Consider the following 122,152-nt stretch of genomic DNA (forward strand, 5'->3'; position numbering starts at 1 on the left):
ACATGATTTAAAGGCAGTATTTGTCCTTAAATTCCACTAAAACCTCTAAAGTCGTGACTTGCTGTACATTAGCGCTGGCTCAGATTCCATAAATTCAAGCTTGGGATCGTTAGCATTAAGAGAAAAGAACCATTTGGGCACATGGTCAGGGACTGTACCTTGAGGAAACTTGACAATCGGAAACTGACTCATCCACAATCAGAATTATGCTGTCTGCATCTCAATAGTTGAAAACCCTATTTTAAGAACGGTTCACTGCTTTATTCATTCACTTGACAACCATTTATTAAATACTTCCTACGTGCAAATGGTCCCTTACTCCATGGAGCTTACAGTGGAACAGGGGATTTAATGCATGCACAAGTAGGCAATGCTACACCAATATAACTCCTCTCTAACTCTCCCTTCTTGCCTAACTAGCTTGCTAGTTGTCCCCCTGCACTTGACATTTCATCATCCACTTATATGCTTTTGCACAAGCAGTCCCCCATGCCTGGAATTTGCTCCCTCCTCACCTCTACCCCTGGGAATCCCTAAGTTCCTTCATATTGGAATTTGAGTGATTTCTTCTACACAAGACTTTTCCAGATTCCCCCTCCCCCCAGTTAATAGCATTGTACTCTTTGAATATACTTTATCTTGTGTACATGCTGTATCCTGCCTGGTAGAATACAAGTTCCTTGAGAGCAGGGTTTATCTTTGTATCCTCAAGGTCTAATGCACTCTTGCACATAGTAGGAACTTAGTCAATGTTTGTTGGATCTAATGGAAATTAAATTCTGGAGAATACAATGTGATAAAAGCATAAAAACAGGTACAAAGTTCTATTCAAAGTTCAAGGAAGAAAAGATAATTTCTGATCATTATGGGGGTGAGGAAGGGTGTGGATCTGAGCTGGTTTCATGGAGGACGTGTTGTTTGAGCTGGGCCTTAAAGCATAGGTAAGTAGAATTTCAACGGATAAAAATGAAGGAGAGGGCGTTCCAAGACTGATGTATCATAGCTATAACCAGGGATATCATATCGAGAACCTTGATAGGGCAGGGCTTGGGAGATAAGCCACACCCCACTTCCTACATTCTGGGATCAACCCTGACAACTGTGTATCCATGGAGTAGATTGGATCAGATGCAGTAAGAGGGCTCTGTTTCTTCATCTGTAAAATGAAACGGTGGGGATAAGATGACTTCTAAATTCACTTCTACCCTTAAATCCTATAGTATATGATTTTCCTAATGAAAGATCCCAGGCTAGGGCTTTCTCTATCCTAAGAAGTCTTGTTGCAGTCTTCAAGATTCCATGAGCTTAGTCACAGAGCAGGCTGGAAATTCCCTCTCTGTCCTCTTCCTGAGAATTGTGTTAAATTGAGCCCATCAATGAAATCGTGACTTTTCAGATGATACCCAAACCCAGAGACAGGGTTAGAAGCTCAAGAATCAGGATCAGATGAAAATTAAATATAGACACCACTTTCTAAAGAATGCAACTCAGATGAGACTATTGTCACTCTCTGCAGGAAGCAATAACCACTTCTCACCATGAATAGTTTGGGGAAGAGGGGAGGCAGAGGAATTTTTGAATTGTTTAGCCTCTCCTGCTTCTTAAACTGTGGGTAGTGACCCCATATGGGGTCATGTAACTGAATGTGAGGATTGTGAAAAATTTGGCAACAGTAAAAAGTTATGTATATCTATTTTAGAGAGATTTTTTTTTTTGCGGGGCAATAGGGGTTAAGTGACTTGCCCGGGGTCACACAGCTAGCAAGTGTCAAGTGTCTGAGGCAGGATTTGAACTCAGGTATTCCTGACTCCAGGGCTGGTGCTTTATCCACTGCGCCATCTAGCTGCCCCTATTTTATATACCTATGTACTCAGGGTCACATGAAATTTCTTGGGTGAAAAGGGGTCATGAGTGGAAAAAGTTTAAGAAGCTCTGCTCTAGGGAGTAGTGTCCCAGGATTTCCCATATCTGTGATTCCTAGACCAGAGACCTTCCTGAGCTCAAGTCATTAGCATGAGGTTAGCCCTGTAAGGCCAACGTATCCAGAGCCTTGCTCAACATGACATTCAACTTGGCTTTGAAATGGCTGAGAGGTAGAAAGACAACCTAGATGGGAATAGGGATTGGTTGTTAAACTGAACACTCTTTGAGAACTGGCTTTGGAGGGAGGGGTTCTCAGCTGAAATGCCAGATCCCCTACTTACCAAGATGAACTTGTATAAACCACTTCACCTCCTTCGGTTTCAGTTTCCTCATCTGTAAAATGAAAGGATTGGTCTAAGTGATCTTTAATGTCCCTTATAGTTCTAAAGCTTATGAAGTCAAGATTTGCCTTATACTCCTCTTCCCCTATCTCAGAGCTCAGACATGTATCTAGAAGTCTCTCATAAGTCAGTGATAAATGTGATATTTTGAGTTCTAAGGTCTGTCTATATATAGAGAGATATATATAGATATATAGATATAGATATATGTATGTATGTATGTATATGTATATAGATAGATAGATAGACTAATGGTGCTTCATGTTTCTATAATAATTTAAACCTCTTTCCCTACAGGGCCCACATCAGATCAATGAGTATAGGAGAGGTTACCCAGTAGCTATAAAATTGGCCTCCCAGATTTCCCCTTTTGTACAGGAAAGGTACCATCTCTGATTTGTAAAGGGTTCCAGGACAATGGCTGGTGGGGAAAGCAATGTGAGGGAGGCAGTATGGTAGAGTGGAAAAGGCACTGGCTCAGGAGTCAGGGGACCTGGATCTACATCCTAGAAGCTTGTTCCTCGGTGACCTTAGGCAAGTCACTTGGCCTCAGAAGTAAGTTTCTTTATGTATAAAATGAAGAAATTTTACTCGATGGCTTCTTTAGGTTCTTTCTAGCTTTAGATATATGATCTTATAATCTATACTTTCAGATCTACCACTTTCCAAAATGGTTGAAGAGGCAGGAAAGGGAAAAAAGGAAGAAGAGAGAGGGCCTAACTCACCAAGTCACTTAATCTCTCTGTGCTCTGGGAATTCTTTAGGACTACAAGTTGCAAAGAAAGTGCCAAACTACATTAGTAAAGAGTTCCCTCACTGGAGAGTTTACTATTCCTGTAATCTTCAAACTTCTTGGTCTCAGAACCAAATTATACTCTTTTTAAAATAATATTTTAATTTTTCCCCAATTATATGTCAAAATCAATGTTTTAACTTTTTTTTAAAAAGTTTTGAGTTCAAAATTCTATACCTCCCTTCCTTGTTCCCTTCCCCCAGTCCCTGAGATGGTAAACAATCTGATTTTGTTTATTATACATGACCATATTATATACTCTTAAAATTTGTTGAGGATCCCAAAGAGCTTTTGTTTATGTGGGTCATATCCATTGATATTTATCATATTAGAAATTAAAATGTATCTTTTTAAAATGTTTATTTATTAATTCCTTAACAAATGTGTTACATGATAAGATAAATAAAATATTTTATGGAAAGTAACTATATATTTTTAAACCAAAAAATTGAGAAGAATGACCTTGTTTTAAATATTTTAGCAAATTGATTTAATGTCTGGCTTAATAGAAGACAACTGTATTACCAATATCTGCTTCCAAATTCAATTTGTTGCCATATTTTATTTTGAAATATATGAAGAAAATCCGGCCTCACACAGATATGTAGTTGGAAAAGGGAGGCATATTTTAATAAGTGAATAAGAAATTAGAATTATTATGAAAATAGCTTTGACTCCACAAACCTCTTGAAAGGGTCTCAGAGACCCTCAGGAGTCTAAAGACGACACTTTGAGAACTGTGGCACTGCACCAGTAAAATTCCTATTGAGAGACAGGACTACTGGCTCTCCTGGCCATCACCAGACCATAGAAAATATTCCCAAACACCAAGGACTCACTTCTCTACATGGGTGACCATGAGATCCTAAGATGCTACAATGACAAAACAAAGAACAAAAGTTCCCAAGACTGTTCATGGAGTGAAATGTCTTCATTTCTGGTTTCAGGATGTTGATATAAGCATTATTATTCCCATTTTACAGATGAGGAAAGAGGCTCAGAACTTGCCTTTGATCTCACAAGCTAGTGACACATTGCATCCAGGATTCAAATACAAGTATCTTGATTCCAAGTCCAGTGATTTTTCTACTACTGCAGCCAAAGTAGGTGAGGTAAAGATAGAAATCATGCCAAGGAAAACAAGACCATATTGTTTTCATGTTTCCCTTTGGCATGGGACTTAAACTCTTTATTCATTCCAATTCAATACCAGGTACTTTTCTGGGTGCTCAGAATATAAGAACCAAAAAGAAACTTCCTGCCCTAAAAGAGCTTACATTCTGCATTTGTTCACTTATTCCTTTAATCATTAAATGCCTACTATATGAAAAACACTGTGGTAAGCACTGGGAGATATACAAAGGTAATTAATTCATAATTCCTGCTCTCGTGGAATCAATGTGATGTAACAAGGAATATAAAACATACGCAAACATTATCAGCAATAGTGGCAACTAGAATAAGAACATGAGAGAAATTTGTTTAAAGTTCCAGATATATACATGTAATCCTAGTCCCAAAACCCACCGGTATTGCACTCTCTCCTTGTTGGTGGAGAGCAATGTCTCTTGCCTGCATGAGGGGCATGGGAGAGTTGGCCAGAGAGCTTAAATCTCTTCAGTCTTCCTGGAGTTTTCTTCGAGTTTCTTTAGGCTCTGCAGTCACTTCAGACACTTCTGACTTCTGACTTCAAGAAAGAAGATGTACAATGCCAATTCCACTTCAGGTTGCTGAAGGAAACAACTCTGGGAAGAAGGAAATATGAGAACACCTGGTAGTCTTCATAATGTCCCTGTCCCCAGCCTGCTGTACCAGAGACTTTGGGGAACTTTCCCTTGGGTGAGATTGGGATACTCTCTCTGTCTCTCTCTCTGGGTGTCTCTCTCTGTCTCTCGCTGTCTCTCTCTCTCTGTCTCTGTCTGTCTCTCTCTCGGTTGAGCTGAGTTACCTGTTCCCAGTGGGAGAGCTCCTTCACTCTGCATTTTCGGTAATATTCTCCTATGTATACTTCCTCTGATTTCTGCTTTGCTATTTGAATAAATGGGTTGCATTGATAAAAGAAAAAGAAAAAAAAGAGGCAAGGTCCAATGTTACCTGGCATGTATATATGCAAACTTTAGCAGCGATGTTTGAGAGGGGTGAATCAACAGACCCCTATACCAATTTTGTCTCTATATTCTGCAACGCAAAAAAGAAAGTCCTATTGAGTTCTTCCTGGGGTGAAGCAACAAGTTTGAAGACATATAGATATGCACTGTGGATTCTGAGAACGTAGGAAAAGTTACCCTGTAGAGATTTTTCTAGGACTTGGTATATGACCTTCATGAAATGAATGTCATCAGAACATTGCAGACATAGAAACCATGGCCAACATTGTCCAAGTTGAGACAAGTATTTCTGAGCTTCAAGGATCAATATAATCCACAGGGCTCAGCCTCAGCGAAGTTCCAGGCCTACTCAAGTGTAGGCCACAGGAGCAAAGCAGGACAAGTGTTCCCAGTGCTAATACGATGAAGTGATAAATGGAGCAGTACACAATCCTATTCTCCCTGGAAAGAAAGAAGACTAAGGAAATGAAGAGCAGGAAAGCCTGATGTAAGAATACCTCTACCAGATAATCATCTGAGTAACAGATCTACCTTTAGGTAGATCAGGTAGAATTAGGTAGATTAGGTAGAATTATGGTTCAGGTGGCCATGTTTATGTTGGATGTACTAGCAAAGATAATACAGCATTGGTCATAAAGAATGTAAAATCTTCTGATACAGATTTGGGAAACTGGAGTGGAGCCAAGGAAAGAGGTCAACCTGGGCCCCAAGGACAGCCACATTGACTTCATCATGAATTTTTATGAATTCCTATTCCACCTGTACTCATAAGACCTCATGCAGGCTCAGGACATTCACGTCCACCAGTGAAGAGAGAGTCCCATATCAATAGGCTTTGGGATTGGGGTTACATAAATAACACTAAAGTCGATTCTCTGTCCATTCAGAAGTATCCCATAAATTCCCATAAAATTGCTGTGCATGTATGTTTTTTCAGTCAGGACCTGGGATTTCAATGAGGTGAATAAAGTTTTACCTTCTCTTTGACTTACATTCTTAGAGAGTTTCCTGAGGAACTAAGAAGTTAAGTGACTTGCTCAGGATCACACTCAGCTATCCTACCTAAAATAAGGGAGTCTGTCAGTCAATAAGCATTTATTGAGTCTCCACTATGTGTCAGGTCTATGCTAAGTGCTGGTGATTAAAAAAAAAGACAAAAGATGGTCCCTGTTCTCAAGGAGACCAGGGGACTCAAGGAGTCAAATGGGGGAAACAACATGCAAACAATTAGGTACAAACAAGCTACAGACAGGTATCCTGTCTATATTGGAGATAATTAATAGAGGAAAGGCACTAGAACTAAGAGGAATCAGAAAGGGTTTCCTACAGAAGGCAGGATTTTAGCAGGGAGTTGAAGAAAGCAGAGATGAGAAGGGAACATTCCTGGCATGAGGGACATAGTCAGTACAAATGCTGGGAGTCGGTAGATGGAGTTCATTTCTCTAGGAAAAGCAAGTAGGCCAATGTCATCAGACTGAAGAACATTGTTGTTATTTTTCCTTCATTCTCAAAGAGGATCTTGATAGATGTCATGACTTGCAGTCAATCAGATTTAAGTGAGGAAGGGCTGTGCAAAATCACCAGTCTCACTATTTCCTTGAGAGCCATCTGGGTCCAGTGGCAAGATATACCTCAGGACAACTGGAGATGGCCCTGGATGTTTAAGGCAATTGGGGTTAAGTGGTTTGCCCAGGGGCACACAGCTAATAAGTGTATGAGGCCACATTTGAACTCAGGTCCTCCCAACTTCAGGGCCAGTTCTCTATCCACTGCACCACCTAGTTGCCCCTGAATTGAAGAATATATTGAGAGAGAGGGAGAAGGAATAAAATGTAGGAGTCTCTACCACATAGTCTCCTGTTCAATACTCAGTCAAGAAGAGTATCAGGACACCATCCTCCTTATACAATCCTTCAGAATCCTGAGAATGGTCCCTCTGGCCTTACTCAGATTTGGGCTATATGGGAGGTGTTTTTTCTGGATGTCTTTGTCCTATATTCTGTACCAATGACTAGGTGCCTGATCCTTCAACCTCTGCACCCCATCAAATTCTATGTCTATAACATTAAAATCCATCATAAATGTAATTCTGAACTGAAACCAACTAAAACAATTGTCTCTACCCTCAGTCTCAAAGCTAGCACATAAAGTGATTTGGGGGTAGATCCTCTTTAAATTCCTGCCATGTAGGCATTGGGGACAATAAAACTTATCCCTTGCCATGTTCTAAGGGATGCGGTGAGGATGAGACTGTGTGTATCAGGGGCTCATGTTCCTCAAAAACACTGAGGGAGGCTCAGTTTGCAGGTGCGATAAGGAATTATCGCATAGAACATTGCCCAGGAATCAGAAATGACCGTGTAATACTGTACCCACAGAAATGCATGCTAATGAAAAATAAATCCTTGCACCCAATGACACAAATGGTACAAAAAAATAAACAACCACTCCTACTCATGTCTCCAGTCTCCCAAGGAAGCCATTGCCCAATGAGAAGTCTTTGTTATTACTCTCATAAAGGTGGTGTGAAAATTCGATAAGACAAGATATCAAAGTTCTGGTGTTGTTTCAGTGAAATTACTTGCTTGCTGATAATGTGCAGATATGGCAGGTCAAAAAGTATTTCTTTATTGCTTGAGGGTGCTCGCTTAGTACCACAGTTCGAAAGCAACTGGCTGAGTCAGCCCATTTGTAACCATTCAACCTTCCACATAATATCATCTCAGTCAATCTGCACTGCAGTGCTGATTTCTGAGATTATCCTCTGGGTAAAAGAGAATTGAGGGGGGCTGGAAAACCACTGTCCCTACAACAGTTATGCTTAGGTTGGCAATGCAGGAAACAGCAGGGGTCTAGTCCTCTCTAAGAGGAGAGTCAGCTTCCTGCTTAAGAATCCTGAGTCTTTGGAATTTAGGGTCAGAGAATCATAACCTCAGAAACCAACTAATACAACCCCCTTCTCTTAGATGTGAGAACAATGATACCTACGCTTAAGTTATTTGCCCATGTTTTTACCTGCCCATTTTTATCCATGTTGCATCATAGGTGGTATTTGAACCCAAATCCCCTGATGCCAGAGCCATAATACCACCTTGATGGAAGTTTCTTGAAAGGATTTCACTTTCTGATTGGCTCTGGTATGAGAGTATTGTTAGCAGATGCCACACACAACACTCATTTCCTCTGGGCAATTTCCTTTCCTAACATCTTTCCCTGCTTAGGTTCAGACCTTGTGATTCCCCTGGTGCAGAGAACTCCAGTGAGGAAAGTCCCTCCCCCAGTGCTGATGTGTACTCTGTTATCTATATTCTTGGACATTTTCCTAGGTCACTGAGAGCCTTGATGATTTGCCCAGATTCACACAGCTGGTATGTGTGAATTGAACACAGGTCCTCCTGGTTCTGAGGCTAACTCTTTATCTGTTAAGCCACATTGCCTCTCTCCCTAGCAGAAGTTTTTAAATAGCATCCCCTCCTGTCCCTGTGATATACACTGTGACAAGTAGCTGAGACTTCTGAGCATCAACATTTTTTGAGTAAAGATAATTAGAAGGTTATAAATTGTGAATAGCAAGTAAAGAGAACTGTGAAGCTATTCAAAATTATGAGAATTGTAAAATGACAAGAAACAGAAGGTGGTACGAGATACCTTCCCCCTCCCTCCAATCTCAACTGTGGGCCCATATTACCTACACAACAACAATAAGGTCTTATCAGCCAAATGACATAATATTTGTAAAGAACAGCACAGGATTTGGCACATAGTAGGTGCTTAATCAATGCTTCTTCTCCTCCCCTTATTGTATGTCCCCCAAGCAACTAAGAAAAATAACTGCCCAGCTATACACTCACATACACATACAAACATATATATACATATATACAAACACACAGACCCCACTAAAACCTCTATGTCCCCATGCAAAAGCCAATGAGTTGGAAGCTTTCAGGGTTCCTCAAATGATACTTAGTGGCCTGCCAAGCAAACCACACCACCAAAGAGTTGTCAATAAGAAAAGGTAAGGGGGGGGACGGCTAGGTGGCACAGTGGATAAAGCACCAGCCCTGGATTCAGGAGTACCTGAGTTCAAATCCGGCCTCAGACACTTGACACGTACTAGCTGTGTGACCCTGGGCAAGTCACTTAACCCCCATTGCCCCGTAAAAAAAAAAAAAGAAAAAAAAAAAGAAAAGGTAAGATGAGTACAGTGAGAACACCCACCTACCAGTTAACTAGATTTCCAAATAGTCTAAATGAAAACCATCCTAATCACTAATGTGGCTCTGAAACCTGATAATCCCTTTTCATACAAGGTCAGAGGAGAAATGCTTGGCTACCTGTCACCTTGGGTCAGATTTGGAGGGGGGTGGGGGATAGAGAGGGGTTGTGAAGGGGGTCTAGAGGGCAGGTTAGGGCTCCATCTGCAATTTCTTTGAAATAAAGATCTCCAGATAAGGAAATTTCCTTCACCAATGCAGATCAGCACATGTTCTCTCCTCATCCTCACCTTCTGGCCTTCAAAGTCCAGCTAAAATCCAACATTCTACAAAAAGCCTTTCCTGATGCCCTTTAATCCTAGTTAGTACCTTCTCTCTCTTGATGATCTTCAATTTATCTTGTTTGCATGTTTTCTTTCATTAAAAAAGTCAGTTGCTTAAAAGCAGGAATTGGTTTTGTTTTGGGGCGTTTGGTGAGGAGAGTGGGTTGACTTTTCTTTGTATCCCCAGTGCCTACCACATAGTAGATATTTAATATATGTGTACTTCTTGGCTGATCCTCAACTTATGGTGTCAGAGAGCTGTGTGGATCCCTGAGGGACCAAGAGACTTGTCTAGGGTCACACAGTCAGTATGTGTTAGAGGTAGGTCTTGAACTCAGGTCTTCTTGAGTCTCTCTCCTCTCTCTGCTAGGTAACAGTGCCTATCATTAGATTTATTACTACTAATAATGATAAGTTTATTGTTTTATGTCTACAAAATGTTTTTCATAAATTATCTTTAGGGCAACTCTTAAAAAACTGCATGCCTCATAGGCTAGACCATGGTCTTCCTACTTAGTATAGAATCAGAGCTGGCTCCTAGACCATTCTCAGGTCCTTGGCTTCTCCAGCTATAGGTTTATATCTATACTTCAAAATCTGTCTTATTTCTTATATCTGCAGCAGCAACAAGCTGGAGACACTGGCCCTGCCCAAACAGAGGATGCTCTATCTGAACATACTAAATTTTTAGAGTTGGATGTGGGTGAGACAAGCAAGAGCCCCTGTCCTACATCTAAAGGAAAGAAAGAAAGCCTATTGGGCCAGCTAGATGGTGCAATGGATAAAGCACTGGCCCTGGATTCAGGAGGACCTGAGTTCAAATCCAGCCTCAGACACTTGACACTTACTAGCTGTGTGATCTTGGGCAAGTCACTTAACCCTCATTGCCCTGCCACAAAAGAAAAAAAAGAAAGAAAGCCTTACAGTCATAGGATCTTTAGTGCTTGGAGGGTCATCAGAGAACATCTAGTTCAACTCCTATTCTTTTACATTTTTTAATTTTTAATTTTCATTGATTTTTTTTGTTTTATAACACCTTTAGTTCCAAATTATCCTTTTCCCTTTGCCCTCCCCAGAGATCCATCCCTTGAAGCAAAGAATTTTAAATATGAAAAAGGAGAGGGAAGCATTTCAACAAAACTAACCAATAGTCACCCAAGTAAGACAGTATATGGGACATTCCACATCCACAGTCCCCTTCCCCTTCGAAAAAGGAAGGTACTTTTTTGTCTCTTCTCTAGACTGAAGACTTGTCATTACAATTACGCAAGATTGTTTCATTTTCATTGTTGTTTTCATTTACATTGTTGTAGTCATTGTGCATGTTGTTTTCCTGGTTCTGCTCATTTTACTGCATCAATTCATGGAAGTCTATGGTTTTAGTATTCTTCATAATCCTCAGGACTGTCCCCTCATTGTAGCACAGTTTTGGTTTTTTCAGCCATTCTCCATTTAATTCAACTCCTTCCTTTTCTAGAGGAAGAAACTGAGGCCGAGAGAGAGGTGAAATGCTGTGTCCAACATCATGATTGTAATTAATGGCAGGGAAAGAACTAGATCCCTGTTCCCCCTCACTCTTAAGCCAAAAGTCTTCCAGTTCTACAACATTTGTTGCTGAATTTATACAGCCAGTCCCTAAATATGTATAAGAATCTGACAGGAATCATGAGGCCTGCTGCCTTTATGGAGGGTAGGCTACAGTATACGAAGAATCATCAAACAGCAATCACTTTTACAATGAGCAAGTCATCAAGCTAGTGGGACTAGCCAGCTGCTAGTATTCCACCATCACATGTGAGAACTTGGCAGAGCAGAAGGAATTTTTAAAGACTGATTACACATTCTTTTTCATTGGTGCCTTGTTTGTAGTATTTGTTTGTCCCCATCGGGTGCCAAAGTAGGTGATATAAAAAGATGTATGAATAATGGAAAGGACAGCTCAGTAGTCATCAAAGAGAGTCTCCCTGCCTGTGACGCAGAAACCGTGGAGGGCAGAGAGAATAGATTACAGGGAACAGTTTTAGAAATGCATAGCCTCACTCAGTTTTCCTTCATTAAAGACTAAAGGCATCAGTGAGTTTGAAGGAAGAAGCACAAGTGGAATCGTCATAAGGAAATGGAGAAGGTACCGAAACAAGAATCTGAGGAGTATCAGATGGAAAGGCCTGTGTCCAATAATAAAGGCCTGATTAAAAATATGTGTGTATGTTATATTAATGCAGTAAAGATCAGCCTCTATGAGAAATACCAAGAAATCTGGGAAAATGTTGATGAAATAATACAAAGGGGAAAAAGCAGAACCTGAAGAACAGAGTATATATTCACTACAATAGAAGAGGGGAAAATGAATAAGAATGACTGGACAGAGATTCCTAATGAGCTCTGAGAGGAAGTATCCAAAAAATTGCAGTGATGCTCTATGTGTTGAAATCAATTCATTTAAATGGAAATAGTTACTAAAAAAAAGTTTTATTGGTTATACTTATGTCTATGGACCCATAACTCTGGAGCTGGAAGGGTTCATAGAGGTCTTCTTTTCCTACCTCCTCATTTTACAGATGAGGAAACTGAGTCCCAGAAAGATTAAGGGACTTGCCCAAGGTCAAAAAGATGATGTGTGATTTGCCCAAGACCACACAGAGGCATAGACAGTATTCAGATCAGGTCCAACTCAATTCAACTTTCTTAATCTTTTAATAAAATATTGATAGGAGAGGAGAGGAGTATGGGAGAGAAAGATGGAAAGGATGACATTCAAGATCAGGCTTGAAGGAATTTATTGGACAGAAGGATTTAGGAGATCCAAAAATATCACCAGGGAAGAGCCTTCAACTAACTATGCTAGTTAGTCCTGTCCATCTGAATATTGAACAAGAGTTTCCAGGATTAAATTTCTTTGATCTTCCTTCACCTTACCTATGTAAGGAATGGGGGGGGGGGGGCGGGGTACTATCAACTAAGGAAGTCTGAGGAGCCTTCCTATAGGAGGTGGCATTGACTTGGGCTTTAAAATTTGAATAAGAATTTGAGAGGGTATCTTGTAAATTCAATGAATAAACAGGGAAAAGAGTAAGAACTTAAGTGATGCTGGGAAAGTTATTTTAATTCTTCAGTAGTCAATTAGCTTATTCTTTTTACAAAAAAAAAAAAAATCCAGTTCGCAGAATAGCCTGAGGATACAAGTACAAAATTAAAACACAAATACAAAATCTGGAAGCCATTGGGACAGCCACAAGATCACAGGTTTAAAATCAACATGAGGGCAGCTAGGTGGCGCAGTGGATAAAGCACCGGCCCTGGATTCAGGAGGACCTGAGTTCAGATCCAACCTCAGACATTTGATACTTACTAGCTGTGTGACCCTGGGCAAGTCACTTAACCCCCACTGCCTTACCAAATATATAGTGATGACCTCTATGAACCCTTCCAGCTCCAGAGTTATGGGTCCATAGACATAAGTATAACCAATAGAACTTTTTTTTTAGTAACTATTTCCATTTAAATGAATTGATTTCAACACATAGAGCATCACTGCAATTTTTTGGATACTTCCTCTCAGAGCTCATTAGGATTCTCTGTCCAGTCATTCTTATTCATTTTTCCCTCTTCTATTGTTGTAGTGAATATATACTGTTCTTCAGGTTCTGCTTTTTCCCCCTTTGTATTATTTCATCAACATTTTCCCAGATTTCTTGGTATTTCTCATAGAGGCTGATCTTTACTGCATTAATATAACATACACACACACACACACACACATATATATATGTGTGTGTGTATATATATATATATATATATATATGTATATATAGCATAGAATGTAAGGTCATTGAAAGGAGATTATCTCACTTTTGTGTTTACATCAACCTAGCACACAGTATCCAGCACATAGCCAGCACTTAGTGATTGATTTTGAATTAACACTATATGTGTTCATGTCTTATCCCTCTGCTATGTGTAATTTAAGATTCTAAATGTGGATTCTAATGTGTTCCCCCAGTTTGGGGGAAACTGACTAAAAATCACTGATAAAACGAGTTTAGGTTTTTAAGGGTTTATTGGAAAATAGAAAGAAAAAGATTGAGAACAGAATTCTAACAGCCTGGCATTCCTATCTTTCCTCAAATTTCATGTGAAGTCCTCTGCCGCCACCACCATCAAGTCCGGAAGCCAAAAGGGCCCGCGCCCTCTGCGCAGGCTCCCTTTCCTCCTGCCTGTCTCCTCCCAGACCATAGGAGGCTCCTCCAGTTGATTGGCTGGTAGACTTGATAGACAGCACCCATGAGCAAACGTCATTTCCTGACGCCAAGGAAAAGCCACAATGCCTCTGAGGCATTTTCCTCATGGTGGAGCTCTCCACAGCAAGTCTCCAGCAGGTGGCGTCATTCCAATCATTACAGCTAGAAGGTAAATTCCTTGAGGACAAGGACTACATTTTAGTTATACTTTATATCTCTCCCCACTGCCTAGGACAGTGCTCTGCACTTACTCCACACAGCTGCCACAGTGATTCTCCACTAGCACAGTCTGATGGTGTCACTCCATTACTCACTAAACTCCAGTGATTACCTCTAGGATCAGCCGTAAACTCCTCTTGTATTAGGCATTTAAATCTCTTCATGACCTAGTCCAGTCTTGTTACACCCTTCTCTCCTCCATGAATTTTATGGTCCAAACCATATTGGCCTCCTCGCTGCTCCATCCCCCATCTCTGTACCTTTCTGACTCTCCTCCAGGCCTGAAATATAGACTTTCTCCTAGCCTCCACCTCTTGGGATCCCTAGCAATCAAGACTGGGCTCAAGTACCACCTCCTGCACGAAGACTTTCCTGACATCCCTCAGTTGCTAGCTAGTGTTCTCCTTCCCAAAACTACCTAGTATCCATTTTTGATATATTCTGTGTATATAATTATAAACCGGCATATGGGTCTCCTCCGTTAGAATGTAACCTCTTTGAGTGCAACGATTTCTTGTTTTTGTCTTTGGATAACCAGTATTTCCACCATCTCCTCTGCTTGTTCTTGAACCACTCCCCTCGACATATTCTAAGCTCTGGGCACACTAATAATGGTTCCACACAAACACTTTTGATTGTGTGGTTTTGCTCACACTATACCCTAGAATACTCTTCCAGCCTCTCCTCATCACACCTGCTGAATCTCTATTTGTCCTTTAAAGTCCAATTCAGGGCAGCTAGGTGGTGCAGTGGATGAAGCACTGGCCCTGGATTCAGGAGGCCCCGAATTAAAATCTAGCCTCTTGATACTTACTAGCTATGGGCAAGTCACTCAACCCTTATTGCCCTGGAAAAAAAAAAAGTCCAATTCAAACTCCAACCATCCATTAAGCCATCCTTGATTCCATGAAAGGATCCCAACTCATCCAAACCCCTCTCCTAGGCTATCACTGTCTTCATTAGTTTCTATGAAATTTAATTTGAGGGGCTAGAAACAGTGAAGCACTTTGTAAAATCTGAAGATATATACATATATATGTCTACATTCTCATATATACACATATACATATGTATGTGTGCATATACATACAATTCATCCCCAAAGTCCCAGCACAATCTTAAGCTTTAAAAGATAAGGCTTTGGGGATATCCACTATATGCCTAGAAAGCATTATTCATTATTGTTACTGTTACTGTTGTTATAGATCACTAAGGGATCATCATTAATGGATACTTAACCTTTCTTAAAGGAGGCTTGGCATCCTTAAACTTTCATATTGATGTCACATCCTTCACAAACTCTCTCTGTTCAGAATTCAAGGGCTTGGTCCAATTTGGCAAGTCCTGGGTTAAGTACAGATGCTGAGGAGGCAGCTGGGTGGCACAGTGGATAAAGCACCAGCCCTGGAGTCAAGAGAACCTGAGTTCAAATCTCACCTCAGACACTAGCCGTGTGACCCTGGGCAAGTCACTTAACCCCCATTGCCCCCCCCCCGAAAAAAAAGAAAGAACAGATACTGCACATTCTGCCTTTCACCTGGTCTTCCAAGCTCTCCACTACCTGGCCCCAACCTGCCTTTGCAGCCTAAACTTCCACTTCTTCCCTGAAGGATTCCTCCACTCCTATCAAACTGAATTACCCAATGTCCCTTAACTGGGCCTTAACCTTTCCATTTCCACACCTTAGCTCATTGCATTTCCTCAAACTGCAATGCCTTCCTTCTCCAACTCTGCCCATCAAATTTTGACTAGCCTTTAAATCCTAGATCTAATCTCATCTCTTCTGTTAAACTTATTCTAACCAGTTGATACAGAATTCAATTCAACAAGCCTTCACTAGGCACAGTGCCTGGTACATAGTAGGTGCTTAATAAATGCTAGTGACTATAAAGCAGCAGTCATCAAAACTATTTGGTACTAGCTAAGAAAGAGAGTGGTGGATCAATGGAATAGGTTAGGCACAGGAGACCCAGTAGTAAATGACTACAGTAATCTACTGTTTGATAAACCCAGAGACCCCAGTTTCTTGAATAGGAACTCAGTATTTGACAAAAACTACTGGGAAAACTGGAAGATGATATGGCAGAAACTAGGCATAGACCAACATCTTACACGTTATACTAAAATAAGGTCAAAATGAGTTCAAGATTTAGACATAAAGGGTGATACCATAGATAAATTAGGGGAGGAAGGAATAGTTTACCTCTCAGACCTATGGAGAGGAAAACAATTTATGTCCAAATGAGAGATGGAGAATATTATGAAATGCAAGATGGAAGACTTTGATTATATTAAATTAAAAAGGTTTTGTTCAAACAGAAGCAATGCAGCCAAAATCAGAAGGGAAGCAGAAAGCTGTTAAACAATTTTTACAGCCAGTATTTCTGATAAAGGCCTAATTTCTAAAATATATAGGGAACTAAATCAAATTTATAAAAATGTAAGTCATTCCCCAATTGAGAAATGGTCAAAGGATATGAACAGGCAGTTTTCTGATGAAGAAATCAAAGATATCTACTGCCATATGAAAAAATGCTCTAAATCACTATTGATTAGAGAAATGCAAATTAAAACAACTCTAAGTTACCACCTCATACCTATCAGATTGGCTAATATGACAAAAAATGAAAATAATAAATGTTGGAGAAGCTGTGGAAAATTGGAACACTAATGCATTGTTGGTGGAGCTGTGAACTGATCCAACCATTCTGGAGAGCAATTTGGAACTATGCCCAAAGGACTATAAAGCTGTTCATACCCTTTGACCCAGTGGTACCACTGCTAGGTCTGTATCCCAAAGAGATCATAAAAAAGGGAAAAGGACCCACATGTACAAAAATATTTATAGCAACTCTCTTTGTGGTGGGTGGCAAAGAATTGGAAACCAAGGGAACACCCATCAATTGGGGAATGGCTAAACAAGTTGTGGCATATGAATGCACTGGAATACTATTGTGCTATAAGAAATGATGAGCAGGAGGAGTTCAGAGAAACCTGGAAGGTGAGATGAGTAGAACCAGGAGAACATTGTACACAGTAACAGCAATATTGTGTGATGAGCAATGGCAATAGACTTGGTTCCTCTCAGCAGCACAATGATCCAAGACAATTTCAAAGAACTCATGATAGAAAATGTTCCCAACATCCAGAAAAAAAGAATTGTGGATTATGAGTACAGATTGAACCATACTGTTTATACTTTTGGACTGGGTTTTTTTTCTTTTGTTCTTTTTTCCTTCTTTTTTGAGGTCTTTCCCTTGTGCTCTGATTCTTCTTTCATACTATGACTAATGCAGAAATATGTTCAAAGTGATTGCACATATATAACCTATATCAGATTGCTTTCCATCTTGAAGAGGGGAGAGGGAAGGGAGGGGGGAAGAAAAATTTGGAGCTAAACATCCTATGAAAACAAATGTTGAAAACTATCCTAATATGTAACTGGAAGATAATAAATACTTCAAAAAAATTAAAATTAAAATAAATAAATGCTAGTGACTGACCTTCTATGTGCCAGACTCTATGCTAGTCATTGGCTATACAAAGATTTTTTAAAAGTCAAAAGAACTTACATTGTCCTGGGAAAATGGTATGTTCTAGCTGTCTCATACTGACTTGGAAGAGCCAACTGTTAAATTTTCAGTGGGAGTATTTACACCTCAGGAAATCAACAAATGTTATAAATCAGGACTTTATGGTTTTGTTAGTTGTCTAGAATGAAGCAAGTGATGGAGAAAATGTTAACACAGATTAAATTAAAAGTCTGTCTTGTGTACATCCCCACCCCCTACCCAAAGGGCCAGTTTTTAAACATTTACCAGTACACACCAGTCACTACATGTATACAATATGTACTCCGTTCCTCATCCAAACTCTGAAACATTTATTATCTGTACCAGTGGATGAACTTTTGCCTTACCTTTCAAGGAACCAGAACTCCACATCAGTCCCACTGCACACCCCCCACCCCATTGGAACTTTGGACTGCATGTCGCTAAGGAGCACCCTGGGCTCTATTACATGACCTTTTGGAACCAGTCCTTGCTGTCTCTTCCCAGACATCTCTACACTTTATAGCTGACCTTACTGTCCTCCTACTTTTCCAGCTCCACTTTATGTCTTGTCTTCCCCCATTAGAAGATAAGCTCTTTAAGGGCACACACTATCTTACTTATTTGTATTTAAATCCCCAGTACTTAGTACAGTGCCCAGTACAAAGTAAGTGCTTAGTAAGTGCTTAATAAATGCTTAATAAATAAATGCTCATTGGGGCAGCTAGGTGGTGCAGTGGATAGAGCACTGACTCTGGAGTCAGGAGGACCTGAGTTTAAATCCAGCCTCAGATACTTGACACTAGATATGTGACCCTGGGCAAGTCACTTAAGCCCAATTGCCTCACAGAAAAATGAATGAATGAATGAACTAATTAATTAATTAATAGATAAATGAATGAATGAGTGAATGAATAAATAAATAAATGGATGGATGCATAAATAAATGAGTGCTCATTTATCATTAATCACACACTTTCTTGTATTAGTTATACTCAACCCCAGTTACCCATTGCCCATCGTTTGTTTAATTCATTCATCATTTAGAAGTAAACATATCTGTCATCTATGTCCCTCTAAACATAGTAGCTATCAGCCATCTTGCCTTTATCTACCATATGTTTCACTATTTAACACATACTATGGGGACTCTCCAGAAAGAATGTCTTGGAGTCTGAGAGCTTATAGAGAGAGCCCCTGAAGGGAATAATGACAAAGGAGTCCTCTTCCCTTTCCTTTGCTCCCAAAGCACTGACACTAATTGCCTTCCCCTCTGCTACTGGACAAAAAATGTAGTGAATTCTTTCACATGCACCTACCTCGTCTCTCCAACTAGATTGCTACATGGAAACAATCTAGTTTCCACTTTTTCTGCAAACCCCACAGGACTTAACCCAGAGCACTGCCACTAGTCAGCCCTCTGTAAGTCTTTCTAGATTGAAGTACCATGCTGTTCTTTGTGATAGACTTTCCTTACCACTGTATGTATCTCCCTCCTCTCTCCCATCTCCTTGCTTACTCTCTTTCACAGGCTTCTTTCTACACACTTGGCTGCATTCTTTTGTTAATAACACCAGGCAATCTTCCCAGCTGTCCCTGATGTTTGTGACTTTTTCTTCTTCCAGTCTTCCTTAACCCTAATCTTGCCCTGTGTTATGCTCCTATACAAGCAGTAGTGTCATTGATATTTGGTGCAGGAAAGATGGAGAAAGGGGGTGACAAGCAAGGACAGGTTTAAGCTCAGTAGGTTTTCTGTCTTCACAGTGAACGTTAGATCAAGTAAACGCTAGAGATTCTGTATGATACTGATGCAGCCAAGGTCAGTCAACACATTGATCCACCAAAGGCCAACTTTGGCCCAACTTTCCCTAAACTAGTATACTTGGGAATTTTGCCTGCAAAATTAGAATTATCTAAACTCTCAGCTCGTATTTTCTCTGGCTGTCCCCCATGCCTGGAATGTTTTCTTCCCCCCACCCCCACCTCCATCTCTACCTTCTGGCTTCCTGGCTCCCTTCAAGTCTCAACAAAAATTCCATCTTCTACAGAAAACCTTTCCCAACACCTCTTAATTCGAGTGTTTCCTCTCTGTTCCTATTTAACCTGTATATAGTTGTTGTTGTTTTTACATGCTTGTTTACATGTTGCCTACCCCATTAGACTGTGAGGTCCTGAGGATGGGAACTGCCTTTTGCCTTTTCCCCAGCACTTAGCACCATGCCTAGTACTTGGCAGAGCTTAGAAAACAGCTATTGAGTTTCTGGCTAAGCTACAGCACCCTAATCTGTCCCACACAAAGTATAGTTTTCCATTATCAATTAAATAAATAAACAAATAAAGGAAATACTCTGAAGATATGATGAATAACCAACCTTGTTTGTAGTAACAGCCTTCACCTTACTGAAGATTCTTCTCGATGCTAAACTGGCCTTTGGCCACCAAATGCACAAATCTCTTTGCAAAAGCTGATGAATAAGGACTAAATGCCCTAACAAAGAAGTTTTAAAAAAACTAAAATGAATAAGTACTCTGCTGATAGAAAAGGAAACATGTCTATTCAAGAAGAAAAAAAGGGGAGAGGGAAGGTTTTGCTCCAAACCCACTCAAAAAATTATAAACAAAATAATTCATATATGACCCCCCCCATCCAAAAATACAACTCTTGAGAATTTGCCAAGGTTAATGAGGCCTGTGGTTATCTGCTGAGTAAGTGCTGGTCATGCAAGTTAAAGCTGCCTGGAGGCAGATTCAATTTATAGGTCCAATTTTTCTAAGAGTCAAAAGAAAGAAGAAAAAAGAAAAGAAAAAAATGTTTGCAGAAGAACAGGAATCAAACTACAGCCCTGAGCAAGAAAGTGGAAAGAAAAAGGTGATGCAATCTTGGCTAAGAGAAGGAAGTGAGAGTGAAGACTCCCCTGGAGGACTACTAAAATGGACCCTAAATTTAATGGACCCTAAAGTATGCAACTTATTCAATAAGTCCTTTCATTTCTTCTCTCCCTCTCTTCCCCCTTTAATGTTCTATTCAATTCAGTTCAATTTAGCAACCTCCTTCTATGTACTGGGGCTTGGATACAAAGACCAAAAAATAAAAATAAAAATAAGTCCTCACTGGATCTCTCCTCTATCATGTGAGTCAATTGTTTAAAAAAAAAAAGGCAGGTGAGAGAGTTGCTGAACTGCTGGACTTGAAGTGAATTAGATCTGAATTTGAATCCTAATTCTGACACTTAGTACCTGATATGGGTCTGGGGTACCCCAGAAGTTTTCTGAGGTAACTCAGAAAACTTTCTCCTTGAAAAGCTAAACAAAAGGACAGACACACTTAAGAAGCAAGGGAGAGCAGCTAGGTGGTGCAGTAGATAAAGCACCAGTCCTGGAGTCAGGAGGACCTGAGTTCAAATCCAGCCTCAGACACTTAACACTTACTAGCTGTGTGACCCTGGGCAAGTTACTTAACCCCAGTGGCCTCACCAAAAAAAAAAGAAGAAGAAGAAGCAAGGGACATAAGCTTCTCCAGCCTAGGACTGAGTTAACTCCAGAAGTCAGGACCACCAGCCTCTCCCACCCCACCTGGAGATAATCCCATTAGGCTTGGCTGCTACCTGAACAGTGCCAAAGGGAACTTTCCCTTCTCAAGTGGTCACTCCATCTATTCTCTATAAACGTTTTTGCTTTCCTTCTGCTGGAAAAAGATGTCTCTAAGCCTCCCTCCAGGTGAAGTCTTTGACTTCCCTCTTGGTCACTTTCTCCAGGGCCCAAATAAAAGACTCTTTTATTCTAATTGAATTGAGTGCAAGAGTTGTAATTCTTTACAGAGGAATACCTAAGGACCCCCAACACCTATTTCCCCATGACATACTTGTGAGAACCTGGGCAAGTCTCTTACCTTCAGTTTCCTCACCTATAAAATGGGGATAATGATATGACCCACTTCCCAGGATTGTTGGGAGGATAAAATCAGATAATATGTGTAGGAGGCTTTACTTGAAAGTGCTGTATAAATTTTAGCCATTATTATCAGAGAGAACTTTTTCAAAATACAACTTCCTCTTCTCCAGTCCTCACCCTGTAGTAGATTTGGATTTAATTGATCAAACTGATCGTGAGGTGTCCCAAAGAATTACAAGACTCAGTGACTCAGTTTCCCAAGATATATTGAAATACTGTGATGACCACAGGTAGAAGCACCCAGAGGAGATAGGTGTCCAGAATAGGAGGAAGAAGAATAGTTATATTTATTGTGAGAAAAAGTAGGTTATCTCCTCATTATATTAATCTCCTCCTTAAGGAGGTACATGGGAGGGCTTATCCTAATTTGGACTTCCTGGGATCCTAAGACAACCTCTGAGGCAGGTACCTTTTTCCTTGGAGGTGTGTTTTGGGGGTTTATATGTCATAAGGTGAACCTAAGGAGACATTTGGTCCTTTCTGCGCATGTTCCTAAAGACATGCTTAAACTTGTCAGACCCAGAGGGTCTCTATGTTTTTGATATCACTTTACTTAAGATTTGTTTTCTAGGTGTCCTGTCATCTAGGAATATTAATGGCTGTTAAAGGTTAATGGTCCCTGGTTACTGTCTTTGTTGATAGTAAGGGTTGATAGGGACTTGAACCCCCTTGGTTACTGTACTATTGATAAGAACACAAACCTTAGTCTCTCTGTTAACCCTTTTAGGTACTATTAATAAGGACTCAAGCCTCGGTTTATCTATTAACCCCTTTCTGCCTCCTCCATCAACGCCTTCCCCCCACTATCCCATATCCAAATCCACAAGTACCATTGCTAGTTTCACTGGTTTTCAGTTTTCCACTAGCAATCTCAAGACACAGAGAAGTCAGTACCCCCAAGTAAGTATGTATCTGAGCTGGGAAGGATTTCTTTTTTCTTGGCATTATGGTTTACACAAGAGCCATCACACTCACACCACACAGATTTACAAATATATACACACTGGACAGAGGTACTTTAAATAAAATGTAGTGATGCCTCTGAATTGTCAAGAGTTGTTTGGCCCGTTTGATTTCTTCCTCAGAATCAATACTGCCCATTCTCTGAGCAAGCTCCCTGTCTCATTAAGTTTATCAACAACACTCAATGATACTTAGTCTTTTTCAGTTGTTTACTGACTGAATTTCAGTCCATCTCATCCATAGCCCATCAAACCTTTGGGCTATGACAGGAAACTATTTTTTATCTGCAAGAGATTTGGAGATGCCCTGACTTGGTTTAGTCCTGCCCGATATTATTCTAAACACATATCTCTCAAGGCTTACTACATCCCCTCCTCCTCTTCTCACCCCTTCTTGTTTTTAGGATCGGTACATAAATTGTAAGAATCATTCATAATCCACACTGATGTTTCATCTTGCTCCTTTTGTGCCACGTTTTTGTTGACAGAGACTGGTGTGTTCTCCATTCTTCCTGACAGTGATGTATAAACAACCCTATTTCCACCGAAGCCGAAGGGCTAATGTTGACAGGTATTGAAAACAATTTCAAAGTACAGGATTGAGCCTTTTTTGGAGGGGATATAAGGAGACTTTCAAATCCTAACTGGACCTCTCTAGCACATTACCTGCTACTGCAGAGCCATTAGGGAAAGTCTGTAGAGGTCATTAATGGGGTCTGCTAAAAGAGCTTCTGAGACCACAACTCACAGCACACTGATGGAAAGTGACCTGGTTACTACCCAAGGCTTTGTTAAAAAGGACCCAGACACTTTGACCTTAGGGAATCCCGGCCCGGCCCCCCCATCCTCCCCCACCATCCCCCCATTCCCCCCCCCGCCCCCGCAAACCTGACTTCTGTGTTTTCATTAACATTATACTTGTTATCAAAAAAGAGTGATATGCCCTCATAAACAGAGAATGCTCTTAACTGGTTTGGGTGGGTAATTTGGTCTTCAGACATACATATTAGTCACCTGGTTTAGTTTTCCTGCAGGATAAAGACATTTACTTTGCTTTAAAGAGCCCTAGCCATCTCTTGGCCAATCAGAAAAACATTCCTACTTACCAACTATTTTTTTCTTTATGCTTTCTTTTACTTTTGGTTTGTTTTTATTTGTTTACCAGAGAAATCTGTACAAAGTATCTACTCTTCAGGTCCCACTTCTTATTCTTTTCCTCTGTCCCTAAGAGTGATAGCCATCCAGCCATCCTCCAGTAAAATCTTAGAGCTGAAAAGAATATCAGAAATCTCCTAGTCCATGCAACTCATCTTACAAATGTGGAAACCAGAGAGAAGAGGACAGTCACTAAACCAGGCAGAGAGACATGGTAAGAGAGATGGAGGGGGCAGCTAGATGGCGCAGTGGTTAAAGCACCGGCCCTAGATTCAGGAGTACCTGAGTTCAAATCAGGCCTCAGACACTTGACACTTACTAGCTGTGTGACCCTGGGCAAGTCACTTAACCCCCATTGCCCCACAAAAAAAAAAAAAGAGAGATGGAGGACAAATGATTTGATCTATGTGAGCTCCAGTTTCCTCATATATTAAAAACAGAGATTAAAAATTCCCATCCTGGGCCAGCTAGGTGGCACAGTGGATAGAACACCGGCCCTGGAGTCAGGAGGACCTGAGTTCAAATCTGGCCTCAAACACTTGACCCTTACTAGCTGTGTGACCCTGGGCAAGTCACTTAACCCCAATTGCCTCACTAAAAAAAAAAAAATTCCATCCTAGCTACTTCACAAATGTGTTGTATACATCAAACCAAATTCCACAATGCATATTAATTTCTTTATAAAATATAAACTACTACATAAATGGTGGTGGTGCTATTAAAAGCAGTAATAGTATTAAATTGCTATTAAATGTCTAGGAAAACTTAGAAACAGGAAAGGCCAAGCCCTTGACAAAACTATGGTAGTTGGGAAAGTCCATTTTTGATGCCTTCCCATGTCCCTCTGTGGATCATTCTCAGGTAACAACAATCATAAGAACAATAACATCCCCCAAAAGAGAAAAAGACCTATTTGTACAAAAATATTTATAGCAGCTCTTTTTGTGGTGGCTAAGAATTGGCGATCAAAGGAATGCCCATCAATTGGGGAATGGCTGAACAAACTGTGGAATATGTGCTATAAGAAATGACAAGTGGTTCGATTTCAGAAAGACTTGTATCAACTGATGTATAGTGAAATGATCAGAACCAAGAGAACTCTCTGCAGAGACAGTGATATTGTTTGATAAAGAACTGTGAAAGACTTAACTATTCTCAACAGTACAATGATCCAAGACAATCCCAAAGGACAATCAGTGAAACATACTATCCACCTCCAAAGAAAGAACTGATATTGATGGAACACAGACTGAAGCATGCTGTTTTTCACTTTCTTTCATTATTTTTTCTTTTATTCAAGTTTTCTTATACAAAATGACTAATATGGTAATGTCTTACATAATCATACATGTATAACCTATATCTGATTGCTTACCACCTCAGGGAGGGAGAAGGGGAGGAAGAAAAGGAGGGATAAAAATTGGAACCCAAAACTATAAATAAAAATGTTTATTACTTAAAAACAAAAAGAAAACGAAAAACAATAACAACAACTAATATTCATACAAAGCTTTAACTTTCCCAAAACACTTTACTTATATCTCACCTGATCCTCCTAACAACCCTGGGAAATAGAAATTATTATTATTCCCATTTTACAGATAAGAAAACTGAGGCTGAGAAGCTACATGACTTGCTCAAGTCACCCAGGTAGTAAGTATCAGAATTTGAACTCAGATCTTCCTGACTCCAAGTCCAGTGTTCTCTGTTCACTATGGCACCAAGGTATTCAAATGCTCTTACCAACCTTTCAAATAAATGAAATGCCTATCTATATAGGCTATCTTCTGGTTGTCCAACCACTACCACTCACTCCAGTGCCCTCAAAATGTCTAATAGAATAAAATTACTTTTCTTACCCTCTAACAAAATTCTGGATACCTCAGTGGCAATCTCAGCTAGGCATCAGGAGAAAATCTTATTATAATAATCCATTGCTGATGAAAAATGCTCCAGATAGAGATATAATGGCTCTGAGTCCAGATTGAAGCACACGTTTTTCTGTATTTTTCTGAGTTTTGTTGCTTGGATTTTGTTGGGGGGGGGGAGGGATTGTGGTTGTTTTTTTGTTTGGTTGGGGGTTTTTTTGCAAGATGGCTAACACGGAAATATGCTTTGCATGGGTATGTATAATGGGTAGAGTATTTTTGCCTTCTCAATGTGCAAGGGAGAGAGAAGGGGAGGGAAAGAATTTGGAACTGATTTTTTTTTAATTTAAATCCATACTAAGGAATAAATGACTGCTAATCTCCCTCAATTCTTCCTGAGGTAAATACATTTTAAAAGTGGATATCTTGTTACTCCAAGTGAACTCCAGATGGGTGGGATTTCAAAGAGTATTGCAATTCTATTTGGAACAAGGAGACTTTTACCAATCACCTGAAATAAAACCACATATGCAGCTCCCTGTTCTACTAATACATAGGAAAAGTTTCAGTGTGCAGCCCCCAGAGTTGGCTAAACAAGAGGAACTCTGGGTAAGCCTAAATAACAGCCTTTGAGATGAAGGGAACTAACATTGGCAAACCCCCCAAAATAGCAGTGTCAGCCACAAACTAAAGAATGATACTTGGTCTTTTTTGCCACACCTAAATATACACACACAAAAGTAGTAATATCAATGTCCTATCACCTTTGAACTCAGAAAACAATAATATAGATATATTGCCTGGATTCTATTCTTATATTTTATGATGTCTATATTTAGAACTATCAAGCAGTTAATATCAATCAACAAATAGCAAATTAGTAGATTCACTTACATTGATCCTTCAGTTCTCAAACTAATAGTTTATATGTTGATTTAACAAAGTAAGGTCTCTGAACTCAGTTTCCTTGCTGTTTTGCATTTGTCTGCTTATCTAGTAGTGTGGCCATATTGTAAAGAGCAGCAAACTTGGAGTTGGATGAGAATTGGATTCAAGCAAGTCACATAATTGCTTTGAGGCTCAGTGTGTATCCTTAGTTGTAAAATGGGAGTAATAATGCCTGAAGTATCCACCTCATAGAATGTTCATAAGGATTAAATTAAATAATACATACAAAGTATCTTTGTGGCTTTAAAGGCATTAGGTAAATATTCATTATTATCATGTTCCACAGTAATTTTGGAAAGAATTGGCTGATTTTTGTGAAATTTTATATGCTACTAAAGGCTATGAAGGTAACATTAATTCGATGTCATTCAGCTTCCCATATGGAAACAAAATGGATTCCAATAAAAATTTTCAAATGTGTATAGCTTCAATGAGATTTTTAATGTCTTTCAAAGACACTAGACACATCAGTGAGGTTTACAGCAATTAAAACATGTAAGTGAATCTATAGTTCACAGAACCATTCATTTAACTGTCCTAATTGTGTCTTCTTCACAAAACAAAGGGGTATGATTTTAAAACATTAGCCTTGCAAATAAAGGAGTAAAACTGCTACCTTGACAGGCTAACAAGTCCTAATGAAGATAATCACCATAAGTTAAATAAATGAACCATTATGTTGAAAACAAAAATGTCAAAACAGACATAATCTACTCTTTTGAAGATTATTGATGTAGATCAGCCAAGTCGTGGATATCATCATTTTAATTTATCTTGTAACTTTTTCATGATATTGTGCTAAAAACTGTAAAACAAATAAAACAAGTTAGTAAACATGGTACCCATAAAGAATTTCAAGTTTTCCAACAAGTGCTAGTTTATTTTCTCCAGCCTAGGAAGCTTCTCACCACAAGTTATCCCCAAAGCCATTGTTGGTGAATAGGTGATAGCCCTGGAAGAGTGAACTCCCCTAATTATGAAGTTGCTCAAACCATGACGAGAAAGAGGGCCAATCCTTACTCCAACCAACTTAACAACTACACGGCTCTTTCTCTCATCGGGCACCTACCCTGAAATTCTCCTATTTCTTCGCCGCCCCCCCCCGCCCCCCCCCCCCCCCCCCGCCCCGCTTCTCTAGATCAGACTTGGAGAGATGGAATCCTCAAGACACTTGCTTTTTTTGCCTGTCTATTACAAGTTAAAATGTTTGACTGGGAGGGAAATAGGAAAGCATTAAGTATCTGTTCCCCACCACTAATTCCATCAAAGATTTCTCATTATTCATGGCTGGCAGTTTAATTTTCTTCTTTCTTCTCTCCTGGAACAGCGGTAGCCTTAATTATTGACCTTCTCATCTTCCTAACACCACCACTTTCCCCTGTATTAGCTCTTCTCAAGATCTGCCTGCTATGTTATCTATATAGTTGCTCAACTGGGAATAGAAAAGCCTTCTTGAAGAAAAGCTCTCAGTAATACTTATCTGAAAAATCTTGTGCCTTAGATTCTGAGAGCTAACAAAAAAGTCTGAGGACAGTTTGAATCTTTGAGCATTGTGGCTATTGAATTAAAACTTGATAAGTCATATTTTCAGTTACTTTTCCTTCTGGCCTTATATCAGGGGTGTGGGATCAAGGGCAGACTTAAGAACCTCCATAGAGAGATGCTAGGCTAGAAGACAGGACCAATATGAATAATTCAAAGAAATTTGGTATGACTTGTGTTCTGAAAAGGACTTGACTCAGGCCAGTTCCCTGGTACTTGAGGTTCAAGATTAGAACAAATTGAGATACCAGAAGATAATACAACAGTTAACGGAAGGAGAGTTACTTAGTCAAAGCAGAAGGATGTCCAACAAGGACACCACAAGGTGATTCAGATGAGCAAAGATCCCTTGACTGAATTGTCCACAGATTTCCCCCAGCCAAGTATCAGAGAGCACCTGAATTATGACTATTTGTACTCAGGTGACTATGAAATGATGTCAACAGCACAAGCTACTAGTTCTCTGAGCAAGCCAAATCTGGAGGATGGTTTCAATGTCTTGAATGACAAACAATGGACAATGTACACAGTGTTCACAAAGAAGTAAACAGTATTAAAATACATGTAGACTCTGATCAATACAGTGACTTTGGAAGTCTAGTGCTGAAGAATGCCTACCTACACCCTCTCAGCAGAGGAATAGTAGACTACATGTACAAAATGATGCACACATTGTTAGATATGACCAATGTGTTTTAAGTTTTGAAATGTGCTTTGCATACATTATCTTATTTGATCCTCACAACCACCCTGTGAGGTAGGTATTATTACCATGCCCATTTCACAGAGGAGAAACCTTAGGCTGAGAGAGATGGTCACACTGCTTTCTGAGTGTCTACAGCAGGGTTTGAATTCAAGTCTTCTTGACTCCAAGTCCAGCATTTATCCACTGCATCACCTACCTGCCTAATGAAGGATTTGTTTGCATTAATAAGTTGTTTGCTCATTGTCAAATGACAACAATGGTATTTTTTATCCATCAATATAGTCTTTAAAAAAATTTTTTCCATAGACCATGTCCCCACAAGTGTCAATGAACTAGTCAGAATTTCCTAGGGCACAAGCCATTGGTTGGTCCCTCCCTCCAACTCTAAAAATAAAAATAAATGTTAAAGACAGGTTGCCACTGCAAGTGTCTCTGCCATTACCCTCTGGGGTAACAAAGAACCTAGTTGGAAAAATCAATTTAAGCTACTTACTCCAATATTTAATCTGACTCTCTAGTAAAATTAAACCATTTAAGCAACACTTTTTGTGGGAGGTATAAAATACTCGGTTATTTTCAGTCCATTCCATCTTAGTTATAAAATGTCTACATCTAAGCCCCAAGCAGAAGTCCCCTGACAATAAAGGCAATTTTCTGAGCCTTGGAGTAAGTCCAGGAATAAGATGTTTCCTTGAGAATTTAATAGGAGATTCCAAACAAGACACATTTAACTGATCATGATAATTCCAGTAGAACTCATGAAGCTTAAACAGGTTAGATACAGACAAAGACACACATTCAAGAGGTTCATCCAATGCCAGCTAGAACTTGAACCAGACATTCACCCATGAGGGAAAAAGAGAGCAGCACATTGTGACTACCTGACTCCCTGATACCTAAGTTGAGAAGCACCATATGCACCCTTCTAATGTAATTAATCTTTGGAATTGCAACTTTGACCAAATGATGATTGTGCCCAAATGAGGTTCAGAAACATGTAGCATAAAATTAAGAAAGCAGACTAAGGCTTCAGCACAGGAGCTTCTCCTGCCTCGGTAGCAGTGTCCTACTGTTAGGAAGAATTGACCTCATAGATAACATAGTGGGCATTTCTGCTGGAGAAGGAAATGGCAAACCACTCTAGTATCTTTGCCGAGAAAATCCCAAATGGAATCACGAAAACTTGGAGACAACCGAAACAACTCAACAACAACAACAACCACCACCACAGGGATTTCTGTTGGACTGCAGTAGTGATATGGAGTCAACAATGTTTAAACTCAAAAGGAAAACAAAGCAGCCATGACAAGGAGTTTGAAGAGAGTGCACTGAAAATCCTATCTAATTCTGGGCTGTGATTGACATTTTCCCCAAAATAATGGTGTACATTCCTCAACTACTGGTGACAGGAGAAGCCTTGGGCTTCCAATGCAGTTCCCATTTTTTAACTTCTGCAAAGTACAGTTAACTTCCATCATTTATATTATTATATTGTATATATTCTATTACATCACATTAGATCACATCACAATATATTATACATATTTATATACATCATATAATTATATGTAAGGGGCTAAAATTCTAGCTATACTATCTAAAATCTAATGAGTGGTCGCCAATAAATTATAAACTTTATCAAGAGTATTTAAGTGTTTAAGTATTTATTAAAGAGAATTAAGATCAGAGAGAAAGGTAAAAATCTAACTATTTCTAAGAGACCCTATCATCAGACCCACCATGGCGAGGTCAGGTACCAAAAGAGGAAAAAGCCCTCCACCAGCGTCTGCTTCCTACTTCATGTTCTCCTCCCAGAAATGGGAGGCTCCTCAAGTTGATTGGCTGGTAGTTTTGATAGACAGTACCCACAAGCAAACATCACTTCCTGACGCCAAGGACCTGACCGCATGGCTTGCCCTCAGATGCCTTCTCCTCATGGCAGAGCTTTCCTACAGTACCTCTCCAGCAGGTGGCATCATTCCAATCGTTACATATATAACATATTATATAATATATAATAAATCACATTAATAATAATTATAAGATTTTATAACATAGATCTAGGGATAGAAGGAAAATCAGAAGCCACCTGGTCCAATTCCTTCATTTTATATATGGGAAAAATAAAGCCCAGGAAGGTAAGTGATTTGCCCAAGGTCACATAGGTAAGTAAATGACAGAGGTAGGATTTGAACCTGGGTCCTCTGACTAAAGAGCCAACATTCTTTCCATTGTAACATTCTGCCTTCTTTTTGTTGTTATTCAGTCATTTTCAGTTGTCTCCAACTTTGTGACCCCATTTGGGGTTTTCTCGGCAAAGATACTAGAGTGGTTTGCCATTTCCTTCTCCAGTTCATTTTACAGATAAGGAAACTGAGGCAAAGTTAAATGCCTTGCCCAGGGTCATACTGCTACTAAGTGTCTGAGACCAGATTTGAAGTCAGGAAGATGTCTTCCTGACTCCAGGTCCTACATTCTATCCACTGTGCCACCTAGCTGCCCCACTACCTTCTTTAAGGTTTGCTTAAGGTTACAAAGTTCTTTCTTCTACTTTAAGATTTACAAAATATCTTTTTTCACAAAAGCCCTATGCAGTAAGTAGTGCAAGACTTATGACGCCCATTTTACTGATAAAGCAATTAAGGCTCATAGAGGAAGAGTGCCTTGCCCCCTGTCGCAGCTAATAAGTGATAGAGTCAGGATTCAAATTTCTATCTCCTCACTTTAAGACCAGCACACTTGCCCTTAATGTAAATCCACATAACTCCCATCCACCAGTTCTATTTCTCTCTCAAACAACCCAACCTAAATCACAGAGATCACAGAACAGACAGGAAGCCTATCGCTCTTTGGGAATAATAGGACTTTAGATATTTGAAGACAGTCATCTTTTCCCCTATTACTCCCCTTACTAAATTCTACAAGTTCTTTCAAACGTAGTTTCTCGATTCCTCACCATTCTCACTGCCCTTCTCTGGATCCATCCTGGTTTGCAAGGGTCTCTCTTAAATTTGACATCTTAAATTAAACACACAACTCTAGATGTATTTGGGGGGGGGGGGATGAGGGTTAAGTGACTTGCCCAGAGTCACACAGCTAGTAAGTGTTAAGTGTCTGAGGTCAGATTTGAACTCAGGTCCTCCCAAATCCAGGGTCACATAGCTGCCCCATATAGATGTATTTTGACTAGGGCAATGGGAAGCTTTCTATTTGGCTAAATAGTAACTAATAAGTCAACAAGCACTTAGTATGTGCCAGGCATTTTGCTAAACACTGAGAATACAAACACAATAAAAAAAGATAGTACCTACCCTCAAGAAGCTTACATTCCAAGAGTGGAGGACAATACATATAAGGTAGTCAAAAGCAGAAAGGAAGGGAGAAAGTACCTGCATGAGGCATGGTAGTGTGGACTCCAAGAGAATAAAGAATAGTTGATCTATCTGGGTTTTTTCCTCAAAATAGAGGTTGCAGAAGTAACTCACCAATGGGAGAATGAGACCACAAGGGCAGAGAGAAGGCAGCTGAGGCATGATGGCAAAGTCTTCAGAGTTCAGGATGATTAATCTGGGCTCCCTTAAAATGGAGGTTCCAAAAGGAACAACTGGAAAGTTTTAAACAATTTATTTTGCCAATATATATGCAAGCTGGTTAGAACAGGCCCTTTTTCTAGAGGGAGAGGGGGGATATGTAGATAATGGCAACTTAAATAATAAGTGAATATCCATGAGCATAGGCCCTGACTCAAAAGGAGCCCCTGTGTTTATCCTTATCTGACCTACTCATGACTTATGCATTCAAAGGTGCTTAGGATGCTCACCCTGGATTACTACATTTATTAAGTGCTTACTATTTGCCTGTCTCTGTTAGGTACTAGAGATATAAAACCAAAAATAATAACATAGTCTTTGCTCTCAAGAAGCTTACAGTCTACCAGGTGGAAACAATAAGTATACAAACAAGGAAAGATAAAACACATACAAAGCAAATTCAAAGTAATTAGTGTAGGAAGAGCAATAGCAATTTGGGGAATTCAGACAGAATAGGCCATATGTAAAAAGTGTCACTTGAACCGAGTCCTGGAAGATCGCTACGAATTCTCTAAGGCAGAAACGAAGATAGAGCACATTCCAGGCAAGGGAGACAATCTATGCAAAGACACAGAAATGGGAGCTGGACCATTATATGCAAGGAATAGCAAGTGAGGTCAGATTGGCTGGAATATAGATGTGTGGAGAGTATAATTATTTATGAAGTATTCGTTGGGCCAGGTAAGTAGCGAAAAGGGTAAGCATGACTTATGTGAAGTCAAATCAGACAGGAGTCAAAGTCAGGAGGTTTGTAATAGGAGGTATATAATCCTAGCCCCTCGCTCCTTCATATCAAGGCATTAGTCCTTTACTAATCTTTCCCACAATGAGTCCCCATGGGCAATCCTCTTCTCTCCAAGAGGGACATTCAGGAAATTCCCTTTTCCTAAATGGACATTTAGATCCTTGAACTCTCAAACTTGGCAAACTCTAAGGCTACCGCTACTTAGGAAATCTTTTCTCTGGCTAGAAGGCCAAATTCTAGCTTTCTGGACTGTATGCTATCAGTAAATTCTGTGAAGAGTAGTAGAGTACAGTGGATAGAGAGCTGGTCTCAGAGTCAAGAAGATCTGAGTTCAGGTCCTCCCTGACAAATACTAGCTGTGAACGTGGAAAAGTCACTTAACCCATCGGTGCCCTCCTCCTTCCATCCTTAAAGGTAATAAGTTGTAGAACAATTACTGGTCTGCATTGATAGGAATTTCCTCATCACCTAACCTACCCAGACTGATGAAATCCCAGGTCTAGATTCCCCAACCCCCCCTAAAAAAAAACTAAACACCTGTAGTGATATCAACGTAGTATGAAACTTAGTCTCTGTTCCTTAAAATTCTGGATCTGACCATACAGTCTGCATATCTGAACAAAATATGAAGAAAGATTTTGATTACTACGACCTTAGCTTAAAGAGAAACAGTTAATGCTTTTGAAGTTTCCCTTTGTCTTCTCTTTGCCTACCTCCTCCCATGAACCCCCCAAACATACATACACACACACACACACACACACACACACACACACACACACACACACACACACACACACACACCTGAAAGAGAATATGGGCGAGAGATGAGGAAGAAAAAGAGTTAAAAGTAACCTTCTAAAAGTGGCTTCACATCTCAGGATGGGCCTAGAAAATGTGCTACTGGGGCAGCTAGGTGGTTCAGTGGATAAAGCAGCAGCCCTGGATTCAGGAGGACCTGAATTCAAATCCAGCCTCAGACACTTGACACTTACTTGCAGTGTGACCCTGAGCGAGTCACTTAACCCTCATTGCCCCACAGGAAAAAAAAAAAGAAAAAGAAAATGTGTTGTTGCATCTTTCCATATTAGTAAGTCAAGAAAATTCCAAGTGCAGCCACTATAGACAGAGTCTTGTAGACTGCAGCTTTCCTTGAGAGCAGGGGAATTTTCATTTTGTCTTTGACATCCCCAGAACCTAGCACAGTTGCACAAAGGCTTCATGCTTATCGGATGGAGGAATAGCGTCAGAATCAGGAAGACTCATGTTCAAGTCCTGTCTTTGCTATATTCTGGCTGCAGGACCCTGTCCTGGTCACTGCACAGGAACCTCTCAATGTTGCAGAACAGTTGTCTATCTGTATTGGTGGAGGAAATTTGTTCAATGGGAATTCAAGAAAAAAATCCTCCATCCCTTTTACATAGTAGGCACCTGATGGTTATTGAATTGAAATAAGTGTCATGCGAGGTTACAAGTCAAGCAATAATAGTACCATGCTGGATCAGTAGAAGAGTTGTCATGCTCTCTTACATGCTCCCACTCTTCTTCATGGTGTCATACCCTCCCAACTATTTCCACTGGACAATGATGGCTCTATAGTTACTCTCTCAGCTCCTCCCAAAAGGCATGACTTGGTTTTTCTTTAAATTGGCTTGAAGTAAAAAACAAATAATGAGAAGAGTAAGTGGCCAAGACCCACCTCTTACACTAGCCTATTTCAGTGTAACCTTCCCTAACCAAAGCTGCTATTTGACTAGAAAAATCTGGATTTAAGTTCCTATCTTTGCTCTGGAAAGTTGAAAAAGTGAATCAATAATTCCCTTGGATACAGCCCTGAGCCCCCTAACCCAGAAAACTGCTCTGGTCAATATATATCATCATTTTAACATCTATTTCCCTAATCTCTTCCCAGGCATTCCATTCCCATAATGCCTCTCTCTGCTACATTTGAATGATGAAATATTTAGATCAGTAATGCAACAGTTAACCACATTTCTCTTAAAAACAAACTTTAAAGATAAGATGAACGGAAAGGCAAAAATAAAATTTAATGAAACAGAAGTAAGTTTTGGAAATGGACATATGTTCTCCCAAGAAGGAAGCAGAAGAGGAAAGAGATATGTAGAGTAAGAAATCACCAGCCTTGAGTCTGTGTCTCTGAGTGAGTTCAGAAAAAGAGGATCCTCCCAGACAGAACTTATGGCCCTGTAGCGCTACATTGGAAACCTCCTCACTGCAGCCCTCATCCCTCAAATGACTCTCTCAGTATTCTGTTTCCCTGCTGGTCAAGCCACTGCCTCTAGAATGCCTTCTCCACTTCTCTTATGCTTACCTCACTCCTGTTACTCTCACTCTCACATACTTACTCTCACTCACTGGACTACTCCCAGGACTTCTGCCTTCAGCTTCCCTTCAGGGTAGGAGGGGCTAGCTTATCAGTCAATACCTGGCTCCGGTAAGTCACACAGCTCCCCAAGAGATCAAAGAAGGGAACCCTAGGGATTTTCCATTGACCATTGGTCATTCACTTGGAACGTCCTGTTACAGCAAGGAAAACCGAAGATATGATCTGTCTTCTAGTTGCCTACTACCTAGTAGGGAAGACAGAGTGCACACACATGAAACAACTGAAACACACTTGTGTGGAGCAACATACTCATACGTGCTTCTCTTTCTTCCGTTCAGCTTAGCTGGTTTTCAGCACTTTCTAAAAAGACAGGGTCAGGTCACTGTAATGTGTTCAAGTAACGCTACAAAGCCAGAGCACATCCTCTTTATTTTCCCTAGAAAGACACCAAGACACCATAATTTGTCTTCTATACTAGTGATTTTTTTTTGCTTGTTTTTTTTTGGGGGGGGGCAGCAATGAGGGTTAAGTGACTTGCTCAGGGTCACACAGCTAGTAAGTGTCAAGTGTCTGAGGCTGGATTTGAACTCAGGTCCTCCTCAATCCAGGGCCAGTGCTTTATCCACTGCGCCACCTACCTGCCCCCTATACTAGTGATTTAAAGAGACCAGATGGGGGCCTGCCCTTGAACTTAACCTCTCAGTTCCAATTGCAATGCTTTAAGATTTAAATTACACAATAGATGCCAATATGTCAATATATGTAAAGGGGTTTTCTTCACAAGAATTTCCCTACACCAACAAAATCACAAATCCATGCAAAAAAAGAATCACCTTCAGTCAGATCCACAAATTCTGAATTAATGATAGAACTGCAAGGTCATCTTACCATCCCCCGCTGTGCTTTCCTTTTCCCTGACTTGTCCCTCAAGCCTGGGCTACCCTCCATACTCACCTCCACCTCTTACCATCCCTGGCTTCCTACAATGCTGAGAACAGATGCCACCACCTCTAGGAAGCCTTTTCTGATTCCCTCAGTTGTTAGGGCCTTCAACCTCTTCAAATTTCTTTGTAGCTCTGCCAAGGAGAAATAACTCCAGATGCCAACTGGCACTATTTTCTGCCAAAGAGGAAGCCCACAGGTTAGGCAGTATCTGAGATGATTTCCTCTTAGCAGAACTTGTTATCAAGTTGGTACTCAGCATACATTCTAATGTGTATTTATACATGTATATGTTATATCCCTCAGGAAATTGTAAACTCACTGGGGTCATAGATTATTTTATTTTTTGTTCCTGTATTTAGTTCCTAGCCCAGCACCTCACACAGAATAGGCATTTAATGTTTATTGAATTGAACTAGTAGGATATAACTTAGCAAAGTTTTATGGGATTTGCCTTTGACCTATGGTATAATCATGGAACCATTTATTCTTTTCCTAATGAGAACATTTTTAAGTGTTTTGTTATTCTCTGGGTGTCTTTAATTCTAGGACAAAGCTAATGCAGCATTATCAACTTGGACTTTGCTCAACCTCAGATAAAAAAGGGGGAAGATGGAAATGCTAGGTCCAACACTGTCACTGTGTCTAAGCTCTTAAGACATGGAGGTACACAGATGTCTAGCTCTCCTGCTTATCCTACTGGGCCATGCTGCCTGTCATCCTGTCTCCAGGACAAAGAGAAGCTTTAATAAGCTGCTTGTAATTTCCTTCGATGGGTTTCGCTGGAACTACGATCAGGATGTCGACACACCTAACATGGATCGCCTCGTAAGGGAGGGAGTGAAGGCCCAGTATCTCACTCCACCATTTGTCACCATGACATCTCCATCCCATTTCACCACCATCACTGGTAAGTTCTGATCCTTCAGCCCAGGGAGACTTTTTTTTAAGTAAACCACAGGGACCATGTTAACACTCTCCTTCCTGATTTTCAGCCATTTTTTAATCATGTCCAACTTTTCATACCCTGTTTGAAGTTTTCTTGGCAAAGATACTGGAGAGGTTTGTCATTTCTTTCTCCATATCATTTTACAGATAAGGAAACCGAAGCAAACAGAGTTAAGGGAATTACCTAGGGTCACATGGCTAGTAAGTGTCTGAGGCCAGATTTGAACTCAGGAAAATGAGTCTTCCTTGACTCTAGGACTCATACTCTATCCACTGTGCAACCTAGCTGCCCTCTGCTTCCTGATAAATACATCCAATTCCCAAACAGCTGTGGTACTAGGTGACTATGGTAGCCTACTAATTTCAGTACTATTATTATAGCTTAATTGTATATTTACCCTGGCATGTATGGGATGGCAGTGCTATCCCTCATGCTCAATTTGCATGTGTCATTGCACTGTGAATAATATATAAAGAAGAGTTTGGAGTTCATAGGATCATAGACTCAGAATAAGAAGGAGCCTTAGCAACTAATTCCCTCAATTTGCAGATGGAGAAACTGAGGTAAACATGAATTAAGTGACTTGCTCAGGATCACACAGCTTGTAAGTGTCTGAGGTCAAATTTTAATTCAGGTCTTCCTGACTCAAAGTCTGGTATTATATGCACTGTATCACCTAGTACCTGGCATGCTACCCTGTACTTAATAAAAGTTTGTTAAACTGAATTGAATTAAAGGAATATTTGGGGAACATGAAGACTCACCTTGAGCCAAAAGAATAGGAGTAGACCCATATACAATTCAATACAAGGTATTAATAAAGCTAAGGGTGTTATCATCATTACACTGGAGATTGGGCAGCTCAGGCAAATGTACATGACTCTGTACTATTCAAGGAAAAAAAATAAAAACCAAATAAAACCTTTATCCCCAGATGAGCTATGTAACTCCATCAATAGACCTAGAAGATGCAGTAAGGCAATGTTATAAGAAGTCTTCCTCCAGGAATTACAAAAGTATAACCAGAGGAGATACTGGCCAGTTTATTGTCTGAAGAAATCTGCAGGGGAGCCATTTATAAAGCCAAGGAAATGTTTGTTGAGCCGGAGTCTTCTGTAACTAAAGTTTTCTGGGAAGGAAATGAAGCACTTTTCAATGCTACATCAAGTCTTTCAAGTTTTCAGGTAGCTATTTGGCACACCAAAGCAGAAACTTGCTAAAAAGCCCTTTCATGGAGAGAAAATTTAAGCTATTTCCCAAAGGGTTGAACTTAAGATCAGGTAGAAAATGACACCTGCAGAGAATCTGGATTTCTTGAAGGAAAGAATATGCTAGGCACCCACTTTAATAGTAAGCTTGCCTTTTGGTGGCATCCCTTGAAATGTCCCACTGAGAAGAAAAACAGTACATAGCAAAGAAAAATGAAGAATTTGCCCAAATGGAAAGAAATGCCTACTGTTCCTTTAACCCTAAAGAGCCTTTGGTTTAAATGAGGGGAAGGCCTAAGGAGAGGCAGCATGGCATAGAGGAAAGGGAACTAGTCTTGGCAGAAAGACCTGAGGTTCATGTCCTACCCCTGACATAGATTTGTTGTCTGACCATGAGAAAAATCACTTAGCTTGTCAGTGCCTCCAGAAGGCTGTCTTTACAGTGCTATTGAATTGTACACTATCATGATGTGCATTGGTGGGGGCAGCTTCCACACTAGGGACTCCATGTTCCGTGTTAGTAGAGGGAATTTCCACACTGCAAACTTCCCAAAATTATTAAATTATTGGTCTTCCCCTACCTCCACCTCCACTCTCAGATTCCTCCAGGATGCCAGAGCCCACAAGTGGTTATTATTAATATATTCCAATAATGAAACTATGACCATCCCAGCCTTATCAGAATTCACTGCTATTTGTCTTCATGAACATGACTAAAGCCAATGTCTGCCTGACCCTAATGTGAGAAAGAATAATCTGTAATAGGAAAAATAATGGATAAAAATTGGCACTGTCCATACCCCAAGACCTAGTCAGAAGCCAGCGGATAGGCTTGACACAGATGATGATAAAACTGACCCTCTGCTCTCAATTACTAATTAACCATTTTCCTTGCAAATACTTTCTGTCAGTTTTAAAGAGAAAAAAAAAGAAAGCTGATAAGGAAAAGAGTTTCACCATATTGGTTCACATTTATCAGCATACATGAGATAACCAGCATCAATAAAAGATCCTACTGAATACACCAGAAGCCAAGTGGCTAATAAGCAGGGCTACTCCATCCAAATGATCCCTAAAGCCCATTGCCCAAATGATCCAGTCTGGAAAGTGAGGCTGGGGATATGTCATCTTCCCAAGGGATATTGGAGCCTTCTCGACAAGACCCGGTGCAATGATCTAGATTTGAGTTCTTAGTCTTTTCTGAATCCTGGGCCTCTTGGTGCCAAAATAATGTTTTTAAATGCATAAAACAAAATGCACAGGAGTACAAAGGGAGCCAAAGATCAGTAAAAACAAAGATGTAATTATTCCCCTCAAAGTTCATGGGCCCCCTAAAATTAACCCCAGGGATCTATAGACTCCAAGTTAAAAACTCTTAATCTAGCTGAACTAAATGGATCTGCAACACTGGTCCTTCCTAAATCTAGTTCATTTAAGCCACAGCTGGAATTCAGACCCAGTTAAACACATGCCACAGGCCCAGGAATAGTTCAAAGGCTTCAGAGCAGGTCAAATCCAAACCCAAGGAGACAAGCAACCCAAAACCAGCTTTTGCTTTTATAACGACAAAGTTCACAAACCTTGCAGGGGAATTAGGTCACAAAAGTGCCTTGTACCTGTTTTTCAGAACTTTTGTACCTGTTATTTTCTCATTTTAGATTTGCAGTGATCTTACAGGAAAAGTAAAGCAAGGCTTTATTATCTCCACTTTACAAATGGGGAAACTGAGGCAGTGGGATGAAATGCCTTGTTCAACACTGCGGTTAGTCAATGATAAGATTCAGGATTCCTGATTTCCAGACCAAGGTTGTTCCCACTAAAGCAGGGAACCTGGTTTCCTAATATCCTGATAACTATATTTCAATATAATGGACTTTCCCTGTAATCCTATATATTTTATTTTATGCATTTAAAAACATTATTCTGAAAATTGGCTCATAGACTTCACCAGACCGCCCCAGTGGTCCATGGCATAAAAGAGATTAAGAAGCCCTTTACCGTCTGAGACAGCAACTGAGCAAGTGCCCCCCCAACATGATAATTGAGGAAAATCTGACAGCCTCAGAGGAATGGCGTTCAAGCTCACTGTCAGGCTAAAACCAGTAGCCACATCCTTTTATTCATTAGGAGACTACTCAGGACCATCTCCAAAGAGAGGAAGATGTTGTAAACAACACCATTCACTCATCCTTCACATGGATCCCTAAGAAAAGTACATTCAGGAGGCAGCTATGTGGCACAGTGGATAAAGCACAAGCTCTGAATTCAGGAGGACCTGATTTCAAATCCAGCCTCGGACACTTGACACTTACTAGCTGCGCGACCCTGAGCAAGTCACTTAACCCTCATTGTCCCATAAAAAAAAAGAAAAGTACATTCTTCCCATAAGAACCTCACAAGACTTCAGAACACCCATCCCACTTCCCCTTCCAACTTCCGATGTCACCTTGGATAGTTTGCTTATCCCCTATTTACATTTCCACCAAAGGAATACAAGAGATGAAGCTGTGTCCTATCATATACATGAAGCACTGAGTCTAGGAACTTATAGACAACATGCATAATTGAGATAGATTCTATCTACATGGTAAGAAAGGCAGTGTTGCATAATAGATAGTCAATGTTAGAGTCAGGAAGACCTGAGTTCAAGTCTTACCTCTTACATGTACTAGCTGTTTGTCCCTCAGTAAGTTACTTAATGTCCCAATGTCCCAGTCTTAGAAGTAGAGGGTGTTTCAATGAAATCTTAATTCTTATCCAAAATATGCATATATGTATATAAACAAACATATATATTACATAGATATGATATTCAAAGGCATTGGAAAGGCTACCCTATCCAATACGATCTTCAGGGAGGGATTCAACTATATTACCACTAGGAGCAATAAAATCAACAAGTATTGATTAAGCACAGTGTACAGTGCACTGTGTTTGACACTGAGGATTCCACTACAATGAATGAAGCAATCTCTGTTCACACGGAACTTACATTCTAGGGTCTCTTCCAACTCTAAGATTCTCTAATATCCTCTTTATTATGTCACAATGTAATTCCACTATTAATAATGTATTCCTTTAAGTCAAACCACCACCATCTCATACATATACCTTAATGTGAGAAGGAATAAACTGTAACAGGAGGCAGCGAGGGGGAGTCAGATCTGAAATCTCATTGGAATAGATAATTTCCAGTGAGGAAATTCTCTCTGCCAATGCAAGTGAGCACCCACTCTGCAATGTATATATAGTCTTAGAAAGTTGCCTGGGGACACTGAAAGATTATGCAATTCAACCAATGCCACACAGACGGTATATGTCAGAGGTAACACTTGAAAACAAACTTTCCTGCCTCCAAGGCTGGCTCTCTGCCCACTACCCTATACTAAATTAAAATAGGTATTACTACAAAAGGGTAACATATTGGATTCTTCTCAGTTGCTAATACCTGAGTATGATTTGTTTTGTGATGTCCAATTGAAATAATGACACTGAAATGATGAGAATACTGATAGAAAAAGAAGGAAGAATCATTTTGTAGCATGCCACACTGCTAACAGTGGGCAGCTCTGAGTAAGATTTGGCATCAAAAGACATCTGAAAGGACCATCTGAGGACACAGTATATCTAGAAGTGAGGGAAATGAGGGGCAGCAGTAAATACTGGGAACAGTTAAAAGGGGACAGAAGGAACTGAGAGCAGACTTACAAACTTCACAAGTTTCACTAACATTATCCCTGCCTTGCCCCGTCAGTACAGGGCTGAGCACAGCATTTAGGATCTAAAGTTCACTAGCACGGGGCAGCTAGGTGGCACAGTGGATAGAGCACCAGCCCTGGAGTCAGGAGGACCTGAGTTCAAATCCAGACTCAGACACTTGACAGTTACTAGCTGTGTGATCCTGGGCAAGTCACTTAACCCCAATTGCCTCACCAAAAAAAAAAAAGTTCACTAGCACATTTGACCCCCCAAAATGGGAACTTGGTCCACTGGAGATCTAACTTTGCTTATAGTGCACAAGTCCCCACACAGTGCTTACTTACCCAGACCCACTGGCTACCTCAAATACAGGTCTAGGAAATTTGCCCTCTCTATAACACTGGTCCCTCCAATCTTCTGAAGAGCTGTCTAAATTCCCCTCAGGTCTCTCTAGAGTGAAAAGCAATTCCCTGTGGGTTAGAAGCCCATTTTCTCAGCTTAATATCTCCCTATTCTGTCTCTGGCTCCCTCCCTCTCTTTCCTGAAAGGCTGTAGTTACTGCTCCATCACTGGTAATGACAATGAACATTTTTGCAATCTCAGTTTTTATTATAAAGTAATTGAGGAGCAGTAAGGATAAGTTATGCCACTGAAACTAAGGAAATCCTGTCAAGCAAATGGGGTGTGGATAGAAAGTTTTATTGTAGCAGCCTGTATTTTTCTTCCCCAATGAATCAGCTAGAAATAAGAAGCTATCACCTCCCTGTTTCGGACAAAAGCTATCAAAAGTATAGGCAGTGATATTATAATTTTACCAGTGACAATTTCAGCTCTGGCTAAATAGATGAGATGACCCAGAGGTGAAAAGGGGAACATTACATAACTAGACAAGGGCCAAGAGTAATAAAAGTAAGGCCCAGGATTAGCTTGTATCAATCTCATACAATTTCTACTTGGTCAGGATGACATATCTGTGGGGAGAAAATGGATTCTAGTGGCCAGGTATTAAGTCATTCCCAGTTGCTCAGGATCACTCCAAAAACAAATGATCAGTGTATGGAGGGACAAGAACTTAGAATGAAGAAGGATTTGACTTCCTTGGGCTTTTCAAATTTTGATGTCTCTGTCTCTGTTTTTGTCTCTGCCTCTCTTAAAAGAACTGTTCTTTCTAAGTCACCAGTAACACCATACTAACTTATACCAATGGTCTCTCCAGCTCAGTATGCTGACTTTGACAATTAGGTTTTGTGAAAGATCATGGTTTTCCTCCATAACTTCAACTTCAAAAAGATTGGGATGTCTCCAAAAAGATCCAAAAAAAGAGAAAAGGCATGCATAAATATGTATACAGTCAATCCTCAATATTTGTGGATTCTGTATTTATGAATTTGCCTACCTGCTAAAATTTATTTGTAACCCCAAAATCAATACTCACAGCACTTTTGTGGTCATTCATGAACATACACAGAGCAGCAAAAAAATTGAGTTGCCAGACATGTTCGTTCCCAGCTGAGTTCAAGAAGGTAATACTCGGCCTTCTTGTTTCAGTTCTTTATATTGTAAACAAGTTTCCTTTTTGTGGTCTATTTAGTGTCAGGGTTTTTGCATTTTTGTGCTTTTTGTTGGTGATTTCACTGTTTAAAATGGCCCCCAAGCACAGAGTTGAAGTGCTGTCTAGTGATCCTATATACATAAAGGCTGTGATGTACCTTATGGAGAAAGTATAGATGTTAAAAGCTTTGTTCGGGCATGGTGTTATAATGCTGTTGGCCATGAGTTCAATGTTAATGAATCAACAGTATGGTACATCCAGAAAAAAGAAGAAGAAATTTTCCAATCTGTATGCGATGATGCTCCAGAAAGTGCTAAAGTACATGTTGTGACCAGAGGCTTGCATGAACATAATGCTCTATTTCTCCTAGGAGCAATAATTTAGTATTTACAAATTCAATGTTTGTGGCACCTTTATAAAATCAACTTTACAAAAAAGTGGCAAAGAATTGGGAACTGAAGGGGTACCCGTCAACTGAACAAAAGATGATATGTGAATGGAAAGGAATATAATTGTACCATAAGAAATGATGAAAGGGACAGTTTCTTTTTTCTTTCCTGGAGTTGTTTTTGGTTTGTTTTTGTTTTTTTAATATTTGTTGTTTGGGTTTGGTTTTGGGTTTTTGTTTTACATTTGCATTCCAAGCTGTTTCCCTCCCAACCCTGAACTAGAGAAGGCCAACATTTGACACAAATATGTGTATGAGTGTGTGTGTGTTTGTGTGTGTGTGTGTGTGTGAAGCTATACAATACATAGTTCCATATACCAGTTCCTTCTCTGGGGGTGGACATCATCTTCTTTTATAAGTACTTGACTTGAATATTTATAGAATTCAGAAGAGCTTAGTCATTCACATTTACTCTTACTTAATATTGGAATTAATTAATTTTTAAATGTTTGGTAGAATTCACTTGTAAATCCATCTGGTACTGATGTTTTTTTTTTCCTTAGGAAGCTCATTTATGGCCTACTCATCATCTTTTTTATAAAATAGGTTTATTTTGACATTTTATTTTATTTTCTGTTAATCTGGTCAATTTATGCTTTGGTAATTATTCTTACATTTCATTTAATTATTAAATTTACTGGTGTATAATTGAGAAAAATAACTCCTAATAATTGCTTTAATTTCATCTTCATTAGTAGTGTATTCACTCTTTTCACTTTTGATAGTAGTGATTTGGTTTTCTTCTTTTTTTAATCAAATCAACCAAAGCCTTGTCTATTTTATTAGTTTTTTTTAAAGCCAACTCCTAGGGGCAGTTAGGTGACACAGTGGATAGAGCACTGGCCCTGGATTCAGGAGGACCTGAGTTCAAATCCGGCCTCAGATACATGATACTTAATAGCTGCGTGACCCTGGGCAAGTCACTTAACCCCAATTGTCTCACCCCCCCCCAAAAAAAAAGCCAACTCCTAGTTTTATTTATCAATTCAATGGTTTTCTTACATTCAGTTTTAATTACTCCCACCTTTAATTTTCAGGATTTCTAATTTTGTGTTTAATTGAGAATTTTTAATTTGCTCTGTTTCGTTTCTTTTTATTGCATTCCCAATTTATTGATCTGTGCTTTCTTTCTTTTATTTATGTAAACATCTATAAATATAATTTTATCTGATTATTGTTTTACCTCATCCCTTAAGTTTTGTTATGTTGTCTCATTATTGTCATTCTCTTTAATAAAATCATTTGTTGTTCCTATAACTTGTTCATAACCCATTCATTCTTTAAGATTGAGTTATTTAGTCTCCAATTAATTTTAATCTTTGTTTCCATGGTCCTTTGTTAAATTATTTAAATTTAACTTATTGCATTGTTATGCTTTTCTGCATTTAAGTATTAAAATTTTATTGGCTAGTATATAATCAATTTTTATAAAGGTGCTATATACCACTGAGAAAAAGCATATTCCTTTCTATTCCCATTTAATTCTCTCCAGATGACTCTCATATTTAGTTTATCACAGATTCTATTAATTTCCTTGATTTCTTGCTTGTTTTTGTTAGATTTATCTAGTTCTAGCAGAAAAGGTTGAAGTTTTCCACTAATTTTGCTGTTTCCATCTTAGTTTTTCCTTTAAATTTGTGAATGCAAGGGGCAGCTAGGTGGTGCAGTGGATAGAGCACCGGCCCTGGAGTCAGGAGTACCTGAGTTCAAATCCGGCCTCAGACATTTAACACTTACTAGCTGTGTGACCCTGGGCAAGTCACTTAACCCCAATTGCCTCACTAAAAAAATTTTTTTAATTAAATTAAATTTGTGAATGCAATGGCATTTGATGCATATATGTTTAGTATTGATATTACTTCATAATCTATGGTACCTTTTTAACATACTCAGTTATCCTAACCAAATGTTAAAAAACTTTCATATTTTTTTACCACAATCCTGATTGCTATCCCTGGTTTGTTTGGGGTTTTGGTTTATTTTCTTTTTTACATTAGCTGAAGCATAATAAATTCTACTTCAGCCCTTTATATTTACTTTATGTGTGTTTCTCATCTTTAAATGTGTTTCTTGTAAACAACATATTGTCAGGTTCGGGGGGGGGGTAATCTATTTTGCTCTCCATTTCTGTTTAATGGGTTAGTTCATCCCATTCACATTCAAAGTTATAATAACTAATTGTATATTTCCTTCCATCCTATTTTTCCTCACTGTTTATCCTTTTCTCTTTTTATTTTTCTCCCTCCTCAGCAATCTAATTTACTTCTAACCATTGCCTCTCTAATCTGCAAACCCTTCTAAGAGTCCCTCCCTTATCCTATCCCCTTGACCTCTGTAAGTTAAGGCTTTTATACCCTGCTAAATGTACATGTCATTCCCTCTTTAACTCAGTTGCAATGAGAATAAGGTTCTTGTACTATCTGCCCTCCACTCTATCTTCCCCTCCACTGTAATAGTTCTTTCATTCACACTTCTTTTGTATGAGATAATTTGCCCCATTTTGCCTCTCCCTCCCAATTTTATTTTTTCAGGATCATCCCATCATAATCAACTCAACCCCAAGTCATCTATCTTTTGAACTACCCTAGTAATGATAACATTAAGAGAACATAAAGAGTTATAGATATCATTTTTCCATATAAGATGTAAACAGCTTAACCTTATTAAATCCCTTATAATTAGTCTTTTATTGTTACCTTCTTATGTTTGTCCTTATTCTTTTAAATAAAATTTTCTGTTCAGTTCTGGTCTTTTCCTAAAGAATACTTGGAAATCCTTTAGTTCTTTAAATATCCATTTTTCCCCTGCAGGATTACATTCAATTGGGGGAGGGGGGAGCATTATTTTTGGTTGCAAAACCAGCTCCTTTGGTGTTTGGAATTTTGTGTCCCATGCTCTTTGGTCTTTTAATATAGAATCTGTCAAATCTTGTGTTATCCTGTCTGCAGTGCCACAATATTTAAATTTTTCTTTCTAGTTGTTTGTAATATTTGATCCTTGACCTGGGAACTTTGAAACTTACCTATAATGTTCCTGTGAGTTTTCATTTTGGGATCTCTATCAAGCAGTGATAAGTGGATTTTTTTCAATTTCTATTTTACCCTCTATCTATAACTTCAGAGCAATTTTCCTTAATAATTTCTAGACTCCTTCTTAATGCTAACTTTCAGGTAGTACAACAATTCTTTTATTATCTCTCCTTGATTTGTTTCCAGATAAGTGGTTTTTCCAATGAGATGTTTCATATTTTCTTCTATTTTTTCATGATTTTGGTTTGGTTTTATTATTTATTAATGTCTTATGAAGTTATTAACTTCCCCTTCCCCAATTCTGATTTTTAAGATGTTATTTTCTTTGGGAAAGTTTTTAGTCTCTTTTTCCAATTCATTGAATTTCTTTTCAACATTTTCTTTCTTTTCTTGCATTATTATTTCTTTTCCCATTTTTTGATTTTTAAAGTCTTTTTTAAGCTTTTATAAAAACTCTTTTGGGGGGTTGTGACCATTTTACATTTTTCTTTGAAACTTTACAAGAAGCTGTTTTGTCTTATTCTTAGTCTGAACCCTAATCTTCTCTATCACCATAGTAGCTATGGTCAGATTCTTTCTCTGTTTTTACTCATTTTAATGGCCTATTTCTTGGCTATTAACTCTATGTTAGAATTAAGCTATACTCCCATGGTGTGGGGGATATCCCAGGCTTCAGGTTTTTTATACTATTGTTTTCTGAGTTCTCTCTGGGGACATTTGATCTCTTGGTTCTTTCAGTGTTCTATAATCCAAGGCCAGGTGTGGTCACTGCTCTTCCAGCTCATGCTTTGGTCTATAAGTGACCACAGGTACTCCTCTACACTCCTAAGTCTTGTCCAGGACCCCCAAGCAAGCATCAGTTCACCCTTTTGCCATGGAAGCAAAACCAGGGATTCTACTCTCCTGCAAGTGACCATATGCTTCAAAGCCATTGCCCTTCTGTGATCAAACTCACTAGCATATGCTCACTCCTCCTCACCCATAGCCACAGCCTGGCCTATCTGGTCAGCATGCTTGATCCTCCACACCATCCCTAAGGCTGCTGACATAGCTGGCCACAGGAATTGCTGTTTGTTGACTTACTGGTATCTGCCAGGAGGTATCTACACTTCATTCAGGCCAAACCACCTACCCAAGAAGTCATATCTTTCCTAACATCCTCCCAATTTGTCTAAGGCTGGACCACTGCTTTATCCTGACTTTTGATTATTTTGACTGCTCTAAAATTTATGTTGAGGCATTTTTTAAGTTATTTGTGGGGGAATTTTAGAAAGCCAGGTAGTTTCCTGCCTTATTCCAACATCTCTCATAATTCCCTAATCCTGAAAGGGGGTCAAAGAAAACTGGGAACACTCATATGAATGATGCAAAGTAAAGTTGATAGAATCAAGAGAACAATTTATACAACAAAATAACAACACTGCAATGCAAAAAATCTTTGAAAAACTTTAGAACTTTGATCAACACAATGGCCAATCATTCATGATTCAAGAAAACCAATAACAGGTGATGGAGTCAGGGCACAGAATGAGACATATATTTTGGGTTGTGGCCAATGCAAGGATTTGTTTTTCTTAATTAATTATTTATATTTATTACAAAGATTTTGTTTTTCTTTTTTTTTCGCATGGAGAGGGGGAAGGAAAGTGGGAAAGAGAAAAAGGAAATATGTAGGGGGCAGCTAGGTGGCACAGTGGATAAAACAAAAATCAGACAAAGCACATTAATTTTTTGTTTGTTTGTTTGGCCAGGCAATTGTGGTTAAGTGACTTGCCCAGGGTCACACAGCTAGTTAGTGTTAAGTGTCTGAGGCCGGATTTGAACTCAGGTCCTCCTGAATCCAGGGCCGGTGCTCTATCCACTGCACCACCTAGCTGCCCCGCACATTAATTTTTAAATGAGGGGGAGGGAAAGAAGGAAGAGAGAGAGAAAGAAACAGATGGAGAGAGAGAGACAGACAGAGACAGAGAGAGAGATCCCCAAAAGGAAGGTAAGAGAGATTAAAACAAAAAACAAATTAAACAAATTCTCCTGCCAGTTAGGCCTTAGGAGAAACTTTGAAACCTATCTAGACAAAGCAGTAAAAACTACTCAGATAACCCACTATTCCAAGAATAGCAACTCCATACATAAAAAACCCTGAAAGATTTAAAAACAAAAGTTAACTGAGTAAAGAAAACCATGAACAGACTGACAGAAGGATGGAATCCCTTAAGAACCTGTCATTTTGGGGCAACTAGGTGGCACAGTGGATAAAGCACCAGCCCTGGATTCAGGAGGACCTGAGTTCAAATCCAACCTCAGACACTTGACACTTACTAGCTGTGTGACCCTGGGCAAGTCACTTAACCCTCATTTCCCTGCACCCCCCCCCAAATAAAAGAACCAGCCATTTCCATGAGGAGAAAAATTGGAACTATAAAAGATAATGATGAAAAAAATTGAGAATAGGACCTAAGAAAGAGGCAGACCTAAGAATAGGACTCTAAGAAAGAGTTCAGGAATTGGGATTATTCAACCTGGGGGGGAAAAGTCATGATAATAAACTCAAGGCTGTGAAGGACCAGAGAATGATTAACAACTTTCTGGCCACTGAGGCCAGAACAGGAAGAAGAAGGCTGGTATTTATAGTAGGAGGCATTACTACTCTGAGTAAAAATGGGAGTGAGGATTATAATGAGTGAGAGCATGCCCTCAGTGAAAGGATTGCATCAAATGAGACAAGAAGCTATTTTCAAAGGTTTAGGAAGCACGGTGGAAAGTGTGCTGGATTTGGAGACAGAGGGTCCAGGGTAGAATCCAGCTTCTCCTACTTACTGTCTCTGTCTGAACCTTGAGGTAAGTGATTTCACCTCTGAGTCTGTGTCCTCATCTGTAAAATGAGGGGATGACACTCAATGACCTGTAAGAGCCCTTCTAGCTCTCGGTCTATGCTCCTGTGAATTCCACTCCTACATCAGCACCAAGCATGTAGATACCAAGCAGTAGGTTCAATGGACCACAGATACAAGATGGGCCATTTCTGATCAACAGACTTGCCCAGTAAGTTAAGGCCAAAGAACACTAGAAAAGGAGGTAAAATCCAAAGCAATAATCTCTATGATAGCCACAAAGGTATACCAAATATAAATCTCTATGTTAGTAAAGTTTAAAAATAGATAGAATTCTGCTGCTGGTGGTTAGTTCCATAGGCTCACAAGCATCATTTTTCCAAGTCCTACAATAGATTGGAAGAAGAAGTGGGAAGAGCACCTCCATTAGGCATTGGCCTGAAGAATGGTGCTTTTCCAAGGGCAACATGATTTATTGGCTGTTATGATTACAAATGATTTCTATATTTTCCACTTTGAGCTTCAAATATGGACAGGAGCAATTCAGAAGACTGGATGCTTTAAATTTTTATTTTCTCTGTTCAGAAAAGAGTTACCATTATAAGGTAGTAATATTCCTCTTGGACAAGCACCATTTATGATGGGGGGGAGAGAAATAAAGTTTTGCTCAGCATGTTGGCACCCCTGGTTCTACAACTCAACTGCTCACATTCTTACTCTGTTTTGAATTTGTGAATTCATGCAGGGAAACAGTTTGGTTACGGGGAATCATGACAAATAATGCTTTAGATAGGTGGCTTCTCAACAGGTGCTCCTTTCTCTTTGATGCCTTTGCTGGCCCTGCATAAGCCTCCTTTCCATGCAGTTTTGGATCCTTTGGTGGATTTAAAGAGGTTCAATGGTAGAGATAGTCAGCGAAAGCTCTTTGTTGGGGTTTTTCACACTAACTTAGTGAAAAAGATGCCTCTTTTGTTGGGGATATCTGTTAGTCTGATGAAACACTGGCGCACATTTCTTTTAATGACAATGAAGGTATCTTTTCATTTGTATGTGAGAGATTGGCCCAAAGGAATCCTGCAGTACTCTGTAGTATTTCCCAGTGGAGTCAAACAATAGCTGTGTTGTGGTGATGTGTTTTTTGTTTGTTTCCCTTTTCTGACTAGTCTGTCATTTCATCAGTACAGGGAATTGTTGGTAGGGAACTTTCTCTACCAATGAAGGTCAACATCTATCTTCACAACAACTTAGTCTTAGTCTGAGGCATAGAGAGGTTAAAATATCTGTCTGGGGTCACACAGCTAGGATGTTTCAGAGGCAGGACTTGAACTCGGGTCCTCCTCCTGCCTCCTATGTCAGCTCTCTATTCATTACACATACTGCATCTCTCTATGTTATGCTAAAGTAAAACTGTGGGGCAAAGTCCTTTTCAGCCTTAGATCCACTAACATCTGAATATGAAGGGCCCAGAAATGGTGATGGTACTGAAACTAGCCTAGACAGTGACCTTGCCCCTTAGGTTAGAATTTCCTCAATGGAAGGAGCATCGTCTCTGGAGTTAAAGAACATGGATTTAAATCCTGTCTCTAACAATTGCTACCTATGTGAGCTTGGACAAGTCCCAACCTCCCAGGGCCTCCGTTTCTTCATCTGTAAGATGAAGGGGTTAGAGAATATGGTCTCTGAGATCCCTTCTAACTCTAAATTTAGATCTCTGCATAATCTAGAAAGACTTAAGGTTTTAAAAAACTGGAAAACCCTGAGCCCCCAGAGCTATTTGGTGGTCATTAGACAAATCTATTTATCTCATTTATAGATTAACTTTCAGAGATGAAAATTTGGGAAAATATATCATTTGCCAAAAAGTAGGATGAGGTCTCTAACCCAAGGGGACCAAGCTTCAAACAGGGAAGAGAAAGGTGGGAGCATAAGAAACTACTAAGTCCTTAAGGGCCTTAACCATCTGGTTAAATCCCATTTTGGGTCCTAAAAAGCTTGGCTCCTGAGGCTAAGAATATCCTGCTTGGGAGATGAAGACATTTCAGTTGTAGCCAAGTCCCTGAGGAACTAATACAATAGAAATTTTTGCTGGTCCTTTCGCACCACATAGTAGCATCCTGCACAAAGCAATGTCAATTCATCTAGGAGAAACTATGAGACTAATGTGTGAAGACTGTAAGACTAGCTGGAAACAGACCCATCTAGGCACCAGTGGGGAACAGCCCCAATCAGCCTACTACAAGACTCCTGTCAGAAGGAACATTAACTTCATCTCCATTCCTGTTCTCTAGTAGTATTTATTCTTCCTAATACAGCTGGGTGGTGCAGTGGATAGAGCACTGGCCCTGAAGTTGGGAGGATCTGAGTTCAAATGTCACCTCAGATATGTACTAGCTGTGTGACCCTGGGCAAGTCACTTAACCCCAATTGTTTTAAGCATCCAGGGACATCTCCAGTCGTCCTCGTAACATATCTTGCCACTGGACCCAGATGGCTCTGGAGGAGAAAGTGAGGCTAGTGACTTTGAACAGGCTTGCTTCACTTAAAATCCAACTCAGTGCAAGTTATGACACCTGCCATGGTCCTCTTCAAGAATGAAGGACAAACAACAGCTCATCCAACTGATGCTGTGTGCATATCTGGGAGAGTATATCCAAAGTATATGGGAGTGGGGCAGCTAGGTGGTGCAGTGGATAAAGCATCAGCCCTGGATTCAGGAGAACCTGAGTTCAAATCCAGCCTCAGACACTTGACACTTACTAGCTGTGTGACCCTGGGCAAGTCACTTAACCCTCATTGCCCTGAAAAGAGGGGGGTGATGTAAACCACTCCAGATAAAAGGGCCAACACGAGCAAATGCTTACAGACGCAGGAAAGGACAAAACATGAAACAATGTTTGTAAAGTTGAGTTCAAATGCAAATTCAGACATGTTCTAGTTGTGTGACCCTGAGCAAGTCACTTAATTTCTGTTTGCCTCCATTTCCTCAACTGCAAAATGTGGATAATAATACCTACCTTCAGGATCATTGTGAGAATCAATTGAAGTAATATGTGTAAAAGGAGCTCACATAGTAGGAGCTACATAAATACTTATTCCTTCCTTCTAGGAACATTGAGTAAAACATTTTTGGCCAGACCATAGGCTATGTAGGAGGATAGAGGGAGATAAAGCTAGAAAAAGATGTTGAGGCCATTTTATGGAATGTCTCAAATGCCAAGCCAAGGAGTTTGGACAATTGGAAGTCCCTGCCATGTTTTGAATAAAGGAATAAAAAAAAAAACCAGGGCTCTTTTTGATAATGTCATTGTTTTTCAAATCCTGAATCAAACTGTTTTCTGCATTTAGTGAATCCCCATAATCTGTCAATTTGTAAATGGACTAGTTTCTGCTGTGATATCTTCCAAGTTCCAGTGACACCTCTGCTACAAAAGCATGTTGGCTTACCTTCAGTTTGTGATCCCCTGTGAAACTCCCTTCTTTTTTCTACTCTGTTGTTTCTCTGTCCCTGCCCCTATGTCTCTGTCTCCCAGGAAGTAGGAGAGGAGATCCCAGGCCTGCTACTCTATCAGTGCAGAGAAAGGCCAGAATGGAAATCCCTATCTCTGATGTAGACTAGCAACTAGTCTAATTTACATAAATCTGCAGGGGCACTAATGGGTTAAATGATTTACCCATGGCCACAAAACTGGTATGTATTAGAAATAGACCTTGAACTCAGTTCTTAACAAATCCAAAACTGGTCCTCTGTCTGCTGAGCCAGACTGCCTCTCTTCTACTCTCTTAAACTCACCTGGGCTATATTTTCCCCAAATCTTGTGCCTGTGTAGTTTTGGGCCCTCACCTCACTTCCCCCAAGGACTTACGACCTTGCGATTATTCCTGAAAAACTGTCGCCTATTTATGATGGACCATTTATCTAATTTTTCAAGGTCACTGAATGCTCTCCTGGAGCCAAGCTGCCCAAGATGATGTCATTCATTCTTAATGGGCATCATCCAAGTCACTGATAAAAGCATGCTTCTGGATAAGTAGTCAGATGTTCTTGCAGAGTCACCTTGAAAGATGAATACTATATTCATACTCTTGTCTAACTGCTGGAGAGTTCTGGGTCATTCACACAACCCTGAAAAGGGCAAAGGATTTCAGCAGCTAGTCAGAAGAGAAGTAGTAGTAGTAATAGTAGTAGTAGTAGTAGTAGTGGTGGTGGTGGTGGTGGTAGTAGTAGTGGTAGTTGTGGTGGTCATGGTGGTAGTGGTGTTAGTCATTTGACAACCCATAATTTAGCATTAAATTTTTAAGAGTCATTTCATTTCAAATTTAATAGCTTTGAGCAGTTTTATTTCTGCCTTTGGCATTTGCTGCCTGTGTGACCTTGGACAAATCATTTATACCTGTCTTGGTCTTGATTTCTTCTTAAAATGGAGGGTGTGGTGGAATAGAAGTAGACTAGCTGATCTCTGAAAGACCTTATAGCCCTCTATAATCCTATTGGCCCATCTTCAAGCTACATCATTAAAATAGTTTGGAACATGAACACCACAAGCCAAAAGGGTCAGTTATCAATGTAATTAGCACAAGGTAACAAGCAAGCAGGGGCCAGAGGCAGAAGATGGGTCCAGGATCCAAAAGTGCAGCTCAGCAACACAACCATGTCAGGATCCAAATGGCAAAATGAAATACATGGCCTAAGGTCAGACAAGAATCCAAGAAACCAGATGTCCAAGCAGGTTTGAGCGCCTCTAAAAAGGCACATTTCCATCTGGACTCGTTCAATACAATAACTTTGCCAGCATCCTTGTGCATCCAAGAGTTAGTGACTAGCCTTGCCCATCTTATTCTTCTGAACAAGCACAAGCTGTGTACAGCCCCCAACCACTATTAGCTTATTGTTTGTCCTTTGTTCTCAAAGAGGACCGTGACATCAGGAAGATGATGTCCAATTCACTAGCTTATCGTGAGTAGGGAGATAGCTACGTTTTCTCAGAAAGCCAAAAAAGAAAGAGACGGGATGAGAAAGGCTACAATAGACCTTTGCCAGTTTAGAAGGATGCTGCTTTATGCATCAACCACACAGACTCAACCACTGACCAGACTACAACAACACAGAGCCATCTGTGCTCCCTGAAGCTCATTCAGAAGATAAGGAAGTATAAGGTTAGCCCCCACAAAAAAGAACCAAAGTTACCACAATGAATGAGTCATATCTGAAAATAGACTTCTCAAGTGAACTCAAACCTATTTGGACATACAGCTTTTTAGGTTCTTGTCTGATCTTAGACTCTATTGGCCTGTTTTGACTTTTAAATATCAACACTTCTGCACTAGTAATTCAATCAACCAACAATCATTTAATAAATGCCTTCTGTGTGCACTATGCTAGGCACTGGGGGTAGAAAAACAAAGAATGAGACCATTCCCAATCTTAAAGTTTACAGTTATATATTGAATCCTCTTTTTTATTTGTATATTGCAATGTTTATTTTGTTAGCATTTTGTTAAATTCAAAAGGAAAGAAAAAATAAATGCAGTTCAGTCAAAAAAATTTTTTTAATTTTAAATCCTTCTCTAGATACTATCACACTCTCAAACTATTCAAGCTCTATCCTATTTCTCATCTCCCTTTCTTAGTCAAACTCCTAGAAAAAAGTTTATTCACTCACTGACTCTACTTCTCCTCTCGCTCATTTTTCAACCCTTTCAATCTGGCTTATGACTTCATCATTCAACTGAAAGTGCTCTCTCCAAAGTTACCAAAGATCTAATTACCCTCCCTGCTCCAATTACCTTATATTTACTTTATCTATACACATTTGTGTGTGCCCATATATATACACCCCCAAAATGAATGTAATCTCCTTGAGGGCACGAAAGTTCAACTCTCAATTGCTGGGGCCAACTCCCTCTTGGATCCATAGCTGGCTCTTTTCTGCTATCCTAGGCCCCACTCCTGATACCTTCCTGAACACTCCCTCTTCGTATCCATGTCTACATGGCATGTGTCTCATCTCTCGAATTTGCCCAAAAGTGTCTCCAACTAATAGGGGTATCTCCTTTTGGGCCAATAGCTCTACTACTAGATGCCATGACTAATGGGAGAAATGATATAGAGAAAATCCCCTCCTTCTCCCCAAGGATTGCATTTTTCTTCTGCTACTTACAAGGTTTTTAACCTGGAATGAATGCACTTTTAAAAAAATATTTTGATCACTGGGTTTCAGTATAATTGGTTTCCTTTGTAATCTTACATACTTTTTTTTATCTTATATACTTACTTTTTTCTTTTCTTTTTTTTTTTTGGGCGGGGCAATGATGGTTAAGTGACTTGCCCAGGGTCACACAGCTAGTAAGTGTCAAGTGTCTAAGGCTGGATTTGAACTCAGGTCCTCCTGAATCCAGGGCTGATGCTTTATCCACTGCACCACCTAGCTGCCCCATCTTATGAACTTTTAATACATTTTTTAAAATTATTCTAAGAAGAGTCCATTGACTTTACCAGACTGCCAATGAAGTCCCATGACACACAAAAGGTTAAGAATTCCTGGGCTAAAGGACACAGTCCACCATATTTTTAATGCTCTCTTATTTTAATTAGTATCCTCTATTTTCAAATCATCTTCACTTCCATATATATATATATATATATATACATATATATATATATATATACATATATATATATATCTTCCAAGGCAAGCTACCCCCATAAGAAAGACTCTTAAAGAAAGAAAAATAAAAAACAGTTTGACAAAACTAGCCGATAAGTCAACCAAGTCTGCCAATATATGTGGTATCCAATACCCATGGCGTCTACCTCTTCAAAGAAGGAGGAAATGTACATTTTCTCAACTCTTCCTCAGGGTGCAGCGTGATCATTACATGACAGAGTATCTAATTTTCGTTTTCTGTTCTTTCCATTTATATTCTTATAATCATTGTGTATGTTGTTTTCTTCCTTGTGCCTGTTTCACTCTATAGCAGATCACGTCTTCCCACGCTTCTCTGAATTCCTCATATTTGTTGTTTCTTGTGGCACCAATATTTTCCATTATATTCACATACTTCAATTTCTTTAATCATTTCCCCAGTCAATGGACATCAACTTTATTTCCAGTTTTTTGCTACCGTAAAAAAGCTGTAACTATGAATATTTTAGGTAGGTAGGAAGTGTCTTTCTATCTCTGGTTTTCTTGAAGTATATGCTTAGAAGGAAAAAGGCACTCTAAATGCTGGGAAGAACATTTTAAAGCATTGGATTTGGACCATTATTTATTTCATCACTCATTAAGTAATATTGTTATCTCATGTTTATATGGCATTTCTAAAATTGCAAAGTAATTTTTTTTTTATTTTTAGTGAGGCAATTGGGGTTAAGTGACTTGCCCAGGGTCACACAGCTAGTAAGTGTTAAGTGTCTGAGGCTGGATTTGAACTCAGGTCCTCCTGAATCCAGAGCCGGTGTTTTATCCACTGTGCCACCTAGCCGCCCCAGATTTTTTTTTTTTTGGTTGGGCAATGGGAGTTAAGAGACTTGCCCAGGGTCACACAGCTAGTAAGTGTCAAGTGTCTGAGGCCGGATTTGAACTCAGGTACTCCTGAATCCAGGGCCAGTGCTTTATCCACTGCACCACCTAGCTGCCCCCCAAAGTAATTTACAAATATTGTATCATTAGATCTTTACAACAGCCCTGTAAGGTGGGTATTCATTTTCTAGATAAGAAAATGGAGTTCAGAGATGTTGAGTGACTTACCCAGGGTCACAAAGCTAGTGTCAGAAGAGGGATCTATATCAAGGTCTTCCTGACTCTTACCCTATCCACTATACCCTAGTGCCACTCCCTGCACAGATATTACTATGCCACAAGGGGAAAAAAATGAAGTCTTCTGAAACTAATATGGTAGAGTATAGTGGCTCAAGTTAGGAGTGCCAGTCCCAAATCTTCAACCAACTGATTGAAAAACCTCTTTAGAGGCAGCTAGGTGGCGCAGTGGATAGAGCACCGGCCCTGGATTCAGGAGGACCTGAGTTCAAATCCAGCCTCAGACACTTGACACTTACTAGCTGTGTGACCCTGGGCAAGTCACTTAACCCCAATTGCTTCACACACAAAAAAAAAGCCTCTTTATACTGCACATATACCCTCTGTATAACTCAGGATGATGCCCCTCCCCACATACAAGAGATATGTGAGAGGTAGGATAGTGTAATAAAAAGAACTGCTCTAGGAGTCAAAATACCTGGATATGAGAACCAACTACAACATGTACTTGTTGCGTGACCCTAAGTGCTTCACTTACCCCTTGCAAGCCTCCATTTCCTCACCTATGAATGTGGAGTAGTCATACTCATGGCTTGTCTCACAAGATCCTGATATCCTATCTAAATTAATATAGTTATTAATGATCATGTTCATTGTCATCATAAACCTAGAAGTCTCTTTTTGTATTTCAAGAGTGATTCTGGCAATGATCCTTTAGGTTCCACTTGTTTTTGTTTCATTTTGGCTTTTACCCACAAAGTATAATACCAGTCTGAAAGATTATAAAAATAATATCTTGTGTTTTGGTAATGCTCCTACTCTCAAACTATCTTTATATATGATTTCATTTTTTCCTCCTACCAATGCTATACAGATAGGGTGGCTTAGAAGAAGATGACTTTGGAACCAGAAAAACCTAGGTTCAAGTTCTACCTTTGACAAATACTGGCTGTGTGGTCCTGAGCAAATGACTTAACATCACAATGCTTTAGGAAGCTTTTAAGACTCTTAAGTAGAAGAAAGGTGCCGTGTTGGGGTAGCTAGGCAGGTACAGTGGATAGCACACCAGCCTTGGAGTCAGGAGGACCTGAGTTCAAATCCAACCTCAGGCACTCGACACATACTATCTATATGACCCTGGGCAAGTCATTTAACCCCAGTTGCCTCACAAAGATTAGATAGATAGAGAGACAGACACACAGACAGACAGATGGGTGAAGGTGCTAACCAACATTGATAGAGGGAGTTTTCTCACAAGAGAGTTCTCTATACCAGTGAAATCACAGGTCCAATACCTATTCCTCTACTAATGCTATGAAGTATATGAAACAAGCTTCACAGTTCCTTCACTTTACCCTTGAGAAAACTAATACTCAGAGAGATTAAAGTATTAGTCCCAGGTCACACAGCAAGTCAGTGCAAAGTCCAAGATAAAAATATAGATCTCAGCTTCTAGATGAGAGATTCTTAACTTTTTTTTTTTAATCATCATTATCATCACCATTATTACATACACATTTGGAAGTCTAGTGAAGCCTCTGCATACCTCTAAATAATGCTTTTAAATGAATAGGATTACAAAAGAAATCAATTATATTGAAATACATTTGTCAAAATAACAATTTTAAAAATAATAAAGGTTAAGAACTCTTAACTCTATATCCCCAAATTTTTACTAAGCTCATAATCACACTAGAACATTTAAGGATGCCTATACTCAAGATGAAAATGCCTTTCTAATTACTTAAAATTCCATGAGATCCACAACTCTTTTCTTTGCTTTAAAAAAAAAAAAAACCCACACTGCCCAGTTGTTTCTACTAGATCATCCTTTTTTGGGGGGCGGGGGGGACAATGAGGGTTAAGTGACTTGCCCAGGGTCAGACAGTGTCAAGTGTCTGAGGTCAGATTTGAACTCAGGTCCCCCTGAATCCAGGGTTGGTGCTTTATCCACTGAGCCATCTAGCTGCCTCCCTACTAGATCATCCTGCCCCCATTTAGTGATTCCCTCAGACAACACCCTGCACAGTATCCCATAGAGATTTTTTTTTTTATATTTTCAGGATATCATCACCATTGGCTATTCAAAGATGAAGCAAATAAGCACAGAAAAAGGATTTTTTAAAATAATATACAGGGGCAGCTAGGTGGCACAGTGGATAGAGCACTGGCCTTGGATTCAGGAGGACCTGAGTTCAAATCCGGCCTCAGACACTTTACACACTTACTAGCTGTATGACCCTGGGCAAGTCACTTAACCCCAATTGCCTCACCAAAAAAAAAAAAATACTATACAAACCTCTATCTGATTGCTCATTGCCTCAAGGAGTGGGGCAGGGACAGAGAAAAGGAGGGATAGAATTTGGAACTCATAACTTTAAATAAAAATGTTTATCATAAAAAAATACTCAACAATTTACCTAAACCCTCAGTATCTAAATACAAAATGCTACAATTGTGCCTTTATATTCCCTTACCCATGTCTCTCCTTCCCTGTCAACATAAGCTTACCCCGGGGAGTTAGAGGCACAGTCACTCAGGATCATATATGATCTGGCAGGTGTGTGATAGGATTATCTGTGCCTCCGATACATGTCAAGGACTGCCCTGAACTCTTTCCTCTAGAAAAATAGGTCTAAATCACGGGGGTAGCAACTCAAAGTGACTTAAAATCTAGCACCCCAGAGGAAAGTAGGACAATCAAAAGGGATGTCAGCAATTTTAAAGAATCATCCAATTTGCTCCATGAAACCTTCTTTTCTGTTCAGCCTCTGGGTTAATACTCATGTCACTTAACTGAATTCACATCACAGGGGCTTGCCCTAGGCCTTGGAAGGGAGAAAGGAAGAGAGAGCAGGAGCTCAAAGTTGCTACTAGGATAAAGGATTTTCCTCCTTATTCTCCAAGGAATAAACTGCACAAACATCACGATAAAGAAAAGAAAACTGCAATAACTCCTACAAGCATCATGCCTAGCAACCTGCCATGTATCCTAAGAGTAGGCATGGAGATTTCAATAGAAATAGTATATTGTCATGCATCATATATACACAGAAACCTGGGTTCAGGCTTCAAGTAAGCCACTCTCTGTGTGCCTCTGGACAAGTCACTTCATTTCACTGGGGCTCAGTCTCTTCATCTGAAATATGGGGGGGGGGGGGTTTGGACTCACTGGTCCCCAAGGTCCCCTCCAGTTCTAAAACCATATGATTCTAGGTATATTATTCCTGCTACAGTTTCTTCCTTTCTACACTTAAGGTATTAATCAGCCATTCCTCAAAATCATAAGCCAAACTATATACCTCAGGTCATGTCTTCATAAATCTTAGTGATTTTCATTTCCCCAAATCACAAGTTGCCAGACCTAGAAAGAACCTTCAAAATCATCCAGCTGGGGGCAGCTAGGTGGTGCAGTGAGTAAAGCACCAGCCCTGGGTTCAGGAGGACCTGAGTTCAAATCCAACCTCAGACACTTGACATTTACTAGCTGTGTGACCCTGGGCATGTCACTTAACCCTCATTGCCCCACAAAAATAAAACAAAAAAAATCATCCAGTTGATCCCCCTAGTTTTACAAAAAAAAAAAACAAACTGAGGCCCTGTGAGGGTAAATGCCTAGCACATTGAAGCCAACTAATCCAAGCCCTTCATTTTACAGATGAGGAAATGAGGTGGGAGAGGTTAAATAACTTGGCCCAGTCACACATGTCATAAGTAAGGAGAGCTGAGTATTGATCAATCATTCGATAAGCATTGATTAAGCTCCTTCTATGTGCCAGGCACTGTACGAGAAGAGAGGAATGCAAAAACAAAAATGAAGCACTCCCTGCCCTCAAGAAGCCTACAATCTTTCCCGGGAAAAAGAAATGCATATATGTGAGGAAAAAAAAAGATACAAAGTGATGGGGGAGAGCACTAGCATCTGTGAGAATCAGGAAAGGCCTCATGGAGAAGGTGACATAAGCTGAGACTTAAAAGAAATTAGGGATTCTACAAGTCAAAGATGAGAACAGAGTCCATTCCTGGCACGGATTTCAGCCAACAGAGGTGAGAAATGGAGTGCCCCATATGAGGAGCAATAAGAAAGCTGTTGGATCAGACTGAAGAACAAATGAAGGAAAGTACTGCATAATAAGGTTGTAAGGATAGGTTGGAGCCAGGATGTGAAGGGCTTTAAATATCAAACAGGAATTTCTATTTGCTCTTGGAGGCAATAGGGAGTTTATTGAGTAGGGAAGTAGCATGGTTGGACCCTGCTGGGTGCAGTATTAAGTGGCATAGATGGCATACAGAACCAGGTCTTCTGATTCCAAATGCAGAGCTCTTTCCATTAAAACACAAGGCCAAGGGGTGGCAGCTAGATGGCACAGTGGATAAAGCACCAGCTCTGGATTCAGGAAGACCTGAGTTCAAATTCGGCTTCAGACATTTGACACTTACTAGCTGTGTGGCCCTGGGCAAGTCACTTAACCCCCATTGCCCCACAAAAAAAAAAAAACAAAACAAAACAAAACAAAAAACTACAAGGCCAAATCTGGGTAAATGCGAAGTGGAATCCCCAGGTCCCTCTAGTCCTATTGGGACTAAAACATCCAAAACACCAATTCTGATGCTGATCAGAAAGACAGACAGCTAAGAATGAGGATGTTGTTCTAAAATAGATGCCCGATACCTGCCTTTGGGCTTTTTACCCCTAAGGCTGAAGAGCTCCAGGTTTCACACTTTTCAGGCAAAGGTGGTATAGACATTTAATCCCTTGACAAATGAGTAGTTATATAAATATATTTTAGATGAAATAGCCTTTCCTAAACCCTCTCATCATAGTAAATCCTTGTTGGCACTTAACCTCACAGTCTCCATTTGAAAGGCATTTAAGATGACAGCAAAATCTGTGCACTTAGAGACTCTATCTTCCTGTGATTTCTGACCCCATCCTCCACCCTCCCAAAGCACTCTGCAGCCACTCACCCTCATCAGGTTTATTCACCAAAGCCACAGAGAATGGTGAAGACAGCAGGAATCTGGGGCTCCTTTTAAAGAAACAAGGTGGTCACAAAAGTGCTCTCTGTTTACACCCCCTCTGCACTTCCTTTTGTTTTTCTCTGTGCATTTTTTTTAAATGTTATATTTTTGCTCTTTTTTCCTCTGGCATAGATAACACTCACCCCACTAACTCACCAACTCTCAGCCTCCAAATAAAAGCCCTCTCTTATAACATATTGGATGAGATCAAGATAGAGATAGAGAAGTAGGTATAGGCTTAGATGTAGATGTAAATATAAATTAGACATAGATGGTATAGATATAATCAGTTTGTTGATGATTACAGTCACAATATTTTTTTTTGGTGAGGCAATTGGGGTTAAGTGACTTGCCCAGGGTCACACAGCTAGTAAGTGTCAAGTGTCTGAGGCCAGATTTGAACTCAGGTCCTCCTGACTCCAGGGCCAGTGCTCTAGCCACTGCACCACACAGCTGCCCCAGTCACAATATTTTCTAAAAGAAAAATATTGTTTTTAAAAAAGAGATACAAGTTTGTAGAAGCAAGAACCCCTATTCCAGGTCTTAGCAGCTAGTTTTGAGAATAGCCATTTGTCTATTCAGCCAGAATGAGGAATACTGGGAGAGTCTTAAAGGTGCTACTTTATTTAATTACTTATTCAGTGGAGTTTAAAGACTCTTTCCAACAACAAAGATCAGTAACATATACATAATGTAATAAAGTAGCCTAGGGAATTGACAGGCTACTGTGTGTCAGAGACAGGCCTAGAACATAGGTCTTCTTAGCTCCAAGGCCATCATTTTATACCCCATAAATACCACACTGTCTCAATTTATTTTACCATCTAAAAAAGAAAGGGAGAAGTCATAGAGTCAGAGTGTATTAAGAGATGGAAGGGCTCTTAAAGATAACTCAGTGCAACACCTATGCTTTATAGATGATGGGCACTAGACATAAAGAAAGCACAGCTCCTGTCCACGTTCATACAGCTAACTGGTAATCAAATTGGGACTGAAAAATAACAACCACAAAAATGAGGAGAAAAGGTGAAGTCAGAGGGGTATGTCCACACTTGTACCCACATTTTTAGTAAGAGAACTAGAAATCTGTTCCTGAGGCCTAAATTGTTCATCTAGAGCCTAACTTCTTAAACTGTTGGTCACAACTCCATCTGAGGATTGCATAACTGAATGTGGGGAGCACAAAAAATTTGGCAGCAGTAAAAAGTTATGTATACTGGGGCAGCTAGGTGGCGCAAAGGATAAAGCACTGGCCCTGGATTCAGGATGACCTGAGTTCAAATATGACCTCATACATTTGACACTTACTAGCTGTGTGACCCTGGGCAAGTCACTTAACCCTCATCGCCCTGCAAGAAAAAAAGAAAAAGAAAAAGAAAAAAAAAAGGTTATGTATACCTATTTTACATACCTATAGACCCAGGTTCATCTAAAACTTTCTTGGGCAAAAAGGGGTCATGAGTGGAAAAAGTTTAAGAAGCCATGTTCTAGAGAAGTTCTCCCAGGTCATTCTGGGTGGATGCATTACTGACCTTTGGATATTTTCTGAAAGGACAAAGTGGCAATATGTAAACTCATACCTGTTGACTGGTGCTGTGAATCTGAGTAAATAACAGAGGCATAGTAAAGTCAAACTTCTTACATTATCTGCTGTGTTGGTTACAGAATTCTAGTAATAATTTAAAAGAAATGCATCTGGGGCAGCTAGGTGGCACAGTGAATAGAGCACCGGCCCTGGATTCAGGAGGACATGAGTTCAAATCCTGCCTCAGACACTTAACACTTACTAGCTGTGTGACCCTGGGCAAGTCACTTAACCCCAATTGCCTCACCAAAAAAAAAGAAAGAAAGAAATGCATCTGTTTTCTAAAACGTCAAAAGATGGAGATCTCCACAAAAGATGTTTTTCTTTGCTAAAAATTAAATGTAATCTTCCCAACTTTGAAGACCAAGAAATAAATTTTCAGACAGAATTGAAAAAAAATGAAGCCAAGGCAGGTTTATAAGAAGGCCTGTGCACACCTAATATTCCTGTTTAAATTATTTTTCACTATCTTTCACCTTTTTTTGATGGTAGGGTTATTGTTTTATCAAAGAATAGTTCAATCGATAATCAATAAGCATATGTTATTAAGTGCCTACAAGCACTGTGCTAGGTGATGGGGATACAAAAGAAAAGTTTTAAAAGTCCCTGCCCTCATGAAGTTTACATTCTTTCTGGGAAGAAAACATGCACATATACAAGTAAAAGAACGCAAATAGCTGGAGAGGATCAAGAAAGGCTTAAAGGAGGTGATGGTGCTTAAACTGAGTGTTGAAGGAGGGGCAGCTAGCTGGTGCGGGGATAAAGCACCAGCCCTGGATTCAGGAGAACCTGAGCTCAAATCTGGCTTCAGACACTTGACACTTACTAGCTGTGTGACCCTGGGCAAGTCACTTAACCCTCACTGTCCTGCAAAAAAAGAAAGAAAGAAATGAAATGAAATAGGAAAGAAAAGGAAAGAAAAGGAAACTCTGAGTATTGACAGACACTAAGGAATCTATGAAGTGGAGGTGAGGAGAGAGTGCATTCTGAGTCTGGAGGACAACCAGAGAGAAAGGAAACAAAATGCCGTGTATGAAGAACCATGGGAAATGTGTCAGGGAATAAAATAATATGTACTAAAACTGGAAAGGTATGTTAGGGCCAAGTTATGAAAGGCTTTAAATATCAAACAAAGCAGTTTGTATTTCCTCATTACTAAAGAGCCGCTTCTTGTTCAGTTATATCTGACTCCTCTTCACCCCATTTAGGGGTTTTGTGGCAAAGAGATTAGAGTGGCTTGTCATTTCCTTCTCTATCTCATTTTACAGATGAGGAAACTGAGGCAAACAGGGTCACACTGCTAGTAAGTGTCTGAGGTCAGGTTTGAACTTTGGAAGATGTCTTCCTGACTCCAGGCCTGGCACTCTATCCACTGTACCACCTAACTGTTCCCGGAATCCACTGGAGTTTATCAAGTAGGAGTGGACATCATCAGATTGACACTTTAAGAAAATCATTCTGGCAGCTGTTTAGAAGATAAAATGAAGTGGAAAGAGTCTTGAAGTGGATAGGCCAATAGAGTAAGTTAATCTTAACTCCTAAATGTCCACAACAGCACCTCAAAGTCAACATGTCACTAACTTCAAAGCTGAATTGATTAGGAAGATTTATTCCAGGATGCTTCAATTTCCTTCTCTGGAAAACACAATCTCCCTCCTCAGGAAGGATACCTAGGAAAGAAGGGATGCCAGTCTCTAGTAATGTCCCCTGTGTTCCCATCTCTATCCATCTTCAGACAATACTATATAAATACTATATGTAATACCCATCTTCTGAGATAAAATACAAACTCCATTGTTTGGCATTTGAAACCCATCACAATCTGGCTCTAGCTCCGTATTCCAGCCAAACTGGCCTACTTCCCATCCTTTCAATGCAGCATCCATCTTCTAACTCCATGCCTTTTCACAGGTTCTTCTGAAAGCCTACAATGCTCTTCTTCCTCACCTCCAGCTCGTACAAAACCTTTGGTTCTCTTCCGCTCTCAACTCATATGTCACTTCCCTCAAAAGGCCTTTCCTGATTCGCCTGTTAGTGGTTCTCCTCCAAATTACTTCATATTTCATATGTGCATGGATCTATGGACATGTGGTATCCACCCAATAGAAAAGAACAGGGACCATCTCACTTTTTCCCTACCCCCAGTACATAGGTGATTTGTGTGTAAAGTGCTATAAAAAGGCATCAAGGACATGGATGACTAGAGATGGGCAATAGAAAAGACAGAGACTGAGAATAAATATCTCTACTATCTACAAAATATTAAGGCCTAGACCAGAGGTTCTTAACCTCTCTGCATGTCATAGACCCCATGGGACTCTGATGATACCTAAAGGATCCCTTTTCAGAATGCTTTCAAATATGTGAAGGAGAGGCTAAATTTCAGTTAGAAGTTAGTGAAAATAATGATTGAATTTCTTTCCCCGTCCCCATTTCTTTCCCATAGGCCCACTGAAATCTTTCCAGAAACCCCATGTGGTTCTGTGGACCCCAGGTTAAGAATTCCTGGCCTAGGAAAAAGCTTCCTATGCATTGGGTCAATTTGCCTTTGTATCCCTAGTACATAGCATAGTGTCTGGCACATAGTAAGTGCTTAATAAATGCTTGCTAGTCTTTTTGCAGTCAGAGAGCTTAATTCCCTGCAGTCTCACCACCACCACCACCCCCCCATGATGCATATTCATCCCTCTGCAGCATCCCAATACTTTCACTCCTTCATTCACCAGGTCGATGGATCGAAGATCATGGAGTCATTCACAACATGATGTTTAACACAGAGACGCTCTGGAAGTACACCTTCAAAGACACACAGAAAAAATCGGAGTGGTGGGACAATGGCGTGCTGCCTCTCTGGATCACTGCCCAGAGGCAGGTACTGTCTGAGTCTCTTGGGAACTGCCAGATAGCTCACCTCTTATGTCTGTGGCTAACAGAAAAGGGAACTGGTTGAGGGAGCAGCCATTGAGGACAATCTATTATGTCCCTGTTCCCTTGGGATTGACTCCATTTTGACCCACAATCCCAGGAATAAATCCCAGTTTTGAGGAATAGCCTAGTGAACCTTGCCTCCCATCACTGACCTCACTTCATTCAGTGGACCCAAAGACTAGACTTCAATATGACTGGAGCATTCTGAAACTAATTTATCAATCCGGCCTCAGACACTTGATACTTACGAGCTGTGTGACCCTGGGCAAGTAACTTAACCCTCATTGCCCCCACCAAAAAAACAAACAAACAAACAAACAAACAAAAAGGAACTAATTTATCCTATGCAAATCAACAAATACTTATTGAGTACCTACTATGGACAAGGCCCTGACCTACCTAATGAAGGAACTATAAATATGAATAAGACATGGTTCCTGACCTCAAAGGGCTTTAACTGTGAATCTTAGAATCTGGAAGGAGGGAGGAGGAATACATATATATGTTTGGGTGTGTGTATATGTATGTGTATGTGTATATATTTTATATATATTTAAATGTGTGTGCATGTATTTATATATATATAAATTATTATTATATTATTAATATATATGATCATTAGACTTTTCCTGAAATACACTTAGCTTCACATTATTTGTATATATTTGTATATGTAAGGAAAGAGGGTGGAATGTGGGTCCCACAAGTGTAGTGAAGCTCCACATATAGCAAGGATGTTGTCCTTGTATGTGGTTTAAAGAGAAGTAGAATAGCTATCTCCAGCCTCTCTTCCCCACCAACCTTTCTCCAAAGGAGACCTTCACTCCTCCCAGAGGAGAAGCAAGAGATTGGGGCCAGAGACCACTCTGCTTTCCATAGAGAAAGGGGGTACTAGGCTAGAGGTATATCTATCTCCTCCCTTAAATATTATTAGTCTAGATTGTATGCTCAGATTTTATCTAACTTCTGATTGCTTTGTGGGGAGAAGTGGGACCCCAGCTCTATATCCAAGGCTTGACTCCTTTCCTACCTAATACCACAATCAACATACATAGCAAATAGCAAAGAAGCCCATTTATTCAAATACTAGTAAAATAGTAATCAAAGAAGGTATGTGTCATGGGGAAAGAGGTGTGGGGGTCCTTAGGTATTCCTCTTTAAAGAATTACACCTCTTGAACACAATCCAATTAGAATAAAATGGTCTTTTATTTGGACACTGGAGAAAGTGACTGTGAGAAAATGGGTAGTTGTCTCCTTTCAATGAGGATATAACAATCAAGCATACTCCTGACCTGTTTGTAGGACAAAGGTCTCAGATCCCCTCCTCCCCCTCAGGCTAACAAATCACATGGTTTAAGGAGCCCCATTCTCAATAAAAGGAAGAATAAGGTACACTCCTGAATTATGCCCATATAAGGAAGAGGGATGGGAATACTGCATTCCGATTAGCTAGTTTTTGCTTGTAGATTGTAACCCTTGAGTAATCAGACCACTGATGAAAAAGGGGAGGTTCCATTTGCGTTAAGGACTAGGGTATAAAACAGGGCCTGAGAGCCCCTTTTCTTTGCACCCACTAGCTGCACACTAGGGTGCCTCCTTCTCATGAGAAGAAAATAAAAGAGCCTTTGTCACATCACTGCTGAGTTCCTTAGAATTATTGAGAAGAGGATTTTTTTTGCCTCACAGTGACCAAGAGGGAAATCAAAGACTTCAACTGGAGGGGAGGAGATAGCTTAGCAACTTCATTCTCTAATACATCTTTCTCCTCCACCTTTTTTAGCTTTTATAGAGAATAGATGGGGTGACCATCTGACAAGGGAAAGTTCTCTTTAGGGGGGTGGGGAACTTTCCCTTGTCAGATAGTTACCCCAGGCAGGCTTTGCTTATCTCCCTTGCTTCTTAGGTTTGTCTGTCCTTTAGTTTAGCTTCTCAAGGAGAAAGTTTTCTGAGTTACCTCAGAAAACTTCTGAGGTACCCCAGACCCATATCAGTATGCATAGGAGAATATATACCAGACAATACAAAATGAAATAATGCTCCCATTGAGAGTAAGATAATTCAGCTCAGAAAGGGTACTAGATTTCACCCAAAGAGAAACTACCTGAAGTCCCTTAAGTAGCCAGCTAGGAAGGGGGACATAATAGAGACTGCTCACTCCTCTCAGGGAGGGAAAAAAGTTCAAAAGCATTCCCTCAAAAGGCAAAGGGAAGGCAAAGCTTTTATAGGGGGGATCAGGACTTGAAACCAGAGAGTTACAGTTTTGGGCAGGGATACTGAATAGTTTTCCTGAGCTCTGGGGTCAAAAGTTACAGGCTTTGTGGAGGGGATAATCCTGTCCTCTGGGATTATCTCTATCTCCTGGCTCCAGTCAGGTAGTAGACACACCTGGTTAACAATTGACTTCCTGTTAGCCTGTTATCTGGTAGATTAACCATTTTTCACAGGAAGAACTTCCCAGGCCCTGTCCCAAAGTTATAAATATGACATGATGGGCTTTCTTCATGGTGTAATACAGTGAATACCAAGGCAACAAGCATTTATTAAGTGCTTACCACATGCTAGGCACTGTGCTAAATTCTGGAGATAAAAAGAAAGGTAAACTTGTCCCTACCCTCAAGGAGCTCACAATCTAACAGAGAAAGGAAAGACGATATGCAAACAACTATTTTAAAACAAGATAGTATAAAGGATAAATCATAGATAATCTCAGAAAAAAAGTCACTAGTGTTAAGGGGGACAGGAAAAGGCTTCTTGCAGAAGTAAGAGTTTAACTGAGACTTGAAGGAAGTGAGAAGGCTGAGAGAAAAGGGAGAGAATTCCAGGAGTCAGAGATAGCTGGTGAAAAAGCAGAGTTGGAAGATCAATTGTTTTGTTAAAGGAATAGCAAAAAAGCCAGTGTCCCTAGATCAAAAAGTGGAAGGGAGTAAGTTGTAAGAAGACTGGAAAGGTAGAAAGGGTCCAGATTATGAAGAGCTTTAAAAGCCAAAGAGAGATTTTAAATTTGATCTTGGAGGTGTTGAATATTAAAATATAGTTTTTATTTTTTGTATCTGCCTGTCTCCTACAAAAACCCAAATCAGAGTACTAACCAGATCAGAGAACATGATCTCCACACCTGTCCTTCTACAAACCAGATCAGACAGAGACAGAAAAAATATAATACCAATTTAATATTTTGTCCCAAGAAGAAATATATAACACATGATCATGTGGAGACTCCCCTCCTGAGAAGAGAGCTCAGGGACTCCCCATTTCTGAGGGTACATATGGTTTTTTGTCCACTGATAATAGGGCATTGTCAGTTTCAATAGTATGATACAGAAACAAAAGCAGTTTAACAATTTCAGTTATAACAAACATGGAGGAAATACCAAATAAGATTACAGGATTCAAAAAAAAGGGGTTTGGCAAGGATGAGGATGCCCAGATGTCACCATAAGATAGGGACAGTAAGTCCTGAGGGAAAAGAAGTCACTAGTGTAAGTGGCTAAAATTCTAGCTATACTATCTAAAATCTAATGACTGGTCGCCAATAAATTATAAGCTTTAGCAAGAGTATTTATGTGTTTAAGTATTTATTAAAGAGCATTAGGATAAGAGAGAACGGCAAAAATCTAACTATTTCTAAGAGATCCCTTTATCCAGCCTGCCATGGCAAGGTCAGAAACAAAAAGGACCCAATGCCTCCTGTGAAGCTGGGAACATTACACACACACACACACACACACACACACACATCTCCAAGCTAATTGGCTGGCAGCTTTGATAGACAGCACCCACGAGCAAACATCACTTCCTGACACCAAGGACCTGATCACATGGCTTGCCCTCAGATGCCTTCTCCTCATGGCAGAGCTTTCCTACAGTTACTCTCTAGCAGGTGGCATCACTCCAATCGTTACACTAGATAGGGTCTTTTATCTGCTAGCTATCTGGGTTCAGATTTGGAGTTCAGTTGAAGGACATTTTGGTTCCAATTAATCCTATTAATCCAGGCTTTCATAAAAAATACTTTTGGATAAGAAGGTACATCCATCAAATCGAGGTGATTCATATATTCATATTAACAGAGGTAAAGAGAGCCACTGGATTTTACTCAATAGGTGAATGACACAATCAGGCTTGAACTTTAAGATCACTTTTACAACCAAATGGAGGGTGGAATGGAGTAGGGAGAGTCTTGAGGCAGGGTGACCAACCAGAAGGCCAAGCATGAAGTACTGCCCCAGAGTGGTAGCAGCATCAGAAGATGAGGATGTATAGGAGAGATGTTGCTAAAGTAGAATCAAAAGCAGATTCTCAGAAGAACCAGATTCTGTTCTTGACTACCACTCTCACAAACTCTGTGGCCTTAAGTAAGATACCTCATCCCTTTCTTCTTCCATTTCCTTATATATAAAATGAGCTGATGGGACCAGAAGACTGATAGCACGTTCCAGCTCTAGCATTCTTCAACCCTCTGGACTTTTAAGTGAGACTTCAATATTTTTCCTTAGTTTACGGTTCAAATCCTTTGGCTTCTCTGTTCTCTTACTCTGGCATTATTCCTTTGCTGTCATTTGTCTTATTCATGGTATTTGTCTTACTGTCATTTGAGGAACTCCAATGGGCTTTTTTTGTTTTCCTTCTGCACATCACTCATACTGAACTTTCTTCCCCTTTGCTGAATTTTCAAGTGGTTGTACAGAGCAGCTAGGTTGACCAGGGGATAAAGTGCTGGCCCTGGAGTCAAGAGGGCCTGAGTTCAAATCTCACCTCAGATATTTACTAGCTGTGTGACCCTGGGCAAGTCACTTAACCCCAATTGCCTTAAACATCTGGGGCCATCTCCAGTCATCCTGATGTATATCTTGCCACTGGACCCAGATGGCTCTGGAGGAGTGAGGTTTTGGTGACTTTGTACAGCCCTCCCTCACTTAAATCCAATTACTGCAAGTCATGATATCATCCTGATGTCATGGTCCTTTTAGAGAAGGACAAATAATAACAAGAAGTGGCTGAGCAGAAAGAGTATCTGGCAGGAGAAGAACAGATTGATGACATGCCATTCATTTGGTAGGTGAATGTCAAATTGTCACATCTTGCTCAACTGTCTATGGACCCTGCAACACAGCCAGGGCACACAACCAGTTCCCTCAGGAGTGAAAGCAAAATCTGCTGCAATTAGCATGAACTAGTGGCCCTGAGTCAATCTCCTCAGAACAGTGAACCTGCATGTCCCAATTTGGCTTTTGAGAGCATGTCCATGTTGTCAGACAAGTTTCCCCCAACCCCCATGGCTGGGCTGAGGGTAGTTTGCATCATTACTATTAGGAAATCTATCCCTTCACAGAGTCTGTTCCAAAGGAGTTTTGTGAGACTGATGCAGTAAACTTTAATATGGCTGAAATATTTTCCCTCAATGAAACTAATGTTGCAGGAGTCTATAAAGATGTTTGGTAATTGATAGGCCCGTGGTGGATGAAGTTTAAATAATGATTGAATCCCCTGACTGCCTTTAGGAGTGGACATCCCATCATTCATAGTCTACAAGTGAATCTATGCTCCAGCAAGACCTTACTAATGGTCAGGTACAAAGAATGAGAGCATTTCATTTGGAGCAGGCCCAGACTTTAAATGAAGGCACAATGAAAAGAATTTGATCCATGGCAGGGATGTTTCACAAAGTTCTAAATTCCTGATCCTCAGAGAAACTCATCCAGCCATGGCTGTAAGACTCAGAAACCATAAAGACATAAAGGAATGTTTCACCTGTGTCCAAAAGATTTATATGGAATGTTAATAGGGGAAAAGGGCAGAAGGGATAAGCTAAGTAATAGAATCATAGCTGATAAGTATCAGTAATAGGATGGCATTAAGTTACTACCAAGGGGGGATTTGAATCATGTGTGAAGTCTGACAGCCAGATTTTCATTTCCTAGTACTAACCAAATCTCCAAGAAAATCCCATCCTAACTCAGTGAACCAGGAAGCAAGAAGGTGCCAACAGCTTCAGCTTGGAAGAATGTTAATGCCTATATAATGCATCTCGATGTTGGCTAAAGCCCTCTCCTTATTGTGAAAAATAAAGGCACTAAAAATAATGAGCTGACCTCTATTTAAAAAAAAAAACAATCTTGGAATCAATCCTTTAGATTTCCTGCTACCCATCCAATTTGAGAAGGCTGAAATGGAGCCAACTCCAGAAAGAGGGGCTGCTAGATGTGGTGAATGGAGTACTGGCCTTGGGGTCAGAAGAGACCTAAATTCAAATCCTACTTCAGACATTTATTAATTGTGTAATCCCAGGCAAGTTATTTAACCTCTGACATGGGAAAATGGGGTAGGGGGTTTGGGGTCCTTAGGAATTCCTCTTTAAAGAATTACACCCTCTTGCACAGAAAAGCAATTAGAATAAGATAGTAGTTTATTTAGGGGCTGGGGAAGGGAAGGGAAACTAAGAGAGAAATCCTTGGATTTCTTCTCATGGGGAGAAAGGTATGGCACAGAGCGTGGGTCTGAGATACCAATCTCCTCAAGCAGGAGACAGGCAGGTACTTTATTATTATTATTATTATCATCATCATCATCATCATCTTGGGGGGGGGTGAGACAATGGGGGTTAAGTGACTTGCCCAGGGTCACACAGCTAATAAGTGACAAGGGTCTGAGGCCAGATTCGAACTCAGGTCCTACTGAATCCAGGGCCGGTGCTCTATCCACTGTGCCACCTAGCTGCCCCATGGCAGGTACTTTTATAGAGTTCTGATGGGGGTGACCACCTGACTGTGGAAAGTTCCCTTAGTGAGGGAGGACCATCCCTCACTGGTGCTGGCTGAAGGAGTTGGGTGAGGGGTGGCTGTAGATCTCTCAAGCCATTTCTCTCCTCAGGACACAAAGGCAGCAGCCACACCCAAACTTATCTCCCCAGGGGTGAGGGAGACTAGAATGAAGGGTGGGGGTCCCTGAGCTAGCTGTGATCAGGTTCCACTTATCTCTTTAGGTATGTCTGTCCTTTGGATTAGTTTCTTAAGGAGAAGGTTCTTTGATGTACCCCAGAGAACTTCTGGGGTGCTCTGGGCCCATAACACCCCTATTGGCTTCATTTCTGCATTATTGAGCTGTTCTTAGACAGACAGACATACATACATACATACATATATAAATAGAAGTGCAGGCATTGCTACGGATCCCTGAAAAGAAGAGGTAGACAAAGTACAAAACCAATATGGAATCCTCTTAATATATTCTTCCTGAATAATTTGACTCTATCAGGAGAGAATGCTGGAGTTTAGGAGTAAACATCAGGAACACTCATTTTAAAATAACAGTACAAAAGGAGGTGGAGGAAGAGGAGAAATAGAATGAGGAGGAAACAAGGGTAAGGGGGGAGGAGGAGGAGGGGTAAAAAAAGAAGAAAAACAAGAACTAGCATTAGTAATCATCATCATAGTTGTTGTCTTCATCATCCAGGGAAAGGTAATTTATATTGAAGGTCACAATACACTATCCATTAACAATTGTAATTTTCCATGCTTATTGCTAATTGGCATGAATAAACTACCCATTAGGTGGCTTTAGAAACTCAAACCACCATATAAATTCTAAGATCAGGAAGCAGTTTCTGTGATACCAGTGCAGGTTATAAAAACTAAAGCATTCAAGTCCCCAAAAGAAAGAATTTAAGTAACCACTGTCGCCATTTTGATTAAAATGAAAATGAGATGTTTTGGAAGCAGGATATCTCATACCAGTAGGCAGGAGACTAACTCAACTAAGGCAATGGGTACAAATAGTTTCCAAATTGCTTTTCTTGCCCTTCCTCAGAACAAGAAAAGTTTTGATTGTGACTGTCAAGTATAGTATTCCACTTTCACTTACTGACCAAATTTTTAAACACCCAATTCCACCTAATACACAATTCCCTCTGCCCAATTTTCCACACTAAGGTATCGTTCTCATTCCCTTCTTCCTCTCAACACTTACCTCACCCTCAGTCCAATGAATGTTTTGGTTTGGGAATATTTTTCAACATTTTCAAATACAAGGTGATGTAGAAAATGTTGCAGAAACCCTATGTCCTTCAAGTTAATTGAGGGTAGCAGGTCGGGGGAGAGAAACAGGGAATGTGACAAGGGAATGTGATCAGACCTGTGATTTAAATTATCAATGTCAGGTACTTGTGGTATAGAAACATACTCCACTGGCCCAGATCAGCAACTCATCTTTCACTGAAAGTCTTAGAGAATCACCAAGGGCATAGATGGTTTGGTTACATGACTTGCTTATTGTCCTGCAGCTACTAGAGATCAGGATCAGGACTTCAACCTAGGCTTCCCTGACTTCAAGGCCATCCCTTTATCCATTCCCACTATACCACACTGCCTCCTCAATCTAATATTCTAGCTAAGACCAAAGAAAATTGCTCCTCTCCAAAAAAAAAAAAAAAAGAGTTGAAGTAATTGCTTTAAATCATTTACATTCAGGTGCAGTATTGGAATGATCAGTGTATATCATGGAAGAAATTTGTGCTATGCCTTTGTTTATCACTGAAAAATCAAATGTTTAATTATCTCTTTTTTGGACAAGATGGGAAATTTCATTAGCATAGGTGCCCCTGAGGAAGAAACTCCTTCAACCTGTATGGATCAAGATCTCCCCTGTAACTTCAGTATCTTAAGAGAGTTTATTTGGGACACTGAGAGATTAAGTGATTTACCTAGGGTCACCCTTGTTTTCCGGACATCTCCCAACTCTGGGAATTTTCACTGGCTGTCACTCATGCTTGGAACTCTCTCCCTTCTCATCTCTGCCTCCTGGCTTCCCTAGCTTTAAGTATCAGCAAAAATCCCAGTCCTCCTTAATCTTAATGCCTTCCCTCTGAGGCCACCTCCAATTATCCTTTCCATATCTTTTTGATACATAGTTGTTTGCATGTTATCTTCCCTATTAGACAATCAGTTCCTTAAGAGTAGAAACTTGTTTTTTCCTTTCTTTGTATCCATGGTACTTAGCAGAATGCCTGGCATAGTAAATTCTTAATAAGTTCTCTTCTAATGGCTACTGTAGGCACTTAGATTTAGTCATTTTCATAGTTCCATCATTCTGAAGCTACATTTGTCATTATTATTGTTATTATTGTTGTTGTTGTTGTTTTTGGCTGGGCAATGAGGGTTTAAGTGACTTGCCCAGGGTCACACAGCTAGTAAGTGTTAAGTGTCTGAGTCCAGATCTGAACTCAGGTCCTACTGAATCCAGGGCTGATACTTTATCCACTGAGCCACCTAGCTTCTATTATTATTATTATTAACCAAAAGAGCCAAAGAAAGTCAAAGCTATAGTCACAGTATATGGCCTCAGTGAATTTAGTACAAGGTAGTGTTCTGAAACAGAAATTAGAGGTCTTAAAGAGTGGTTGGTCATATTCAGAGGAGCCATAGATAGATAGATACCTAAACTCGGGGTCTTAAATATAAAAAAGATCTTTGTGACAGAGATACGAGAAATAAGAATGAATGACTGTAAGAAATAGTAGTATTATGAAAAACAGGACAGGGAGCTCTCTGTCTAACATGGGTCAAATGCAATTCTGCCTAAAAGCAAGAAGAGTAATGAGATGACCTGTTCAGTACCCCTCCCACATGAGAACTTGGTGAAACCTAAAGTAAGATTTCATGGCTTGGTTAGTCAGAAGACCAACCAAACTCTTGCAATGTGTATGTTGTAAATAGCCTAGGAAGGGTTAAAGAATAGAAGCACCATATAGTCATATTCCATCTACAACTTGTCTGTGAGTCCAGTTGTGGACATTATCCCAAGGGATGTTCCTAATGATGCCCAAGTTTGTTTTAGGCTTACAACATGCTTGCATATTAGGCAAGTTTATAGTGAAGGACTAATAACTTATATTTTGCTTCTTTAGAATATGACATTAGGGGCAGCTAGATGGCACAGTGGATAGAGCACCAGCCCTGGATTCAGAAGGACCTGAATTCAAATCTGGCCTCAGACACTTGACACATACTAGCTGTGTGACCCTGGGCAAGTCACTTAACCCCAATTGCCTCACAAAAAAAAAGAAAGAAAGAAAGAAAGAAAAGAATATGGCATTTTAAAAAAACAACACTTCTTTTAAATCATGTTCAAAACTCATCTCCTCTGATTTATAGGGAAGAAAAACTGCTTCGTTCCACTTTCCAGGGGGAGGTGCAAACTACAGTGGGGAGGCTGTGCAGAGGTCTCTTTTGGAGTCCATTACCCATCCTGATAGCAATGAGACTGAATGGAGGGAAAATATTGACATTGTCATGAGCTGGTTCACCAAGGAGAATTTTGATTTTGTGACCCTTTATTATGGAGAACCTGACAATGTGGGCCATATGAAAGGCCCTGAAACAGAAAACAGAAGAATTATTATCCAGCAGATTGACAGGACGATTGGTTACCTAGTAGAAGCCATTGAAAAGAATGGCTTGAAGGACAACCTCAATGTCATCATCACATCAGATCATGGAATGACCACAGTGAAGAAGAAGCCGAATGTCACAGAGATCTTGCTGTCGAATTACATTAAATTCAGAGATCTGGTGAAATTTGATATACTGGACTATGGTGGTTTTGGTATGATTCTTCCCAAACCAGGGAAAGAAGAAGACATTTACAATGCATTAAAAAATGCACATCCTAACTTAAAGGTATATAAGAAAGAAGAGTTTCCAGAGCATTTCCATTTTGCCAAACATAGCCGTATTCTACCCATCTTAGTTTATGGTGATCCTGGCTACAACATTAATGGGGTAAGTTAATTCTAAAAATCTCTGGGTTTGGGGGTAAATTGAACTCAACTTTTTTTTAAAAAATTATTAAGGAGCTACCATATGCTAGGCACAAAGATGACTAAGAATGAGTTCTTGATGTCAAAGAATATATTCTGTAATGGGGGAGCAGCCTAGTATAGAGAGGAAATAATATGGTATACTGAAAGGAACAGCTACCTGGAGATGTCCCATAGGCAGCTAGAAATTTGAGCCTGGAACTCAACAGAGAAGAGGTAAGGGCAAGAGATACAAATCTGGAAATCTGTATAGATGCTGATGTTGAAGGAAGAGGCCCAGGGTCAGAAACTTGGGGCAAATCAATCTTCAGACAAAAGATAGGAGCCCTTTGGGCCTCAAAATATGTTTTTCAATTGGCAAATGACAAGTCTTTTTATGAAATTTGACTTGGAGACCCTGAAACTCATGAAACTAGCTTAAAGGAATTCCATTTTTCAATTTTCTATAGGAGTTCAGAAAACTCAATGATGTGCCAATCATAAAGTGAGCTCTCTCTTTATATCCTATCCCTAATTTATAGAACACAACCAACCTCTACTCCTTCACTCTCCAAAAGCAGACTACCTTTAGACCTATGATTCTAAAGTTATTATAATCTCTCAATACTCCAGAGTGCCTTGTATGTAGGAAGCACTTAAAAAATATTTGTTGAACTGAATCAAATTGAATTGAATTGAATTTTTTGGTTCATAGACCTCTTCAAAAGATCAAGAGATCATTTTTCTCACCAGCTTATACTATCAAGTGGGAGGAAAATTACCACCAAATAGCAGTGGTGAAATCTGGGTTTTGCTAAATATTTACTAAATAAAAATTCATGGTCCCAGAACTCCAATTTCATCTCTGTATGGCAATTCCCTCCACTGATGCAATGTCAACTAATTTGTCTTAAAGAGTTACCTGGGGGCAGCTAGGTGGCACAGTGGATAGAGCTCCAGCCCTGGAGTCAGAAGTACCTGAGTTCAAATCCGGCCTCAGACACTTAACACTTACTAGCTGTGTGACCCTGGGCAAGTCATTTAACCCCAATTGCCTCACTAAAAAAAAAAAAAAAAAAGAGTTACCTGTAATAGGTTCCAGTGTGACCCTGGCCAAGTCTCCTGGGCCTCATTTCCTTCGTGTCTGGATGGCATAGTAGACAGGATGCTCTTTGCATCCAAAAGAACTGAATTCAAATCCACCCTCAGACACTTACTAGCTCTGTGACTGGTCAAATCACCTAACATCTTTGTAAAATTAGGGTACTGCATGTTTTGGCTTTCAAAGTTATTTCCAGCTCAGAATTTATGATCTTGTGATTTGCCAATGAGATGATGATGAGATAGATAGACATAGATAGATAGATAGATAGATAGATAGATAGATAGATAGATAGATAGATAGATAGATAGATAGATAGACAGAGATAGTTAGAGATTATTTCCCTAGAGAAAATGTAAACTCTAAAGGGCAGAGATTATTTCATCACTGAATTTCTAGTGTCACAGTGCTTGGCACATAGTAGGGACTTAATAAATTATTGTTGATTGAGTGATGGTGACCCAGTCCATACATGTCAGAGGTAGGGCTTGGGTTCAGGTCTTCTAATGCCAAGATTGGCCCTTTATCCACTATATCACACTGCCTCTCATGCTAATTTGTGCTAGAAACAAAAAGTATGTTAAAACAAAAATATGAGAAGCCAAAATGTGTTGCTAATTTGTATCATTATGTGCATATGTGTGTGTGTCTCTGTGTGTGATGACTATACCCAAATATGATTCTCTGGACCTCAGTTTTCTAATCTGTAACATGAAGGGGTTGGACTAAATAATCTCTAGGATTCCTTCCTGTCCCTATATCTTTGATTCTAAAAGCCAGTGATCCTCTGTAGTAACAACTCATATTTATAAAGTGCTTTACGGTTTGCATTTGAGACTCACAAAAACCCTGGGGTAGAAGGGTTCTGATTTTTTTCATTGTACAGATAAGGAAACTGAGGTTGAGAGGTTATATGATTTCTGAGGTATGTTTTAAACATAGGTCTTCCTAATACAAGTCTATTGTATCTACTGCCCAGTCATCCAGTTACCCTAGCAAAATATTTACTATGTTTACCATGTTTCTGAAATGAAGTATTTCAGACAAGTTTAATTTTACCACCCTTACTGACTCTCCCTTATGCTACAAAGGATCAGTCCCCAGATAACCCAAAGAACTCTCGCCCTTTGAGGTAGATGTAAAGCTAACATTGCAACTGTTTTTTATGGCCTAGGGATGCTCATGCACATGTATGAGGATCGGCTGTTGCCAGGATTGAGAAGACATATAGTGAGGATGTTGCCTTGTAGTGTTAGTGGAATTGTGCTCAGTGTGTTCAATAATACATTCTAGAAGGAACTTTTGAATTCCATAAGTTGTAGTCATTTTAATACTATCCTCGATGATGTGCTGGGTCCATGAAGTCATGATATTCACTGAGACCTGAAGACGTGAAGTGTCTTGCCCAAGGTCACACAGAAAGGAAACAGCAGAGCCAGGATATGAACCCACATGCTCTGACTCCAGATCCAGTTTTCTTTCCACTGTGCCACATAGTAAATATGATTGACCAAAATACTTCAGAAAATACAGTAGTCTGATTAATGTAATTTTCTGATTAGTTCAGGATTAGGCTGAAAGGGTTCTCGATAAAAAGTATTTCTAAAATATATGTTGACTTCTTTGCCTACCTTATGGGATAGTTTTGTTCTTTCTTGAGAACTAAGAATATTATATTGCCTCAAGACCATTAAAAATAACCATTTTCATGTAATGGACTGTAGATATAAAAGTTAAGAGATTGGGTTGAATTCAATTAAATCTTCAACACCAATTTATTTTATTGTGATTTGTTTCTTTTTTTAAATAGTAAAGTACATTTTAAAAGTACAGCTAATTGATAGTACAGGGTTAGTATAGGTTGGTAGGATCTTGGATAATTCAAGTTCTACTGTACAATCTAGAAATCATTCTTGTTTCATAAGAAATAATTTTTTTAATTCCTTTAGCAATAGAGAAAGTCTTTGCAAAGAATACCTTCACCTTCAAGAGCTTTTCAAAAGAATCAACCTTCTTGTGTTTTATACTGAGGCATTCCCCCACAAAGGTCCAAGTTCCTTTTAACAACAATAACAAGCATTTATTAGATGCTTACGGTGTGCCGGGGACAATGCTAGACAGTGGGTGATACAAAGAAAAAAAAACATAATAGTCCCTTCCCTCAAGGAATTTGAATTCTATTGGAACGTGGGAAGGTTCCAAGCAAAAATATCTTATACAAATAAAATTAATTCAAAAGAATACAAGGTAACTTCCAGAAAGAATACATTCATCTACACTGCAAGGAGAGGTCAATTATCAAGGAACTATAGGATAGGAAGAGTTCAAGGGTTAGAGTAGGGGGCAGCTAGGTGGCACAGTGGATAAAACACTGGCCCTGGATTCAGGAGGACCTGAGTTCAAATCCGGCCTCAGAACACTTGACACTTACTAGCTGTGTGACCTTGGACAAGTCACTTAACCCTCATTGCCCTGCAAAATTTAAAAAAAAAAAAAGTTAGAGTAACAAAGATGTTAACACAAAAAGATTACAGACACAAAGCAAGACAAATCAAAGCAGGTTTTTGGCCTTCTCTGAATTGTGAGGACTATGCCTGAAACACTGCTTGCCTATATTTGAGCTGCTTGAGGACTGCTTTTTGTTTGGTCTTTGTAGTACTATGCCTTCCACAGAGTAGTTGCCAAAAAAATAGCCACCAAATAACCTGTGGTTTGGACTGCATAGGTCTAGCTTTTCTGTATTCAGCAAACCAGTTTGTTTGTTTTTTTTTTTACAATGTGCCAGGCATTGTACTTTCTGGACAGTGAAAAATTTATTAATTCCAGTAAGAGATGAACAGTCCACTTACTAGCTGTGTGACATTGGGCAAGTCAATTAACCCCAATTGCCTCACCAAAAAAAAAAAGAAAGAAAGAAAGAAAGAAAGAAAGAAAGAAAGAAAGAAAGAAAGAAAGAAAGAAAGAAAGAAAGAAAGAAAGAAAGAAAGAAGAGATGAACAGTCAGTGTTTTGGTGCTATTGGAAAATTATGGTTTAGATTGCTTGCTAATGGGTGTAAAAAAGAAACAGGGGAAAGCTGAAACAATCAGCATCAATGACTACCCTAAGCAGTGCTTCTTGGCCTTCATATTACAGGAAGCATACTTTATTCCCCTAATCCCCTCTAGCCTTTTCAAATAAACATACATTCTTTACTCTCTATCCCAAAATTATAGACATTTTTGTTTCTTGATCCTAAAAGAGGGATCTTTTTTTCTGGATACCTCTCTGTCATAGAGAGGGGGAAAGTCATTGTAGCTTAAGTTTGCAGAGATCTTATGAGTCTCAGAATTGTAAAGTATTAACAATCGCCACAAATTAAGGAGAATATAATTTCGTTTCATAGAATCCTAATCCCTATTGATTCTTTCCTAGCGGTTTATACTTTACATCAACAAAGGGGATCATGGCTTTGATAATGCAGACATGGACATGAAAACAATATTCAGAGCATTTGGACCAGATTTCAAGAAGAATCATCTGGCAGAGCCTTTTGACAGCATTCACATCTACCCACTGATGTGTAAACTCCTGGGAGTGACACCAGAACCTCACAACGGGTCTCTGACAGTTACACAGGACATGCTTGTGGATACTTTCAATGAGGAGTTAGGTGAGATATAAAACCAGAAGCCAAATGAATCTGCAGGGAATCTACTTTAAAAAAAAAAAATTTAAGCACAATTGTGTTTCCCAATGCTTCCGCAGGATGACAGGGGTGCTTCAACATTCATTAAGCTCATAAACTCTCCATGTTCCAGTAGAGCTCGAGACAGTCACTTTTGTAGGAGACACCTTTAAAACAAGAAGCTGGGGAATAATCCTTGTCTATGCCCCTGAGCTACCCAGGGAGTAATAGAGAAAGGTAGACTGCTTCGTGATTTCTCTTCTAGAAAATCCATCTGCCTCATGACAAATTCATGTGTCCAAAAGTTTGGTGGTTTCTTAACCTGATTAAAGAGTGGGTCTTTGAGGCAGAATCAGAAGCTTTATCATTTCATTTATTGCTGAGAAACAGCTCTGGAAATCCCTAACTCTAGGGTACTTAGCCTGACTTCTGGGCAGAGTTTTATAGGTGATTTTAAAAAATCAAGCAACATTCTTCCTAGATGAGTAATGTCTCCCTTGAATAGACACTACCAGGTTATTTTACACAATAGGATTCTTATTTCTTCCTATTCAAAAGACAAGTCCTATAAAGATCCTACCAGTGTGTTGTACATAATATGGAACAAAAAGGTCAATTTTCCAGGATCTACTACTTACAGAATAGATTTGGCTTGGATTTAGGGTAGAATTCTTTTCAATAATTAATATTAAAGGAGCAGCTAGATGGCATAGTGGATAGAGCACCGGCCCTGGAGTCAGGAGGACCTGAGTTCAAATTTAGCCTCAGACACTTAACACTTACTAGCTGTATGACCCTGGGCAAGTCACTTAACCCCAATTGCCTCGCAAAAAAAAAAAAATTTAATATTAAATAATGACTGGGTACAGCTTTCCTGGGGCCCCTGAAGAGGAAGAACAAATATTTCACAAACTAACCACAAAAAACTTTTCAAATTTGGTAACAGGAGATAAGACTGGGAGGACAGCTGCTTTGCGACCAGTTGCTATTGGCTTAGGTGTTGTTACAGGAGTGCTTGCCATCATGTTTGTCTCTGCTGTGGGGTACACGGCTGTTAAGAGAAAAAAGGGGTGAGTAGACTTTGTATTGCTCATAGTTCATCAACAAGTATCGTCAATACAACAATTTCATTCAAGGGAGACATATTATGGTATGGTAGAAATAGCAATGGTCCTCCTGTCAGAGGACCTGGGTTCAGATTTTGCCACGGATGTTTACTATCCATGTGACCTTACCAAATCACATTACCTCCCTGAGTTTTAGGTTCCTTATTTATAAAATGAGATTGTTGTATTTAATGGTCTCTGATATCTGCCCTAGATTTATATTCCTATGGCTGCTGATGGGGATGAGTACTTTGATAACATGCATGGTAAAATTCGATTTTTAACATCTAAGCCAATATCTAATTCTATTAATCAACAAGACTTTATTAAACATCAATTCATCTCACATCCTAAAAGTTATGGGTGTGTGTTACTACATTGCATTTTAAGCAGCCTTCGTCACTGTTGTACCACCACTGGCTGTGTGGCTATAAATTGTCTAAAAAGTTGGAACTTTACTTAACCTTAAACTCTATTTCAAAATCCACATTTAAAGTAATTTATATTTGAACTATAAAAATTTGCTGTAAGCTGAAACATGACCTATAAGGTCTCTAAACCCTAAAGCAACATTTGAGAAAGAAATCAATCAGTCGTTTCCCATAGAAACCATTAGCCAAAGGAGAGATAAAGGAAAAGTTCAATTTACTGATTCAACCTCCTATGCCTACAGCATAATTTTGAAAAAAGCAGTCATTTCATAATGTTAAGTTACATTGAATTTTTAATGAAATAAAGCCTTGAATACTAACGTTAAATCCTCAGTGCAATACATATACACCTCTTACCAAATATGGTGGAATGATCTCTTCTATAAAAATACTACCTTGGATTTGAGAAATTGGAAAGAAACCACTGTCCCAAATTTTTACTTAGACCTGAACCCTGTAAGGGGCTAAAATTCTAGCTATACTATCTAAAATCTAATGAGTGGTTGCCAATAAATTATAAGCTTTAGCAAGAGTATTTAAATGTTTAAGTATTTATTAAAGAGCATTAGGATCAGAGAGAAAGGTAAAAATCTAACTATTTCTAAGAGACCCTATCATCAGACCCACCATGGCAAGGTCAGGAACCAAAAAAAGCCAGAACCCCTCTGCCAGCATTGGCTTCCTACTTCATGTCCTCCTCCCAGAAATGGGAGGCTCCTCAAGTTGATCGGCTGGTAGCCTTGATAGACAGTACCCATGAGCAAACATCACTTCCTGATGCTAAGGACCTTGACCATATGGCTTGCCCTCAGAGGCCTTCTCCTCAGTAAGTCTCCAGCAGGTGGCGTCATTCCAATCGTTACAACCCACTGGACCTGTGAGGGTCCTTTGGAAGCTATCATTGAAGTGCCCAAACTCTTCCCTGATTCAGCACACAGAGTTCGGTATATGGCTATTTCTATTACTACTGAGTTACCATATACTAACAGATCTTTATCAGCATGTCAAGACTACAGCCCCCAAGAGAATCTGCCCAGTCCCAGTCTCCAAGTCTCCAGAGCCAAGAGAGGCTAGAGGTCCTGTGATGTATTGTAACCAAATCAAAAGTGCCTTTATATAGCAATCATACATGTCTAATGTAGTTCTTTGGACACCAAATTCAATTCAACATTTGTTGCATGTTACATGTAACAAGCTATTACATGCATAAAATCAGAGGCATTGTGGTGTATATAGACGACAGAAGATAGAGGTCCTGTCAAGAAGGTCTCAATTCAAGTCCTGCCTATGAAAAATAATGGCTGAGTCCACTGGCAAATAATTTAATATCTCAGTGTACCCACTAACTCTCTAAGACTACAAGTTCCAGTGCTCTGCATTCACTGAATGGAATTTCCATACCAAGAGTTCCCCACACTAAAGAAATGACAGATCCAGATCCCTCTACTCCCCTCCTTCCAAAAGTACAAGATATCATGCTAAGTACTAGAGATACAAGACAACAATGAAACAGTCCCTACCTTCAAGACATTTATATTCTGGTAACAAGGTATGTACATGTTACTGTGTGCTCTACATGTACACAAATGAATTCCTTCAAAATAATTTGAGGAGGATGGGCTCCCTAGGGACATATACAAACTTCTCTGTTTGGCATTTAAAGCCCTTCACAATCTGGCTCTTTCCAGTCTCTTACACATTTCTCCCTTTCAAGAACTAGCAAAACTAGACTTCTGGCTGTTCCTCATACTCAGTTGCTTCCCAAGCCTGGGAAACACGCCCTCACCTCTGCCTCTTAGAATGCCTAATCTCCTTCAAAGTTCAGCTCAAATTCCATCTCATCTATGAGGTCTTTCCTGATCCCCCCAGCAGCTGGTGTCTCCTGCCACAACACCTCCCCGCTACTCTAACCAAAAAAAAAAAAAAAAATCCCCTTGCATTTGTTTTCTATATGTAGTATTGGTGATAGAGCTGAACTGGAGCACATGTGGCCCACAGGGAGAAGCCAGTCATCAAGCATTTATTGAGTGCCTACAGTGCCTACATAGCCAGGCTCTCAAGAAGCTCACAGTCTAATGCAAACGTACAAACAACTAGGTAAAAACAAGCTATGCAAAGGATAAATTGGAGCTAATCTCAAGAGGGAAGGAAATGGAGTTAAGGGGGACTGGGGAAGGCTTCTTGAAGAAGGAAAGATTTTAGTTGGAACTTGGAAAAGGCCAGGGAAGCCAGGAGATAGAGTCAAGAAGGGAGAGTATTACAATGGTGGACAGCCAGTGAAAATGCACAGAGTTGGGAGGTGAAGTATCTTATGCAAAGAACAGCAAGGAGGCCAGTGTCACAGGATTGAAGGGTACATGGAGGTAAGATTTAAGAAAACTAGAAAGGTGGAAAGGAGCTGAGTTATGAAAGGCTTGGAACATCAAACAGAGCATGTTATATTTGATCCTGGAAGTAACAGGGAGCCAATGGAGATTACTGAATAGGAAGTAAGATAGGTAGATTGCATTTTAGGAAGGTCATTTTGCCAGCTGAGTGAAAAATAAATTGTAGTGGGGAAAAGGAAACAAATAAAAAGTCTATAACAATAATCTATACTTGGGATGACTAGACCTGCTTATGGAAGTGTCAAAGAAGAGAAGGAAGTATACACAAAATACATTATAAAGGCAGGATCCACAAGATGTGTCACTGGTTGGATGTGGGGCTAAAAAAGAATAAATAGTCCATCATGACACCTGTTCTTGTTTATTCTTCATTCCTGAAGAGGACCATGACATGACTTGTACTGAATCTGGGTTTTTTTAAGTGAGGAAGGGCTGTGCAAGGTCACCAACCTCATTCTCTCCTCCAGAGCCATCTGGGTCCAGTGGCAAGATATATATCAGAATGACTGGAAATGGCTCCGGATGTTTTGAGGCAAACAAGGTTAAGTGACTTGCCCAGGGTCACACTGCTAGTAAATGTCTGAGGTGAGATATGAAGTCAGATCCTCCCAACTTCAGGGCCATTACTCTATCCACTGTACCACCTAGCTGTCTACCACGACACCTAGGTGACTGGAAGGATAATAGTGCCATGGCCAAGACACATGCTGAGCCACCTTGATCCCTTTTACATATGTTTTGTATATATTTAAATGTGCATGTGTGTGTATGTATATATGTATATATATGTATGTTTATATACATATATACACATACGTGAGTTATCTCACCCAATAGAAAATAAACTCCGTGAGGGCAGAAAGTTTTTTTATCTTTTTTTGTCTTTGTAGCCTAGCACTTAGGAGATTCCCAGGCCTCCTGACATAGAATATGCACTTAAATATACTTAACTGACATACCAAGTACTATGGATTTCAATGGATTTCAATAAACATACAGAAATGAAATCATATATTAAAAGTCTAACTAATCTGATCCTTTTACTTTCCTCCACAGGCAAAGAAGTGAAAAGCAAGAAGGCAACAAAAATTTACCTCTGACACAGTTCTAAAATTAGTACTTCAAAATGTGTGTTTCTGAATCCAGATCCAGTCAAATCCTCTTTACTCTACTTAATGTATTTATTGAAGGATATTGGATATTTTTGTTATAAATCAGGGTTATAAAATAAAATGTGTGTATGTGCTCTGAATCTTATCCCAGTGTGGGTATATTAGATAAAACCAGTTCAAAACCTTTACTTAAAATAACAATGTCAAAGAAACAAAAGATGATTTTACTAAACAGTGTAGTTTCAAACAGAAGCACCATAGGAAAAACAATTGCACTTGGCTAATTCCCTTTAACCATTTTTCTAAGTAAAATTTCACATCTAAGGGTGTTACAGTTCTTGAGAATAAACCAAACTTTTTTATTTAACCTCTGTCTCATACAAAAAGGAAAAAAAAGGGGGGGGGGGTGGAAAACACACAAACTCTCACAACATGACAATTTAGTTTGCAAACTCAATATAACTGTACACATATAATACTGGTGTGGTTCCGTTTCTTTAAATTAAAAAGGATACAAAGCAGGGAGTTAGGTGGCACAGTGGATAAAGCACTGGCCCTGGATTCAGGAGGACCTGAGTTCAAATCTCACCTCAAACACTTGACACTTACTAGCTGTGTCATTTCCCCACAGGAAAAAAAAAGAAAAGAAAAGAGAAAAAGATACAAAGGCAGGTTCAAGTAAAAACAAATCATCCCCCAACCCCCTCCCTGCCCTCATTCATACTTGTCCTATATCAATCTACTACCAGTTTATTAACATTTTTCTTTTGTTTTTACAAAATAAATGTTTTGATTTTTAAAAAAAAATTTCTCAGTAATGAATAGAACTTTCTCTTGTAACAAAAAGCATTAATAATAGCTCCTACTCATATTATCACCCTTTTACAAAGTGACATGGCATCTCACTTGATATTCACAAAAATCCTATGATGAAGAAGATATGATTATCAAATCTATTTTATAAATGAATAAACTGAGGCACAGAGACATTATGTGACTTACCCAGGGTCACACAGGTAACGTCAAATACAGGAACCCAAGTTTCCCTTTTATCAAGCCTAGTACTCTATTCATTAAGCCATACTGCTTCTCAAGTAAAATTGGGTAAAACAAATCAATAACATTGGCCATGTCTAACAATGGTGGGCCTCATCCTGACCTAGGTACCCCTTTTCCTGCTTCAAAACCTGAAAGTCATTGCATTACTCAGATTTCTGTTGCCTTTCAATGTTGTTTCCATTTATGTTATTGTAGTTATTGTGCAACTTCTCTTTGTGCTGTTTATTTTGCTTTGTTTCAGTTCATGTCTTACCATGTTTCTCTGAATTATTTATATATTTCTTACCATGAAATCAATATTCCACTATATTCAGCCCCCTTCCCCAGTGAATGGGAACCCATTTCACTTCAATTTCTTTGCTACCACAAAAGTGCTATGACAATGTTAGTTCAGGGGTTTGCTTATTTAATGTGTTCCATCGATCAATGTTTCAATTATTTAGCCAGTACCAACTAGTTTTGATGACTTTGCTGTTTAGCCGTTTCTCAGTTGTGTCCACCTCTTCCTGATCCCGTTTGGGGTTTTCTTGGCAAAGATACTGGGGTGGTTTTTCATTTCCTTCTCCAGCGCATTTTACAGATGGGGTAAAGAGGGTGAGTGTGTGAGATCAGATTTGAACTTAGGAAAATTAGGGTTCCGACTCCAAGCCTGGCACTCTGTCCACCACATCACCCACCTGCCCCAGTTATAATATGGCATTTATCCCTACTTTTTACATCGTTTCCCTTGAGATTCCTTACCTTTTCTTTCCAAACCACCCCCCCCCAACAATAATTGTTATTTGTCGAGCCTCACCCCCATGCCCTATTTTTCCAGGACTTCTAGTCTTAGCCTAAGACCCTCTTCTAGAGCCCCACATCTTGAACAGACCTCCTTCTGAGCCTGAAACATCCTTCCAGGACTTGTTCCCTGAGCACATTTCCTGGGTTTCTCTCTAACCTCCTTTGGGTCGGTGTCAAGGATACTCCTGTTTCTCCACAGGCCTTACACCTCCCTCACTAGATGGTATCTCGCCTCTGGAGATAAAAATCTGCCGCAGACCCCGCCTCCAATCCATTACCCTATCACAGGCCCCGCCTCCAAAGCAAACGCCCGCCCCCTTCCCCCAGACCCGCCTCTCCCGGCCTCACCTCCAATCCAAATACCCTACCGTAGTCCCCGCCTCCAAAGCAAATGCCCGGCCCCGTCCCCCTCTCACAGGACCACCCATACGCCCCGCCTCAAAGGAAAATAAATATCCACCTCCGGGAAAAGTGGCGACCACAAGCCCCGACCTCCAAATTCCTCCCCCAAGCAGCGTCTCTACGACCCCCAGGCCCCTCCTCCAAGGCAAAACTGTATCACAGTTTTATCCTCTGTCACAGTCTCAAACGCCCACCTCTCAGACCCCGCCCCCAAGATCAATACCCCCCCGGCCTCTCCTTCAAAAGACACGTGATCCCACAAGCCCCGCCTACCAGGAAGCACTTCTCTTAGGCCCTGCCTCTAAAGCAAATGCCCGGCCCCATGGTGTTCCCACATTCCCTTCTTATAAGGCAAATTTCGGTACTACAGACCCCGCCTTCAAAGCCTGCGCCCGTTTCCGGGATTGTTTAGTCCCTCTCTAACACCGCCCTGATCTCAGAAGCTCCGCACTGCGCAGCCGCCTCGGACACGGTGGCGACTGAAGAGAGCATGGCCTCTTCGGGTTTGATCGAGGGTTTCGAGCGCCGCTTCCTGGCGGCGCGGCCTCTCCCATCCTTCCCCTGGCGGGTGAGGGAGCACGGGGGACGAGGGGAGGCTCGCGGGGCCCTGGGGCGTCCTGCAGTCCCCCTAAACTGAGGGGGAGCCCCGGAGGCCTTGGCCGGGCACAGGGAGGGGGCAGGGACCCTGGGTGATTTGTGTCCGGGCCGGCCCTGCCGAAGGTAGCGGGCAGAGGATGGGGCTGGGGCCGGCGATGGGGGATGCAGAGAGGGCAGACTCGAGGAGTGGGGTGGGGTGGGGCAATTGCTCTGCGGGCTCCAGGCTCAGCGCTCCATCCACTGAGCCACCCAGCTGCCTCAGGAGGCGCACACATAGTGGGACCTTATTACAACCTTATTGAATGAATGAATGGATGGATGGATGCCTCCAAGAATAGTTAAGCACATTCATAGAATAATAAACCGTTCACCTTGACCTCCCGAGGATCCCTCTACTTGACCTGGAGTCCACAAGCTCTCGGTTCAAATTCTTTCTTAGACAACAGCTGCCTGACCCTTGGCAAGTCCCTTAACCTACGTCCGCCTTGATTTTCCTCTACTTTAAAATGGAAATAATAATAGCATTTCCCTGTGGATAAAAAGATATTTGTAAAGCACTTCGCAAACCTGAAAGCATTATTTATATAATGCTTTATATAATTATCCAGTCTTCAGAGATCATGAACAATTCATGATAAGTTTAGTTGTGTATGTTTTTTTAAACAAAGCCAGTTATACCCCTCATTGTGAAATGAGCACATTACTACTCCCATCCTAAGAAGAAAATTTTCAAAAGTACTGGGGAGTGGGGAGGAGTAGGAAATACATAAAATAGCCTTCCTACATATGGCAAAATATGGAACGTAGTAGGAATTAGGATAGTAGACACTGACTTGAGGACTTAGCATTTTAACACTGCTCTGGCAACAAATGTTCATTCTGCCAGTACTGGATTTATGATTTAAAATGGTTTCATTTATCATTCCCTTGGTGTGGAGTGAACTGGCTATACATTCTGAATATTAGAGGTTGGTTTATACCTTATGAAGTATTTAATTGCCCATTGTAGTTATTTATGTTACCTCAGAAACTTCAATATCATGGTAAACTAAATATTGAACATTGATCATTCAGAAAATAACATGGAACTTGTTATTGCTCCAATTCAGCCTTAAGATATTGCCAAGGTACATCCAATCTGTACTGAAGTAACCTGAGAGAGGAGTCAAAAATCTGGTGAATGTAGAAGCACTTGCTGTTCTTGTGTTTATAAAGACTTCTACTTATCCAGGACATAAACAGACCTATTAAAAAAACATTTCCATATTAATTGGTATGAGAGGCCTATCTTCCTCACTTGTAAAATAAGGGAATTGAATTCCATGATCACTAACCTCTCTTCTTCTCGCTCTAAAATTCTGGTTCTGAATGGACCACTTGAAAAGCAGTAATTTGGGGTTATCTTTTTTTGTTTGTTAATTTGCTCTCCTTTTCTTCATAGATAATGTCTAATATATCAAAGTCATGCTTTCTGATTATGGCTTCCACTTCCTGTTGGCCCAGGGTCTCTTGTGAATTATAACATTCTTTAGCAAAATGTACCATTTACAAGTTTAATGTTCCTCTGAAAATGTCCTTGACATTTTTCTTCATGTTTTTTACTCTCCTATGAATAGAACCTTGAAGAGAAATTAAAGAATTCATTGGATTCTGAGTTGCTGCTGAATATTTTGCAGAAGGTAAAGAAAAAAAGACAGATTTTAATGCTGTTTCACTTTGAGACATATTCAGGCAGACTGAGCCTGCAAGGATGAGCTGCCACCTGTCTTGGGGTGTCAGCACAATAGACAGCTTTGGAGTCTTTGTTTCCATAGATGAAGCTATCAGAATATATAAAAATACACTTGAGAGGAGGGAATTTAATGCATTTTTTAAAAAACATGTGCAACATAAACAGAAATGACAAGTGCTAAATATTCTTCAAGCTTTTAATAGCTGGCTTAATAGATTTTTTAAAAATTTACTGGGGGCAGTTAGGTGGTGCAATGGATTCAGGAGGACCTGAATTCAAATCCAGCCTCAGACACTTGACACATACTAGATGTGTGACCCTGGGCAAATCACTTAACCCTTATTGTCCTGGAAAAAAAAAATTACCTAGAAACTTAGGGGATAGCTATTACACATGAGTATAAAAGAACAGTGTTTTACTTAAGGGAAAGGAAATATGCCTTGGCTCTGTAAACTCTAATTTTGGTCCAGACCTGTGATGGCATTTGTGTAGGGTACTCAGTCATGGAAAATCTCTTCAACCCCTGGCAACCCATCTAGAATTTGGAGTCTGAGAAAATTGCCTGAGCCAAAAAGTTGATTAAAGGGATGGTTTCAGAGAAAACTGGAAACACTTGTATGAACTAGTGAAGAGGTGAGTAGAAGCAAGTGAACAATTTATACTCTAACAACATTTTAGAAATGAACAGTATAGGGGCAGCTAGGTGGTACAGTGGATAAAGCATCAGACCTGGATTCAGGAGGACCTGAGTTCAAATCCAGCCAGCCTCAGACACTTGACACTTACTAGCTGTGTGACCCTGGGCAAGTCACTTAACCCTCATTGCCCCACAAAAACAAGAAAACAAAACACACAAAAAAAGAAATGAACAGTATGGAAAGACAAATTTGATTAATGCAGTAATCAACCATGATTGCAAAGGACCAGTAAGAAAGAATTCTTCTCACCTCCTGATGAGCAGAACGGTGATACACTAACTACACAAAATGAGACACATTTTTGCACATGGCCAATATGATGATTTGTTTTGTTTGACTATGTATATTTGTTACCAGGGTTTGGGGGGGAATTTTTTGAGAGGAGAGCTGCAGAGTAGGAAGTAGAGAGGAGAAAACAGCTTGTTAACTGGGAAACAGAAAAGTTTCCAGAGTCACAAAGGTTGTGACTTCCCCACGTTCATAGAGATAGCATGTGTCAGAGGAAGCTATAGAACCAGAATTTCTTGACTGAGGCCTGCCCTCTATCCACTATTCCATGCTACCTCTATACCTTGTAGATGTGAGGTATAAATTTAGGTTTTTTATGTGAGCTGCTAGATGCAAAGTAGTCACTCTGCCTTTGCTTAACCTGCACTTAAAAGCTTACCCTTGTTTATATGGTGGAAGTATAAATCACACACAGTATATAGACTTTGCTTTTTATTTTAGCAGCATGTCTTTGTCTTATCTTTGGAGCAAAGATGAGATTAACATTATGAAAAACACTTTGAAAGGATGGAAAAAGATGAAAATAACAAATAAGGAAGAATAGAAATCGGGCTCAGCAATTTCCCTAAGAAGAAAAATAGAGCAGGGCTACACTTTTGATTTCTGCTTGGAACTCTCCACTATCAGAAATCTCTTCTTGATATAAGGAAAAATAAATGAAAAATGATGAAAAGCTTACTATGAGCCAAGCACTGGGTATATAAATAGGAGGATGGAGATGTTCTCTGTTCTCAAGGAGTTCACATTCTAACTGGGGAGAGACAACACATCAAAGGAAGTTCAACCACAAGGCAGATGGAAAAACCTAAAAGTCCAACAGGGGTAGGTGGCAAGGTTCAGGCATTCTTAGATTTCATCAAGACATCAGATGTAGTGGGGGGACAGATGGTGAGGCTTGGTGTTCTTCTGTTGGTAACTCCCATTTCATCCAAGGGATGAAACAACCCAAACAGCCTGGGTTCTGGGTAGCAGGAAAGAGGGAAGAGGGGAAAGGAAGGAAAGGGAGACAGCTTCCCTGGTTGTGGATCCAAAGAGAAGGATGGCATAATACTTTAATCACAGCTACTTTAAAATGTAACATTGTCTGAAGATCCAAGCTAGAAGAAAACAGGCTACTCCTAACTGCAATGATATTGTATCATATTATCTGTGAAACAAGGTAGTTTGTTAAAGCTATAATCTCTTATTGCACATACCTGTAGATTTGGTAAACTGCAGGTTTGGTTCATTGTAATCCAGCAGTTTTTTCACTCACTGGTAGCCCTAAGGAAATCTGGACAGAGCCAATGTGCTTTTGGCTCCTGCCAGAAGAGAGGGTATTTCTTTAGATATAGAACTTTTCTTAGCATTCCTTTCTTCAGTGAAACAGAAATTTCTTGGGATGTGACTTTTGGATTTTGAGTAGACCTTTTGAGCGTATCAGGTGTGGTTATGGTTATAACCATATTGCCCATCCTCTATTGTCTTCCAAATCAGTAATCAATCAACAAGGATTTATTAAACACCTACTATGTTGTCAGATACTTGGCTAAACACTGCAAATATAAATACAAAGGTAAGACAGACCCTGCCCTCAAAGAACTTACATTCTACTTACTCTGAGGTCATCAAGCCAGTTTGGGGCTGTCTTTATAGATTAAAGTGTGAGACACTAAGAAATAATAAAACAGACTGAAGGATTAGTTCCATTAACAACTTATTTGTTATTTGTCACAGACTGTCCTGCATCCACTGTGTGTAAAACATCCACCATCAGTGAAATACACTCGGTGCTTCCTCTCTGAGCTAATTAAGAAGGTAAGAAACTGACAGCTCTCCTTCACAGATAATGTCCTGAACCTGAAGGTGAATAGAGTGGAACTCTTCCCTGATATTCCCTAAAAGTAGATTGGGTTTTGAGGATGAGGCCAAAGTGCCTTGTTCACTACTGGGCAAATAATCTTTGAGAAGACGGTTATATATTGGCTGATATCAGACTCTAAGCTCACAAACATACCTTTATCTTCCAACTGTGTGCATCCTGGATAGGGACTCAGAAAGAGTCTGTCAGTCACACCATTCTTTATTACTTAACCAAAAATGATTAATAATTATCATTTAATCCTCTTGGCTGAGTCCTTGAATTCTTGCTCACTCTTGTATATCCACAGCATGAGGCTGCTGACACAGAGCCTTTGGATGAGCTCTATGAAGCATTAGCTGAAATCCTCTCTGCTGAAGAATCCACCCAGTGCCACCGGAGTTATTTGCTGGTAGGACAGTTTCACCTACTTTCCTCACACTTTGACCTGGGAACTACCCCTACCTTTTCTACATTATTCACCCATTATGTACACTGTGTCCAGGCTGGGTTAACAGTTCCTCACATGTGACACTCCATGTCCCATCTCCATGCCTTCATATTGGTTGTCCCCCATGCTTAGAATGTACTCCCCTGTCACCCTTAGACTTTGCTCATTCCCTTCAAGGTGTAGCTCAAATGACATCTGTATATGAAACAATTCTTATCTTCCCAGTGGCTGGTGCATTTCCCCCCCCCAAATTACCTTGTACTTGCATAAATACACCTGACATGTATCGATGTGTGTAGACATGCACACAGCAGACATATTGTCTCTGGACAGACTAAATTCTTGAGGTCAGGAACCATTTCACTTTTTCTTCATATGCCCAACATTGAGAACAGTTCCTTCCACAGAGTAAGGAGGCACTGAAGAAATGCTATTGACTTCATAGGCAAAAGTGTCTTGTCTCTAGTAGCACAAACATTGTCTCTCAGGATGTTAATTCAAGAACATGTCATTAGTTGACATGTTCTTGACATACATATACACTTCAGGAACAAGCAGAAACAATTCATCAGATTATTCAGTTCATTTTCCTGAAGAAACATCAAGGTTTTATGGCTGAATGTCATGTATAGTCTTGGCTCAACATCCAAACAGTGTTCTTGGTGCTATAGATAGACATCCACAAAGGTAAAAGAATTTACATGTTCACCTCAGGTTGTTGAGTTTGTAAAAGCTATAATGGCCAGACAGACATGTCATGGGTAACCCAGGGAGTCAGAGAAGGCTCTAATTGGGATTTGTGATGATTTGCTGTTCACTTCATATTTAAAGAAGCAGGTGGTTTTGCTTTGCTAAAGAACTTTTCTCTCTCCCTCTACCAGCCCTCTGGAAATTCAGTCTCACTCTCTGAAAGTACAGCAATCATTTCTCAGGGAACCACAGGCCTTGTCACGTGGGATGCTGCTCTCTACCTTGCAGAATGGGCCATAGAAAACCCAACAGCCTTCACTAACAGGTAACAGATGGGACAGGAGCTGAAGCAAATGGAAAAAGTAGGTTGATACTTGCCAAATATTAATTTGCTGCCTTTCTTTATTTCTCACAACCAGAACAGTCTTGGAACTTGGAAGTGGAGTTGGTTTTACAGGCCTGGCCATTTGCAAGATGTGCTCTCCCAAAGCATATATCTTTAGTGACTGTCACAGTCAGGTTCTTCAGCAACTCAAAGAAAATATCATCCTAAATGGCTTCTTGCTAAAGCCAGATTCCACAGAACCCCTGCAACCTTCAATCAGTACGTCAGTCTCACCAAAACCCACTGTGATGGCTGTCCAGTTGGACTGGGATCTAGTTACTACAAAACAACTCTCTCTCTTCCAACCAGATATCGTCATTGCGGCAGGTACCGACCAAGACAAAATAAGTTGGAGATGATTAATACAGGTTAATCTATCTCCCAGACTAAAGAAGAAGGGGTATAGTGATAGAAATTGTTAAGAACAGGAAAACATGATTGATTGTTTGGGAAATTATTTTTAATTCCTCAGAATAAAATAAATACAAGGGGCTGTTACCATTGGTAACCATGAGTTACTAAATGGGTAGCATCCTCATTTTAGGTTACAGCTATACAGATTCATTTCATATATTTATGTATCTGATGAATGAAATCTGGTTTTGCCTAGTAAGAGAATAAATAGTTATGTCCCAGATAATGGTTTTGAGATGAACTGCTCCAGGGCTCCTAGCAGAAAGCCTGACCCTTTCACCAGGTCAGAGTCAATTAGAGGGATTGTTATTTTATCCTTTCAGTAGGGGTTTCATGCTCTGCAGCTTACTTTTAGAGTACTAGCAGTTCACTACTTGGTACTCTTAGAAAGCCCTACTGAAAAAAAACCTCTTCTGAGATTTTTTAGCATCTTTGGCTACCATGCCTCCACAGCCTGTCTTCCGCAGAGAACATGAGAAACATCTTCACTTCCCTGCCTATCTTCACTTCTTGGGTTTTTTCTCATGCCTAAAGAACTCCCATTTAGAAATTACTTTCCTCACAACAATCCTTTGGGGTAAATGATACCTGGATTCACCTCTGAATCATGGTTTATTCATTGGTCAAATGAGGGTCTGACTTGTTTATGGTCACGTAGCTATTAATTCTTCTAACTCCAAACCTAGTGCTCTTTCTACCTTAACACTCTACTTCTTTTTCTTTTTTTTTTTAAATATTCTTTTTTTTTTTTAAGTGAGGCAATTGGGGTTAAGTGACTTGCCCAGGGTCACACAGCTGGTAACTGTTAAGTGTCTGAGGTCGGATTTGAACTCAGGTACTCCTGACTCCAGGGCCGGTGCTCTATCCACTGCGCCACCTGGCTGCCCCTACACTCTACTTCTTAAAGAACTTACAATCATATTGCATCTTCTGTTTCTAAAATACTTTACAAATATCCCTACTTAGGTAACAAGACTTGAAGATAGCTTCAAAGGCAAGAACTACTCATGTAGAAAAGCAATGTTGTTTGCTGATCATATTATGAGGCCACAATGCACTGGCCTCAATCATCGCATAGGACCTGTTTAACATCACTGAAGTCTCTTGAGGGTCTGCCTGCCAACCCTAAAATTCTGTGATTATTTCTGTTGTATAGGTTGGTATTGATTATCCATTTCATTGTGTGACTTTCAGCTACCCCAGGGTGTTAGAATGGCAGTCTACCAAAGGAATAGGTATTTCATCTAGTTGTTTTTAAAGAATCTTTTTTTTTTAAATCTTCTTTCCTCTCAATCTTGGGCTGCAATCATTCTAGTAAACTGGAACTGAAAAATCATTAGAACACAGAATCATAAATAAAAGTTCAGGGACCTAAGACAGCCCCTTTATTTTTATACTGGAGAGTCAGAGAGGTTAATGAGTTGTTTGGAAACTATATGATGGTAAGTAGTAGAGCTAAGATTCAAAGCCAGGTCCTCCTATTCCAAACCTTGTGGTCTTTTCATTATACTAGTCTTAGAAGATTGAAATGGTTAAGGATAACAGTCAGGTTTTCCTTCACTAATCATATTTTATATTGGTCAACTTAAATAAATTTTATTTATAGATATATGTGTGTATATATATACATACATACATACACACACATATCTACATACATATTTAAAGGGCACAAGTCATTGCCCATGATTTTTATTTTTTGGTAGTACTTTTTAGCAGCTTGAAAATAAACTTTTTCCTGGATTATTCCATTTAATCTAAGTAATTTTCCTTCATTCTGATAAAGCATAAAATGAATGTAACTGCTACATTATCCAGGCTCTAGCCTTGCTTTCTAAGTCAAGATAGCACACAACCTTTCTATTTTTAAGTAATAAACTTAAAGAGAAGTGAATCATCTGAGTTTCTCGTTGTAGATGTGCTGTATGATCCAGACATCATCCTCTCCCTCATTGGAGTGCTGCAAAAGCTCTCTGCTTGCCAAGAAGATCAGAGATCTCCAGAGGTGTACATTGCCTTCACTATACGGAACCCAGACACTTACCAGCTGTTCAAAAAGGAGCTCAGTAAGTATGTTTATATGAAGGTGAAAATATCTTCAGTCTGGTGGTTTTCCTCAAGGACACAGATCTAGGCCTTTACTAAATGTGTTCAAATTGGATTTGGAGAAAGTAAAGCAAAGAGTCCAGAAGAATGGAGAGAAAAGGAAGGGTATGGTTCCAGTGACCCACTAATAGAAATTACTATTGATGACAATCGCTTCTGGCAACAGGAATTAACTCCCAGACTGGATGTAGCAAGTGCTAAAGCAAGAAATGATTCAGGGTCTGCTACCAAGAATCAGACGGGGAAATCTTGTAGGCATTTGAGTTCTATCTCATAGTTTTTTATTACTTACATAACTAAAATGACTTCTGTTCTCCAGTACTGAGTTGAGCATATTACTTTTTTAAAATCCCTTAATTTCTTCCCTCCCTTAAACCTTAAAGTAAAATATATATTTAGTATTCAACAGAATATTCTCTCTACCCTTCTAGTGTATCTGATGATACAACAGCCAAAAAAGGATCTTTTAAAAATTCTGCAGTTTCCATCCTACTGCCAATAGTAGGAAGCCATTAGCACACTTTGTGGTTTTGCTTTTTTGTAATGCTTATCTTACAAGTAATTAAGTGCTTCTATAGTCATTGAAGCCATTAGTAAATGAAAATATATTTGCATTTCACAAGTATCTTACTAGGAATCAATTTGAACACTTCTATATACTAACACCCTCTTCTTTTTTTTTTTTTTTTTTTTTTTTAGTGAGGCAATGGGGGTTAAGTGACTTGCCCAGGGTCACACAGCTAGTAAGTGTTAAGTTTCTGAGGTCGGATTTGAACTCAGGTACTCCTGACTCCAGGGACGGTGCTCTATCCATTGCGCCACCTAGCTGCCCCTAACACCCTCTTCTTAAGGTAGAAAGCCTTACAGAAATAATGAACCTTGAAAGTAGAAGCAGCATAATTAATGAATTTGGAATGGTTCTTCTCTCCTGTGGATTTTAGCTAAAACCCAATACTATCAGTAGATTATCCCTAAAGTGACATTTCTACTTTCAATCTGCTTTTTTAGAAAAATTCTCATCAAAGTATTGATACACAGTATCACACAAATCACATAACTTTATATCATCTTATTCATTAGGGACAAAAGATAAACACAGAAATCTTCCTGCAAGGATCAGGATCTGATGTTCTAACAGCCTAAGGAAGACAGTATTTTTGTTTGTTTGTTTTTTGTTTTTGCTGGGCAATGAGGGTTAAGTGACTTGCCTAGGGTCACACAGCCAGTACGTGTCAAGTGTCTGAGGCCGGATTTAAACTCAGGTCCTCCTAAATCTGGGGCCAGTGTTTTATCCACCAAGCCACCTACCTGCCCCTGACAGTATTTTTTTTGTTTGTTGTTTTTTTGTTTTTTTGTTTTTTGCAGGGCAATGGGGTTTAAGTGACTTGCCCAGGGTCACACAGCTAGTAAGTGTCTGAGGCTGGGTTTGAACGTAGGTCCTCCTGAATCCAAGGCTAGTGCTTTATCCATTGCGCCACCTAGCTGCCCCCAGTATTTTTTTTAACAGAAGTGTTAGTACATAACGGCAATGACAAGTACAAAGCACACAGCCCTATACTGACAGTCCTTCATTAATGCCTGCCTCTAAAGCCATACCACTAAAGCACCACTGCACTAAGACATTTTCTATTTGTTTCTAGGTAGAGTTGGGATTGGATGGCAGAAACTTCCTAGTCACAACCAGAAATTGTTTCCATATGAAAAACATTCAGACATGGTAATTCTAAGATTATTGGTGTAGATTGTGTAAATATTCCAAGGCCTTTGTAAATATTGGGTGATTATTGGGAGAAAGTTCCTGCATAAAACAATGGACCAATGTTTTTCCTTATAGGAAAAAAGGAAATGTGACATGTAATTGTTGCTCAGTGAGCAGCTCCCTGTAAATCCAAGAACTAAAAATGTGTGAAAAATACAAGTATTTTACCTGTAAAACTATTGAGTACTTTTTTTTTCATTTTAACACTAGCACATATGATTCATTTCAACCTCTAAGATCTTCACCTCTGAACTTCCCTTCTCTACTTCAGCCTCTCACCCTCATCCCTGGCTTTCTTGCCACCCTCACCAGCCTTTTCTCAGCCATTTTAAACGTGCTCTCACAAGCACCCTGGCACCTATTGGCCTTTAATTCTCCTCCATTCACTACTCTCTAGCCTAGATAAGTGCCAGTAAATTATTTCAGCTTCTGGGCTGTCAGATGTTAAAAGGAAAAATCCTAACTGCCAACATGTTGTATTTATATTATCTAGCCTCAGTTGACCCCTTGATTCTGCCTATGTTCATCAGTTGACCCACACACACACACCTCACGTTCTCTATTCTGGGCATTTCAAACATTTCTAATATCCCCAAGCACCCACTCTCACCACTTCACTCTTTGCTCTCTGATGGCCCTTCCTATTTTCCTAAGATAGCCAAGGTCACTTGATTTGAGCTCCCTCTGCTTCCTCCCTTTCCATCCATAAGAATTTCTATTTTCACCCACCATTTCTTCTCTGGCTTCCCAAAGGAAGAATTATAGGATTTTAGAGTTGGAAGGGACCTTAAAGAAAGTCTAACCCCCTTATTTTTTTAGATATTTCCCTCCTAAATATGAATATTCTCCTAAGGTTCTTTCCTCAGCCTTTTCCTTCTGTGCTTGCACCAGCATCATGCAATCACAACTTCAGCTATCACCTCTATGAAGAAGACTCCCAAATCTACATCTCCATCATCTCAAGCTTTCCAGAACCAAATTACCAACTGCCTCCTGGAAAGCACTTTAAAGTCAACAAGTCTAAACCTAACTTCTTATACCCCAAAGACATCAAAGAAATAATAACTAATAATAACAGCTAGCATCTATATAGAGCTTTAAAGTTTGCAAAGTCTTTCATTTGTTAAATTGTTTGATCTTCAAAACAACCCTCTAAGGTAGGTGATACATTTTTACACATGAGGAAACTGAGACACAGAGAGATTAAGTGACTAACAGAGAATCACCTAGCTAAGAAGTGTCTAAGGCAGAATTTGAACTCAGGTCTTCATGTCTCCAAGTCCGGCCCTCCATCTACTATACCACCTATATTTAGTTAGGATATATACAGTGCTTTAAGGATTGCAAAGCACTTTATAAATGTTATCTCATTTGATCCTCAACAACCCTGGGACATGGGTACCATTATTATTCCCATTTTATAGGTATGGAAACTTACATGGTAGTTAAGTGACATGCTCAGGGTAACGAAACTAGTGTTTGAGACTGGATTTGAATTCAGATCTTCCTGACTCCAAGTCTAGTACTCTATCTACAAAAATATTTCTAGTAACTCTTTTTGTATTAGCAAAAAACTAGAAACTAAGCAGCTGCCCATCTGTTGAGGAACAGTTAAACAACCTGTGGTATGTGAGTGGAATGGAATATTATTACACCACAAAAGGTAATAAAATGGATATTTGAGAGAAATCAGGAAAGATTTGTATCAAGTGATACAGACTAAAATGAGCAGAACTAGGAGAATTTTTATAATAGCAACATAACAACGTTGAAAGATTTGAGAAGTTCCATCAGTGCAATGACAAACTACAATTCCAAAGGACCTATGATGAAGCATGCTACCCACCTCTAACAACAAGGTGATGGACTCCACATGCAGAATAAAGCATACATGGCCAACGCAAGAATTTTATTTGCTTGGCTATGTATATTTGTTATGGGGGGGGTATTGGTTTTTTTTTTCTTTAATATGGGAGTTGGGGATAGGAGAAGTATGAGAGGAAGAGAAAATAAATGCTTGTTTCAAAAAAAATTTTAATGAATAAAACTAGTGTTCCCCAAAAAAACCTATTCCTCTTCATTTTTCCTCTCTATATAAACAGTTTTATGATCTTCTCTAGCTTAAAACATCAGTCATCTCTGAAATTATCCCCTCACTTCCCAAAATATTAATCACCTCTTTCCATTCCTACCACTCTGGTTCAGGACCTAACTACCTCTTATCCTGTTAATTGTTGCTTTGCCTAATTTAGAAATCTTCAAGTTTTACATGAATGTAACATATGGTTATTTTTCATAGCCTAGTTCAGATATTTCTTCCATGAAGCTTTTCATAATCCCCTCAGAAAGAATTGCTTATTCTCTGAATCAAAGACATTCCTTTACTTCTCACATATTTAATCATTTTCAAAATTCTAGTTTGTGTACATGTTTTCCTTATGTAAAACTACGTATTACTTAAGGACAAGAAGGCAATTTTTTCAACTTTCTATCTACAGCAAATTAGTCTGGAATTTTGCACACAGTAAGCTCTTACTTAAAAGATGTTTATTGAATTGAAGCCTTTAGCCAAACCTCTCAAGTGTAAATAAACAATCGGAACACAGTCTGTTCCCAACTCTCCTCCTAGCACAGCTGCTTGATTCCTTAAGGGTGTTTGTTTGTTTTTAAACTGGTTCAGTCTATTATCAGAACTAGAGAATTCTGAGAAGAGCATCTATAAAAGAGAAACAAAAGATGAAGGTCCCACCACATTGTGCTCATTAGCGTCTTCTTCCTCCCATCCTTAGGCAGTGAGACCCCAGAAACTAGCTTTCTTTTACCATTCCCACCAAGGATACCATTACCAAAAGGAGGGTCCAAGCCCAATATCTCTACCTTCAGCTGAGCTGCAAACTCCTCACAGTCCACAAAGACCATGCTATTTTCTTCATGTTTCACAAGTTCATGTAAACTGAAAAAAAGAATCATGAAAGCTTTGAAAGAAGAAACAAAGGAACATCACACCACCCTGTAATGATCTACTTCTAAGGGCCAATGGAATGAGGAAAAACTTTTTATTGGTTCATTTTACTATGAATCTGATAAATGGAGGTAAAAGTCAACCCTCAAAGACAGGCTCAGCCACATTGGTGATTACACTCCATACATTGACTGTAAAACAGTGACAGTTTCACACTTCATCTGGAGTTCAGTTCATCTACAGAAGATCTAAGTCAATGGAAATGTTTCTGTTACAGATCTTTCCCCCTTGCTTTATGAAACACAAATTCTAAAATCCCTACCACTGGAAATGTACTGCACAAACTGGTAAGCAGAATCCAAACATATCTGCCACCTTCATGGGAAGATAGATCCAAGCCATTGGAGGATTTGTGGAGGCAGACACCAAGATCTGCTGCTCCTTCCAAATTAAAGGAAAACAAAATGATTGAAGATGGATAAATTCAAATCCAAACCCAAGAGCCTACTCTCACCACCACTTAGTCAGCTGTACAGGAAGGTGGGGAAAGCCATGTGTCAGACCCAAAGTGGTAATAATAACCATAGTTGTGCCATTCAATGACCAGCTCCCTCCCATATAGACAACACACAACCCAGCACACAGCAATGCTGGGCAGGCTAGGTGGATTCTGTAAAAGAGACAAAGTCAAATCAAAACCAAGAAATTTTAAAGAACAAGAAAAGAAAACCCATGGCAGTGCTTACACATAACCCGAATCCAATTTTAAATGGGAACAGGGAATAGGCTACCCTAACAACTGCCACGGTGACTGAAGAGAAAAATTCCCCAAAATCACTCCTAGTGTGGTATTTGATGGAGAAGATGCATGGGCCATCATGATTAGTCCCAAAGCTCACATTCCTGACCACCTTCAGTGTTGGAAGGAGCAAACTGCCCAAGATGGTAGGCCAGCAATAACAGAGAAAAGAGCATCTGGAGTAAGAGATTTAATGATAGCACATTGGGATGACTATATACCCCAACCCCCACCAGGAAGGGGTCACTTCACACTTCATGGGCTTCATCTCATCTATACATAACTCAGGAGGGAGCACACCCCTTAATCATTAAGAAGTTCCACAGAGAATGCTGAAACACCAAAGGATTGAAGAGTTCAAGATAGGAAGAAAGCAAAAGATTGCCACAAATCCCTCAAAACCCCAATCATTGTTGGGAAGAGCTATAAAGTAACATTTTTTATGAAGAAATAACACCAATCTGGAGTAAAATGTAAACCACTGGAGAAGTCTTTAAAAGCAAGGCAGCTAGGTGGGTCAGTGGATAAAGCACCAGCCCTGGATTCAAGAGGACCTGAGTTCAAATCCGGCCTTAGATACTTAACACTTACTAGCTGTGTGACCTTGGGCAAGTCACTTAACCCTCATTGCCCCACCAAAAAAAAAAAAAAAAAGCAAGGCATATAGAAGGTGTACTGCCTGGATGACAACTTTTATACCATATTGAAACATCTGTGAGCCAACTGAAAGTCAAAAGAACAGTTGTAAGAACCAAATGTAATTTGATTCTCCCTGCATTTTTATCCTGCCTCCTGTCTCAAAAAGGAAAACTAAACAAAGAACAGCTCTCAACTGGGATTTCCTTAACTTCAGCCATAGGCAAGATATGAATTCTCTTATTCCTTAAGAGTCCATCATGAGGTTTGGAACCTGAAAGAGAGATCATGGTCAAGTTCAATGAGGAGAACATGCAGATGACTCCCAAACCCATATCTCCAGGCTCAAACTAAGCCTAACACTCCCCTAAACTTCAAACTAGCATTTCTCACTGCTTGTTTATCATTTCCATCTACCGACACCTCCAATGCAACATATCTAATACCAAATTCATTATCTTGCCTCCAAAACCAGTCCTTCCATATAATTCCCTAATTCAATTGATAGCATTATTATTGGGGGGGTTTTTCCCCCAAGTTTAAGAGTTCGGTTATTCTTTTCTCTTCACGCTTCCTCGTCTGTCTTTAACTGTCAAATTCTTTCAATCCTCTTGCTAAACTGTCTCCTGCAAGTATTCCTCCTTTTCATTCCTACTGCCATCACCCTAATTCAGGGTCTTAGGAATTCTTTCCCACACGGACATACACACACATATATGCATATATATATACATATGTGTGTGCATATATATATGCATATACATGCACACACACACACACACACACACACATACAATAGTTGATAAGGTCCAGAGACTACAAGGCCAAAATGTGTTTATTGGTTTTGCTTTATTTGACTGAATAGAGTAAAAGATTCTCCTCCAACAAAGGGTCTCTAATGCACAAGTTAAAATCATGCAAGATTCCCTGCAAGATGTCACAACAGAAATATCTATGTTAAGTAACCCTCTGATTAAAGTTTTTAAAATCCTAAGGTACAGAGATATATTTTCTTTTTCTTTTCTTTTTTTTGTACTATATTTTCAGTAAAGATATTACTGTCGTGGAGAATGTACAATCAAATAGCAAGCAATTATTGAGGGCCTACTCTGTGTCCAGCACTGGGGATACAAAGACAAATATGAAGTCCCTGCCCTCCAAGAGCTTACAGCACTGAATCCAAATAGAAGAAGGTTTTGTTCAGCACTGCAGATATGACTAAATGAGATAAATGATCACTCAAAGGAATTTAGCCCAACTATATATACAGGGGTGGGGGGGGCATCCTGACTATGATCTAGAGTTATATGGACACCCCATAGAATCTGCACTGCATGCAAATGGACAAGGAAGTAAACCCAGAACTGAGCAGGGAAAAGTGAATTAATTGAGCAAGAACGAATTGCATTTGGGAAATTGTTCGTTATCTTTAATGACCTCCCCCCGCACTTCTCCCTGAAAAAATGGTCCATCTTATTAACATCAATATTATTCCAGGGATCCAAAATGTCTGTAAGTCATGGTGAATCACTCATCTCCTTAGAATTAATGTTGCAGGTGACTCAAAAGGCAATGAAGAGGCACTTGGTGATTTTGAGTAGGCTGTAACATATTATCAAGGAAGAAATGCCCAGCAGAAGCAATGTTAATGATGTCATCAGAGAGCTATGAGCCAGAAAAAGAAGGTGGATCAGTAATGTCCTGAAAACAAGCAATAAGCAATGGACAGAACACATGCTGGGAATTACTTTGCACAAATTTCATACTTAATTTTCTATGTACATGTTGTTCCCTCCCCACCTCGCCAAAGAAAATGTAAGTTCCTTAAAGATTAGGATCTGTTTCCATGGCCTGTTCCTCCCACTCCACCTCAGCTACACAGAGCTGGTATGGTCATACCTTTGATCTTGCCATCACTCAGAAGTGTTGTACTTTCAAGATCATGAACTCTGAAATCCCTTTTGATCATAATCTTTTATCATTCAATCTTACCCTCTGCTTTAGACTCCTAATCTTGTTCTTCATCCTCATTGTGACCTCTAATCCCTCTAGCCTCCGTTTTTCCAGGTCATCACTCCTAAACTGACTACATTCTCCTCCCTTCCCTATACTCATTCCTTGGTGAACCAGTTCACACTAATCTATACTCTACACTCAAGTCCCTGACCCCCTTGCCTTATCACCCAGCAGGACTCCCATACCCCAACCTCGGATTATTTCTACCATCCACTGCCTTTGCTCCTTTCATGTGTTGCTAAATGGAAGCAAAGACAATCATGAACCCTTGCTGACTGGGGCCACTACAAATTGATGTACATAATCTCACCTAGACCCTCATTTTGCAAGGCAATCCTTTTATACCTCCCTGCTCAAGTGCTATTCCACTCATCACAGCAGCTATTCCAAACCTTTTCATCTCTCCTCAAGCCTCCTACTGCACTCCCTCCCCCCTGCCTCTCAGCTGAGGGCCTTGCCTCACACTTCACTGAAAAAAATGGAGGCCACTTTGAGCTTTCTCTTCTCCCCTCCTCATCTCACATCATTCAGATATCTTGCCCACTATTGTATTACTTCCTTTACCCATCTTGCACAAAGATGTGGCTCTTCTTGAAGTAAATTCATCTACATGCTCAAGTGATTCCATTCCATCATTTCTCCACAGATTGCCTCTTCTATCACCCCCAGTCTCTGACCAATCCTCAACTTCTCACCTATTTACTGCCTGATTCCCTGCTGCCTCCAAATGCACTGTCTCATCCTCACAAAACCTTCCTTTGATCCAACCATCCCCTATAGCTATTGTCTTATGACTGTCTCAACACCCCTTCATGACTAAACTCTGAGGAAACCATCCACAACTGATACCTCCACATCCTCTCCTCTCATGTCTAGGTTCTCTAGATACTAGCTTTGGGTCTCATCATTCAACAGAAAGTACTCTCTTCAAAGTTATCACTCATCTCAATCCTCTTTCTTCTTGACCTCTGCATCCTGTTGATAACCATCTTCTACTTGATGGTCTCTACTCTCTAGGTTTTCATAACACTGTAAAGAATTAATTGTTATTTGAGGTTTTTATGACCCTATCTTTTGGCTAGAATTAAAAAAAAAAAAACTCAGCACGCGCACTGGCCTCTGGGGCTCCACAAACAGCAAAGTGCTCCAACCACTGGTTGTAGCCATAGCCATGGCACTGGCACTTCATGTCATCACCACTCGTCAATGCCTACATGGGCCTGGCAAAACTATAATGATTGGAAGACTAGTGAGGGCAGTCATGTGACTATCAGAGCAGCCAGCCAATTGGCTGAGGGCTGTGTGTGGTCAGCCTGAGGTTTGCTGGGAAGAGGGAGGACATTGGACATTCTAGCTTGAAGCTGGAAGGCAGCAGGATGCTGCTGTGTGTTCTCAGCTGATTCCTGGGCGGTTGTGTTGTTCAGGTTGTATAATTTCCCTTTCCCCATTTTATTTCCTTTCCCTTGATCCTACTGATCCTGTTTGTGTTTTTTTTAAGTTCGTTCTTGTTAAATAAATCCTGCTCTGTTTTGAGGGAGGCTGCCAGTCTCCTTCCTTGCCCCAATATTGCAGCGAGCCACTTAGCTAACACTCCCCAATTAAAAATTGGTCCCCACAACACTGATCTCTCCTGGTTCTCCTCCAACCTATCTGACAACTCCTTCTCTGTCTCCTTTCCTGTATCTTCATACAGATTACCTCTATTAACTATGGGTGTCCCCCAAATCTATCCCAGGACTCCTTTTCTCCTTGTATATTATCTCTCTTAAGGATATCATCAGATTCTATGGGTTCAATTATCATCTCTGTATATTCTCAGATCTATTTAGCCATCTTTAGCATCTCTCCTGACCTTCAGTCTTACATCAACAATTGCCCCTTAGCAGTCTCAAACTATATGACTCACAGGCATCTCAGGTTCAATATGTGCACAATAGAATTCATTATCCTTCTCCTCTTTTCTCAGCTTCCCTATTACTATCAAGGGCACCATCATCTTTCCAGTCATCCAGGATCACAAGCTAAGTATCATCCTCAACTCCTCACTCATGCTCATCTCCACATAATCACCTTTATAACATCTCTTGGGTTCATCCCCTTCTCTCTATCCACTCAGACACCAGCATAGTGCAATCCCACATCACCTAACATCTCTGTGTCTCAAGTCTCTTCCCACTCCAATCTATTCTCCACTCAGCTGCTAAAGTCCTCTAAAGTGGAAAGTGTGACCATCTCACACACACACACACACACACACACACACACACACACTCAGTAAACTCCAGTGGTTATTACCTCCAGAACCAAACATAAAACTCTCTCTTTGGCTTGTAAAGCCCTGGCCCCTTCATATGTTTCTAATTTTCTTACATTTTATCTTTTCCATGTATTCTACAATCTAAGGACACTGGGCTTCTTGCTGTTCCTTGCAGTGATATTCCATCCTTAGAATTTATTCATTCCTCATGCCTGCAATTGTTCTTCTCTCCTCACATCTGCCTTCAAGATTTCCTTTCTGACTCAGCTCAAATCCCACCTATTGTAGGAGGACTTACCCATTCCTTCTCACTGCCAGTGCCTTCCCTCTCAGATTACCTTTCATTTACACTGTATATATTTTACATGTACAATATTTTGCATGTTTTCCCCCCATCAGAAGGTGAGCTGCTTGAAGGCAGGGGCTGTGATTTTGCCTCTGTATCCCCAGTGTTGCTATACTTAATATATGTTTCTTGGTTTTGTATCCCCAGCACCTACCACAGTGATTGGCATATAGCAGAGGGTTAATAAATACTCAGGAACAGGGACTGGACCTGTGATTTCACTGACATACAGGGAGCTCCCAGGAAATTCCCTCCACCAATGCAGGCATGCAACTTTGGAACAACTTACAATCTTCCAGTTACCTAAAGCAATGAAAAGATTATTCAGAGTCACACAGGTGCATGTTTAAAAAGGGAACCTTGACCAGATCTCAAACTCTATTATAAAGTGGTAGTTATCAAAACAATCTGGTACTGGCTAAGAAATAGAGAGGTGGATCAGTGGAATAGAATAGGTACAAATTACACTATAGTAAATTACTACAGTAATCTAGTATATGATAAACCCAAAGATCCAAGATTTTGGAACAAAAACTCATTATTTGACAAAAACAGCTGGGAAAACTGGAAAACAGTGTGGCAGAAAGGAAGTATAGCCCAACATCTCACATCATCTACTATAATGTCAAAATGAGTGCATGATTTACACATAAAGGATAATAACATAAGCAAATTAAGAGAGTATGGAATTGTTTATCTGTCAGATTTATAGACAGAGGAAGAATTTAGTACCAAAGAAGATATATAGAATAAAACAAAATGTAAAATAGATAATTTTGATTATATAAGATTAAAAAGCTTTTGCCCAAACAAAACTAATGTAACCAAGATTACAAGGGAAGCAGAAAACTGGGAAAGAATTTTTGAAACATATCTCTGATAAAGGCTTCATTTCTCAAGTATATAGAGAACCAAGTCAAATTTATAAAAATACAAGTCATTCCCCAGCTGATAGATGGTCAAAGGATATGAACAGGCAGTTTTCAGACAAACAAATCAAATCTATCTATAAAAAAAATGCTCTGGATCACTATTGATCAGAGAAATGCAAATTTAAAAAACTCTGAGGTATTACCTCACACCTATCAGAGTGGTAAATATAACAAAAACAAAATATTGGATATTGGAGGGGATTTAGGGAAACTGAGACTCTAATCCACCATTGGTGGAGTTGTGAAAAGATTCAACCATTCTGGAGAGCAATTTGGAGCTATGCACAAAGGTCTATAGAACTGTGCATACACTTTGATCCAGCAATACCACAGCTGTGTTTATCCCAAAAAAGAAAAAAAAGATCTATTTGTACAAAAATATTTCTAGCAGCTCTTTTTTGTGGTGACTAAGAATTGGAAATCAAAGGAATGCCCATCAGTTGGGGAATGGCTAAACAAGCTGTGACATATGATGGTGATGGAATATTATTGTGCTATAAGAAATGACAAACAGGATGATTTCAGAAAGGCCTGGAAAGACGTCTATGAACTGATGTATAGTAAAGTGAGCAGAACCAAGAGAACATTGTGCATAGAGACAGCAATATTGTTTGATGAAAAATTGTGAATGACTTAACAACTATTCTCAACAATACAATGATCCAAGACAATCCCAAAGGACTATTGATGAAACATACTATCCACCTCCAAAGACAGAACTGATATTGATGGAATACAGTCTGAAGCATGCTATTTTTCACTTTCTTTCATTTTTTTAATTCAAGTTTTCTTATACAAAATGACTAATATGGTAATGTTTTCCATAATCTTACATGTATAACCTATATCTGATTGCTTACCACATCAGGAAGGGGTGGGGAGGGGAGGGGAGGGAAGGAAGGAAGGATAAAAATTGGAACCCAAAACTATAAATAAAAATGTTTATTACTTTTTTTAAAAAAGGAAAGAATATATCTTTTTAAAAAGGCAGGGAACCTTGGAAAAGAAAAACAAAATCAGGTCCTCCTGGCTTCAAGGTCAGCTCTATCCACTATGCCATGCTGCCCCATGTTATTTACACAAGGTCCAGAGATCTAGAGAAAGGTCCCCAGAACATTAGGCCGAGCCTTTGCTGGGGATTCATAGGAAAATGTGAGGAAATCAAAGGAGATGAGAAGGCATAGAGAGGCTGTAATCTGCACTGATGGAGGAAGTTCACAACTTGATGAGATCACACACCCACTCTGGAAGAAATATCTAAGCACTCTCCAATCTGGTACTGCCTGAGGTTTCCAATCTTCCCTCTGGCTGCTTCACTTTCACACACTACAGGATAGGCCAAAATGGACTACTCACTCTTACATTCTATTTCTGTGTGAGTCTTTGTATAGTTTCCCATGGCTATAAAAGATCTGCCCGGGCAGCTAGGTGGCGCAGTGGATAGAGTACCGGCCCTGGAGTCAGGAGTACCTGAGTTCAAATCTGGCCTCAAACACTTAACACTTACTAGCTGTGTGACCCTGGACAAGTCACTTAACCCCCATTGCCAAACTAAAAAAAAAAAAAATTAAATTAAAAAAAAAGATCTGCCCATTTCACCCCACCCTTTACTCTATTTCTTCCTCCTATCAACATTCTTCATCTCCTCCAAAACCTCTTACAACTGCTACCTTCTCCATTAAGATTTCCCTTTTGACCTTCCCCAGCCCCTGCTAATGAACTGGAATCCCTCAGTTTGACTTGTCTGAACTCAATCATTTTCTGACTTTTATTATCATTATCTTTGTACATAGTTTATCTCTCTGCTAGACTAAAAGCTCTATAAGGGCAGAGGCTATGTTGTCTGAAGTTCTAGTATTTAACACAAAGTGGAATATAAATAGCAGGGCTGAAATGAACTTTTGTTCACATATAAGGAAGTTGAGGAGTCATCATAAACCCCCTTAACAGAAATCACTGTGGAGAAGTCACCAGCCCAAATGCCCAGCATTTCTCATCTACTTAATGAAACAAAGACAGCCAAAGAAATGGCAAGGCCTTTGCCCTTGGGGAGCACCAAGCTGACAGAACAGTCCCAACTACATGAAACACACAGATGAGAATTGGCAACTGAAGTGACAGGAGTCAGTCCACTTTGGGCAAAAGGGAGGGGGAGAAGGAGGAGAGGAACTGTCTGTTGATTTTGAGATGCCAGGGGAAATGTCTGCCTGATAATGTGGGGCTGGATATCAGGAGACAAGGAATGGATATATAGATTTGGAAATTTATGTAAAATTGATCATTGAACCCATGGGAATATATGAGATCACTTTGGCAAAGATTAGCCTGTCTGGGAGCTAGCTACAGGTGGAAGGGATCAAAGGATTTAGAGTTGGAAAGGATACTAGAAATCATCCAATCAGAATGTTCTAGAGGATATAAATATTGAGAAGAAAAATACCCCTCCCCCAACCCCCACCAGAATCAGGCTGTGCCTAAGCATTTCCAAACCTAAAGCAGGGCAAAATTGGTCCTTTCCTGGACATGTACTTGGCCATATGTATACAGTAGTAGAATTCTTTGCTCCTCCTTTTGTCCAGTGAGAAGGAAAGGAAGTAATGAAGGAGAGGAGTATGTGAGGTACCTAGTACAGGAGCTGCTGTGAACCACTTGGCTGAGAGGAGGGGATTGGACATGTACCTACTGCGGGTTGCTGCTGCTGTTGCTACCCCTATCTCTCCAACAACAGAATCTCTCAGAGAGTAAGGTTGTCAAAGGAAAAAGGATCCTTCCTGCCCTGGAAAAAGCCACTTCCTTCATTGAGAAAAGATTCAAGAAGATTAACCTGGAAAAAGTGATAGAATTCTTGATACTGGAAGATAGTTGACCTACTATCTTTCATAGGATGCCTAATCAAAAATTTTTTCAGATATTTCATTTCATGAGTTAAATGTGATAGTCATCTGGAGCTAGAATTTTCTCCTTTGGAAACTTAGGAAGGATACACATTTCTTCCTCATTTGGTGTCCCTGGTCTTATAGCTGTTGGGTTTATAAAAATAAAAGTATTTTAAGGAACACTGAAGGAAAAAAATACTGAAACTATGGCTCCCTAAGATAATGCTACAGGTCATCTGTTCAAATGAAAGCTGGAAGTTCCTGTGTATCTTTTTCTTTGGGCATTCAACTAACATGAAAGGAAAAAGCATTTAAATATTCTGGAAAATTATTTCATTCTTGACCCCAGTAGGAAAGAGGATGTTCTCTCAGCTAGCAAGTTCTGTACCCCCACTGGATTAAGTTAAGTCCTTACTAAGAAAGGTGAGGAGGTAGTAGATATTTCTTGACCATTTTTAATAACTTTTTAAGAAGAGACAAAGGAAAAGCAGAAGCTCTTGAAATGCCTGTTTTAAAATTTTCTTATTCCTCTGAAACACACAACAGCCATTATACTCGATCCAATTACCATTTTTTCAGTCTTAAACAGAACTAAGTTGAGTCTTTATACTGTGTCTATTTCATTCTTCATGTGAAAAGTCAGTGGATCTATATCAAATACATTCATTCTCACAGCACTTCTGTGAAGAGAAAAGTGGATTTATCTTTGGGAGAAATCAGTTCAGAGTGAAGAAAGGGACTTGCCTTGGGTCATAGCAGAGAAAATTAAGGACTGAGGTTCCCTTGATTCTAGTTCCTTAGACCAAAGGTATCAAACATGCAACCAGCAGGCTTCATGTGGCCCACAACACTCCCCAGTAGCCAGAACCAGATTAAAATGTAATTGGGGTGGGGGGGGGCACAGCTAGGTGGTGCAGTGGATAAAGCACTGGCCCTGGATTCAGGAGTACCTGAGTTCAAATCCGGCCTCAGACACTTGACACTTACTAGCTGTGTGACCCTAGGCAAGTCACTTAACCCCCATTGCCCTGCCAAAAAAAAAAATGTAATTGGGAAGGTCAGAGCTAAGATGGAGGTGGAAAAACAGTGACTTTCCTGAGCTCTCCTCAAGACCCCTCCAAATATCTGCAAATAATGCCATAAGGCAATTCCTGGAGCAGCAAAACCCACAAAAGGACAGGGTTAAATAATTTTCCAGCCAAAGACACCTTAGAAGGTCAGCAGGAAAGGTCTGTTACACTAGGGTGAGATGGAGCACAGTCCATCATAGGCCTCGCCAACACAGACCCAGCCCCAGCAAACCAGGAGCAGGCCTTGGGAGCCACTGAATCAACATCAGCAGAAACTGTTCCTGACACTCATCCCAGAGAGAGTAAGGGGGTTGAACAATTGGCCAGAAGGAGACTACAGTGGTCTTTTTGATAGCACTGAGGCAGGACTCTGTTGTTTGGCCCATACTCCCATGCGGGTCACAGTGGTGGTTCCAGGCTGGGGAGGAGCACAAGCACAACAGAGCTTGTAGCCACAGTGGAACTGGACACTCCTCATAGTTCCAGAGCAGAAAAGTAGGCTTGCATACCTGAACACAGGCCAGGAAAGTAGTAAACATGTCTCTCCTTAAATTATACCACCTTAGAAGAGCTGAAAAGTTACAAATATCTAGAAATATCTCTGAAAACAGCTGCACAAACCCCAATGGAACTTGGTATAGTGCACCCTTCACCCTGGAAGCATTGTCCCACTTTAACAAAGAGTTACAAGTCAAGAAATAGGCTGGGAAAATGAGCAAACAGGAAAAAATTCTGACTCTAGAAAGTTTCTATGTTGACAAGGAAGATCAAAATACACCCTCAGAAGAAGATAACAAGTCAAAGTTCCTACATCCCAAAGCTTCCAAGAAAAATATGAATTGGTCTCAGGCCATAGAAGTTCTCAAAAGGGACTTTGAAAATAAAGTAAGAGAAGTAGAGGAAAAAATGGGAAGATAAATGAGAGTGATGCAAGAAAATCATTAAACAAAAGTCAATGGCTTGGTAAAGGAGACACAAAAAATACTGAAGAAAATAACACCTTAAAAAACAGACTAGGCCAAATAATAAGAGAGGTACAAAAAGCCAATGAGGAAAAAGAATGCCTTGAAAATCCAAATTGGCCAAATATACAAAGAGGTACAAAAGCTCACTGAAAAAAAATAACTCCTTAAAAATTAGGATTGAACAAATGGAAGCTAATGACTTTATGAGAAATCAGGAAACAATAAAATAAAACCAAAAGAATGAAAAAATAGAAGGCAATGTGAAACATCTCATTGGAAAAACAACTGACCTGGAAAATAGATCCAGGAGAGATAATCTGAATATTATTGCCTGAAAGCCATGATCATAAAAAGAGTCTAGGCATCATCTTCCATGAAATTGTCAGGGAAAACTGCCCTGATATTCTAGAACCAGAGGGTAAAATAGAAATGGAAAGAATCCACCAATCACCTCCTGAAAGAGATCCCAAAATGAAAAGTCCCAGGAATATTATAGGCAAATTTCAGAGCTCCCAGGTCAAGGAAAAAATATTGCAGAAAGAAACAATTCAAGTATTGTGGAGCCACAGTCAGGATAACACAAGATTTAGCAACTTCTACATTAAAGGATTGGAGGACTTAGAATATGATATTCTAGAGGGCAAAGGAACTAGGATTACAACCAAGAATCACCTATCCAGCAAAACTGAGTATACTCCTTCAGGAAGAGAAATAGGCATTCAATGAAAGAGAGGACTTTCAGGCATTCTTTTTGTTTTGTTTTGTTTTTGCAGGGTGATGAGGGTTAAGTGACTTGCCTGGGGCCACACAGCTAGTAAGTATCAAGTGTCGGAGGCCAGATTTGAACTCAGGTCCTCCTGAATCCAAGGCCAGTGCTCTATCCACTGCACCACCTAGCTGCCCCTGCTTTCAGGCATTCTTGATGAAAAGACCTGAGCTGAATAGAAAATTTGATGTTCAAATACAAGACTCAAGAGAAGCATAAGAAGGTAAACAGGAAAAAAATCATAAGGGATATTAAAATGTTAAACTGTTTTACATTCCTACATAGGAAGATGATACTTGTAACTCATAAGAACTTTCTCATTATTAGAGCAGCTAGATGAACTATATTTAGACAGAGGGCACAGTATGAGTGGAATATGAAGGAATGATATCTTGTTTTTAAAAAAAATTAAGGGGTGAGAGAGGAATGCACTGGGATAAAGGGAAAGAGAGAGATGGAATGGGGTAAATTATTTCACATAAAAGAATCAAGAAAAAGCTTCTACAGTGGAGGAGAATATGGGGGAGGTGCTGGGGAGTGAGTGAACCTTACCCTCAAAGAGAAAATAACAGGCACACTCAATTGGGTATAGAAATCTATCTTACCCTACAAGAAAGTAGGAGGGGAAGATGATAAGGGGTGGGGGAGTAGAAGGGAGGGCAGATAGGGGGTGAGGGGGCAGTCAGAAGCAAAACACTTTTGAGGAGCAACAGGGTGAAGGGAGATAGAGAATAAGAGTAAATGGCATGGGGAGGGAATAGGATGTAGGCAAATACAGTTAGCAATAGTAACTGTGAAAAAAAATTGAAGCTAGTTTGTCTGATAAAGGCCTCATTTCTCAAAACATATAAAGAACTGAGTCAAATTTATTAAAATAATAGCCATTCAAGGCGGCTAGGTGGTGCAGTGGATAAAGCACTGGCCCTGGAGTCAGGAGTACCTGAGTTCAAATCCGGCCTCCGACACTTAACACTTACTAGCTGTGTGACCCTGGGCAAGTCACTTAACCCCAATTGCCTCACTAAAAAAAAAATAGCCATTCCCCAATTGATAAACTATTGAAAAATATGAACAGTTTTCAGATGAAATAAAGATATCCATCCATATGAAAATATGATCTGGCTCACTATTGATAAGAAAATGCAAGTCAATATAATTCTGGGGTACTACCTCATACCTATTGGATTGGATAATATAACAGCTGAGGAAAATGACAAATGTTGTAGGGGATATGGGGAAAATGAGACATTAATGCACTTAGTTGAGTTGTAAACTGATTTAATCATTCTGTAGAGCAATTTGGAACTATGGACAAAGAGCTATAAAACTACGCATACTCTTTAACCTAGCAATACCACTACTAGGTCAGTATCCAAAATGAGATAAAAACCACAAAGTGTAAAGGACCTATATGTACAAAAAATATTTATAACAGCTCTTTTCTGGTGGCAAAGAATTTGAAATTGAGGGGATGCCCATCAGTTAGGGAATGGCTGAACAAATTGTGGTATGTGGTTATGACAGAACACTCATGTGCTATAAGAAATCATGAGCAGGATGCTCTCAGAAAAACCTGGAAAGACTTGCATGAGCTGATGCAAAGTGAAATGCACTGTTTACAAAGTAGCAGCAATATTGTGAGATGATCAGCTGTGAAGGACTTGACAATTCTCATCAATATAATGATCCAAGACAACTCTGAAGGACTTATGATGAAAAATGCTATCCATCACCAGAGAAAGGGCTGATGGTATCTGAATACAGATTGAAGCATAATTTTTTTATTTTATTTTTCTTGAATTTTTATGTCTATTTTCTTTCACAACCTGACTAATATGGAAACATTTTGAATGACTACATGTATATATATATATGTGTGTGTGTGTGTGTATACATACATATATATATATATATATATATATATATATATATATATATATAACTTATATTGAATTGCTTGCCTTCTTAACTGGGGAGGGAGGTGGGGAGGAAGGAAGGAAGGAAGAGAATTTGGAACACAAAGGTTTTAAAAATGGATGTGAAAATTGTTTTTACATGTAATTGGGGAAAAATAAAATTCTAAAAAGATGTAATTGGGAAATACTTTACAAAATAAGTAAGAATTTAGACTCTATACCCTTTTTCCTTCTGATCATTCAGTGATCTTGAGTGGAGAATGGTGTCCTTCCTAGTGGAAAGGACTAGAACAACAATGGTTGTATTTCAGAAGCAATAGCTTCTACTACATAAGAATAAATAGGAGTGATATTGAAAAACATTCTCTGAATCAAAAGAGCCAAAGCATACCATTGGTCAAAAGTGTCCCATATGCCTTCAAAATGCAACTAAAAGGTATGTTGGAAAAATGGACTGGACTCTGGACTCTGGACTCTGCCCTAAAAGCCCTGAGCCCAAGAGAGGAGAAGATAGTAAAGAAGTTGTTGCCACTCATCACCAGAGCCACAGTATACTTCAGGTTTAATTATGCCAAATATTTAAATGATAAGCTGGGAAAAGGCAAAATTTGCATAGTAGCATGAGATTTGAAAGAATTATGCAAATCTAAAGGGTTATTTCCTAGAGAAACTAATCTAGTCTTCCATATCTGAATGATCATGGTGAACCTATGGGGTTGAGTGCACAAATTGCCATCCAGCCTCCTTATACAGTCCCCAGAAGCATAGTACTTGACTAAGAGGAAGTTACAGAAAGTCTCTCCCTTCATAGGTCCTTCAGATATTATAACATCTTATAATAATAATATATGATAATGATAATATGTAATAATGTCTTCCTCTGGAAGCTCCAGGTTTCTCGACCTAGAAAAATGGACTCACACTGTAGATCTAGCCTTATTTAATATCATATTGGATATTATTTAATGTCATAATGTATATCATCCTGGGTAGACACTCTTTGGACAGATTTTGTAAGACTTCTCATTTTCTAACTTAACCAGAGGTATCTGCTTTTGACCTTATCCCTCAATAATGATCTTTCCTGGGGCTCAATGTACCTAGCAGGACCTTGTTACCATTGAGAATTTATTTCTTGACTGACCTCAGCCCCAGTTCTCAAATGGCTGGTAAAGTTCACAAGCCCCAAGCCATGTACCTTCATCTTCAGTGTGAGACACCAGAATCCTGGGTATGGGTTAAATATGTCTGGGGTATCAGTGGAATTAAAAGCTGGTGTTACTTAGTGTTTATATAAAATTACCTTCTCTTACTGTGTCACTGATCAAATTCGCTCTTTCACTATGACAGAATTTGAAGAGATCTATAGCTAGAGTTTTAGAAGTGCCTTCATTTGTGGAGCCACACAAACATCCCCATGATCTACTCCAACTTTGAGAACTCAGATTCTTTTTCAGGAAAATCCCGATCCAAAAACCTGGAAGGAGTTATATGAACTGATGCTGAGTGAAGTGAGCAAAACCAGGAGAACATTGTATACACTAACAGCAACATTGTTCAATGTTCAACTATGGTAGACTTAGCTTTTCTCAGCAATACGATTCAAGACAATTCCAAAAGACATATGATGGAAAATGTTCTCCACATCCAGAAAAAGAACTGATGATGGCTGAATGTAGATTGAAGCATGCTGTTTTCCTTTTCTTTGGGTTTTTCCCATGTTTTTTCTTTTCACTCTGTTTCTTCTTTCACAACATGATTAATGTAGAAATATGTTTAACATGATTGCACATGTATAACCTATATTAGATTGCTTTCCATCTTAAGGAGGTGGGATGAGAGAGAGGGAGGGAGAGAAAATTTTGGAACTGAAAATCTTATAAAACATGAATGTTTTATATGTAATTTACATGTAATTTGAAAAAATAAAATACTATTTACATAAAAAAGGAGAAGGAGAATCCTGATTCGTGCATTATGTTCTTAATAAGAAGTAGGTGAGTATTATTGTCCTTTTCCCTTCTTCCTTGGATAAAATAGTACTACCAGGTGTCCCTCCTATACAAGTACTTCTCACAGCAGCTGCTTCCATTTTTATGTGCCATTCAGGTCCATGCCCTGTTCCTTTAAGGGCAACAAGAGTATGTGCCAATGTGTCCAGGTCTACAATTCCCTTGAACCTCATTCATTGCTCTCCCCAAATAACAGCCTGGAACTGCTTGCTTCCCAGGAATGAGGACATTCAGCCCTGCACTGTCACTTTGGCAGGGGTTTCATGACCGAAGCTGGTTGGATAGGCGATATACACTTTCACAGCAGTTCATCTACTTCTTTTTAGAAAATGGTAAGTTCCTACTTTGAGGGGAAGGGAAAGGATAGAATATTACCCTAACCAAGTGATATGCATTTATTAAGTGCTTACAGTATACTGGATATTGCTATGTACAAAGGATACCCCCCCCCAAAAAAAAAGCAAAAATGGCCCCTGCCTTCAAGGAACTTACAGTCTTCATGTATATTAATATGTAGGTATCTAAAGATATATTCATAATAGATGGAAGATAACCTTAGAGGGGAAGACACTAGCCTCTGGGGAGTACCAGAAAAGGACTCCTACAGGAGGTCCTGAGATGAATTTGAAGTAATCTGGCAATCTAACAGAAGAAGAGGTAAGGAGGAACACTCAGGCATAGGAGGCAGCATCATACAGTGGAGTCAGAAGACCCAAATCCAAATCCTAACTCTGATGCTTACTTCCTGTCCTTGGGCAAGTCACTTAACCTCCCTGAACCTCAGTTTCTTTATCTGTAAAATTAATGTTTGACTGGGTGGATTCTGAAGTCTCTTCCAAGTTTAGATCTAGATCTCTGAGTAAAAAACTAAAGAACCCTAATCCTCCAGAACTTGTTATTAGGCTCAGCTAGACAGACCTATAGATCTAGGAATTACATTTAAAGAGAGGATAACTGAACCCACAGCAGCTGATGGAATCACCAAGGGGGAGATCAGGGAAAGAAAAGAGCCCGACACATAACCTTGGGAGATACTCACAGTTAGTAGGCATGACGATGATCCAGCAAAAGAAACTGGGAAGGAGACTTCAGGCAGATAGGAAAAGAATCAAAAGAGAGCAGTGTTACAAAAATCCAGAAAGATGAGAGCATAAAGGAAAAGAAGGAATTGACTGATGCAAATGTCAAGAAGTATAAGAACTGAGAGGGGGAGAAAGCATTTTGTTTGGCAATCAAGAGATCAGTGGGAACTATGAAGTCAATAGTTTCAGTTGAATGATGAGGTCAGAAACTAGAGTGGTGATAGGAGGAGGGTTAAGA

The 122,152-nt window shown here is 39.7% G+C and overlaps 2 protein-coding genes across 3 annotated transcripts; both read left to right on the forward strand.

The window, feature by feature from the left end:
• Window positions 1–37,129: 37,129 nt before the first annotated feature.
• On the forward strand, window positions 37,130–88,074 carry LOC122738420 (ectonucleotide pyrophosphatase/phosphodiesterase family member 7-like). Its single transcript, XM_043980467.1, has 6 exons — window positions 37,130–37,379; window positions 67,276–67,421; window positions 77,628–78,254; window positions 82,787–83,020; window positions 83,970–84,109; window positions 88,020–88,074. The coding sequence occupies exons 1-6, from the start codon at window positions 37,130–37,132 to the stop codon at window positions 88,072–88,074; spliced, it is 1,452 nt and encodes a 483-aa protein (XP_043836402.1).
• Window positions 88,075–90,718: 2,644 nt separating this feature from the next.
• Window positions 90,719–120,371, forward strand: EEF2KMT (eukaryotic elongation factor 2 lysine methyltransferase). 2 transcript variants are annotated; one of them, XM_043975584.1, is made up of 8 exons: window positions 90,719–90,887; window positions 92,533–92,595; window positions 95,351–95,431; window positions 95,785–95,886; window positions 96,807–96,940; window positions 97,035–97,327; window positions 99,331–99,480; window positions 120,171–120,371. In XM_043975584.1, exons 1-8 carry the CDS (start codon window positions 90,810–90,812, stop codon window positions 120,191–120,193), a joined length of 924 nt encoding a protein of 307 aa, XP_043831519.1. In that variant the 5' UTR covers window positions 90,719–90,809; the 3' UTR covers window positions 120,194–120,371. The 2 variants fall into 2 exon arrangements, with proteins under 2 accessions (XP_043831519.1, XP_043831518.1); XM_043975583.1 differs by lacking the exon at window positions 120,171–120,371 and adding an exon at window positions 101,161–101,439 and having other exon boundaries at window positions 90,720–90,887.
• The last annotated feature ends 1,781 nt before the right edge of the window (window positions 120,372–122,152 follow it).

Source organism: Dromiciops gliroides, chromosome 1, assembly GCF_019393635.1.
Source record: "Dromiciops gliroides isolate mDroGli1 chromosome 1, mDroGli1.pri, whole genome shotgun sequence".
Lineage (NCBI taxonomy): Eukaryota > Metazoa > Chordata > Mammalia > Microbiotheria > Microbiotheriidae > Dromiciops > Dromiciops gliroides.

What these genes read in the sequence shown, in the direction of transcription:
- LOC122738420 (XM_043980467.1), top strand. Translation starts at nt 37,130, where the DNA reads ATGGAGGTACACAGATGTCTAGCTCTCCTGCTTATCCTACTGGGCCAT. An exon ending in CTGGCTACAACATTAATGGG is followed by an intron (nt 78,255 to 82,786) that starts GTAAGTTAATTC and finishes ATTCTTTCCTAG; the next exon opens with CGGTTTATACTTTACATCAA. An exon ending in TGGATACTTTCAATGAGGAG is followed by an intron (nt 83,021 to 83,969) that starts TTAGGTGAGATA and finishes ACAAAAAACTTT; the next exon opens with TCAAATTTGGTAACAGGAGA.
- EEF2KMT (XM_043975583.1), top strand. Translation starts at nt 90,810, where the DNA reads ATGGCCTCTTCGGGTTTGATCGAGGGTTTCGAGCGCCGCTTCCTGGCG. An exon ending in GCCACCGGAGTTATTTGCTG is followed by an intron (nt 95,887 to 96,806) that starts GTAGGACAGTTT and finishes TCCCTCTACCAG; the next exon opens with CCCTCTGGAAATTCAGTCTC. An exon ending in CCAACAGCCTTCACTAACAG is followed by an intron (nt 96,941 to 97,034) that starts GTAACAGATGGG and finishes TCTCACAACCAG; the next exon opens with AACAGTCTTGGAACTTGGAA.